The 143012-nt window shown below is 46.2% G+C and overlaps 6 protein-coding genes and 7 pseudogenes across 8 annotated transcripts in view; 8 read left to right on the forward strand and 5 right to left on the reverse strand.

Moving 5' to 3' along the window:
* Window positions 1-25178: 25178 nt before the first annotated feature.
* On the reverse strand, window positions 25179-27685 carry LOC136451487 (uncharacterized). Its single transcript, XM_066452192.1, has 3 exons — window positions 27407-27685; window positions 26578-26658; window positions 25179-25879 (listed from the first exon to the last, which is right to left on the reverse strand). The coding sequence occupies exons 1-3, from the start codon at window positions 27554-27556 to the stop codon at window positions 25511-25513; spliced, it is 600 nt and encodes a 199-aa protein (XP_066308289.1). The 5' UTR covers window positions 27557-27685; the 3' UTR covers window positions 25179-25510.
* Window positions 27686-27989: 304 nt separating this feature from the next.
* LOC136451488 (TSL-kinase interacting protein 1-like) lies at window positions 27990-35824 on the forward strand (annotated as a pseudogene).
* Window positions 35825-40680: 4856 nt separating this feature from the next.
* LOC136451489 (uncharacterized) lies at window positions 40681-41335 on the forward strand (annotated as a pseudogene).
* A 7702-nt stretch (window positions 41336-49037) lies between these two features.
* On the forward strand, window positions 49038-52776 carry LOC136451490 (FRIGIDA-like protein 4a). The gene is made up of 3 exons (XM_066452193.1): window positions 49038-50369; window positions 51283-51458; window positions 52143-52776. The coding sequence occupies exons 1-3, from the start codon at window positions 49121-49123 to the stop codon at window positions 52587-52589; spliced, it is 1872 nt and encodes a 623-aa protein (XP_066308290.1). The 5' UTR covers window positions 49038-49120; the 3' UTR covers window positions 52590-52776.
* A 1709-nt stretch (window positions 52777-54485) lies between these two features.
* Window positions 54486-61296, forward strand: LOC136451492 (DDT domain-containing protein DDR4-like). 2 transcript variants are annotated; one of them, XM_066452194.1, is made up of 10 exons: window positions 54486-54744; window positions 54855-54965; window positions 55473-55559; window positions 55644-55681; window positions 55757-55838; window positions 55979-56085; window positions 59891-60053; window positions 60133-60222; window positions 60405-60516; window positions 60924-61296. In XM_066452194.1, exons 1-10 carry the CDS (start codon window positions 54592-54594, stop codon window positions 60968-60970), a joined length of 990 nt encoding a protein of 329 aa, XP_066308291.1. In that variant the 5' UTR covers window positions 54486-54591; the 3' UTR covers window positions 60971-61296. The 2 variants fall into 2 exon arrangements, with proteins under 2 accessions (XP_066308291.1, XP_066308292.1); XM_066452195.1 differs by lacking the exon at window positions 54855-54965.
* Window positions 56542-58301, reverse strand: LOC136451491 (uncharacterized; annotated as a pseudogene).
* Window positions 61297-64481: 3185 nt separating the features above from the next.
* Window positions 64482-68173, forward strand: LOC136451493 (FRIGIDA-like protein 4a; annotated as a pseudogene).
* A 1707-nt stretch (window positions 68174-69880) lies between these two features.
* LOC136451495 (DDT domain-containing protein DDR4-like) lies at window positions 69881-82681 on the forward strand. 2 transcript variants are annotated; one of them, XM_066452196.1, is made up of 11 exons: window positions 69881-70139; window positions 70250-70360; window positions 70868-70954; window positions 71039-71076; window positions 71152-71233; window positions 71374-71480; window positions 75285-75447; window positions 75527-75616; window positions 75799-75910; window positions 76318-76360; window positions 81619-82678. In XM_066452196.1, exons 1-11 carry the CDS (start codon window positions 69987-69989, stop codon window positions 82121-82123), a joined length of 1491 nt encoding a protein of 496 aa, XP_066308293.1. In that variant the 5' UTR covers window positions 69881-69986; the 3' UTR covers window positions 82124-82678. The 2 variants fall into 2 exon arrangements, with proteins under 2 accessions (XP_066308293.1, XP_066308294.1); XM_066452197.1 differs by lacking the exon at window positions 70250-70360 and having other exon boundaries at window positions 81619-82681.
* On the reverse strand, window positions 71931-73696 carry LOC136451494 (uncharacterized; annotated as a pseudogene).
* A 1460-nt stretch (window positions 82682-84141) lies between the features above and the next one.
* On the reverse strand, window positions 84142-88084 carry LOC136449492 (U3 small nucleolar RNA-associated protein 18 homolog; annotated as a pseudogene).
* Window positions 88085-90589: 2505 nt separating this feature from the next.
* Window positions 90590-91559, reverse strand: LOC136451496 (transcription repressor OFP14-like). Its single transcript, XM_066452198.1, has one exon. It carries the CDS (start codon window positions 91351-91353, stop codon window positions 90754-90756), a length of 600 nt encoding a protein of 199 aa, XP_066308295.1. The 5' UTR covers window positions 91354-91559; the 3' UTR covers window positions 90590-90753.
* A 7982-nt stretch (window positions 91560-99541) lies between these two features.
* LOC136451497 (DNA mismatch repair protein MSH7-like) lies at window positions 99542-111873 on the forward strand (annotated as a pseudogene).
* A 1376-nt stretch (window positions 111874-113249) lies between these two features.
* LOC136454227 (glycine-rich cell wall structural protein-like) overlaps window positions 113250-143012 on the forward strand; it is a 110955-nt gene continuing 81192 nt past the window's right edge. Inside the window, exon 1 of the mRNA XM_066454728.1 lies at window positions 113250-114126. Within this exon, the coding sequence (XP_066310825.1) occupies window positions 113250-114126 (877 nt within the window). The remainder of the gene's footprint in view (window positions 114127-143012) is intronic.

The following is a 143012-nucleotide window of genomic DNA, read 5'->3' on the forward strand; positions in this document are numbered from 1 at the left end:
TCTATACTGACTGACCCTCTGTGGCTGGAAGCATCACTGAAGCGGTATGGGTCTAAGCTGGGGCAGGTGCAACCTGTGATGCTGCTGGTATATTTGTCGTAGGATCTAAAGATGCAACAGAAGAAGGGAGCCTCTAAGTAGTCACAGCTGATGGGAGCTGCTGTAGAAGGACCTAGGGCATGCATATGTGGCAGTGTAGGCATCCCTATCAACTCACTGAAGGATGCTCCAAGACTCTTGGAGACTAAAGTGTCTGGCTCAAATAGTGAGGACGTCTGACCCGGTGTGAAGCCCGTCTGATAAGGTGTGAACTGTGGGGCTACCACTAGAGAGGATAACCACTAGGACACCTATACTGTCGGTGAAGCAAACGGCTCTGGTGGCTGTCTCTGACTCTGAAGCCCACTGGTCTGTATCGCTGGAGTCGTCAAAGTGGTACCATGCTGACTAAGCTGGGGCGAAGGTTGTGGCGGTGGAGCCCCAATGGCTGTCACTACATGCTGCATGAAACCAAGAAGCTGCTGATGCATGGCCTGCTGCTGCTGTTGGATGGCCCGCTGCTGCCTCTAAAACTCGTCTTGACGAGTCTAGAACTATGCGAACGTAGCAGCAGTCTCCTGAGCTTGTCTGGCCTGGTCCTGTCTCATCCGCTCTAGTATAGCTAGCAAAGCGAGATCCGTCTATGGGGCAGGTGGAGGTGAGCTGGAACTATCGGCCTCTGCATCATGTCTACGTGGAGGCATCTAAGGAATAGGCAGGTAGTCGTCATCCAAACTGTCACTAGACTCACTCCTCTCCTACTGAGCCTCAAGCTGCTCCTCCTCAGTAGCTGCTATGTCCCTGATAATCTCATCCTGCTGAGCTGTAGACTCTGGTATATCTGGACGATGGTGAGGCTAACTGGGTGCCTGTGGCGTGCTATGCCTGATCCTCTATGCCATGTTATAAGCAGGAAACTCAGTGGTGGCATCTCTGTACTCTGCAACCATCTCTAGTGACCTAACTGTCACTGCCTTGAGGATAATGAAAGTGATCCAGTGAGCATAGGGTAGCTGCCTGCGACCCTTGAAGCCCTCAGCTATCGTGTCCTCCATTTCAGACAGAAGAAGATCCCAAACATCAAACACTATCTGCTGCATCAGGGTGTTGAGGAGCCATAGCTGGATCTGAGTCAAGCCTTCTCTATATCCCATCCTAGGAAGTAGTGTCCTCCTCATAATAGCCTCTAGTACTTGAGCAGTCGGAGTAAGGTCACTGGGGTTCCTGTGTGAACCCTCGCCAAAAGGCTCCTTGAAGCAGTGGCGAACCAAGTCCGTAGGGGGCACATTGCCACCATGAGGATGCTTGGGAGGCTCTGTCTGTCCATAACAGACCTCATATAACCTGATGGGCTACTCCTATAGCCTCAGTATCTCCCTGACCCTCTGACTCGTCAGTCGGTAGTCTCTGCCTCTAAATGCAAAGTGAATATATCTATGGTGCGGGTCAATATAGAGAGAAGCATAGAACTGATGAACCCAAGATGGAACATATAATCCTGTCTGTCCAATCAAATCTGTCAACCCCGATAGATATGTAAGGTAGGGGCGAATGTGCTCTCCAGCTGCTATGACCATAGCCTCAATGCTGCATACCCGTTGAGATCTGAAAACTGCTCCACTGTTCAGATATGCATTGTAGAAGTCCTCCTACAGGGGTGTATAGAATCCCTCTGATGCTCTCTCATCCCTCCTAGGCAGAAACCACACCTCGAAGTCCACAAACCTCAGCTGCTGCACCTGCTTGGCCATGGCAACCCTCATGTCAAGATGGGTCACTGGAGGTGGACCCTATGGTCGAGGCGGTGGACGAGAACCCCTACGCTGAGTAACTGGCCTAGGTGAAATTGGGACACGAGTACGACCAGAGCGACGTAACTGTGGCTGTGGTGCTAGCTCTGTCTCCTCGACCTGTTGGACCTACTCACCCTCCTGAGACTGCTGTGATGGCTGTCCCTCCTGTGTCTCCTGAGCTGGCTGAGGCTCCTGAGTCTGCTATGGCACCTGCTGTGACTCCCTATATGGCTGACTCTCATCAATAGCATGACACCTTCCTGCAATCATGACAGTCCTAGGTGCACCACCATGAAGGCGCTCAACTAGCTCGATTCCAGCCCTTGCATCCGGTGAAAGCGGCTAATCTACAATGACAACTCCACTGTGGGCACCTCCTCTCTCGGCACGCTCTGTGGCCTCAGCAACTGTAGCTGCTCTAGCTGTCTCTACATCAGGGTATTTGCGCTTCTTTGATGCAACCTTCTTCGTCGCCTTGCCTTTAGGACCTATAGGCAGGCTGAGGTCAGAGGCCTCCGATCATCATCTCTTGGACCACCACCAACATTCTTGGTGCGAGCCATCTGACCTGACTAGAACCACTACCATTGACAAGATCAACTGTCCATTGACACTTTTGAGGCTTGGCCTCGATCCTTACTCGTGAGCTTGGCCCTAAGTTAACTGACAACAGCACCTATCACCTCAACGGCACCGACTCGCTGCACGATGGAATAGATAGATATACGAATAAATACGATATTTCTAATAGATGTGAAACCCTAAGAGAGCAAGTAATGTAGGTACGAAATTGAAGCGACTAGCTTGCTACCTAAAGAAGCGACGATCCGAGAAGAGAAAAGCATCATGCGGGGGAAACACCGAATCGGCTAGGGTTAGGGTTGCAGTGAGCAGTGAATCAATGGCCCTGAATGCAATTGGAATTTGCTCTTTGATGAATGGTTAGGTCACAGTGAAGTTGAGATAAGGATTGACAGGGCGTGATGGCAGGGCCTTACCGGCGCTGCATGAGGATAGCACTACAGCTGTGAATCTCGACGGCGTGGACTAACGGTGGCGCTAGGGCACCGAAGCTCGGCTCGGCGACGCTGTGGTGGAACGGCGGCTGCAGAGGCGCGCGGGAGGAATGTTGTAGCGGAGCTTGGGTGGCGCAGATGAGCGGGGCGGCACTGGAGCACGGTGAGCGCGTGAGTTGGCGGTGGCGCTAGGGCACGGGACCGTACGGCTGTGGCGGCTCACGGCGGTGGCGCGCGGGCAAGCGGCAGCGCAGAGCTCGAGCGGGTGCGGCGGAGCTTGCTGTGCGGCGGCGATGTCGGCTAGGGCGTGGTGCGGGGGTACGGCAAGGACTGAGTGACTTTATATGGGTTCCCCGATGTGACGAAGTAGGAAACGGATTAAGAGATTGAGATCCGCACGATTCCTACTGACCGGACGCTCCGGTGGTAGCGACCAGACGCTACCACCCAGCGTCCGGTCGATTCCAGAGAGCTCCAAATCCTCTGGAATCATGACCGGACGTGTCCAGTGAACACCGACCGAATGCAGCCAGAGTCCGGTCACCTAGCCTTGACGTCTTCATCATCGACCGGACGCTGAAACTCCTTCTGACCGGACGCTAGGAAAACACTGTTTCAGCATCCGGTCACTCTTTCGCAGCAAGTTCACCTCCTGTGAACTGACCGGACGCTAGACATCAGAGTCCGATGCAGCATCTGGTCACTCTTTTCCAGCAAATCTTCAATGTTCCTTCGCGTTGCCTATTCTCAATCAAGTCCCAACTTGAATAAGACTCAAATAAATGCCAATTGGGACTGATGTGAGTGACCTCTCTTAAACCCTCATATTTTTTAAAATATTTTGCCTTAGGCTATAATTCTTTTTAAGAAAATAGGCAATAAGAGGGCAAATGGAACAAAACAACAAAACAACATTCATGCATATGCAATACTTGTAAGTAAATCTAGTTGCTTGTCAAGTTTGATCCAAGGTTAAGCTTCTTCACACACTTTTCGGCGGTTATCTTAACCATGTTAGACAAGCTCTATATGCATTTCCAAAAATTAATCATGTTGTATATTACAATGAATGCAAGGGACAACACAAGCTTATCTTTTAGTGAAGTTACTAAAATCAAGTACATTGAGCTCATTCCGCAATCTATAAAATGTAGCCTCATCTAGCGGTTTAGTGAAGATATCCGCTAATTGATCTTTGGTTCTTACACCTTCTAGTGATATATCATTTTTAGCAACATGATCTCTTAGAAAGTGATGGCAAATATCTATGTGCTTGGTGCGAGAGTGTTGAACCGGATTAGTTGCAAGTTTTACCGCACTTTCATTGTCGCACAAAAGTGGTACCTTTTCTAGAACTACACCATAGTCTAGCAAAGTTTGTTTCATGTATAATATTTGTGCACAACAAGCACCCGTGGCAATGTATTCCGCTTTGGCAGTGGACAAAGCCACACTATTTTGTTTCTTGGAGGACCAAGACACAAGTGATCTACCAAGCAAATGGAACCCTCTGGATGTGCTTTTTCTATCAACTTTGCAACCGGCATAATCCGAATCAGAATAGCCAACTAATTCAAATATAGCTCCTTTGGGATACCATAGGCCAATGCTTGGTGTGTGCTTAAGATACCTAAGGATTCTTTTTTATGGCAATTAAATGTGTTTCCTTAGGATTAGCTTGAAATCTAGTACACATACACACACTAAACATGATGTCGGACCTAGATGCGGTTAAATATAACAAGCTACCAACCATGGAACGGTAGAGAGTTTGATCAATCAGGTTACCTCCCTCATCTAGGTCGAGATGTCCATTGGTAGGCATTAGTGTCTTGATTGGCTTACATTCATCCATCTTGAATCTCTTGAGAAGATCTTTTGTGTATTTCTCTTGAGAGATGAAGACGCCTTCTTTCATTTGCTTGACTTAAAAACCAAGAAAGAATATAAGCTCACCAATCATTGACATCTCAAACTCCTTTAACATCAATTCACCAAATTCTTTGCATGAGTCTTCATTTGATGATCCAAAGATGATATCATCAACATATACTTGACAAATGAAGATATACCCATCAAGCTTCTTGGTGAATAGTGTGGTGTCGACCTTCCTAATGGTGAAGCCCTTCTCAATGAGGAAGTCCCGAAGGCGCTCATACCAAGCTCTTAGGGCTTGCTTAAGCCCATATAGTGCCTTGGACAACCTATAAACATGATTAGGATATCTAGGGTCTTCAAACCCAGGAGGTTGATCAACATAGACTAGTTCATTAATAAAGCCATTTAAAAATGCACTTTTCACATCCATTTGATATAGTTTCATTTCATGATGTGATGCATATGCATGTAGGATATGAATGGCTTCTAATCTTGTAACCGGTTTAAAGGTCTCTCCAAAATCCAAACCTTCAACTTGGGAGAACCCCTTTGCAACTAGTCTTGCCTTGTTCCTCACAACAACACCTTGATCATCTTGCTTGTTGCGGAACACCCACTTTGTTCCAATGACTCTTGCACCTTTTGGTCGCTCTTCAAGAGCCCAAACTTCATTGCAAGTGAAGTTGTTTAACTCTTCATGCATGGCATTGATCCAATCCGGATCTTTAAGAGCTTCTTCTATCTTGGTAGGCTCGTAGCAAGAGGCAAAAGAGTGATGAGTAATAAATAAAGCAAGTTTTTGAGATCAAGTCATTACACCCTTTGATGGACTCCCTATGATGAGATCTTGTGGATGATCTTGTAGGAGAGGTGTATTTCTTCTATTGACCACTTGAGGAGGAGGTTGTGGAGCATCAACATCTTGTGCTTGTTCCACCATTTGCTCATACCACCATTTGCTCATGGGAGACATGAGTATCTTCATTTTCTACTCTCCTATCTTTTTCACCATCTTATGGCACACTTGATGAAGAAGATTGATCAATGACTTGTACATCATCTTCATCATCTTTTGGCTTGATGTCTCCCACCGGAATATTCTTCATAGCCACCCTCAATGGTTCATCACCTACATCATCAAGATTCTCATGTGCTCCTTGGGAGCCGTTAGATTCATCAAATTCCACATCATATGTTTCTTCAACCAAGCCGGTGGTATGATTAAATACTCTATATGCTTTGGACTTTGATGAGTAACCAACAAGAAAGCCAATATCACAACGTCTTTGAAACTTCCCTAGGTGTTGCCTCTTTTTGTAGATGTAGCATTTGCAACCAAACACCCTAAAGAAGGAGACGTCTGGCTTCTTCCTATTGAGCAACTCATAAGGTGTCTTGCCAAGGAACTTTTGAAGGAATAGACGATTGGATGCATAGTATGCGGTGTTGATTGCTTCCGCCCATAGAGCTTCGGGGGTGTTGTACTCATCAAGCATTGTTCTTGCAAGAGTGATCAATGTTCGGTTCTTCCTCTTAACTATACCATTTTGTTGAGGAGTATAAGTTGCGGAGACTTCATGTTTGATTCCAACTTTATCACAATAGGCTTCAATGTTTGTGGTGTCAAACTCTTTGCCATTATCACTTCTAATCTTCTTGAGCTTCACTTCAAATTCATTTTGTGCTCTCTTGGCAAACTTCTTGAAGCAAGATGCAACTTTGGATTTGTCATGAAGAAAGAATACTCATGTATACCTTGAATAGTCATCAACAATCACAAGACAATAAAGATTTCCTCCCAAACTCTTGTATGTTGTTGGTCCAAATAAATCCATGTGAAGAAGTTCTAGCACTCTTGTGGTTGACATGAAAGCTTTGGTTGGATGAGTATTTGTAACTTGCTTGCCGGCTTGACATGCACTACAAAGCTTGTCCTTCTCAAATTTCACATCCTTCAACCCTCTCCCAACTCATTCTTCATTAGCTTCTTGAGTGAGCTCATCCCAACATGAGTAAGTCTTCTATGTCATAGTCACCCAAGTGTTATTTTGGTGAATAGGCAAGTCTTCAAATTTGTATCTTCAGAGGTGAAGTCCACTAGATATAAGTTGTTGTATCTAAATCCATTGAATATCACTTGATTATCATCTACCTTGGATACAACAACCTCATTCTCATTGAACAAGCATTGGAAGCCAAGATCACATAATTGTCCAACGGATAGCAAGTTGAAGCTCAATGAAGCAACATAAAGCACATTAGAGATGGAATGATCATTTGATATTGCCACTTTGCCCAATCCTTTAACCTTGCCCTTTCAGTTATCTCCAAATGTTATTCTCTCTTGTCCATCTACCTCTTCATCTAGTGAGGTGAACATACGAGGATCACCGGTCATATATTGAGTGCAACCACTATCAATAACCCAATGATTTCCACCGGTCTTGTAGTTCACCTACACATAAGAGATTCAAGCTTTAGGAACCCAAACTTGTTGAGGGCCATTCACCTTCTCAACAAGTGACTTAGCCACCCAAATCTTCTTAGGCCTATTCTTGTTAGGGGGGGCCTAAGAACATGACTTTCATCTTTCCACTAGAATCCTTTCTAAACATGTAGTGAGCATTGAAGGCAAAGGGTCTAGCATGCTTGGGCAATGGTTGTGGCGGTGGAGTTTGGCACTCATGAGCAAAGTGGCCTTCTTGTCCACACTCAAAACATCTCTTTGGCTTTGGCTTTGATTGTTGTTGTTGAACTTGAGCCTTCTTCTTCTCTACACTCGCCACATATCCAATGCCACTTCTATCCATCTTCATGATAGTGTTCATGAGTAGCTCACTTTGAAGATGCTTGCCTCTTGCAAACTTGCTCAATCCCATCTTGAGATGTTCTTTCTCCATCTTGAGCTTCTTGTTCTCTTCCTTGTGAACATCATTGTTCTTCTCTTCTTTGAGCTTCTTGTTCTCTTCTTTGAGCTTCTCATTCTCAAGGATCAACTCTTCATCATAATCAAGAGTTTCTAGCACAATGGTGTTGTGTCTTTTCATCTTTTCAAGATCTTTCATGAGCTTTTCATTTGCATTCTTGAGCTTGACATATTCATCATAGTCATTGCACTCAACCACTTTCTTGCCTTTGCCACTAGATCCTTGCTTAATGCTCTCATCAATTAAATCATCACATGATGTAGCTATATCAATCTTAACAACATGGTTAGTAGCATCATGTGGCTTATTTGGTAAAAATTCTTGAGCAATGACAAGAGTATCATAATTGATCTTTAGAGTTGTATATTCATCTTTTAGCTTGTTGTGGCTAGTGATGAGCTCATTGTGCACCCACTCAAGTTTATCATGTTTATCTTTAAGCTCTTTCTTAGAAGATTTGAGCTCCTTGAGTTTGGATGATATAGCATCATTTGTTTCTTTAAGCTCAACATTAGCCTTTTCCAATGTATCGCATTTTGCTAAGAGTGAATCATTTTTAGCATCAAGCTTTTTATTTTTAGCTCTACTCTTTCTAATGATCTTAGTGTATTGTCTTAGTATTTTGACAAGATCATCATATGAAGGTGAATCATCATCATCGCTATCGCTATCATCATCACTAGCTTGCTCATCATCACTACTATCATCATTATTAGTTACCTTGTGTTCACCCTTGGCCATAAGGCATAGGTGTGTACAGGATGATGGCGATGGTGGCGGTGAAGATGAAAGATCAATAGCAATGGCGGCCACCTTCTCATTTTCACTATCATCATCGGATGATCCACTAGATGAATCAATGTTCGTGAGCCAATCACCGACGATGTAGGCTTTTCCACTCTTCTTCTTCTTATGGAAGTCCCTCTTTTTGCCATCTCTCTTCTTGTATGGCTTGTTCTTTTTTCTCATCTTCATCTTCGTTACTTGAGTCATCTTTCTTGCCCTTGTTCTTGTTCTTGAACTTGTCTTTTTTGGGCTTGGTGCATTGATGTGCTAGATGACCAAGTTCACCACAATTAAAGCAATCCATTTCGGAGATTAGCTTTCTTCTAGAGCTTGTGAAGAACTTCTTCTTCTTGCTGTCGAACTTGATGCCACTCTTGTTTAGCTTCTTTAGCATTTTGGCGGCTTTCTTCACCATGAGAGCAAGATCTTCATCTTCATCTTCATCTTCTTCATCACTTGAGCTCTCATACTCAAGTCTTGCTTTGCCCTTATCTTGGCTAGCTTTGAATACTAAGTCCTTTTCTTTCTTCTTGGTAGAGGATGAGCCATCTTGTGGCGTGATGTGCATGTACATCTCATGAGCATTGATCTTTCCCAAGATTTGTGTCGGTGTAGCGGTGGAAAGATCACCTTAGTGTAGCACGGTCATAATATGCCCATATTTGTCAATGGGGAGGACACTCAAGATCTTTCTCACAACGTCGGATGGTGATATTTGAGTAAGTCCAAGCCCATTGACTTCCTCTACAAGAACATTCAAACATGAATACATCTCATTAGCGCATTCTTTGGGAAGCATCTCAAATGAATTTAGCTTTTTAATTACAAGATGATAGCGTTCCTCACGCTCACTGTTGGTTCCCTCATGGAGCGCACAAACGTCCGACCATAGTGCATGGGCGTCTTTGTGGTTCCTTACACGGTTGAACACATCTTTGCAAAGGCCTCTAAAGATGGTGTTTTGAGCCTTTGCATTCCACTTTTCATAATTAACTTCATCGCCTTGTAAGTGTGTAGCATCCTAAGGTTTTGGGAAGCCTTGTGAGGTGGCTCTAAGTATACCAACGTCTAGAGCTTCTAAGTATGCTTCCATGCAGATTTTCCAATATGGAAAGTCATCTCCCTCAAAGACATCCCCGTGAGACATCTTGCTCTAAGCGATTAAGCTTAAAATGTGAGCACGAGACTCCGATACCAATTGAAAGGATCAAGATGCCCAAGAGGGGGGTGAATTGGGCTAATTCTAAATTTTCTTTCAATAATTAAAGCCTACGGTTAGCCCAATTAACCTCTTGTGCCTAGAAAAGTGTTTCTATTAATCTAACGCACAAAGGACTTGCAACCTATGTTCCAAACTTACTCTAGTATGACAATTCTATGAATGTAAAAACAAGTATTGAATTGCTCAAAGTAAATGCTCAAAATAAATAGAGAGAGAGAGAGGACCGCGACGATGTTTTGCCAAGGTATCGGAGAGTCGCCACTCCCCACTAGTCCTCGTTGGAGCCCCCGCGCAAGGGTGTAGCTCCCCCTTGATCCACGCAAGGATCAAGTGCTCTCTATGGGTTGATTCTTCGACACTCCGTCGTGATGAATCACCCACAACCGCTCACAACTTGAGTTGGGTCACCCACAAGCTCCGCCGGGTGATCACCAAGCTCCCAATCACCACCAAGCAGTCTAGGTGATGGCGATCACCAAGAGTAACAAGCACGAACTCTCACTTGACCACGCGAAGCCTAATGAGAATGGTGGATGCACACTTTGCTACTCTTGATTCACTAATGAGGCTACTCTCTTAGATTCTTAAATCTCAATCACCTCACTAGGACCTTGCTCTTCTTAGCACTCATAAACGTGTTTCTCAGCTATTGGAATGAGCAAAAGTGACTCCACACATGAGTGGAGCTTCTATTTCTAACAAGGGCTGAAAAACGAACTATTATGTGCCTCTGTGGGGTGACCGGACGCTCCGGTCAGTTCAACCCGCACACCAGTGTTTAAGTGTTGACCGGACGCTGTAAGCATCCGATCATCACTGACCGGACGTGTTCGGTCGCATTTAACCCTCACTGGAACCTTACTGTACTCAACCAGATGCTGAACCCCTAGGGTCTGGTCAGTACTGACCGGACGCGTCCAGTCGCAGATTTTCTCTTCTAGAACCTTACTAGAGTTGGCCGGACGCTGGACCTCAGCGTCTGGTCACTTGACCACTCAGCGTCCGGTCACGCTAGACGCAATCTCCATGGTCAAATGAACTGACTGGACCCTGCAGCCAGTGTCCGGTCGCACCGGAGCCAGTGCCCGATCAGTACTTGACCCTCCATTCACTTCCAACTCTCAATCATGTATGAATGAAGTTTGCTCCAAAGGATCTTAGGCATATGTAGGAGCTACCTAGCGCTAGTTTTGACAAGTGTGCACCACACCTAACTCACTAGACTCATCTAGGTCAAGCTACCCGTCCATACCCCCCTTAATAGTACGGCCAAAGGAAAAACAAAGTCCTAAACTACTCTAAGTGTCTCTCCAACTCCAATCAACACTTAGAACTAGTCATCCTTAACCTTGTCGTCCATCTTTTGAAAACCGAAATGATTTCCATCGTAGGGGCATGACCACCTTGATTGCCCAATTGATCTCTATTACTATGACCTAACTTAATTGCCTCTGCAAAACACACGTTAGTCATAGTGATCTTGTATTGTCATTAATCACCGAAACCTAATTAGGGGCCTAGATGCTTTTAGTTCCTACTCGGCAAGACCTGGAGGAACAAGATAAGGTTTCTAGAGTTCAACCATGAAGTGCTCGGGGGCTTGTCAACGCGGGACCCACGGGATACCCCACAAGGAAGAGAGGAGATCTAGTTTGATTAGGATTCCTCCCATGTAATCCTAGTAGTAATATTACCATGTAATCCTACTAGGACTCTACATTGTAAATCGACTAGGACTCTGGCCTCCTGACTATATAAAGGAGGGCAGGGCTCCTTAGATCGGGAGAACAGAAGAGAGTTAGAGAAACAACACAACGCAACACTTTACAATCAATCCAATGCAAAGGCTAACGCCGACTAGACGTAGGGCTATTACTCAATCACGCTCGAGGGCCCAAACCAGGATAAATCAACTGTCTCTTGCGTTTACCGTCAAGTTCTGCATACGCTGAAGCCCAAACATACTACCCCGGGTACCCCCGTGGCAGGCTATCGGTGGTGAAACATCGACAGCTTCTATTTAAGCCACATGGCCGGCTCAAGCTCACACTCTTGGACATTTGCATTGACATAGCAACCTTGTGAACTTAGCCAAAGCCCTCCCACTCATCTCCATCATTGTTTCATCATCATTGTGAGATTAGGAGAGAATCCAAGTGCATTGCTTGAGTGATTGCATCTAGGGGCACTTGGCATTCATGTTTCGCTGCAGGATTCACTTGTTACTCTTGGTGGTTGCCGCCACCTAGATGGCTTGGAGCAGCGAGGATCGTTGAGCGGAGGTTGGTGATTGTCTCCGGCTCCGATCGTGGTGATTGTGAGGGGTCTTGTGCCTTCCCCGGCGGAGAGCCGAAAGGTAACTCTAGTGGATTGCTCATGTCATTGAGTTACCTCACTTGTGGATAGGTTCTTGCGGTGTCCAATTGTGTGGATGAGGTTCGTGCAACACCTCTTAGCTACCAAACCACCAAGTGTTGGTCGACACAATGGGGACTAGCGTGCCGACAAGCACGTGAACCTCGGAAGAAAAATTAGTTATCTCTTGCCCTTTGGTATTCTCCCGGTGATTGATTTAGTATTCATCTTGTGATTGGTTCACTCCTCTACACAGCGGTATAATCATCCTACTCACTCATTTATATTCTTGCAAACTAGTTGTGGCAATCTCTTTAGTGTAATTAGAATTGAGAGCTTGCTTTATTATTTTAAGTTCATCTAGTGGAGCTCTTTAGAGTAGCAAAATTGAGAGCTCTTAGTGAGTAGTAACATTGCAAGTTGTGTGCCTAGTAATCATTGCAACTAGAATTGTTGGATAGGTGGCTTGCAACCCTTGTAGAGCTAGAGCAAGTTTGCATTTCGCTATTTGTCATACTAATCAAATTGCTCTAGTTGATTTGTAGATTTTTAAATAGGCTATTCACCCCCCCCCCTCTAGCCATATTAGGACCTTTTAGGAGCCTACTCTGTCTCCTCGGTCTTCTCTGCTAGCTCAATCTGCTCAGCCTGCTGAGTATCCTCTTATTGCACTGGTGGCTATGTCTGCTGCTGTGGCTCCCCCTAAGGCTGACTCTCCTCTAAAGCGACACACCATCCTCCAAGCATGATAGTCCTAGTTGGACTACCATGAAGACTCTCAACCCTCTTGATGGTGGCCCTCTGAGCAGGTGATAGCTGGTCTGCAATACGGACACCACTCCGAGCCCCTACTCTCTCTACATGCTTAGCTGTTGTTGCTACTGCTACTGCTCTCTCAGCCTCTACATCGACGAGCTTTCGCTTATTTGTCGTAGTCTTCTTGGCCTTGCCTTTCACCTGAGCAATCAAGCGAGGCGGAGGCCTCGGATCCACATCACCTGGACCATCTCTGACATTCTTTACACGTACCATTGCTAGAGCTGAAAAGAACTACTGCCACGGACAAAAATCAACTACCAACTGTTCATTTGCGAGGCTTGACCTCGATCCATACTCACGGGCTTGGCCCCGAGTTAAGTAACCACTGACAAAGCAACCTCAAGTACACCGACTTGCTAACAAATTTAGATGACCCGACAACGAATCAGCAGAGAAACGAATCACGGGGCACCACCAAAATCAGCAATCGAACGTCTAGGGTTAGGGTTCGAAGTAGTGCGGCGGCCGAGCTATGTAGTGGAGAGGCGGTCGTAGGCGTGGCTAGGGCATGACAAGGAGCACGATGGCGGCGGTGTTGCGGCAAGGGAGATGCAGGCGGTGGTGCTAGGGCATGGGCGTGGTGTGGATGCGGCGAGGGAGGTGGCGCGGCGGTGCGCGATCAGGCAGTGCGGGCAGTCGGCGCTGGCAGGCGGCTTGGGCATGGTCAGGCGGCCTGAGGCAGGTGCTAAGTGCGATGGCATGAAGCGGAGCATGGCGGCGGAGGAGATGGCGTGGTCGGATTAGGGCACGGGCGCGGTCAAGGTGACAGAGGCGTTGTGACTGTGGGATTAGGTTAAACGACCGACGCAGCGTACAGAGTTGATATGAGGTGGCCCCCATGTTGGATTAAGAAAGGAAATAGATTAGAGTTCTAGATCCACACGTTTTCTACTGACCGGACGCTCTAGTGGCAATGACCGGACGCTGCCACCCGGAGTCCGGTCGACTACAGAGAGGTTCAAATCCCCTCAAGTCATGACCAGACACGTCTGGTTACCCTTGACCGGACGTAGCCAGAGTCCGATTGATCTAGTGTACACCTTCTTCGCTTGACCAAATGCAGGACCGCCATCTGACCGAACACAGGAAAATCACTGTTTTAGCATTCGGTCACTCCTTTGCGCTTCTGTTCACCTCCTGTGAACTGACCGGACGCTAGAATCCAGAGTCCGGTGCAGCATCCGGTCGCCCTTTTTCAGCAAATCTTCAATGTTCCTTCGTGTTGCCTGTTCCTAATCAAGTCCCAACTTCAATAAGACTCAAATAAACACCAAATGAGACTGATGTGAGTGACCTCTCTCAAACCCTCAATTTTTCAATATATTTTTGCCTTAAGCTATACTCCTTTTTAAGAAAATAGGCAATAAAAGGGTAATAGAAAGGAAACGACAAAACAACACACATGAATATGCAATGCAATACTTGAAATTAATTCTAGTTGCTTGTCAAGTTTGATCAAAGGTTAAGCTTCTTCACACGCTTTTCAGTGGTTATCTTAACCATGTTAGACAAGCCCTAAATGCATTACCAAAAATTAAACATGTTGTATATTACAATGCAATGCAAGGGACAACACAAGCTCATTTTCTAGTAAAGTTACTAAAATCAAGCACATTGAGCTTATTCCTCAACCGACAAAAGTAGCCTCATCTAGCGGATTTGTGAAGATATCCACCAATTGATCCTCGGTCCTTACACCTTCTAGTGATATATTATTTTTAGCAACATAATCTCGAAGAAAGTGATGGTGGATGTCTATGTGCTTGGTGCGAGAGTGTTGAACCGGATTATTAGCAAGCTTGACCGCACTCTCATTGTCACACAAAAGAGGTACCTTTTCTAGAACTACACTATAGTCTAGCAAAGTTTGCTTCATGTAAAGTATTTGTGTGCAACAAGCAATCGTGGCAATGTATTCCGCTTCAGCGGTGGACAAAGCCACACTATTTTGCTTTTCCTATCAACTTTGCAACCGGCATAATCCGAATAGGAATAGCCAACTAATTGAAATCTAGCTCCTTTGGGATACTAAAGACCAATGCTTGGTGTGTGCTTAAGGTACCTAAGGATTATTTTAACGGCAACCATATGAGCTTCCTTAGGACTAGCTTAAAATCTAGCACACATACACACACTAAATATGATGTCAGGCCTAGATGTGGTTAAATATAACAAGCTACCAATCATAGAGCGGTAGAGAGTTTGATCAATCATTTTACCTCCCTCATCTAGGTCGAGATATCCATTGGATGGCATTGGTGTCTTGATTGGCTTAAATTCATCCATTTTGAACCTCTTGAGAAGACCATTTGTATATTTCTCTTGAGAGATAAAAAATCCTTTCTCTCATTTGCTAGACTTGAAAACCAAGAAAGAATGTAAGCTCTCCAATCATTGACATCTCGAACTCCTTCAACATCAATTCACCAAACTCTTTGCAATAATCTTTATTTGATGATCCAAAGATGATATCATCAACATATACTTGACAAATAAAGATTTCTCCATCAATCTTTTTAGTTAATAGTGTGGTGTCGACCTTCCCAATGGTGAAGCCCTTCTCAATGAGGAAATCCCAAAGGCGTTCGTACCAAGCTCTTAGGGCTTGCTTAAGCCCATATAGCGCCTTGGACAATCTATAAACATGATTATGATATCTAGGGTTTTAAACCTAGGAGGTTGATCAACATAGACTAGTTCATTTATGAAGCCATTTAAAAATGCACTTTTAACATCCATTTAATATAATTTCATTTCATGATGCGATGCATATGCAAGGAGGATACGAATGGCTTCAAGTCTTGCAACCGGTGCAAAGGTCTCTCCAAAATCCAACCCTTCAACTTGAGAGAACCAATTTACAACTAGTCTTGCCTTGTTCCTCACTACAACGCCTTGATCCTCATCTTGCTTGTTGCAGAACACCCACTTTGTTTCAATGACTCTTGCACCTTGTGGTCGCTCTTCAAGAGTCCAAACTTCATTGCGAGTGAAGTTGTTCAACTCTTCATGCATGGCATTTATCCAATCCGAATCTTAAAGAGCTTTTTCTACATTCTTAGGTTCAACGCAAGAGACAAAAGAGTGATGTTCAATAAATAAAGCAAGTTTTTGAGAGCGAGTCATTACACCCTTTGAAGGACTCCCTATGATGAGATCTTATGGATGAGCTTATAATAAAGGTGAATTTCTTCTATCAACCACTTGAGGGGGAGGTTGTGGAGCATCAACATCTTAAGCTTGTGCCACCATTTGATCATGAGAGACATGAGTATCTTCATTTTCTACTCTCCCATCTTTATCACCATCTTGTGGCACATTTGATGAAGAAGGTGGATCAATTACTTGTACATCATCTTTAGGCTTGATGTCTTCAACTACAATATTCTTCATGGCATCCATCAATGGTTCATCACCCACATCATTAAGATTCTCATATGCTCCTTGGAAGCCATTAGATTCATCAAATTCTACATCATATGTTTCTTCAACCAAGCCGGTGGCATGATTAAATACTCAATATGCTTTGGACTTTGATGAGTAACCAACAAGAAAACCAATATCACGACGTCCTTAAAACTTCCCTAGGTGTTACCGCTTCTTGTAGATATAGCATTTGCAACCAAACACCCAGAAGAATGAGACATCCGGCTTCTTTCCATTGAGCAACTCATAAGGTGTCTTGCTAAGAAACTTTTGAAGGAATAGGCGGTTGGATGCATAACATGCGGTGTTGATAGCTTCCGCCCAAAGAGCTTTAAGTGTGTTGTACTCATCAAGCATTGTTCTTGCAAGTGTGATAAGTGTCCGGTTCTTTCTCTCAACTACACCATTTTATTGAGGAGTATATGTTGCAGAGACCTCATGCTTGATCCCAACTTCATCACAATAAGCTTCAATGTTTGTATTGTCAAACTCTTTTCCATTATCACTTCTTATCTTCTTGAGCTTCACTTAAAACTCATTTTGTGCTCTATTGGCAAACTTCTTAAAATATGATGCAACTTCGGTCTTGTCATGAAGGAATAACACTCATGTATATCTAGAGTAGTCATCAACAATCACAAGACAATAAAGATTTCCTCCCAAACTCTTGTAAGTTGTTGATCCAAATAAGTCCATGTGAAGGAGCTCTAGCACTCTTGTTGTTGATATGAAAGCTTTTGTAGGATAAGTGTTTGCAACTTGCTTGCCGGCTTGACATGCACTACAAAGCTTTTCCTTCTCAAATTTCACATCCTTCAACCCTCTCACCAATTCATTCTTCATAAGATTCTTGAGTGAGATCATTCCAACATGAGCAAGTCTTCTATGCCATAGCCACCCAAGTGATGTTTTGGTGAATATGCATGTCTTCAAGTTAGCATCTCCGGAGGTGAAATCCACTAGATATATGTTGCTGTATCTAAATCCCTTGAATATAACTTGATCATCATCTTTCTTAGATACAACCACTTCCTTTTTGGTAAACAAGCATTGAAAGCCAAGATCACACAATTGACCAATGGATAACAAGTTGAAGCTGAAAGAAGCAACATATAGCATATTTGAGATTGAATGATCATTTGATATTGTCGCTTTGCCCAATCCTTTGACTTTGCCCTTTGAATTCTCACCAAATGTAATTCTTTCTTGACCATCAACTTCTTCATCTAGTGAGATGAACATACGAGGATCACCGGTCATATGTTGAGTGCAACCACTATTAATTACCCAATGACTTTCACCGGTCTTGTAGTTCACCTACACACAAGAGATCAAGCTTGTTTAGGGACCCAAACTTGTTGAGAACCCTTGACTTTCTCAACAAGTGACTTTGCAACCTAAATTTTCTTAGAACTATTCTTGTTGGGAGGTCCTAAGAACATGACTTTCATTTTTCCACTAGAGTCCTTTCTAAGCATGTAATGAGTATTGAAAGCAAAAGGTCTAGCATGCTTGAGCAAGGGTTGTGGTGGAGGAGTTTGACACTCATGGGCAAAGTGACCTTCTTGTCCACACTCAAAACACCTCTTTGGCTTTGGCTTTGACTTATGTTGTTGTTGGTGTTGAGCTTGAGCCTTCTTCTCTTGATGTGCCAAATACCCAATTTCACTTCTATCCATATTCATGACGGTGTTCATGAGAAGCTCACTTTGAAGATGTTGACCCCTTGTAAACTTGCTCAAGCCGGTCTTGAGATGTTCTTTTTCTAACTTGAGCTTCTTGTTCTCTTCTTTGAGTTCATCATGATTTTCTCCTTTAGTCTCTTGTTCTCTTCTTTGAGCATCTCATTCTCAAGAGCTAGATCACTATCATGGTCAAGGTTCTCTATCACAATAGTGTTGGTGGTTGATAGCTTTTCAAGATCTTTCTTGAGATTCTCATTCTCATTCTTGATCTTAACATACTCATCATAGTTATCGGACTCAACCACTTGCTTGCCTTTGCTGCTAGAACCTTACTCAATGCTCTCAATAATCAAATCATCACATGATATAGCTATATCAATCTTAACAATATGGTTAGTAGCATCATGTGGCTTATTAGATAATAGCTCATGAGAAACAACAAGATTATCATGATTGATCTTGAGATTTGTATATTCTTCTTTTAACATGTTGTAGCTAGTGATGAGCTCATTATGTATCCTCTCAAGTTTATCATGTTTTGCTTTAAGCTCCTTCTTAGAAGATTTGAGCTCCTTGAGTTTGGATGACATAGCTTCATTTTCTTCTCTAAGCTCAACACTAACTTTTTCCGCTATGTCACATTTAGCTAAAAGTGAATCATTCTTAAGTTCTAGCTTTTCATTTTTAGCTCTTGTCTTTCTAATAATTTTAGTATATTGGTTAAGCAACTTGACAAGATCATCATAAGAAGGTGATTTAAATTTATCATCACTATCACTATCATCATTGCTAGCATGATCATCACCACTACTATCATCATCATTTGATACCTTTTGTTCACCCTTGGCCATAAGGCATATGTGTGTAGAGAATGATGGTGGTGGTGTCGGTGAAGATGATGAAGTCAATCACAATAGCGTCCACCTTCTCGTTCTCACTATCATCATCGGATGAGCAACTTGATGAATCAATATCCGTGAGCCAATCACCGATGATGTATGCCTTGCCATTTTATTCTTTTTGTGGAAATCTTTCTTCTTGTATGGCTTGTTTTTCTTCTTCTCATCATCATCTTCATTGCTTGAGTCATCTTTCTTGCCCTTGTACTTCTTCTTGTGTTTGTCTTTCTTTGGCTTAGGGCATTGATGTGCTAGATGACCAAGTTCTCCACAATTATAGCAATCCATCTCGAAGATTGGCTTCCTTCTATTGCTAGTGAAGAACTTCTTTTTGCCGTCAAACTTGACACCGTTCTTGTTGAGCTTCTTAAGCATCTTGGCGGTTCTTCTCACCATGAGAGCAAGACTTGCATCATCAATTTCATCATCACTTGAGCTCTCATATTCAACTCTTGCTTTGCCCATCTCTTGACTAGCCTTGAATGCCAAGTCTTTCTTCTTGGTGGAAGAAGAGCCATCTTGTGGTGTGATGTGCATATACATCTCATGTGCGTTGATCTTTCCTAATATTTGAGTTGGTGTAGCGATGGAAAGATCACATTGATGAAGCACGATCACAATGTGCTCATATTTGTCAATGGGGAGGACACTCAAGATCTTTCTTACAACATCAGATGGTTGTATTTGTGTGAGTCTAAGCCCATTGACTTCCTCTACAAGGACATTCAAGCATGAGTACATTTCATTAGCACTTTCTTTTGAAAGCATCTCAAATGAATTAAGTTTTTCCATAACTAGATGATAGTGTTCCTCACGCTCACTCTTTGTTCTCTCATGGAGCGCAGAAATGTCCGACCATAGTGCATGGGCGTCCTTACGGTTCTGCACATGGTTAAACACATCTTTACAAAGGCCTCTAAAGATGGTGTTTCTAGCCTTTGCATTCTATTTCTCATAATTGACTTCATCGCCTTGAAGGTGTGCGGGATCCTTAGGTTTTAGGAAACCTTGAGAGGTGGCTCTAAGAATTCCAACATCTAGACCTTCTAAGTAAGCCTCCATGCGGATTTCCAATAAGGAAAATCATCTCCCTCAAAGATAGGAGGAGGTCCATCCCCGTGAGACATCATTCTCTAGGCGGTTAAGCCTAAATTTGTGAGCACGAGGCTCCGATACCAATTGAAAGGATCAAGATGCCCAAGAGGGGGGTGAATTGGGCTAATTCTAAAATTCTTTGCAATAATTAAATCCTACGCTTAGCCCATTTTACCCCTTGTGCCTAGAATGTGTTCCTATTGTTCTACCGCACAAAAATTTTGCACCCTAGGTTCCAATCCTACTCTATCATGACAATTCTAAGAATATAAAGATAAGAATTGAATTGCTTAAATGTAAATGCTTAAAGTAAAGAGAGGAGAAGGAACACGGCAAAGTTTTGCTGAGGTATCGGAGAGTCGCCACTCCCCACTAGTCCTCGTTGGAGCACCCACGCAAGGGTGTAGCTCCCCCTTGATCCGTGCAAGGATCAAGTGCTCTCTACGAGCTGATTCTTTGACACTCCATCACGGTGAATCGCTCACAACCGCTCACAACTTGAGTTGGGTCATCCACAAGCTCCGCCGGATGATCACCAAACTCCCGATCACCACCAAGTTGTCTAGATCACCAAGAGTAACAAGTACGAACTCTCACTTGACCACAACAAGCCTAACAAGAAGGGTGGATGCACACTTGATATTCTCTTTGCACTAATGAGACCTTAATCTTGGATTCTCAAATCTCAATCACCTCACTAGGCTCTTGCTCTCCTTTGTACCCCCAAGGGTGTTTCACAGCTGAATAAATGAGCAAGAGACCTCCCTTGGATGAATAGATGAAGTATTTATACCCCATCATTCAAAATAAACCGTTAAGAGGTTCAGTCAGCACTCTATGGAGTGACCGGATACTCCGGTCAAGGTGACCAGATGCTTCGGTCAGTTATTCTCTCCAGAGCCATTAAGTTGTGACCGGACTTTAACCTACGTCCGGTCAGCACTGACCGGATGCGTCCGGTTATAAAAACTGCTCTCTAGAACCTTACTGATGTTGATCGGACGCTGGCACTCAGAGTCTGGTCACTTCGTTGTTCAGTGTTCGATCAGTAACTGGATCCTGACCAGCGTCCGGTCAGCACTGACCGGACACGTCCAATCAGAAAACTCCCTCTCTGGAACCTCTCTGGAGTTAACCGGACGTAGGAACCCAGCGTCCGGTCACTTTTCACTCAGCGTTCGGTCGCAACCAGACGGCTCTAGTTGATCAAATGAAGTGACTAGACTCACCCTTCAGCGTCCGGTCACAACTAGACCAGCGTCCGATCAGTCATTTAACCCTCCATTCACTTCCAACTCAAAATCATATGTGAATGAAGTTTGCTCCAATTGATCTTAGGGCTACTCCTGAGCTACCTAGTGCTAGAATTGATAAGTGTGCACCACACCTAACCCACTAAACTCCCCTAGGTCAAGCTACTAGTCCATACCCCCCTTAATACTACGGCCAAAGAAAAAACAAAGTCCTAAACTACTCTAAGTGTCTCTTCAACACCAAATGACACTTAAAACTAGTCCATCCTTAACCTTGTCGTCCATCCTTTGAAAACCGAAACGATTTCCATCGTAGGGGCATGACAACCATGATTGCCCAATCAATTGTCATTACCACGAACTAACTTAATTGCCTATGCAAAACACACGTTAGTCATAGTAATCTCGTATTGTCATTAATCACCGAAACCCAACTAGAGGCCTAGATGTCTTCAAAACACATCTTTGTAAAGGCCTCTAAAGATGGTGTTTCTACCCTTTGCATTCCATTTCTCATAATTGACTTCATCGCCTTGAAGGTGTGTGGGATCCTTAGGTTTTGAAAAACCTTGAGAGACGGCTCTAAGAATTTCAACATCTAGAGCTTCTAAATAAGCCTCCATGCGAATTTTCCAATAAGAAAAATCATCTCCCTCAAAGATAGGAGGAGGTTCATCCCCGTGGGACATCTTTCTCTAGGCGGTTAAGCCTAATTTAGTGAGCACGAGGCTCCGATACCAATTGAAAGGATCAAGATGCCCAAACGAGTGGGTGAATTAGGCTAATTCTAAAGTTCTTTGTAATAATTAAACCCTACACTTAGCCCACTTCACCCCTTGTGTCTAGAATGTGTTCCTATTGTTCTACCACACAAAAGTTTTGCACCCTAGGTTTGGATCCTACTCTAGCATGGCAATTCTAAGAATGTAAAGACAAGAAATGAATTGCTCAAATGTAAATGCTTAAAGTAAAGAGAGGAGAAGGAACGCGGTGATGTTTTGCCGAGGTACCGGAGAGTCGCCACTCCCCACTAGTCCTCATTGGAGCACCCACGCAAGGGTGTAGCTCCCCCTTGATCCGCGCAAGGATCAAGTGCTCTCTATGGGCTGATTCTTCGACACACCGTCGCGGTGAATCACTCAAAACCGCTCACAACTTGAGTTGGGTCATCCACAAGGTCCGCCGGATGATCACCAAACTCCCAATCACCACCAAGTCGTCTAGGTGATGGCGATCACCAAGAGTAACAAGTACAAATTCTCACTTGACCATGACAAGCCTAATGAGAAGGGTGGATACACACTTGCTACTCTCCTTGCACTAATGAGGCCTTAATCTTGGATTCTCAAATCTCAATCACCTTACTAGGCTCTTACTCTCCTTTGCACTCAAGGGTGTTTCTCAACTGAACAAATGGGCAAGAGACCTACCTTGGACAAGTGGAGTAAGTATTTATACCCCCTCGTTCAAAACATAACGTTTGGAGCTTGAGTCATCACTCTACGGGGTGACTGGATGCTTCGGTCAGTTATCCCCGCCACTGTGTCAAAAAGAGCCGTTAAGTTCTGATCGAACGCTGACCTTGTGATCGGTCAACACTGACCGGACGCATTCGGTCACGAAAACTGCTCTCTGGAACCTTACTGATGTTGACCGGACGCTGGCACCTAGAGTCCGATCACTTCGCTGTTCAGCGTCCAGTTAGTTACCGGGTCCTGACCAGCGTCCGATCAGCACTGACCGGACGCGTCTGATCAGGAATATCCCTCTCTGGAACCTCTCTGGAGTTGACCGGACTTTTGCACCCAGCGTCCGGTCACTTTTTACTTAGCGTCCGATCACAACCAGACGGCTCTAGTTGATCAAATGAACTAACCGGACTCACCCTTCAGCGTCCGGTCACAACCAGACCCGCATCCGGTCAGTCATTTGACCCTCCATTCACTTCCAACTCGAAATCCTATGTGAATGAAGTTTGCTCCAATTGATCTTAGGGCTACTCCAGAGCTATCTAGTGCTAGATTTGATAAGTGTGCACCACACCTAACTCACTAGACTCACCTAGGTCAAGCTACTAGTCCATACCCCCTTAATAGTATGGCCAAAGGAAAAACAAAGTCCTAAACTACTCTAAGTGTCTCTTCAACACCAAACAACACTTAGAACTAGTCATCCTTAACCTTGTCGTCCATCCTTTGAAAACCGAAATGATTTCCATCGTAGGGCATGACAACCATGATTGCCCAATCAATTGCCATTACCATGACCTAACTTAAATTACCTCTGCAAAACACACGTTAGTCATAGTAATCTCGTATTGTCATTAATCACCGAAACCCAACTAGGGGCCTAGATGCTTTCAGCGTCGATCCGTCCACCCCAACGCTGGTCAAGCCAGGGGAGATGAAGGGGCGGCGCGTCGACGGGAGGGCGCCCACGGCGTCTATCTAACCGCCCCAACGTTGATCCAGTCGAGGGAGACGGAACGAGAGAGCGGGGCATAGGGGTTCGTCCTGTTGCCCCAGACGGCGACGCTCGTCGACGTTTGCCGCAGCTCCTGCGGCAACGGTTCGACGATCGAGGGCGGGGGCAGTGCGACTTGGCGAGGTGCCGGTGCAGGCGCGGAGTGGTCTCCGGCGGCGACCTCCACTTATCCCACGCGGCGGTGTCTCTGGCGGCGACCTCCACGTATCCCACGCGACGGCACCAGGGCAGGGAGGGAGAGGAGGCGTCAGGCATGGGTGAGCGCTAAGATGAAGCGGAGGGCGGAGGGCGGTTGTTGGAGCCACGGATTGGGGGAGATGATTGCGCGCGGGCTGGAGGATCGGACGGGATTGGGCGAGGTGATTGGCTTTCCGTTTTTACCTTCTTGCGCGCGAGCAGGAGGCGGGGATCGCAGGGGCGAAGCAGACCGATGAGGTTTGGTGTCGCGCCTGTGGACAAAATAGTTATGAATGTTTTAGTTGTAAGAGATAAGAGATAAGAGATTGAATCTGCAAGTCACTGGTTGTGGGCAGTTCCCAATGGAAAGTTGAATGCTGTGTAAGTTGCTGACCTTCTGCAGTTAGAAGACGGATCATCCGTTAAATTCCCGCAAAACCACAGTTTAGAGGAGTTGGAGATTGTGGGCGTTCATACGTTCCTTGTGTAAAGATTCAGATCACATGAACGTCTTTGGACAATGCTAAATGATATGTCTTGTACGCATTTGGACTGTGCCAAATGATATGTCTGATCTTGGGGTTTAATCTTTGCGGTGCGATTGGTACTGCATGAGAAGGGGCATGAGAATTAATCATGGAAGTTGATGGAGGGAATTATATGACAAGTCATGATAAATGGTGATGATGCACCCATCTTTCATTAAAAACACAATTCCTATCCAATTACCACCTCCCCCCTGGAGAATTGATTAGTAGAAGTTTGGTCTCTGAACTCTCGTTCCCTTTCCCATCAAAATTCCTACTCCCATGAATAAGTAGAAGATTTCTAAACTCTCAATCCCTTCCCTCCTTTCAATTACTTCCAACCAAATGTGTCGCTGTTCACCTGTTCTTATAATTAGAAATGCCATCTTCATGTATCACAAAACTACCTAGCACTGTCAAAGTTCTGTTAGATAATTCAGAAACGTCTAACATGACAATCTACAGTGATATTAGAATCATGCAAAGAACTTTGCAACCATGAGTCTGCTGTGTTCACAGTTCTCGAGAACGCCCATTCCAGATTCTAGTTCTGGGTTAGATATTCATAAAAAAATATGTTTGAACTTCTACACTTCAATGCCACTTTGAAAACAAATGTTACAAGACTTCCTGGTCAAATTATGGAGTAGGAAAAAAAAGATGAAACACTGCAACTGCGAATGCATCTTTTACAAAGAATGACAGAATGCAGCAAGCAAATTCCTTAAGAAGAGACCACCACCACAAAGTGCTCATAAACAGAGCATAGCTTTGCACTTGCCACACAAGGAAAAGACTGGTGCTGAAAGCGGCAGTAAAACCAACCATTATACTGCTTCCAAGTTCCAACCTTCACAATCAACATATTTGTCTCCCAAGAGGGCTTCTGTGTGCCATGCATATTCTGTTAGTAAGGGTTGATAATAATGTCTACAAATTAATATCGCTGGAGCTCTGCACGAGCCACATGGAGACATAGCTGGTGGCAAACACATCATCTCTAACCGATGGGCTTCTCGTTCTTGGTCAACAAATATTGAGATTTTTTTAGGTTTCAGCCAGTGAAGATCACATCTTGATGCCTTGAACAAACCAAGATAATTGCTTCGAATTTTCATATGGTTCAAGCTCAAGGACCATCACAATGCATATCCATGGAGGGCTCAGTTAAATTGCAATTCACAGAGTCCTGATTTTGTGGCGACCGGTTGTTCCGAGGCCCATTTCCGTTGGGACATGAGTTGATGGGGCCATACCCTGAAGACTGAATCAAATGATTTGAGTGGAAATTTTGCCGTAAAGGGTCGGGAAGAGAATTTGGGACGCCAGAATTGCTTGTCTGGTCTGTTTCATCCATCCGGGAGTCAAGCGCAGCAGCTATGTTCCCAAACGAGAAGGGATTGCATTGAACATTTGCAGAAGGGGTGCTATGTGTTTGCTGTTGGCTTGGATGCTGCGGAGATGCTACAGGATCCTCTCGGCAGTGCTCAATCTCATTCTGCGTACAGAAGAGAAAGCATCAAGGACTTGGGACATATGGATACTGCTGAAGCAGTAGCAGGAGCTACACTAAAAAGGCAACAATTTTGTCTCCAAATGAGGTCTCAAGGCCAAGATGGTTTCAATGGAAACAGGCAACAGTTTAACATTTCACTTGACAAATTATTGCTTTCTGGTGTATGTACTGATATATGAGTCTCAATTAGACAGCATTGAGCTTACGTGTAGCGTAGCTATCATTTTACAACAGTTTCATAGTTTACTCTCAGTAGCACTTTGAAGCTTAACAAGGCACTAGCTATCATTTTACAACAGTTTCATAGTTTACTCCCAGTAGCACTTTGGAGCTTAACAAGGCACAATAAAATCCAAGTCATATTGTAGAAGATTGTGTTAGAATCACGTCTGCAGACAGATTTATTGTAACATTATGTTCTCTCTAACTAGATTCACAGATTACATTCGTAAACAGTACCTCTTATTATGCAATGCACATATTTCAGTTCTAGCAAGTTCAACTATTGAATTCCTATCATCAGGTCAAAAGCCTAAAGTGAAAAGCCCGTGACAACATACAAATCTCTCAACACTTAATACTAGATTGGTCTGTGGTCCTTGGATATGACATCAACTTAGTTTATCGATAAGGTTTTATAAGTGTTAGAAAAATTGGCGGAGACAAGATGTTCACATAACCTGCAAGTATGCAAGCACAGCAGCAACAGGCACCTCTGAAGCTTCTTCAAGCTGACTGGACAGCCATTGATGTACATTTTCCTGTCAAAGCTCCATGAAGAGCATTGATTAGTCAACGACACGTTCAACAGAAGTACTATTAGACAAATCCCAACAATTATGCTACTTTGTATCAATTTAAGTTTCAGAATTCAGACAGAGGCATTTGCAGAACACCTACAAGGCCCCAGCCCCTTTATTGTTCAAGGACAACCAGCCCACAAGTCTTGATTAGCTTGTGTTCTTCACTCCTAACCCATTTCAAAACTCAAAAAGAAAAAATGTACATCAATTTATCACGTTTTCCCGACTCTGCACACACCATCCAAAGATTGACACCTACTTCGGCACCCAAATTGGCTCTTTATTGTGCAGAGATCGCTGGAAAAATTGTTGACAGCAATCTATTGATATGCAATTCGTAACTCAACATCTCCACAACTATTGCGGTATAAACCCCATCTTCGATTCGGAGTAAAAGACAATTATGTCATTTAACCAGCTGTAGCATGTAAACCTGACAAACAGGTGGCACGTTTCGCCCAAATTCTGCTATCCCATACTCAATTCAACGCTAGAGTTCAGCAAAAGCAACAAATTCCTCCATCCCGTATCACCATCAACCCCGGAAAAACCGAAGCAAGATCTCGTCTCCCTCTAACCTCCGCGTAATATGTAATCAGACACCAGCCCGACCGCCAAGAACTCGCGCCAAGATCGCAGCTTGGCCGATCGGAGGCGAAACGGGAAACGCTCCGAGAAACGAACAGTCAGAGGGAAGGGAACGCACCATGGCCCGGCGCTCGCCCGCGACGAACGACGCCTTCTGGTGCGCGACGGCATGCGCGTACACCTGGGACAGCGCGTTCGCGGCGCCCCGGAACGCCAGGTGCACCTCCTCCTCCTCCGGCCTCCGCTTCTTAGCCGCGTGCGCCGCCATCTGACAAGGCCCTCCCCCTCCCCCGCTGAGCCCGGGAGAAGCCGTCGGCAGCGGCGAGTCGGCGACGGCGAGGAGGCGGTGGAGCAATCGCGTGGCGAAAGGTGTCGCGAGTGGCGCTGGTCTACGCCAGCTCCGTAGACCGGGTGCTGGTACACTGCGCCGGCGTAGGCATTTTAACCGCCCGTCCACGTCGGCACGGCCACGCGCCACTGGCTCCCAATGCAGGGCCCGGCCCAATAGGCCACTGGTTTCGTTTGATGGGCCCTTACACTGTCCGACTCCGTCCGTAGAGAGTCCCGGGCCAGCACGTGTCGACTCGTACACGTCTCTGTCTACGTATTTATTCGAATACATACATACATACACCAAGAGAAAATTTGGCGCTGATAAGACGAGTGGAGGCGGCAATCGAGGCCACCAGTGTTCACTTCAAAATCTCTGAAAATTCCCACCTCTCCCTCCCTCCCTCCCTCGCGTCCTCCCCATTCCATCCACGCGCCCGCGCCGGCGGCCTCGCTGAATCTGCCAGCGCGCTCCCTCCGGCGGTAACGGACTAACGGGTCCTTCGGTGGCGCTCCTCTCCGGTTCCCCTCCGCCCTCTTCGTCTTGCTCTGTGGCGGCCGAGGCCGACGCTCCGTCGGTGTCTCGTCGGGCGGAGCTAGGGTTTCGCTGCTTCAGCCTCAGGATCGGCGAGATCTAGGGTTTCAACCTCTGGTATGCCTCCTCTGTCCCCCTCGCTGATTCGTGCGGTTTCGGGGTTCTGAACCGCTGGATGTTGAGTAGTACTCGGGGATCAGTATACCTAGGTTTATGATTCGGCTCACGTATTTGTGCCCTACTGCTTTGGATTGGGGAAGGAACCAAAGGTTTCGCGTTCACGCCCCCTTCCTTTGTTTCTCTGGATCCAGGAATGAAATATTTTGTTAGTGTAGAAGCGAAATCGCTGGAAAATAAACTCTTGGAGATTGTATTCCGTTGATATCACAGTGCATGGAAGAGCTCGATTGTTTGAAATCATAACTTCTGATCAATTGGGTGGCTTTGTGCAAGAAAATTCAGAAGCTGTTTTCAACATTGATCAGGAAATCTTAGTACTGTAGGAAACATTCGATTGATAATATCACAGTGCATTGAGGAGCTATAATATTGGAAATCATAAATTCTAATCAACTGCTTTGTTTTGTACAATAAAAAAACAGAAATTGTGTTAAACAGTGGTACAGAATTTTAGTACTGTAGGAGTGCACATTTTATTTCATGGACTTGTTGTTTATGAATTATGCTTAGCAGTGCTTTTCATAACATGGGATAGAAATCAGTTTCAGTTGTTTGGATTTTAGTATGGTCATTGTTGTGTTAGTTGTCTTTTTTTCTGGTTTGAGATTGTCAGCCAGTGCATATTCTGGCCTCTTAGTGAAAAGGCTCCTCTCCTGAGTCATGGCCATGAAGCCAAACCCTTGAAATGAAAGAAAATATAAACTTCTAAAAACATTGATTACATTGAGTAAATGATTGTGCAACTTGCTATCTACAGGAGAAGTGTTTCGAATTTTGAAGAGGGGAGATTGTACTGGAAGCTGCTGCTAATATTGCAAAACAATGAAAGCTCATCATCAGCAAAGTAATGCATCTGGCACAGGAGCAAATACCAAATCTGGTTGTGATAAGATGCAAAGCCTGAAAGCTAGTGCACATATCAACAAATCATCAGGTGATGTGTTGGCGCTATCAGTTTTCAGTCTTCTTGGGCACGTCCAATTATCTACTGAAATCTTAATCTAACACAGACCAAAGCCAAAGTATGATATAAGTGCTTGGCAGATGCAACTGAATTGAAACAATTGCACAAACTGTTAAGTTTGTAGAAATATGTCATAATGACATCATTGATTTTCTAAACTTATCAAGAGCATCATTTGCAGGCAATATGGCTGCAAAGCGCAGAAAGGGAGCCAATTTCTCTCCTTTTGAATCACATACCGAAAACAAGATAGCATCAAAGACTGGCGGTCTTATGGAAGCACCATCCAGGGATGCTAAGATGTTATCTGCTCGGCCACCTAATCACTCTGGAAAGATCAAAGTTCAACTTTTCCCAATAGATGAGACCATTCAAGAGATTATGCAGCAAGTGAGTACCTCTGCACCTCAAATTTTCTTTGGTAGAGCTTCATATAAGCTAGACTGGACACTGTAAGTGGCAGTGCAAAATGGACTCTTGAGGATTCTTGCACAGCCGCTGATGTGCATGTTACAGTTGGCTCCCCTTCAACATTTCGTTTAAGGTTCAATTTGTTTTCTATAAATAGTTATTTTTGTTTGGAGCAAAATGCATTGGTAGTTCATGAACTTGTCCTATGATGTATTTAGGCCCCTATTGTTAGATATAGATGTATAGGTGTCTTTGCTATTTCCTCTTTGTGTAAGGGCTTCTATGCATATATGCCCATGTACATGTTTGGGTTGAAGCCCACCGGAATGCATTGAGTTCATTCACTCTTAACATGGTATCCAGAGCCGGTGTCTAGGTTTACCTCGCTGCCGTTGCAGGTGTCGCCGGCATCGTTGCCGCCGGCGAGTGCCCCTGCTTTGCTCCTCCCGTGCGTAGCCGTGCTCATTCGCGCGCTCGTCCGCGCGCCATCCGCACGCCGTCGCGACCCGTGGTTGCTGCTTCTCTTCCGCGCCGTCGCACCTATCCGTCGCGGCCCGCAGCTGCTGGTGCTGCCCAGCCGCAGCCGTAGGGCGCGGCCGCACGTGCGCCAGCCTCAGCCGTCGGGCGGCCGCGCGTGCGCGTGTGCCCGCTTCGGCCTGCTGTTGGCTGGCCGTGGCCAGCAGTGGACGCCACACCTCCCCTGGCTACCGCCTGCTGCCCCTCCCCACGCCGGGCGCGGCCCTCTGGTTGAAGCCGCCCCTGCTCTGCTTCGCTCGGGGAACCAGGCGCGGCCCTCTGCTCTGCTCTGCTTTCACTTGGAGCAGAGGAGAGCTCCGTCCCCCCCCCCCCCCCCCTTTTTGGTTTGGTTCTCTTTGCACTCTTTTGTCCTCCTCTTTTCATGTTCCTACTGTTTCATATGTCCCTAATTTGACCATGCAACTTATTTCCGCTGGTTAGCTCACTGATCATGGTTGTCGTGTTATTTTTTATTCTGACTCTTGTCGTGTCTAGGATCTCAGCACGGGTCTCCTGGTTGGTACTGGCCCTCGCCGTCGTGATTCTCAGCGTCTTTGGGAACTTGACCGGCTTCGTCTTCCTTTCGCTGCCTCTGCCAGTCTTGTGGGCTCTGCTTCTCCTGCATCGGCTTCTTCATCTTTTGCTCAGTGGCATCATCGATTGGGAATTTATGTGGTTCCCGGTTATCCACTCTTATCTGTCGTGGTCTTTTGGGGAATGTTTCTGGTGATGCTTCTTTAGATCAGTGTCAGGGTTGTAAGCTTGGCAAACAGCTCCAACTTCCATATCCCTGTAGTGGGTCAGTGTCACAGCGTCCCTTTGACCTTGTTCATTCTGATGTATGGGGTCCTACACCCTTCGTTTCAAAAGGGGGTCATCAATATTATGTCGTATTTATCGATGATTTCTCTCGCTTCACATGGGTGTATTTCATGAAACATCGTAATGAGGTGTTATCCATATATAAGATATTTGCTCAGATGATTCGTACTCAATTTGACACTCCTATTCGTGTTTTTCGTGCTGACTCTGCTGGGGAGTATCTCTTGGGCGCTTTTTGCCAATTTCTTTCTGAGCAGGGCACTCTTTCTCAGTTTTCTTGTCTTGGCGCGCACGCTCAGAATGGTGTTGCTAAGCGTAAACATCGCCACCTTCTTGAAACTGCTCGTGCTCTTATGATTGCTTCCTTTGTTCCACCTCATTTTTGGGTTGATGCGATATCCACTACCACTTATTTAACTAACATTCAGGCCCTGTTTGGTTGGGCTTTTGGCTTTGGCTTTTGGCCCCAAAAGCTAAAAGCCCAACCAAAGGGGCTGCTTTTGGAGGGTGCTTTTTCAGAAGCAGCTGTTTTTCCGTAGTTCATTTTTGAAAGCTGGGTTGACCCTGCTTTTGGCTTTTGGCTTTCTGCTTTTCGAAATTGGTGGAATAAAAAGCTCTTCCATAGTTGTTTCAAGAGAGATAAAGATAAAAGGTATATTTTATACTTGTTTAACCAAACAGCTTTCAGCTTTTCTACAGCTCACAGCCCACAGCAGCTTTTCCACAGCTCACAGCCCACAGCAGCTTTTTCCCACAGCCACAGCTCAACCAAACAGGGCCTCAGCCTTCATCTGCTCTTCAAGGCGGAATCCCATATGAGCGCCTCTGTGGCAAGCCACCAAATTACTCCAGTCTTCGCCTTTTTGGGTGTCTTTGCTATGTCCTTCTTGCTCCTCGTGAACGCACTAAGCTGACATCTCAATCTGTTGAGTGTGTTTTCTTGGGCTATAGTGTTGAACACAAGGGATATCGTTGTTGGGACCCTGTTGCTCGTCGTATGTGGATTTCTCGGGACGTTACTTTTGACGAGTCTCGCTCTTTCTATCCTCGGCCTACCTCTGATGTTTCTCCCCAGACCGTTGTTGAGCCTCTTTCCTTCTTGATCTTTCCTAATACACCTATCTCCACTGTGTTTCTTCCTCCTCCACCATCTCCTCTTGCACCCTCTCCTTCGTTGCCTTCTCAGCCGCCTTCACATGTTCCTTTTAGGTCCATTTATGATTCCAAACCCCCTGTGATTCACACCTACAGTCATCGCCTCCAGAATCCCTCGCCTCCTGTTGAGGCGTCTCCTGATGTTTCACCTTTGGTTGAGACATCTTCGGTTGCGGATATTTCCTCTCAGCCATCCTCTCGTTACGATCTTCGTGATCGTGGGTCGCTAAAGCCTACAAACCGGTATGGTTTTGTTGGCACCGTTCTTTCTGAGCCGGCCACATACCATGATGCCAATTGTCATCTAGAATGGCAACATGTCGTGGCTGAGGAGATTGCTGCTCTAGAGCGCACTGGCACTTGGGATCTTGTTCCTCTTCCTTCTCATGCTCGTCCCATCACGTGTAAGTGGGTTTATAAGATTAAGACTCGCTCAGATGGCTCTCTCGAGCGTTATAAGGTCCGTCTTGTTGCTCGTGGTTTTCAACCGGAGCATGGTCGTGACTATGATGAGACCTTTGCTCCTGTGGCTCACATGACCACTATTCACACTCTCCTTGATGTGGCCTCTGTTCGTGTCTGGTCCATTTCTCAACTCGATGTCAAAAATGCCTTTCTTAATGGTGAACTCCATGAGGAGGTCTACATGCGACCACCTCTTGGGTATCTTGTTCCTGATGGCATCGTTTGTCGTCTTCGTCGCTCTCTTTATGGACTAAAACAAGCTCCTCGCGCTTGGTTTCAGCGCTTTTCCTCTGTGATTGCGGCTGTTGGTTTTCTCCGAGTGCTCATGACCCTGCCTTGTTTGTTCATAATTCATCTCGTGGCCGCACTCTTCTTCTTTATGTTGATGATATGCTCATCACTGGTGATGATTCTGAGTATATTGCATTTGTGAAGGCACGTCGCAGTGAGCAGTTTCTCATGTCTGATCTTGTCCCTCTTCGTTACTTTCTTGGGATTGAGGTCTCTTCAACCTCTAATGGCATTTATCTGTCCCAAGAAAAGTACATTCAAGATCTTCTTGATCGTTCTTCCCTCACTGATCATCGCACTGTTGAGGCTCCCATAGAGCTTAATCTTCATCTTCGCACAACTGATGGTGAACCTCTCACTGATCCCACTCGATATCGTCATATTGTTGGGAGTCTTGTCTATTTAGGTGTGACTCGTCCTGACATTTCATATGCTGTGCACATTCTTAGTCAGTTTGTTTCCGCTCCCACTCACCTCCACTATAGTCATCTTCTTCGTGTCTTGCGTTACCTTCGTGGGACCATTTCTCGCCGTCTGTTCTTCCCACGCTCTAGCTCTTTTCAACTCCAAGCCTACTCCGATGCTACTTGAGCTAGCGACTCTTCTGATCGTTGCTCTCTTTCAGCCTATTGTGTTTTTCTCGGTGGTTCTCTCATTGCTTGGAAGACTAAGAAGCAGACCGCGGTTTCTCGTTTGAGTGCAGAGGCTGAGTTGCGAGCTATGGCTCTTGCAACAACAGAGGTTACTTGGTTGCGATGGCTAATTGAGGATTTTGGTGTTTCAGTTTCTGTGCCAACTCCTCTCTTGTCTGACAGTACCGGTGCTATCAGCATAGCTCGTGATCCAGTGAAGCATGACCTCACCAAGCATATCGGTGTTGATGCGTCTTACACTCGGGCACAAGTGCAGGATGATGTCATTACTCTTCGCTATGTGCCTTCGGAGCTTCAGTTGGCTGACTTCTTCACAAAGGCACAAACAAGAGCTCAACATCGTTTCTTTCTCTCCAAACTCAGTTTTCGTGATCCACCCTGAGTTTGAGGGGGGGTGTTAGATATAGATGTATAGGTGTCTTTGCTATTTCCTCTTTGTGTAAGGGCTTCTATGCATATATGCCCATGTACATGTTTGGGCTGAAGCCCACCGGAATACATTGAGTTCATTCACTCCTAATATAGATGTATAGGTGTCTTTGCTATTTCCTCTTTGTGTAAGGGCTTCTATGCATATATGCCCATGTACATGTTTGGGCTGAAGCCCACCGGAATGCATTGAGTTCATTCACTCCTAACACCTATATTCTAAAATGCACATGTAGGTCCCCGCTTGTTAAGTGTGTCACTTGTCCAAATCACCCTAATCTGCAAGTAATTACATATGTCACACATAAGCGTGGAGCTCAAGATCAGATGCCGCATGCTCTATTATGTGCTCCTGGCTGCCACCGCTATCATGTATACTACAATTTAGGTGCTGTATTTGTGTGCCACACATGCAAGCTTTTTCTGATTTGGGTGATTTGGATCTTGAATGACATACATAACAAGTTTAGAGCCCCAGATGTGCACTTTAGGAATTTACAGGGATCTAGATGACATTGTGAGACAAGTTTAAGGAATGCTGGTGTATTTCATTTGTGTGTCTGTATCCATGCACATCAATGTGAAAGTTGATGTTTATATATTTCTTATTTATTATGAAGGTATGGTTGGTTTGGGCCTGAATTGAAGCAACAAAGTAGTGAACCATCCTTGGCATCAGCGCACTGTACAGACAAGACTATTGGCAGCAAGCCTCCTGATCTTGTTTTCAATGAACAGAAACATATGGCTGGTTTGGGTGAATTTCCTAATAATTTTGTGACACCCTCTGTTGTGAATAATACAAATACATCACAAGTGGTGGTGAGTATCAAATACTATCGTTTGTTGAAAAAATACCATTATATGTACTTCGATGCTGATACTCTTTATGATTCCAAAATAGGATAATCCAAGCAAGGTGGCACCACTTTCATGGCTTGACTCCATATCTAACATTAGTTTTGGAGCACTGTTATCTGAAGCTGCACCTTCTCAAGACAGCAAGCAACCACCTTCACAAAATAACACATGTCTCCAGCAGATCCCCGTCACATGTGATTCATTTGATGCTGCTATTGCTTCGCTGATTGCGCGTCAGCAACCAAATAACCAGCCAAAGGTGTTAAATCCATCCCTTTGGGAAGCTGAAGAAACTTGCCATGCATTTCCCTTCCAGAATCAAATTTCACAAGCATCAAGTTCAGTTCCTGGCAACAGCATTGCTACTATGTCCTCATCTGTCTTGTGTGCAATTCCAGAAACTGGCACGGATGATCAGGTACACCTGCTCTTGTAATATTTTGTCTCATCACAAACATTTCTTGTTGCTTACGAGCTTTTTGTTTCTGCAGCAATGCGCTACTGATGGTAGGAAGGAGGAACTAAACGGTCAAACATCAGTACTGGGTGATGATATTAATGCAAAGCCAGATATCTCAATGGTACCGATTATGACCCTAACAACATTGATATGTTTTAGGATGCTTAGGCTTCTTTGGTTTTCTGATTACTGATGTAATTCTTATGTATATTGTGATATTTTTTTCAGCATGAGTCATCTGGCGACCCAGACCCTGGAGCATCTTGCTCTAGACTCTTGAGTGGAACCGACAGTATAGGACTAAGCTCTTTGCTCACCGATAGCCTGGATGCATTCCAGAAATTCTCTGTTTTCTGAAGCTCATACGCCCATAAAGAAAAACTACGGGTTTATACAATATAGTCATATGGACTAAGTGAAGGTATATATTAACCAGGTTTCTGCTTCATGAACAGAGCTAATAATTTTGGGCTTCCCGAAGCTACTTCTGTAAATAAATCCCCCATGTGAATTTTTTTCTTATTTCTAGTTCACTTGGAAGAAATATGTGAGCCTAATTAATTCATCACTAGTACATATTTACGGTAGCACAACATTATCAAATCATGAACTAATTAGGCTTAATAAATTTGTCTCGCAAATTAGTCTTAATCTATGCATTTAGTTTCGTAAATAGTCTATATTTAATATTTTATGCATGTGTCTAAACATTCAATGAGACAGCGACTAAAGTTTAAAGATCACCACAACCGATGTGTCAAAATCATCGCATTGTATTGCTAGGCCTTGTGAGCGTCAAATCTGAATACTTCAAACTGTTAAAGAAAATATTTGGATCGCATTGTATTGCTAGATCTTGTGAGTACAGCCGAGCTGCATATTCGTCTTAGACGAAATTCAGGTTTATGCCTAGCCTACAACAGCAGGCCCTTATGGTCTGACCTGTTCTGGTCTGATTTATTGGGGACAATTCTTGGGACAGAGACGTCTGAACAGCGCCCAGCCCACCTCCCTCTTGTGAAATGGAAGCAAAGGCATGACTCGGCTCGAGCGATCTGGAATCAAACAAGTTTGAAAGAATTTGGTTGCAACTTTCCACAAATCTTGCCTGCTTCGTTTGACCATTAGATTCTCGGATCATTTCCCTCATTGAATACACCCACGGGCCACGTACAAATGTGCCTGGAGATCTGCATGCGACGCTGCAACACATGCTTGGAGATGTCACTACTCAAATTTGGCGCTCTGAAGTCTGAACTGAACACCAGCCGCTTCTCCTTTTTTCTGTTCGTTTCAATCTATTTTTCTTCAGTTCTGACGCCGCTGCTGCAACGCCCATCCTGGATGCCATGCATGAGCACGATCCGGTTCAGGCCATCGCAAACTGACTGAAACAAACCATGACACAACTGGTAGCTTTGCAACTTTTTTTTTAATAAAAAAAACAATGGCGAGCATGTTTCTAGCTCATCAAACTCTCCTAGAAAGAGAGAGATTTTATTAGGGTGACAGGATCATGTAACTGCCGTCTCCCTTCCCCTCAACTGAATCGTTGTCCACTACCGGAAACGTCAAATTTGCCGAGTGTTTTTATGTTTGCCGAGTGTATTCCTTCGGGCACTCGGCGAACAAGATCTTTGCCGAGTGCTACGCTAAAAACACTTGGCAAAAAAAAAACATTCGGCAAAATCGAAGGTTTGCCGAGTGTCAAGCTAAAAACATTCGGCAAAAAGGAGTTTGCCGAGTGTTTTTTTTTTTACTCGACAAAGAAATAATTTTTTTTCTGGAAAAGAAAGAGAAAAAAATTAAAAAAAAAACTTTGCCGAGTGTCCAGATCTAGGACACTCGGCAAAGGGAAAAAAATCACTTAATTAACCGGCCCACCCGCGCCCTCTCTCCTCCCCTGTCCTCTCTCCATCCGCCCGCGCCCTCTCTCCAGCGCCACCGCGCCGCTCCCCTCCCTCCCCTCCTCCGGCGCGCCCCTCCCCTCCCTCTCCGGCGCGGCCCCTCCCTCCCCTCCTCCCTCTCCGACGCTGGCGCGGCCCCGCCCTCCCCTCCCTCTCCTCTTCATCTCCCCCACAGGTGGTGGCGGCCCTCCCTCTCCTTCTCCCCTGCAGGCGGCGGCGCTCTCCCTCTCCCCCACCACCGGCGAGCCGGAGCACCTCCACAACTGGCGGATCCGGCGCCCCTCCCCCTTCTTCCCTGTGATGGCGGATCTGGCCTCCCCCCCCCCCCCCCCCCCCCCCGTATCCGGCGATGGCGGAGGGAGGAGCGACGGATCCGGTGGTGGATCGAGCAACCGACGTGGTGGTGGTCTTGGCGGCGGCGGGCTTCGTGGCGTGGCGGATCTGGCCTTCTTCCTCTGCTCCTTCCTCCGTCTCACCCTCCCTCGTCGCATGGCACCGGAGAGGAGGCCAGCGCAAACCCGACGTCCGGCTGGGGGCGCCGCGCCCCTCGTCCCCTTCCTCCACGGCTCCACCACGGCGTGGATCCGGCGGAGAGGATCCCTCCAGCGGGGATTAGCCCGCGGGTGTCGGATCCAGCCTCGAAGAAGTGCTGGTGCGGCGGATCCGTCGGGGAGGTGTGCTTCGGCGACGGATCCGGCAGGGAGGAGCGCTCGGGCGGTGGATCCGGTGGGGAGTTCACTGGCGGCGGATCCGGCAGCGTGGCCTCCGAGCAGGCGTGGATGGTGGTGGCGGCGGCGGTGCTGGTGGTGCGGACGTGGTGTCGGCGTGACTTTTTTTTGGAAAAAAAGTTTGCCGAATGTTTTTTGGGCACTCGGCAAACTAGCGTTTGCCATAAAAGGGTTTGCCGAATGTCGTTTGCCGAGTGTTTTTTGGGCTTCGCCGAGTGCCCCTGGCACTCGGCAAAGCTCCTGTATCCGGTAGTGGTCATGTCATTCATAAACCCAGACAGTATGGGTACAGCTCGTTTCGTTTTCATACAAAAGTATCAACAAGCATGTAGCCGATGCAGCAGTCCGTCACTCAATTTATGTTTGGTGAAACAGCAACGGCGATTATGTATAACATAACAGGGTACACCGATTATTAGTTTCATCCTCCAAATAATAAGCCCATGTCCATGCATGATTGGCTAAGCCTGGACCTGCCAGTGCCAAACGGCAGGCCTAACTGAAGATCTTTATGCTGCTGCTGCACCAGTTGACAAGAGGACTAGCTAACTTGGTGTAGACGTGTAGTATATAGACTCCCAAATAATAGAAATGGTGGCAAAATAAAGATGCCTACAGCATAGAAGACACCCATATAAAAACAAGCATGTGTGTTCAAGGAAATGAGCAAAAGTACATTCATTCAGTAGAATTGGATTTGGAGGTAGCTAGCTAGCTAGGCTGGCAATCATGAACTGAGCAGTCTCTTGCATTGGTTCCAAAGTGATCCAGTACTCAATGGGTAATGATGTGCATTGAGAGAGCATCAAGACAAACCGTCAATCTAGACGTACTGAGCAAGCGCCAAAATGTGCTTTGTTCTTATCTTACGGGGCAAAAGTTTGGTGGAGTGCTGACAAAGTAACAGGTTAGGAGGTAGTAATCCGTAACATGGAGCTAATTAGTTTCTTGCCTGCAGACTCTAACAAAGTCGCATCTATGTTTTGTGACTACACAGACGGTAAGTGGACATTGTGCCAAATTACTCATGTTTGATCTATGTTGTGTTTGTGTGCATGCATATATATGGGATGGCAATTATAAGCTACAACTTGGTTTGGAGAAGCACGAATCTTCATTGAATGCTGTGGCCTGTGGAAGATGAGAATTCAGATTCTTTGATCAACCTCGTGGAGTGACGGAGGTGATTCCTGTAATTTAGGAGATGCCCCATCTTAAGCCGCCATCACCATCACCATCACCTGTGGCCGAGAAGCTGTGCCGCGGGCTATGCGCGCGTTCGAGGCGGAACCCTTGAGGAGGGCGTCGAGCTCGTGCCTTGCATTCTTGACGCCACCGATGGCAAGTCGTTCGCCGCCCGCGTGGCGTAGTTCGCACTTCGCGGGCTTCTTCAGCAGCTGTGACAGCCTCGGCAAGCTGGTTTACCTTCGCACCTGCGTCACCGCGATGCTCCGCCTAGCTGTACCCCGCCGATCGCCATGCCTTCGGTCAGCACGCACAACCTCTGCCGGTCTGCATGCAATGCAAACGTGGCTGCTGGGTCAGCGTGCCCTGGCCCACCTGTCCGTACAGCACTGAGTTGTTGTCTCCTCGGAGGATCAGTGTTACGTGCCATTCATTATGTGACAAATATTTAGTTATTATACCATATATAAGATAAGAATCTTAATAAATCTGACTTTTTTGTTTGTTTTATACCCAAGCAAAATATAGTTTTTTTAGACTGAAGAAATACTATTTGGATTCACATGGTTAATTAGTAGCCAGCTAATTTTTAGCTCTAGTCCATTCAGACAAATGTTTAATTTTTTAGCCAAGAGTACAACTAGTTGTAGTCAACTAGCAAACTAACTCCAGCTAGTTTGGATTAATTTTTAGCCTTAGCTAGTAACTAGTCCTAACCGATCTAAATAGGCCCTAATTACTGGTAATGCGAGTAGTTTTGCCAGCTGTATCAGAATCACATTTTAGTCACTAAGTATATATAAGCAAGAAAATGTCACATAGAGAACACACTGATTAGCCAGTTGTAGGGAGTGCGTATCTGCAATGAGCTATTACTATTCTAATAAAAAACAATCAAATACTTTATTACTCCTTCCATCTCAAATTATAAATTATTCCAAGAATCTTTGAGAGTCAAATCATCTCAAGGTTGATCAAATTTATATGATAAGATAATAACATTTATGATATCAACTAAATATCAATAGATTCTTTATTAATTATATTTTCGTAGTACACCTATTTGATGTCATAAATCTTTGTAATTTTCTTTATAATTTTGGTTAAACTTAAGATGCTTTGACTCTCTAAGATTCTTGGAATAACTTATAATTTGGGATGGAGTGAGTACAGTGAGAGAGAGAAATACGGAGTACTAACTTGCTACGAAGTATGTAGGAAAACCTTTGGGTCGTCCAAGCAAATGCATCCATTCCATTTCCATGGAAAGAAACGTGGCATGGCTTGTGATTCCTATGACGAGCCAAATGGATGGATCAACATTTGTCATTAGCCAACCATGAAGAAGCTAGTCAACGCGTGATTAGAGAGCCCTAAAAATTTGTTGTTGTTTTTTTCACCCCAAATCCCCAAAACCACCCACCGCCCACACCAGTCTCCCCCTCCCATATATACACGCACGGCGCGGCCACTCCGGCCCTCCCGCCTCCCCTTCGCAGTCCCGCCGCAGCCATCTCTCCTCGCCCCCACAGTCTCGCAGGCCGCAGCTGCGCTCATCGTCGCCATGGACGGCGGTGGCTACAGCCCGCGGTTCCAGCGCCAGGCCTCCTGCTCCTCCGCCCCCTCCATCTCGCGGCGGCGGTTCGTCCGCGCGGGCTTCGACCTCGACGGCGACGACGACAACGACGTCGCCTTCCACTCCTCGTCATCCTCCTCCTCCTCCAAGGTCGGCGGTCTGGGGGCGCCCTACTACTCCGCGGCGGCCCCGCGGCCGTCCCGCGCGAGAGGCTGAGGGCGCTGTGGCGCCGCATCATGCGGGAGAAGAAGAAGCGGATCCTGCTCTGCTCCACCGGCTGCGTGCCGGCGCACGTGCCGGCGCCGCACCGGGAGCCCTATGACGCCTACAGCTACGAGCAGAACTTCGACGTCGGCGAGGCGTGGGTGGAGCCCGACAACCTCTCGCGATCCTTCTCCACGCGCTTCGCCGTCCCCTCCAGGGTGTTCCAAAGGGTCGCCGTGTAGCGACCGCCGGCCCCCGGCGGCAAGATTTTTTTTTAATCTTTTCCCCCAATTTTGGTGCCGCGAATTGTGAAAACAGAAGCATCCATCTCCATCTGTACATGCATTCATATTTTTCGGATCACTGATGAATATCTCCAACAAATCTTCATTGGTTTTTGGTCAAACTCTGTACTTTGCCAGCAATCAAATACCACCACACATGACAAACACATTTACGCCCACAGCAAAATCACAGAAACATGTGAATACTACGTTCCACAGCCCCCGGATTTGATTTGTTGCTAACTAATGGTGTGATGAATAATTAGTTTGTTCTGAACATTATACCTTGACTTGATGTAAAGATTGGTTTGTTTTGAATGTTACCGGAAAAAATGCTTGTCAGTTTTAGGAATCTTTGGGACAAGATAAGATCTAAAAGACTACAAATTGATAGTGTCTAATGTATTATATAATTGTCTAATCCAATTGTGCACAATGGAATCGCTTGGTCAAACATGTTTCTTGGACATTAGGCAAGTGCGTCGCTGCATGTGAAGTTGATCGGAGTCTGTACACACCGCTTTTTCAATGCACCAAACGCTTGCAAATTTGACCAAACTAAGAAACTGATTGATTCATAAAAGTATGCTGCCTGAATCTGACCATTTTCAGGAAAAATCCACACGCCTACCTTCAATCAGAGTGATGCGAGTAGCTCGCTTTTTTCGCAGTGTAGAGTGGAAAAAAATGCAAAAGGGACAGGAAATGTTTTCATCCTAAATCCTAATCTAACCTCTTGAAAATTTCCATGTGTATGTGTCGTGCCAGGCTGATGTGATGTGAGGTTAGCGTCACACCATTGTTGCTGCTTAACCAATTGTCCCTCTCTCTTTGAAAGCGAGAGGTCACAAACTACCTGTTCGCTTGGCTAATAAGTCATGGATGAAAGTACCGTTAGTTGATTTGTTGTGAAAGAAAAATACTGTTCGTTAGCTGAAAATGTACGGCTTATAAGTAAAGCGAACAGGGCGTATATTCTAGGAGAAGCAATCCTGGTGTGCCCATCTTCTTCAAAGACAAACGCGCCGTGAGAAGGAATCTTGCTGCATTCTTTTCGTAAGCACTTCATCTTGGTGCACTTCTTTTATACTACGCTGGGTTTTGTTTAGTCTCAAGTGGCTTCATGCATGTATTGCGGTTCATGATTGTTGTTGAACAGCATATTTTATCTATCATATCACCTCAAAACCGGCACTATCTTGCATTCCCCGTTACTGCACATTTATGATGCAACGATATGCTTGGGATATGGCCATAGCCCATATGGGTACACTGATATGGATATGGCATCATGGCGATATGGATACACCGGTATGGCTACACATACATATACTTAATTATATATGTATGTCAGTGGATTTTCTCCTTCCACCTCAGTTATTTGATTATTTCACTTTTTTCTCGAATACGCAAAAGCTTTATGTATCATTGTATTAAGTAAAAGAGTCTAGACAAACATACAACTCGCTTGTATCGAGCGCCGAAGGAGGTCAACCTAATAGAGCCATGGCTAGACCATCCTAGCAAGAGATCTCTAGATTCGATATTACGTTAAAGGAAAACTACCAATACCGACACAATGGCACGACCTAGGAGGTGGCCTTGTGTCCTTGCGGCTGCCTGGACCGAACAGCCGGGAAGAGCTCGTCCAGCGCTTCGGCTTCGGACGCAGTTAGATCGCCGCTGAAGAGCCTGTCATAAGCCTCTAGCTCCGACGTGGATGGCGCTGATGGACCCTTAGTGAAACCAATACGCTACATGATCAGCACCTCACCTCGCTTGATTATTTCAAGAACTATGGCAAAATTATCGAGATTAATTAAATTGATTCAGTTTTAAACTGTATTTTCCCAATAGATACTTTCCTGCTGTCGTTTTGGATCCATCAAGCCATATCGAGACGTATCGGAATCTATCGGATAGTATGGCAGCGATGGTGATACGGGTACGGCAACTTGAGTATCAGGGTATCGTACACGTTACCGGCCAAGGAGTGAGGGATACACGCACACATCTGAATTCTGAAGTGCTAACATTTGCAGCTTCAGTCAGTGCCTTTTTTATTAGCTGTATATATTATTAATTCCTGATCTCAATTATATTAGCATTAGCAGGTTCATTGGATTCTCCTCTGTTCCAAACTCAAATTTGTTGGTGCCTTGGACACCGTCATGAACCCTTACAGTGAACCAACAGGAGACATGCATTGTACTGTATTTTGCACAATGCATGATTCATTGTACAGTTCCGAATTGCGATCCCGACATATACGAGGGATCTTGTATAAGATGTAAATTCTAGCTACAGTCTTCAGTTTTGGTGATCCGTAGCTGGAATTAACTATAAAATCATTGTTAAAATGATAAATACTTGTTAACCTGCCTTGAAATGAACTAGCTGGCATTAATTTGTCCTGGGAGGAGAGAGAAAATAGAAACCTACATTTAGCCAAAATAGAAGTTGCTAGGAAGCTTAGTGATATATATACCAGTGGCTATCTTGGCAATTGCCATCATGGAGATGATTTGCAGTGCAAGTACCTGTGTGCCACACTGGTGTGCATGTGACCATGCGTATGCCCATGCATGCATAAATAAACCTTTCTGCGTCATTATTCGTCATTGCAAGGAAATAAATCGATTGGAGAAGACGACGATCCGCGTGATTAGTTGAGCGCAGGTGGTCATCAGGCAGCTGTCACATGGGACCAGGACTGTTCTGCGTTGAACGCTGATTGCGTGCATCAGCAATTAGCATGGCGCCATCCATGATTACCAATAAGGAAAGATCCATGCCATTTCCAACTTTGTTCCCCTGCCCGGCCCCTTTTGTTTTTCATCGTCAGCTAGCTAGCTAGCTTGATCCAGAAAATAATAGAACATGATCCTATTTTAAGACCACGCAAACTTCAGGTTCTTGTTGGCCTTTTAATCCAGTTTGGATCCATTGAGCTGCTACTCGTTAAGTTCTAAATTATAAGGCGTTTTAATTTTTCTGGGTACGTAGTTTTTCTATGTAATTAGATACCCATTATGTCTAAATACAAAATAAAAATAATGTATCTAAAATATCAACACTTCTTATAATTGGGAGTGGATTGAGTAATAATGAACTCATTTGGTTCCAAACGAGTCCAGATAATAATATAGCTAATTAATAGCTAATATCCAACTAACAACTATCTCACTAGTTAGACCAAATTAAACCAGCTAGCTAATATTACTTAATAGTTAGCTAGCTAATATGAGCTATTAGCTAGATCTTGCATGAATAAGAAAATGCTCCTGTATGAGGTTACTACTTGCTGGCTTGAGTGACACAGGCACAGCCAACAGTCCGAGTGATCTCATCCCATGCATGTGATCATGTGACCGGGTGCAGTGCTGTAGTACTGATGAATCTGCTTCGTGCCCGGCGCTGCCTCTTTGCATTGGATGCCTTAAAGAAACTCGCTGGACCTGGACGGCTTGTGGGCAGCACGTTAATCGACAATGATTCGGCCGCTGCCTGCACACCGGCATGATTCAGAGTCTGTTTGATATAAAGGCTGATCGATAGCTAGCTAAAAATTAGTCAAAATTAGTCCTAATCTATTGAAACTAGGTCATAGTCAAAATTAGTCTTAGCCTATTAAAATAGGGTCTAGTAGTTGGTGTTAACCTTAGTTAATTTGAGCTAAATTTTAACTCTAGCAGATAACTATCTCTAAGAGCAAGTATAATAGCAGGCTGTAAGCTGACTAAATGCTGAGGTGGAGGAGAGAGGGGATGAGAGAGAGGAGAAGTGGGCTGTAAGTTTACAGCCGGCTTGGACACAAGAACCAAGAAAGTCTGTGAGAGAGACAAGTGGGCCATGTATTAACTGTAAATAGCTAGCTACTATATGAGTGGGTTGAGAAAAGGCTACAAGAAACCTTACAGCCAGTAAGCCGGCTGTATTATTAGCCTTGCTCTAACTGATCCAAGCACGCCTTCATTCCACTTCCACCGCATCTTAGGGTGCGTTTAGATCCAAAAAATTTTGGATTTTGGCTCACTGTAGCATTTCGTTTGTATTTGGTAATTAGTGTCTAATTATGGACTAATTAGGTTCAAAAGTTTCGTCTCGCGATTTCTCGACCAACTGTGTAATTAGTTTTTTTTTCGTCTACATTTAGTACTCCATGCATGTGCCGCAAGATTCGATGTGACAGTTACTATGCAAAATTTTTTGGCAACTAAACAGGGCCTTAGTCGTCCTCAGCCTTAATTATCAGCATCCTTTTCTGACCAAACAAAGTGACCCGCTGTGACTGCTAAATGGTGAGTGGTTTGGATGAGTTCTCGGTCATGCATGCAAACTGTAGGTTTTAGTTTATGTGCACTGATCTTCAGACCGTACGAGTGCAGATGCACGACAGTTTCGTCTTTGGGCGAAGGGCCTGAAAACCAGGAGACATGTTGCCGTTCCGTTTTCTCTCTGTTATTGAAGAATGATGAGCATGTACGTAGTAGATCGATCGACTAAAAGATGCTCCGAATTGATGAACTTTTGAACTGCAATAAAAGTCATGTTTATGAAAGCAACAGTTGGCGAAATTAGCAGCTCGTCAAAGCTGTCAGGCGGAATCGATCGGTCCCGACGAGTGAGCTGCGCTGGGTTTTGTCATGCTCGGAACTCTGAAGTCGACAATACTCTTAATTTTTTTTATTGTTTTCCCTTTCCTTCAAAGACTGGAGTCAGAGGTACACAGCTCATGGAGGAGACCTGTCAACAGACTCAAACAGACACAACAGATGTGGCGGCAGCCAAGCCAGCTAGATCCTGTGCTTGCAGTGGGTGTCCGCTGACTCGGTGTGCAGTACTAGCAGACACTGCATTCTTGTTTAAATTCAGAGACTAAGCCCTTGTTTAGTTTCACCCTAAATTTCCAAAAAAGGCTACAGTACCTATCACATCGAATGTTTGCGATCCGTGCATGGAGCATTAAATATAGACGAAAAAAAACTAATTGCACAGTTTGGTAGGAAATTACGAGACGAACGTTTTGAGGCTAATTAGTCCATGATTGAACACTAATTGCCAAATAAAAACGAAAGTGCTACAGTAGCCCCAAATTCTAACTTTCTAAAACTAAACACGCGCTAAAGTTTAAGGATATCACATCGGGATGTGATATACGAGTGTTCAGATAGTAATAATAAAACAAATTACAGAAGTCTTCAGTAATCCGCGAGATGAATTTATTAAACCTAATTAATCCATCATTAGTACATGTTACTGTAGCACCACGTTGCCAAACCATGAACTAATTAGGCTTAAAAAAATCACCTAGCAAATTAGTCACAATCTGTATAATTGGTTATTTTTTAGTCTATATTTAATACTCCATGCATGTGTCCAAACATCTGATATGACAGAAAAAAAACTTTAAAGAGAGAAACTAAACAAGGCCTCAGTTATGTACGTCAGCAAATAGTGTCTCTAGCTCTCTGCCCGGTGTCTACTGCTGCAAGCGCAACAGTGGTCATGGTGCTTGCTCCGTTTTATCGAGGCAGCTAGACATGGCCGCAAGGGAGATCCAAACTTGTACAAATTAAAAGCGAGGCTGCAAGTCTCATCAAAGTGCATGCGCTGACTATTTCAAATGCGTGAAAACTGATAATATGGTCCTCTTTGCTTCTCTTATAAACTGTATTTTTCAGCTTATTTTTTTAACCGAAACAGTGCTTTTCTCTCCCAACAAATCAGGTCGAACAATGTTTCGGCTTGTTTTTTCAGCAAAGCGAACGAGACCTATGTATCCTGCTTATGATGATTATAAAAGATTGGACGAAATGAAGTGGCCATCCCCTACTGTACGTGAATTTGCACTCTACTTTTCATGAATTATAATATATTGAACTGCTTGAGTAGTACTTTTCAACGAAAGAACAATATTTTTCTCTCACAACAAATCAGTGAAGTATCAGCATCAGCCAAATTTCAGCGAAGCGAACAAGGTATTTTTCATTGGTTGAACTTATGGTAATAGATGGTTGTGCAAATTCATGTACAGTAGGGGATGTCCATCCCCTACTCTACTTTACATGAACTACAGTGAACTACGACCAACACCCCACACTCCCACGTCCCCGCACTCTACTTTTCATTGGTTAGACTTATGGTAATAGATGGTTGTGCCTGTGCATAAAACTCATGCAAAGTCTAGAATAGAGCAGTTGCCTTTATTGAGAAAGATAACATGTACAGATCACTTGCATTTTCCGGTTAGAACTAGAGGATCTATCTTATCTTTTTTAGAATCATAGTTGGACGGTTAATTTGGACAGCGCCAGAATTTTTATTTTCCAAATTGTTGGAGGATTTTATAGTGACAGCATTTGTCTTTTCAAATTGTGTCGGTGCCTAGAAGAGACATCACCAATAATTGGACCCTTTGCATTGTCACTACATGTGGTTCAGGTGACATTGGTGGATTCCTGGTACTGATTGTCCCCCACTCACTTGCCTTACTCTTAGCCGTTTCACCACTATTGGTGCGTGTACAGGAACTCCATGTCTACAAGGACGGTGACATTGGATCACTACTTCTCTTCCCCTCAACCTCCCCATTTCCCTAAGCTAAAGATTGATCTATTTTGTCATGGTTAGATCGGCCCTTTCCCTTGGCTGAATGAATAGATCCCTAACAAAATTTGCACCGTATATATCCTTAGTTGTGGTGGCACGATGGTCTAGAATCTAGATGTAGCCAAGGATGTGGAAGTGTGGGGTATTGGATGTTGTTCCTAGGCTTTTGACATATGACAGAGGCCATGTTTGGGATGTTTTGTGCTATAGGCGGTTCTAGCAACCAGATGCTCCGTGGATGGGATCGGAGTAGCTACGAGTTGATGCCCTGGTGGTTGATGGGCTACATCAATGGAGGGCTACAATGGTGGAAAATGGAGGTTGAAGTTACGTACCAGTGGGCAGTTTGTTTTCTCTAACGTGGCTCTTGCACCATTAAGTATGGTGGTTGTTTCTAGTCTCTTCCTCTAGTGCTTGCATCCCAGGCGATTCTTTGCTCCTTGCCTAACTATTAGATCTATCCTCTCCTAGGTTCGCTTTAGATCAAAGAGAGCTAGATGGCTTGGTGCTCAGAAGTGACATCTACGGGCGGTGGTACCATGATGGCACTTGCTTGCAAATTCAAGTTGGACGAGGGGTCATTTGCAAAAAGCCCTTTTCACAATGATGACGTTGTGGGCTACACTCCCTTGTTTAGAGGCAATCGTCATGGCTACATTCCTTCTCACCACCACTCATGCCTAATGCATTGATCCCTTTGTGTGGAAACCGACTTATATAGATAGATAGATAAAAATAATCCCTCCATCTCTAAATAAATCAATTTCTAAAATCCATACCCGTGAAACTATCTCAAGATTGACTAAATTTACAGGAAGAGCAACAACATATAGGATGTAAAATGAGCTTATTATGAAAATATATTTTATGGTATATTTAATGATTCTAATTTAATGTCGTAAATCTTGATAGACTTTTTTCTAAAAAATCGGTTAAAGTTTAAAAAAATTAACTTTATATAACTTTAGAAATATATTTATTCAGGGACAGAGGAAGTAATACACAACACGCACAACACGTTGGGGAAACAAGTTTTTTTTTTTTTTTTTTTGAGAAAACTAGGGAAACAAGTATGTCCATCTTCCTGAGCTCATTAAATTTCCAAACCGACTTGGCCAGCTAAGCCCAATCCGGTTAACATAAGTTAGCCCATTGGAACCCTAGAGCAAAGCCCACTTCCATGTCCACGGCAACGAAACAAGTCCATCTAGACTGTTCCTCTTCTAATTTGGCCCCATCCTCCCTCCCCGCAGCCCTCACCGCCATGGCGACCCCCGAGGACTCCGCCGCCGCGGGCGAGGTCCGGCGCCTGCTCGCCCACCTCGACTCCCAGCAGCAGATCCTCGCTGACTGCCACGGCGCCTGGTCGCGCGCCCTCGCACACTTCTCCTCGCTCGAGGACCTCGCCTCCCGCTCCGCCGCACTCGATGAAGCCCTAGCTGCCGCCGACGCTTCCACCTCCGAGTCCCTCGCGGCGCTCGAGGCCCGCGAGTCCGCCGTCCCCGCGCGCCTCGCCGCGGCCTCCGCCGCGCTCTCCGCCGCCGTCGCTGAGGCCGAGACTGAATCCACGGGGCCACCGCCCACCGACATCAAGGGCGCGCTCCGGTGGATATGCCGCCGCATGGACGCTGCTGCGCTCTGGCGCTTCATGGCCGCACACCGCCGGGAGCTCGCCGTGGTCCGGAAGGAGGCCGGACCCGCTGTCGCCATGGCCGTCGACCCGCCCCGCCTTGTCCTCGACGTGGTAAGCGATTTCTTAGCCGCTGGCAGTGGCGGCGGCGAGGACCAATGCTGGGTGCTCGGCATGTTATTGCGCTCGTTGTTGGATTCCAATGGCCGGAAGCCTCCTGAGATAGGAGATACATTGGTTGAGAGGGCGTTTGCAGTAACCAAAGAGTGGCAAGAGCGCTTTGGGATCAATATGGACAAATTGTCTTCCGAGGACAAAGAGGTAGAGATGGCCGAAGCTGATGGGTTCGGGAATTCAGGAGCAACAGAGAAGAAAGAAGGAAAAGAAGAGGAGGAGGAGGTGGTGGAAGAAGAAGAAGAAGAGGAAGAGGAGGTGGAGGAGGAGGAAGAAGAGGACCCTGAGAAGACAGCCCTTGTGTCAGGGGACGAGGAGGACCTAGAGGAAGTAGAGGAGCCTGAGGCATTAGAGAAGGAAGGGAATGAGGTGAAGGGAGAAGGGGCAGAGGGAAAGGTGTCTGAGGGGGGAGAAGGGCCAGAGGGAAAGGTGGCTGAGGAGAGAGAAGGGGCAGAGAAAATAGGACCTGAGGATGAGAAGAAGGGAGCAGCAGTGGGCGCCATGGAGGGGAATAAAGGAGAGGAAGGTAATAAGGTTGCACCAGAACAACCGGAGGCACAGATATTTGTGCAGATGGTAGCGGCATTTGGATTGAAGGACAAGTTCGATGAGGAGTTCTTGAGAAGGCTATTTGTTGCTAATGGACGGAAGAAGGAGCTTGCTAGGTTTGCGTGTGTGCTTGGATTTGAGGAAAGCCTAGGAGTAGGAGGTGATGATCTATTAACCTTGTTTATTAAGTATGCTATAAGTTATATTTATTATCTGATTCAGGATCAGATTGTTGTTCTTTGAATTGTGATTGTATGGTATTTGCAGAACTATTGCTGTTAGATTGTTAGAACAAAATTGCATACTGTTATTCTAGCTATTTCTTAAGTTTACTTAACAAATCGATAATCTTTGTTTAAGAATGGGACATACGTGTTCATAATCTTGTGTCAGGTTTAGGATGTCCATCTGAACACCTCATTGAGATAATCCTTTTGTCAGCCTATTCAATGTCTCTGTATGCTTGCTTTGGTGTTTTGATTTCTGGATCTAAATAACCATGTGAAATATGCTGAAATTTGCTTGGTGATAATGTTACCATTGGTGCTGAAACAGCACCCATATTTTGAGTATTTGGAGCATTTTAAAAATGTAAACTGCTGAAATTACCATGGGATTTCATTGAACTGAGGCCATCATGATTTTGATTTTCAAAGTGGCCTTAGTATGCAGAACATGGTTTGAGTTCGCCATTGTTCAGTTAACACTGAAGTTGGCAGACATTCAACTGTGTCTGTGCTTTTAATAATTTGTCTTTGGAGAGTGCATCTTGATTTACTGAAGCTAATATAGTTTGAAGTTTAAGATAATCTATTCTAATCTTAGTTTTTTTATTCAACAGTATGTTCTTCCTGAGTCTGTTAACCAGACTAAGGTAGTGCATACTTTAAATTGAAGGATTTTCCTTCTTTTAGGTGAGAAGTGAACCAGGCTTTCCTTAAAATCTATGTTGAATTTTGTCATATCTGACACTTTCATTTAGTATTTTGTTCAATTCAACTGTACTCTAATAATAAACATTTTTGAATGAGAAACAAGAGTTGACAAAAGCTACTTGGTGCTAATCTTTTCAGGTATTGTTGAGGAACTAATAAAGTCAGGCAATGTTATAGAGGCTATATTTGTTGCCCATGAGGCTGATTTGTTTGAGAGATTTCCACCTGTACCTCTCCTCAAATCCTATCTGCGGAATTCCACAGATAAGGCTCAGGCGGTGTTGAAAAGTGGAAGACATTCCAGTTCTGCACTTGTAAGTATTTCTCTTCTGCCCTTGTTCCAATCACTCTGTTATTGATTGCTTAATAAATCATGCAATATGAGCAGAGCCCTTTTTTCTTCCCAGATACCTGTGAGGAGTCTTGTATAATCTTGTATTTAGTCTATTTATTTATTTCTGAACGCAAAGGGTTCAGCCGGCTAGGCAAACTCCCAAACTAACCTACTTAAAGCCAGTTACAACCGACTACAAAGCACGAATAAATTCCACAGTCCAGAAATACTGGTTACAAGCCAACGGCTAACAACACACACAGCTTGAAAAAAAAAAGCATCCCAGGGAAAGACTCTCAGTTGCCCATCATCTTCATCAGGTTGTAATCCTCAACATTTCCTTCTTGTCCTCCTTATGCCGATGAAATGAGAAAATTAATTTCAGCGCTAAAACCTTCATTATGACAGTACTTGTAGTTCCTTTTTAATGGACCTAGACATTGTTAAACCCCATGTGCACCACCCTGATATTCTCTTCTTGGATTTGTTCATCGTCTTCTTTGAATGGATTTTCACCAAATCTTCTCCCCTTTGTAGCTGATAGTATCTCATATGCAGTTATACTAGTCATTTGGACTACTTTGCTCTTGGGTTCTGAAGAATGCCTGTCTGTATTATCTGTTATTGTAATTAATTGCTAATGCTGGATTCAATTTTTTTCCAGAAAGAGGCAAACAACCTGGAGGGCAATGCGTACAGGTCCATCATAAGGTGTGTCGAGTCCTGCCAGCTACAATCAGTGTTTCCTATAGAGGTCATAAAGAAGAAGTTAGCGAAGTTGGAGAAAGAGAAGTCTGAGAAGAAGAAAGCAGCTGGCTCGAGCAGATTCCAGAACAAGCGATCCCGAGGCGCAGCTGGACCCTATCCCTTCCCTGCTGCCAAGGCTGCTAGGGGCTCAAACTTTGGTCCGCGTTTCCAGAACCCAATCTCACGATCCTTAAACTATGCAGCTCATGCTGGATATATAAACCCAGCAGCTGCATCATCATACTACGTGCCTGGGAGCGTGTCAGGGCAACGAGGTGGTGTGCCATTCGGCGGACCTGGAGCTACATATGGTGGCTCCCCTAACTTTGCAGCTGGTGGTGGGCAGCAATCATTCCGTCGTTAGGTCAAGGGCTGTTGTTGTAACTGAATGCTCCTTGTTTTCTGGCTAATAGGATCAGGTGTACCTTCTGCTATTCAAGCATACTTATTCAGTTCTTGATTTTCGATGGATGCTGGATATTGAAGGTCGTGTAGTATACATTCTATGGTACTGTGTTTCCTTTGATAAATTTGAGCTGTGTCTTCCATAATTTTGTGGTGACGGCTTATGTGGATTTATTACCATTTCTCTCTTCTGATATAGTATACTCTTACCAATAGCAAAAGGAGTTCACACGACCAACGCAAAATGAATAACTAAGCACAGACATTGTTAATAAAAAAAACTACCCAGATGCTTAGAAGATTCCCATGACTATTTTCTACAGGATTTTTTTTCTTGAACATGTAACAGAGCTGCGTGTCATTTCATTAATAAGTAGAAAACAATCCAATTACGTGCTAAATCCACAGCTTGGTTAGTGGCTTTGTTACACTTGTGCCCTTGTACATAACTATAGGGGGGGGGGGGGGGGGGGGGGGGGGGGGGGGGGCGGTGAATTAGGACGCTCAAAATTAAGCGTGCTCAATTAAGCCTCCATTTACCTATGTAGATCTGCACTAAGATTCAGCTATTGTGTTCCACACATCGCAAAATGAGTACTGCAACATAGAGCCAGTTCTATAATTATAATTTATCATGCCATTTTAGAAAAAGGTAAAGGCACATAAGAATTGAAAGGAAGTGCAGTAGCATAAATGTTGTAAGGAAATGAGCATAAGGTAACCTGATATTTGTAGCAAATCACCACCCTTTTCTCAATCTTCGTCCTGTTCTGTAGCACTACTTCAACGAACAGGACGCTTGTCGTAAAAGTCTCCGTCAAATCGGATGACCCACTTGTCATAAAGACAAGTCTCAGCACTAGCTTTTTTTTTTCTCTCGATCACTTGACATTGTCTTTAGTTCAGAGCTTAGCCACAAGAGATAGCATATTTTATATGATATATTGGTGTTTTTCTATCCTATATGAACATTACTCCCTCCATCCCAAATTATAAGTCATTCCAGAAATTTTGGGGAGTCAAAACATCTCAAGTTTTGCCAAAATTATAAAAGAGAATTCCAAAGATTTATGACATCAAATAGTTATAGTACGAAAATATAATTAATAAAGAATCTAATGGTAGTTAGTTGACATCATAAATGTTACTAAATCCGTTCCAAATTATAGTTCGTTTGACTTTTTTTGACCTCAAGTTTGACCACTCGTCTTATTAAAAAAATTATGCAAAATGTCACTTCTTTTGTTGCGGCTTGCTTTATTAACAAAAGTTCTTCAAGAATGATTTAAATTTGACAATGTTGGCATACTTTTTTTTTGAATAAGACGAGTGGTCAAATTTGAGGTTAAAAAAGTCAAACAAACTATAATTTGGAACGGATGGAGTATTATAATTTGGAACGGAGGGAGTATTATCTTATCACATAAGTTTGGTCAAACTTGAGATGCTTTGACTCTCTAAGATTTTTGGAATGACTTATAATTTGAGATTGAGGGAGTAAATGCTAAAACTACCGGCCACGAACCGTTTATGCATTATTTATGGCAAAACACTAATCAACTAGAATAAATGGATAATTAAATGGAAACAGTGTGCCACTATGTAGCGTTTAGATGGCATTGAAACGAACCAAACGATTTTGTTGATTAGATATTTAGATGTGATTATGTGAAACCTAAACCCCCTATCAAGTACCCATAAACTTTCTATTGTGTTGCATCATTCATACACGATTAACGTTGGGCCTGGATGTTAGCACGCCCAGCCGCGGTCAAGCCCATGACAGGACCTCCGCGCACGAGTGATGAAAACCGTTTCCACCGCCGACACCGGAGCCCCCCAGTGCCTTCTCGCTCGCCCCCGCCCGCCGCTCAAGCATTCCCTTCCCCTAAACCAACTCCCGCCCACCTCACGCCCACAAAAATTTCTCCCTTTCCCGCCCACCGCTCTCTCTCTCCCCAATGGCCTCGCCGGCGAAGCGCGCCAAGGCCTCGTCACCGACCAAGCCCCCGAGCGCGCCGGCTCCCGAAGAGGCCGCCGTCGCCTCCTCTGAGGACCCCGTCGTCCTCCTCCGCCGTCGCTGGGAACTCGCCTCCGTGCTAAACTTCCTCAGGGTGAGCCTAGGGTTTCTTCTTCCTCTCTCGATCCGCGGATCGCATGAGCCGGTTCGGCTTTTTTCAGCCGGCGCTGGGTGTGATTCCGGTTCTGGTTGCTTGGGTCTCAGGTGTTTGAGCCGGTGATCGAGGCGGACTTGCGGCTCTCCGCGGATGAGATCGAAATGGCCCTCGCGTCCAACAACCGCGACCTAGCTCGCATCCACATTGCCCTTTTGAAGGTGGTTTGTCTGAAGGGATAGTATCTGATTATCTGATGATTTAATTAAAACAACAAAAACACATGTTTTGTTAACTGTTTATATAAATGTGTAGCCACCTTTCTTTTGGTCCAATCTTCTTTTCAGTGTATTGCAAGTTTCTTGTTCATCTTTCTGAAGTTATTATGTTAGCATGGTGAAGGTCTTCTGCGAACTGTAGTGTCTACCTATCTGTCATTCTGTGTCACACAACTTAGCTGTGCACACCAAACATGCACACATAGTCAACATTTGTGTATCATATGTGGGGCATCTTGCCTTGTTTGCATATTAGTTACCAAATTTTTGCATCTTTTACTCCATGCTTTACTCTAGTTCTGCATATGAAAGGATGAAATTTTGTCACTTGACATTTTTAGCACAATTTGTCTTGTTTCTGACTCAATTAACATCCACTTAGTTTTATCTTGGACCATGTCATATTCGTTTGATATGTTGTTCGCTCACCTTTGCTACCAAATATGCCAGGGAATACCTCCAGTTAACAAACATCTACATGATGAGGATGGATGGATTATAGTAACTGCCAAAAAGCTAACAGATTGGTGGTCGTGGGTATGTTGTTAGATAGGTCTTTTTCCATGACATAATTATAATAGAGTTTGCCTTGCCCAAATCTTGATATTATTTTTGTTTCAGGTTTCCGAAGGAGCAAACCCATTCAGAAGTAATCCAGGGTATGTGTTGGTGCACCAATGCATTTTGTCTAATGTTTTGATGATTTTATGGCTGCAACCTATTTGTGTTTGCAGGAAGGAAGTCGAGACGTATAAGCAGCAAGATCCAATCAAGCGGTTGTTGATACTAAAAGGGCTTTGTGAAGTCCGATCTGAGGTATGCTGGTTGTGAAAAAATGCTTCATTTTTTGTCAAATTTCAGTAAGCTAAGAATTTTGCTCAGTCTTGCTAGTTTAATAAATAAAAAATCTAGTATTTTACTGCACATTAACCTGACTGAAATTATCTATCATGCAGCAAAATGATGCGGTGTGGTATGTTAATGATGAAATGAAGAAAGGAACGCATATTTCCAACTTTCGGAAAGATAAACTAGGCAGTGGCAGTAGTGGTACTATATACTGGTAAGTCATTTTCTGTTCATTATCATTGCCCAATTCTTGATCTATCATCTCCAGTCAATGAAGTACTGATATTCAGAATTTAAATTGCTCCGCATCAATAGGTTTCAAAACAGTAAGAGAGAATGTGATGTAATGAAACAATGGCATATCTTTCTGCAAGTGAAATAGATTGATATGATGACTTGGGAAATTTTGAACAGAAAGTTCAGAATGGAATTTGATGCTATCTGCAGTATTCTGGACAACTAGAATATGCTGAAAGTGTTGTATAATTTTGATAGGACTAGATGCCCTACCGGTGTTACTGCGTAGGTTATAGGAGTGGAAGAGAGGAGGACGTGGTCTGTACTCTCGATGCCGGCAAGGGGCCATGGCTGCGAGAGCGCGGCGGCTGCTGCTGCAGCCCTAGAATTCCCGCGGTGCTACAGTAACGGCGGCACTGTTCACGCGAGACACAGCAGGAGACGGCTAGGGTTAGGAAATCCCGGCTCCCTTCAGGAAGCCGGAAACAATTCTTGTTTCTGCTTGATTATAACTGATACATGGTTCTCTTTTTATAGAGATGACTGACTTGACCCCTAAGAAAATATCCTAACCGAATCAATCTAACATATCTCTTTCCTAACAAACCAAACAAATCTAATCTTTACGCGCTACAGTACCGCGTGGCCCCTGGGCCGGCTCCACTTGCCATAACATGGGCCTACACCTTGTATAATGGGTGCCGGTCATAACATCTCTCCCCGCCTGTGCAAACAGCTCGTCCTCGAGCGGGAAGGCAGGGTAGAGGGTGCGGAACTCATCGACGAGGGACTGTGCCGTGCGGTGGGAGCCCTGTGGGCTCGTCGAAGACTGCGCTCTGCTGTTGCAGCAACAAGTCCATCAGCGGCTGCTGGGCGTCGGCGGAGAGTGCAGCGAGGTGCTGCTGTGGAGCCGCCGCGTCGAGGCTGCGCACGCCCTACCAAAGGACGCGTCTGCCCTCACGCCAGAAGGACAGCGTCATGGCCTCGAAATCCCACAAGATGGGACCCAAGGTCCATAGGTAGTCGACGCCGAGGATGAAGTCGAAACAGTTCAAGTCCAATCTGACGCACGTGATGGAAAAGGACTCCGAGCCGATGCGGATGGGCACGTGGCGAGCAATGCCCTCGCAAGGGAGCCGGTCGCTGTCGGCCACGGTGACACGGAGCTGCTCACCGCCCGTCGGGGCGAGCCGTAGGCGGCGCATCATCGCGCCATGGAGGAAGTTGTGCGTGGAGCCAGGTGTCGAGTAGCGCCAACAGCCGCTGCCCTTTAACCATCACCGGGAGTAGCATCGTATTGTCCATGCGCATCCCTGCAAGTGCGTGTAGAGAGACCATGAAAGCATTAGCGGCCACAGGCGCCTGGGCGTCCGGAGCCGCGGGGTTGGCCACGTCATCCATCGCCGCGGCATCCCCCAGCCCGTCATCGATGTAGTCGTCCGATTCGAGGTAGAAGAGTCGTGGGCACACGTGGCCGCGGACGTAGGGCTCATCACAGTTGAAGCAAAGCCCTTGTCGACGCCGCTCCAGTTGCTCGTCCGGCGTGAGGCGGCGGAACTGGCGCACCGGGGGCGCCCCGTTCGCCGTTGCTGGTCCGCCCCCTAGGGGCATAGGGGCTCCAGCTAGAGGAGCACCCGCGCCTGGCACGCACGGGGGAAAGCCAGGCCGCTGAGGAGGTCGGGCGCCCTGCTGCAGAGGCGCTGGAGGCATGGCCGCCGCGCGACGCTCGAATGCCCGGGCCAAATACATGGCGGTCTGAAGGTCGGGTGGATCCCGCATCTCGACGTCGACCTTGATGTGCTTGGGGAGGCCACCCACGAACAGTTCCGCCTTCTGGCGAGGATTGAGGTCACGAGCATGGCAGAGCACGGCATTATAGCGGTCCGAATACTCCTGGACCGATGACTAGAAGGGTAGCCGGGCGAACTCGGCCAACCGCGTGCCGTGCGTTGGGGGGCCAAAACGGAGCTGGCACAGGTCGCGGAAGCGTTCCCAGGTCGGCATGCCTTCATCTTGTTCCAGCGCATAGTACCATGTTTGAGCAGCGCCACGAAGGTGGTACGAAGCTAGCCATGTGCGATCCGAAGCCAATGTTCGCTGGCCTCGGAAAAACTGCTCGCAGTGGTTGAGCCAATTGAGCGGATCAACGGCGCCGTCGAACGTCGGGAACTCCAGCTTGTAAAATTTGGGAGGGGCATGGGCGTCGTTGGGAGCAGCGGCAGACGAGTCCTCTGCGTATAGGGCGCCGCCGGAGTACCCGCCTACACCGTAGACGAGGGTACCATCCGTCCCTCCATAGCCGATGCCGCTAGTTGGGGGCGGCTGGCGCGCCTCGGAGGACGCCGCGACCGTGGCTGCCGACGGTGTAGGGGTCGTGGCCATCGTGTAGATGGGCGGAGTCGTCGAGCCCATCGCCCACGACGGGATGGGAGACGGCGAGGCCGGCCACCGCAGCAAGTGGAGGGGCACCCCCGTCCCACTGGTCTGGGGCATGCCGTAGGGGAAGATCGCTTGCAGCTGCGACGGCTGCGGAGGTGGTGGTGGTGCCGGCTGTTGTGGAGGGGGAGGTGGTGGGATGAGGGTGGCCAGGGTCGCCTACATGCCCGCCATGCCGCGGGCAATCGCAGCCACGTCGGTGGCCAAAGATTCCAACGTCAGGGGCGCTCCCGAGGATGCGGACGACAACCCCGACGCGGCCTGACGGCGCTGGTGCTGATGGCAGGGATAGGGAGGCGGAGGTGGACGGCCGCTGCGTGGATGTGGATGGAGGACCTGACATCTCTGATACCAGGCTGATAGGACTAGATGCCCTACCGGTGTTACTGCGTAGGTTATAGGGGTGGAAGAGAGGAGGACGTGGTCTGTACTCTCGACGCCGGCGAGGGGCCGTGGTGGCGAGAGCGCGGCGGCTGCTGCTGCAGCCCTAGAATTCCCGTGGTGCTACAGTAGCGGCGGCACTGTTCATGCGAGACACAGTAGGAGGCGGCTAGGTTTAGTAAATCCCGGCTCCCTTCAGGAAGCCGGAAACAATTCTTGTTTCTGCTTGATTATAATTGATACAGGGTTCTCTTTTTATAGAGATGACTGACTTGACCCTTAAGAAAATATCCTAACCAAATCAATCTAACATATCTTTTTCCTAACAAACCAAACAAATCTAATCTTTACGTGCTACAGTACCGCGTGCTACAGTGACACGTGGCCCTGGGCCGGCTCCACTTGCCATAACATGGGCCTACACCTTTTATAATGGGTACCGGTCATAACAAATTTATACTTAATGTTTATCCTGTTGTTCCTGTTTTGTATGCTTAGTTAACTTGGTCGATCTGATCCAGATGCTGAACCATAAGAAATGTTTTTCCTTTTCTGGGTAAATGAAAAGATAATCTAAATGAAGTTTTACAAGTTTTCTTGTCAAACTAACCACACTTGGTGCGCAACCAGTGATGCTGCGTTAGTGATTTTTTTTTTTAACCATTTGATCCTAGTTTCACAGCTCTTTTTCACCTTACATCTGCCTCCTGTGCATAGCTAGCATGGTGCTTCTCAATTGAGATCATGGCTGCTAACCAGAGTTTTCACATGTATACATTAAGAACTCTTCTATGGATGTACATGTGCTTCAAATGTGGTAGTCTTATCTGACAGTTTTAGACCTTGAGTCTTTCATTTTAAAGTTCCTATCCTTTCATTAACAATTTCCAGAGAAATAAGTCAATAACTGCTTGTTATCCTTTTTTTTTCTTGACCTTGTCATATGAAATCCTCCTGCTTGTTAGGTATGATGGTGATTCAACTATTGGCCATAGATTATACACAGAAGATGTAACTGTTGATTTTAAGCAGAATTGGAAGGGGAAGAGTGGCCGATTGACAAAACCAGTTACCAATATTTACTGGGAAACAGTTGCAACTAACCTTGACGAGTTTCTTGAAATATCAGTAAGGGCTTCTGCTTATTTATATATATTTGATGTGCTCTTATATTTTTACTACTGTATTTGACATAAGATGTTGACAGGAGAAGTTATCCAGAAAGGGTCATGCTGAATCTGCTATTGCCGAGCATCTTAAGACTGAAATTGTTCCAGCTGTGGAGAAGTTTCAAAAGGTAGACACCCACTGATACTTTTCCTAAGTTCCTATCTATTTCCACCTATGTTTTTTGTAATTAGTATTTAGTACGAGAGGTGTTAAAAACACATATGCTTATATAATATTCGAAATAGCTGCATTATCCTTCGCATGAAGTATTGTTTTCGTGCTGCTGATTTATCTGATTTGTCTCTACAGAAAAAAGAGAGGCTTTTAAAACGTCAGGAGAAGAAGGACAAAGTTTTAGCTTTTGCTAACACTTTCCAAACCCGTTCATTACGTGAACGTAGGCCTGTCAGCTACAATTTCTGTAAGGAGCTTCTTTATTGATCATTTCATCAACACAAAAGGCCATCAAACATTCAAACTTACTATGGTCACTTTTATCTGGCCAAGAATCGTTGGGGTGTGAACTGTCAGCTTGATGGTTATGCTGAATGTCATGTGGCAATTCCATCCCTCGTTTCTTCTGTCAGATCAGAATCCCATTGGCATTCTATAAATGCATCCAAATTAACGTGCTCCTACTATCTTTAACCATTAATTGTGAGTCTGTGATGTAGACAATTCTTACTGCAACACAGAATAACATATGTGGTATCTGTTGCATGTTGCTGCCAATATCTATTCTGATTGGGTTCAAAAAACGCTTGAATAAAATTGACATTTTTGTGACCAACTGTCTTTTTCTTAATCTTGGATATCTTTTGTGTGCAGTCGATTATGATCGTTCTATCGAGGAGGCGATAAGAACTGTACAGTAAGTTCGAGCCATTCCAGCACTCCCTAGTATTTTATCTATAGTATCAGCACCTGTTATCTTCTTATAGTAAAAGCATGACACATACTTTTGATGGATATTTGGGGATAAAATATATATAGAAAATTCTGGGAAGTGGGAATTGAGGTTGCCTTTTTAACATCAAAGAAATATCACATATGAACTATGGATTGCAATCTCAATAAGTTCATGTCTAAATGATCTTTTGAAATTCTATCAATTGTTCCTTTATTAGTTAACTACAGAGCATTCTTCTTGAAAAGACTTGTACTGTACCTTTTTTAGGAAAGAAAAAGAACAAGATTCACATGAGGCAGTGTAGAATAATAGAGAGATTAGGGGAAACACCACACACCCAACGTGGGGGGGGGGGGGGGGGGGGGGGTGACCTTCATATATATGGGCAATATGGCTGAGTGTACATGCAATACATGGCAGGTGCTAATCACACTAAATATAGACTTGCCTAATATACACTTGCCTAATGTACATATCTATCACTCGCCCTCAGTCGAAGCGTCAGGATTCCGGATGCAGAGACTGGACCGAAAATCCTCAAACAGCTGAATCGGCAAACCCTTTGTCATGATATCAGCGAACTGATACTTGGACGGCACATGGAGAACGCGAACCTCGCCGAGAGCCACCTTCTCACGGACGAAGTGGATGTCGATCTCAATGTGCTTGGTACGGCGGTGGTGGACCGGGTTGGCTGTCATATAGACAGCGCTGACGTTGTCACAGTAGACAACTGTGGCGACCTTCAAGGGAACGTGAAGTTCCTGAAGAAGTTGTCGAAGCCAACAACACTCTGCGACCACATGAGCCACAGCCCGGTACTCGGCCTCCGCACTGGACCGGGACACCGTGGTTTGCCGTTTGGACGACCAGGATACCAGGCTGTCGTCGAGGAAGACGCAGAAGCCTGATGTGGAGCGGCGGGAGTCTGGGCACCCTGCCCAGTCAGCGTCGGAGTATGCAATCAATTTGTATTTAATACTCCATGCATGTGTCCAAACATCTGATATGACAGAAAAAAAACTTTAAAGAGAGAAACTAAACAAGGCCTCAGTTATGTACGTCAGCAAATAGTGTCTCTAGCTCTCTGCCCGGTGTCTACTGCTGCAAGCGCAACAGTGGTCATGGTGCTTGCTCCGTTTTATCGAGGCAGCTAGACATGGCCGCAAGGGAGATCCAAACTTGTACAAATTAAAAGCGAGGCTGCAAGTCTCATCAAAGTGCATGCGCTGACTATTTCAAATGCGTGAAAACTGATAATATGGTCCTCTTTGCTTCTCTTATAAACTGTATTTTTCAGCTTATTTTTTTAACCGAAACAGTGCTTTTCTCTCCCAACAAATCAGGTCGAACAATGTTTCGGCTTGTTTTTTCAGCAAAGCGAACGAGACCTATGTATCCTGCTTATGATGATTATAAAAGATTGGACGAAATGAAGTGGCCATCCCCTACTGTACGTGAATTTGCACTCTACTTTCATGAATTATAATATATTGAACTGCTTGAGTAGTACTTTTCAACGAAAGAACAATATTTTTCTCTCACAACAAATCAGTGAAGTATCAGCATCAGCCAAATTTCAGCGAAGCGAACAAGGTATTTTTCATTGGTTGAACTTATGGTAATAGATGGTTGTGCAAATTCATGTACAGTAGAGGATGTCCATCCCCTACTCTACTTTACATGAACTACAGTGAACTACGACCAACACCCCACACTCCCACGTCCCCGCACTCTACTTTTCATTGGTTAGACTTATGGTAATAGATGGTTGTGCCTGTGCATAAAACTCATGCAAAGTCTAGAATAGAGCAGTTGCCTTTATTGAGAAAGATAACCTGTATAGATCACTTGCATTTTCCGGTTAGAACTAGAGGATCTATCTTATCTTTTTTAGAATCATAGTTGGACTGTTAATTTGGACAGCGCCAGAATTTTTATTTTCCAAATTGTTGGAGGATTTGGATAGTGACAGCATTTGTCTTTTCAAATTGTGTCGGTGCCTAGAAGAGACATCACCAATAATTGGACCCTTTGCATTGTCACTACATGTGGTTCAGGTGACATTGGTGGATTCCTAGGTACTGATTGTCCCCCACTCACTTGCCTTACTCTTAGCCGTTTCACCACTATTGGTGCGTGTACAGGAACTCCATGTCTACAAGGACGGATGACATTGGATCACTACTTCTCTTCCCCTCAACCTCCCCATTTCCCTAAGCTAAGATTGATCTATTTTGTCATGGTTAGATCGGCCCTTTCCCTTGGCTGAATGAAGTAGATCCCCTAACAAAATTTGCACCGTATATATCCTTAGGTGTGGTGGCACGATGGTCTAGAATCTAGATGTAGCCAAGGATGTGGAAGTGTGGGGTGTTGGATGTTGTTCCTAGGCTTTTGGCATATGACAGAGGCCATGTTTGGGATGTTTTGTGCTACTAGGCGGTTCTAGCAACCAGATGCTCCGTGGATGGATGGAGTAGCTACGAGTTGATGCCCTGGTGGTTGCTGGGCTACATCAATGGAGGGCTACAAGTGGTGGAAAATGGAGGTTGAAGTTACGTACCAGTGGCCAGTTTGTTTTCTCTAACGTGGCTCTTGCACCATTAAGTATGGTGGTTGTTTCTAGTCTCTTCCTCTAGTGCTTGCATCCCAGGCGATTCTTTGCTCCTTGCCTAACTACTAGATCTATCCTCTCCTAGGTTCGCTTTAGATCGAAGAGAGCTAGATGGCTTGGTGCTCAGAAGTGACATCTACGGGCGGTGGTACCATGGTGGCACCCTGCTTGCAAATTCAAGTTGGACGAGGGGTCATTTGGAAAAAGCCCTTTTCACAATGATGACGTTGTGGGCTACACTCCCTTGTTTAGAGGCAATCGTCATGGCTACATCCCTTCTCACCACCACTCATGCCTAATGCATTGATCCCTTTGTGTGGAAACCTAGCCGACTTATATAGATAGATAGATAAAAATAATCCCTCCATCTCTAAATAAATCAATTTCTAAAATCCATACCCGTGAAACTATCTCAAGATTGACTAAATTTACAGGAAGAGCAACAACATATAGGATGTAAAATGAGCTTATTATGAAAATATATTTTATGGTATATTTAATGATTCTAATTTAATGTCGTAAATCTTGATAGACTTTTTTCTAAAAAATCGGTTAAAGTTTAAAAAAATTAACTTTATATAACTTTAGAAATATATTTATTCAGGGACAGAGGAAGTAATACACAACACGCACAACACGTTGGGGAAACAAGTTTTTTTTTTTTTTTTTTTTGAGAAAACTAGGGAAACAAGTATGTCCATCTTCCTGAGCTCATTAAATTTCCAAACCGACTTGGCCAGCTAAGCCCAATCCGGTTAACATAAGTTAGCCCATTGGAACCCTAGAGCAAAGCCCACTTCCATGTCCACGGCAACGAAACAAGTCCATCTAGACTGTTCCTCTTCTAATTTGGCCCATCCTCCCTCCCCGCAGCCCTCACCGCCATGGCGACCCCCGAGGACTCCGCCGCCGCGGGCGAGGTCCGGCGCCTGCTCGCCCACCTCGACTCCCAGCAGCAGATCCTCGCTGACTGCCACGGCGCCTGGTCGCGCGCCCTCGCACACTTCTCCTCGCTCGAGGACCTCGCCTCCCGCTCCGCCGCACTCGATGAAGCCCTAGCCTGCCGCCGACGCTTCCACCTCCGAGTCCCTCGCGGCGCTCGAGGCCCGCGAGTCCGCCGTCCCCGCGCGCCTCGCCGCGGCCTCCGCCGCGCTCTCCGCCGCCGTCGCTGAGGCCGAGACTGAATCCACGGGGCCACCGCCCACCGACATCAAGGGCGCGCTCCGGTGGATATGCCGCCGCATGGACGCTGCTGCGCTCTGGCGCTTCATGGCCGCACACCGCCGGGAGCTCGCCGTGGTCCGGAAGGAGGCCGGCCCCGCTGTCGCCATGGCCGTCGACCCGCCCCGCCTTGTCCTCGACGTGGTAAGCGATTTCTTAGCCGCTGGCAGTGGCGGCGGCGAGGACCAATGCTGGGTGCTCGGCATGTTGTTGCGCTCGTTGTTGGATTCCAATGGCCGGAAGCCTCCTGAGATAGGAGATACATTGGTTGAGAGGGCGTTTGCAGTAACCAAAGAGTGGCAAGAGCGCTTTGGGATCAATATGGACAAATTGTCTTCCGAGGACAAAGAGGTAGAGATGGCCGAAGCTGATGGGTTCGGGAATTCAGGAGCAACAGAGAAGAAAGAAGGAAAAGAAGAGGAGGAGGAGGAGGAGGTGGTGGAAGAAGAAGAAGAAGAGGAAGAGGAGGTGGAGGAGGAGGAGGAAGAAGAGGACCCTGAGAAGACAGCCCTTGTGTCAGGGGACGAGGAGGACCCTAGAGGAAGTAGAGGAGCCTGAGGCATTAGAGAAGGAAGGGAATGAGGTGAAGGGAGAAGGGGCAGAGGGAAAGGTGTCTGAGGAGGGAGAAGGGGCCAGAGGGAAAGGTGTCTGAGGAGAGAGAAGGGGCAGAGAAAATAGGACCTGAGGATGAGAAGAAGGGAGCAGCAGTGGGCGCCATGGAGGGGAATAAAGGAGAGGAAGGTAATAAGGTTGCACCAGAACAACCGGAGGCACAGATATTTGTGCAGATGGTAGCGGCATTTGGATTGAAGGACAAGTTCGATGAGGAGTTCTTGAGAAGGCTATTTGTTGCTAATGGACGGAAGAAGGAGCTTGCTAGGTTTGCGTGTGTGCTTGGATTTGAGGAAAGCCTAGGAGTAGGAGGTGATGATCTATTAACCTTGTTTATTAAGTATGCTATAAGTTATATTTATTATCTGATTCAGGATCAGATTGTTGTTCTTTGAATTGTGATTGTATGGTATTTGCAGAACTATTGCTGTTAGATTGTTAGAACAAAATTGCATACTGTTATTCTAGCTATTTCTTAAGTTTACTTAACAAATCGATAATCTTTGTTTAAGAATGGGACATACGTGTTCATAATCTTGTGTCAGGTTTAGGATGTCCATCTGAACACCTCATTGAGATAATCCTTTTGTCAGCCTATTCAATGTCTCTGTATGCTTGCTTTGGTGTTTTGATTTCTGGATCTAAATAACCATGTGAAATATGCTGAAATTTGCTTGGTGATAATGTTACCATTGGTGCTGAAACAGCACCCATATTTTGAGTATTTGGAGCATTTTAAAAATGTAAACTGCTGAAATTACCATGGGATTTCATTGAACTGAGGCCATCATGATTTTGATTTTCAAAGTGGCCTTAGTATGCAGAACATGGTTTGAGTTCGCCATTGTTCAGTTAACACTGAAGTTGGCAGACATTCAACTGTGTCTGTGCTTTTAATAATTTGTCTTTGGAGAGTGCATCTTGATTTACTGAAGCTAATATAGTTTGAAGTTTAAGATAATCTATTCTAATCTTAGTTTTTTTATTCAACAGTATGTTCTTCCTGAGTCTGTTAACCAGACTAAGGTAGTGCATACTTTAAATTGAAGGATTTTCCTTCTTTTAGGTGAGAAGTGAACCAGGCTTTCCTTAAAATCTATGTTGAATTTTGTCATATCTGACACTTTCATTTAGTATTTTGTTCAATTCAACTGTACTCTAATAATAAACATTTTTGAATGAGAAACAAGAGTTGACAAAAGCTACTTGGTGCTAATCTTTTCAGGTATTGTTGAGGAACTAATAAAGTCAGGCAATGTTATAGAGGCTATATTTGTTGCCCATGAGGCTGATTTGTTTGAGAGATTTCCACCTGTACCTCTCCTCAAATCCTATCTGCGGAATTCCACAGATAAGGCTCAGGCGGTGTTGAAAAGTGGAAGACATTCCAGTTCTGCACTTGTAAGTATTTCTCTTCTGCCCTTGTTCCAATCACTCTGTTATTGATTGCTTAATAAATCATGCAATATGAGCAGAGCCCTTTTTTCTTCCCAGATACCTGTGAGGAGTCTTGTATAATCTTGTATTTAGTCTATTTATTTATTTCTGAACGCAAAGGGTTCAGCCGGCTAGGCAAACTCCCAAACTAACCTACTTAAAGCCAGTTACAACCGACTACAAAGCACGAATAAATTCCACAGTCCAGAAATACTGGTTACAAGCCAACGGCTAACAACACACACAGCTTGAAAAAAAAAAGCATCCCAGGGAAAGACTCTCAGTTGCCCATCATCTTCATCAGGTTGTAATCCTCAACATTTCCTTCTTGTCCTCCTTATGCCGATGAAATGAGAAAATTAATTTCAGCGCTAAAACCTTCATTATGACAGTACTTGTAGTTCCTTTTTAATGGACCTAGACATTGTTAAACCCCATGTGCACCACCCTGATATTCTCTTCTTGGATTTGTTCATCGTCTTCTTTGAATGGATTTTCACCAAATCTTCTCCCCTTTGTAGCTGATAGTATCTCATATGCAGTTATACTAGTCATTTGGACTACTTTGCTCTGGGTTCTGAAGAATGCCTGTCTGTATTATCTGTTATTGTAATTAATTGCTAATGCTGGATTCAATTTTTTTCCAGAAAGAGGCAAACAACCTGGAGGGCAATGCGTACAGGTCCATCATAAGGTGTGTCGAGTCCTGCCAGCTACAATCAGTGTTTCCTATAGAGGTCATAAAGAAGAAGTTAGCGAAGTTGGAGAAAGAGAAGTCTGAGAAGAAGAAAGCAGCTGGCTCGAGCAGATTCCAGAACAAGCGATCCCGAGGCGCAGCTGGACCCTATCCCTTCCCTGCTGCCAAGGCTGCTAGGGGCTCAAACTTTGGTCCGCGTTTCCAGAACCCAATCTCACGATCCTTAAACTATGCAGCTCATGCTGGATATATAAACCCAGCAGCTGCATCATCATACTACGTGCCTGGGAGCGTGTCAGGGCAACGAGGTGGTGTGCCATTCGGCGGACCTGGAGCTACATATGGTGGCTCCCCTAACTTTGCAGCTGGTGGTGGGCAGCAATCATTCCGTCGTTAGGTCAAGGGCTGTTGTTGTAACTGAATGCTCCTTGTTTTCTGGCTAATAGGATCAGGTGTACCTTCTGCTATTCAAGCATACTTATTCAGTTCTTGATTTTCGATGGATGCTGGATATTGAAGGTCGTGTAGTATACATTCTATGGTACTGTGTTTCCTTTGATAAATTTGAGCTGTGTCTTCCATAATTTTGTGGTGACGGCTTATGTGGATTTATTACCATTTCTCTCTTCTGATATAGTATACTCTTACCAATAGCAAAAGGAGTTCACACGACCAACGCAAAATGAATAACTAAGCACAGACATTGTTAATAAAAAAAACTACCCAGATGCTTAGAAGATTCCCATGACTATTTTCTACAGGATTTTTTTTCTTGAACATGTAACAGAGCTGCGTGTCATTTCATTAATAAGTAGAAAACAATCCAATTACGTGCTAAATCCACAGCTTGGTTAGTGGCTTTGTTACACTTGTGCCCTTGTACATAACTATAGGGGGGGGGGGGGGGGGGGGGGGGGGGGGGGCGGGTGTGAATTAGGACGCTCAAAATTAAGCGTGCTCAATTAAGCCTCCATTTACCTATGTAGATCTGCACTAAGATTCAGCTATTGTGTTCCACACATCGCAAAATGAGTACTGCAACATAGAGCCAGTTCTATAATTATAATTTATCATGCCATTTTAGAAAAGGTAAAGGCACATAAGAATTGAAAGGAAGTGCAGTAGCATAAATGTTGTAAGGAAATGAGCATAAGGTAACCTGATATTTGTAGCAAATCACCACCCTTTTCTCAATCTTCGTCCTGTTCTGTAGCACTACTTCAACGAACAGGACGCTTGTCGTAAAAGTCTCCGTCAAATCGGATGACCCACTTGTCATAAAGACAAGTCTCAGCACTAGCTTTTTTTTTTCTCTCGATCACTTGACATTGTCTTTAGTTCAGAGCTTAGCCACAAGAGATAGCATATTTTATATGATATATTGGTGTTTTTCTATCCTATATGAACATTACTCCCTCCATCCCAAATTATAAGTCATTCCAGAAATTTTGGGGAGTCAAAACATCTCAAGTTTTGCCAAAATTATAAAAGAGAATTCCAAAGATTTATGACATCAAATAGTTATAGTACGAAAATATAATTAATAAAGAATCTAATGGTAGTTAGTTGACATCATAAATGTTACTAAATCCGTTCCAAATTATAGTTCGTTTGACTTTTTTTGACCTCAAGTTTGACCACTCGTCTTATTAAAAAATTATGCAAAATGTCACTTCTTTTGTTGCGGCTTGCTTTATTAACAAAAGTTCTTCAAGAATGATTTAAATTTGACAATGTTGGCATACTTTTTTTTTGAATAAGACGAGTGGTCAAATTTGAGGTTAAAAAAGTCAAACAAACTATAATTTGGAACGGATGGAGTATTATAATTTGGAACGGAGGGAGTATTATCTTATCACATAAGTTTGGTCAAACTTGAGATGCTTTGACTCTCTAAGATTTTTGGAATGACTTATAATTTGAGATTGAGGGAGTAAATGCTAAAACTACCGGCCACGAACCGTTTATGCATTATTTATGGCAAAACACTAATCAACTAGAATAAATGGATAATTAAATGGAAACAGTGTGCCACTATGTAGCGTTTAGATGGCATTGAAACGAACCAAACGATTTTGTTGATTAGATATTTAGATGTGATTATGTGAAACCTAAACCCCCTATCAAGTACCCATAAACTTTCTATTGTGTTGCATCATTCATACACGATTAACGTTGGGCCTGGATGTTAGCACGCCCAGCCGCGGTCAAGCCCATGACAGGACCTCCGCGCACGAGTGATGAAAACCGTTTCCACCGCCGACACCGGAGCCCCCCAGTGCCTTCTCGCTCGCCCCCGCCCGCCGCTCAAGCATTCCCTTCCCCTAAACCAACTCCCGCCCACCTCACGCCCACAAAAATTTCTCCCTTTCCCGCCCACCGCTCTCTCTCTCCCCAATGGCCTCGCCGGCGAAGCGCGCCAAGGCCTCGTCACCGACCAAGCCCCCGAGCGCGCCGGCTCCCGAAGAGGCCGCCGTCGCCTCCTCTGAGGACCCCGTCGTCCTCCTCCGCCGTCGCTGGGAACTCGCCTCCGTGCTAAACTTCCTCAGGGTGAGCCTAGGGTTTCTTCTTCCTCTCTCGATCCGCGGATCGCATGAGCCGGTTCGGCTTTTTTCAGCCGGCGCTGGGTGTGATTCCGGTTCTGGTTGCTTGGGTCTCAGGTGTTTGAGCCGGTGATCGAGGCGGACTTGCGGCTCTCCGCGGATGAGATCGAAATGGCCCTCGCGTCCAACAACCGCGACCTAGCTCGCATCCACATTGCCCTTTTGAAGGTGGTTTGTCTGAAGGGATAGTATCTGATTATCTGATGATTTAATTAAAACAACAAAAACACATGTTTTGTTAACTGTTTATATAAATGTGTAGCCACCTTTCTTTTGGTCCAATCTTCTTTTCAGTGTATTGCAAGTTTCTTGTTCATCTTTCTGAAGTTATTATGTTAGCATGGTGAAGGTCTTCTGCGAACTGTAGTGTCTACCTATCTGTCATTCTGTGTCACACAACTTAGCTGTGCACACCAAACATGCACACATAGTCAACATTTGTGTATCATATGTGGGGCATCTTGCCTTGTTTGCATATTAGTTACCAAATTTTTGCATCTTTTACTCCATGCTTTACTCTAGTTCTGCATATGAAAGGATGAAATTTTGTCACTTGACATTTTTAGCACAATTTGTCTTGTTTCTGACTCAATTAACATCCACTTAGTTTTATCTTGGACCATGTCATATTCGTTTGATATGTTGTTCGCTCACCTTTGCTACCAAATATGCCAGGGAATACCTCCAGTTAACAAACATCTACATGATGAGGATGGATGGATTATAGTAACTGCCAAAAAGCTAACAGATTGGTGGTCGTGGGTATGTTGTTAGATAGGTCTTTTTCCATGACATAATTATAATAGAGTTTGCCTTGCCCAAATCTTGATATTATTTTTGTTTCAGGTTTCCGAAGGAGCAAACCCATTCAGAAGTAATCCAGGGTATGTGTTGGTGCACCAATGCATTTTGTCTAATGTTTTGATGATTTTATGGCTGCAACCTATTTGTGTTTGCAGGAAGGAAGTCGAGACGTATAAGCAGCAAGATCCAATCAAGCGGTTGTTGATACTAAAAGGGCTTTGTGAAGTCCGATCTGAGGTATGCTGGTTGTGAAAAAATGCTTCATTTTTTGTCAAATTTCAGTAAGCTAAGAATTTTGCTCAGTCTTGCTAGTTTAATAAATAAAAAATCTAGTATTTTACTGCACATTAACCTGACTGAAATTATCTATCATGCAGCAAAATGATGCGGTGTGGTATGTTAATGATGAAATGAAGAAAGGAACGCATATTTCCAACTTTCGGAAAGATAAACTAGGCAGTGGCAGTAGTGGTACTATATACTGGTAAGTCATTTTCTGTTCATTATCATTGCCCAATTCTTGATCTATCATCTCCAGTCAATGAAGTACTGATATTCAGAATTTAAATTGCTCCGCATCAATAGGTTTCAAAACAGTAAGAGAGAATGTGATGTAATGAAACAATGGCATATCTTTCTGCAAGTGAAATAGATTGATATGATGACTTGGGAAATTTTGAACAGAAAGTTCAGAATGGAATTTGATGCTATCTGCAGTATTCTGGACAACTAGAATATGCTGAAAGTGTTGTATAATTTTGATAGGACTAGATGCCCTACCGGTGTTACTGCGTAGGTTATAGGAGTGGAAGAGAGGAGGACGTGGTCTGTACTCTCGATGCCGGCAAGGGGCCATGGCTGCGAGAGCGCGGCGGCTGCTGCTGCAGCCCTAGAATTCCCGCGGTGCTACAGTAACGGCGGCACTGTTCACGCGAGACACAGCAGGAGACGGCTAGGGTTAGGAAATCCCGGCTCCCTTCAGGAAGCCGGAAACAATTCTTGTTTCTGCTTGATTATAACTGATACATGGTTCTCTTTTTATAGAGATGACTGACTTGACCCCTAAGAAAATATCCTAACCGAATCAATCTAACATATCTCTTTCCTAACAAACCAAACAAATCTAATCTTTACGCGCTACAGTACCGCGTGGCCCCTGGGCCGGCTCCACTTGCCATAACATGGGCCTACACCTTGTATAATGGGTGCCGGTCATAACATCTCTCCCCGCCTGTGCAAACAGCTCGTCCTCGAGCGGGAAGGCAGGGTAGAGGGTGCGGAACTCATCGACGAGGGACTGTGCCGTGCGGTGGGAGCCCTGTGGGCTCGTCGAAGACTGCGCTCTGCTGTTGCAGCAACAAGTCCATCAGCGGCTGCTGGGCGTCGGCGGAGAGTGCAGCGAGGTGCTGCTGTGGAGCCGCCGCGTCGAGGCTGCGCACGCCCTACCAAAGGACGCGTCTGCCCTCACGCCAGAAGGACAGCGTCATGGCCTCGAAATCCCACAAGATGGGACCCAAGGTCCATAGGTAGTCGACGCCGAGGATGAAGTCGAAACAGTTCAAGTCCAATCTGACGCACGTGATGGAAAAGGACTCCGAGCCGATGCGGATGGGCACGTGGCGAGCAATGCCCTCGCAAGGGAGCCGGTCGCTGTCGGCCACGGTGACACGGAGCTGCTCACCGCCCGTCGGGGCGAGCCGTAGGCGGCGCATCATCGCGCCATGGAGGAAGTTGTGCGTGGAGCCAGGTGTCGAGTAGCGCCAACAGCCGCTGCCCTTTAACCATCACCGGGAGTAGCATCGTATTGTCCATGCGCATCCCTGCAAGTGCGTGTAGAGAGACCATGAAAGCATTAGCGGCCACAGGCGCCTGGGCGTCCGGAGCCGCGGGGTTGGCCACGTCATCCATCGCCGCGGCATCCCCCAGCCCGTCATCGATGTAGTCGTCCGATTCGAGGTAGAAGAGTCGTGGGCACACGTGGCCGCGGACGTAGGGCTCATCACAGTTGAAGCAAAGCCCTTGTCGACGCCGCTCCAGTTGCTCGTCCGGCGTGAGGCGGCGGAACTGGCGCACCGGGGGCGCCCCGTTCGCCGTTGCTGGTCCGCCCCCTAGGGGCATAGGGGCTCCAGCTAGAGGAGCACCCGCGCCTGGCACGCACGGGGGAAAGCCAGGCCGCTGAGGAGGTCGGGCGCCCTGCTGCAGAGGCGCTGGAGGCATGGCCGCCGCGCGACGCTCGAATGCCCGGGCCAAATACATGGCGGTCTGAAGGTCGGGTGGATCCCGCATCTCGACGTCGACCTTGATGTGCTTGGGGAGGCCACCCACGAACAGTTCCGCCTTCTGGCGAGGATTGAGGTCACGAGCATGGCAGAGCACGGCATTATAGCGGTCCGAATACTCCTGGACCGATGACTAGAAGGGTAGCCGGGCGAACTCGGCCAACCGCGTGCCGTGCGTTGGGGGGCCAAAACGGAGCTGGCACAGGTCGCGGAAGCGTTCCCAGGTCGGCATGCCTTCATCTTGTTCCAGCGCATAGTACCATGTTTGAGCAGCGCCACGAAGGTGGTACGAAGCTAGCCATGTGCGATCCGAAGCCAATGTTCGCTGGCCTCGGAAAAACTGCTCGCAGTGGTTGAGCCAATTGAGCGGATCAACGGCGCCGTCGAACGTCGGGAACTCCAGCTTGTAAAATTTGGGAGGGGCATGGGCGTCGTTGGGAGCAGCGGCAGACGAGTCCTCTGCGTATAGGGCGCCGCCGGAGTACCCGCCTACACCGTAGACGAGGGTACCATCCGTCCCTCCATAGCCGATGCCGCTAGTTGGGGGCGGCTGGCGCGCCTCGGAGGACGCCGCGACCGTGGCTGCCGACGGTGTAGGGGTCGTGGCCATCGTGTAGATGGGCGGAGTCGTCGAGCCCATCGCCCACGACGGGATGGGAGACGGCGAGGCCGGCCACCGCAGCAAGTGGAGGGGCACCCCCGTCCCACTGGTCTGGGGCATGCCGTAGGGGAAGATCGCTTGCAGCTGCGACGGCTGCGGAGGTGGTGGTGGTGCCGGCTGTTGTGGAGGGGGAGGTGGTGGGATGAGGGTGGCCAGGGTCGCCTACATGCCCGCCATGCCGCGGGCAATCGCAGCCACGTCGGTGGCCAAAGATTCCAACGTCAGGGGCGCTCCCGAGGATGCGGACGACAACCCCGACGCGGCCGACGGCGCTGGTGCTGATGGCAGGGATAGGGAGGCGGAGGTGGACGGCCGCTGCGTGGATGTGGATGGAGGACCTGACATCTCTGATACCAGGCTGATAGGACTAGATGCCCTACCGGTGTTACTGCGTAGGTTATAGGGGTGGAAGAGAGGAGGACGTGGTCTGTACTCTCGACGCCGGCGAGGGGCCGTGGTGGCGAGAGCGCGGCGGCTGCTGCTGCAGCCCTAGAATTCCCGTGGTGCTACAGTAGCGGCGGCACTGTTCATGCGAGACACAGTAGGAGGCGGCTAGGTTTAGTAAATCCCGGCTCCCTTCAGGAAGCCGGAAACAATTCTTGTTTCTGCTTGATTATAATTGATACAGGGTTCTCTTTTTATAGAGATGACTGACTTGACCCTTAAGAAAATATCCTAACCAAATCAATCTAACATATCTTTTTCCTAACAAACCAAACAAATCTAATCTTTGCGTGCTACAGTACCGCGTGCTACAGTGACACGTGGCCCTGGGCCGGCTCCACTTGCCATAACATGGGCCTACACCTTTTATAATGGGTACCGGTCATAACAAATTTATACTTAATGTTTATCCTGTTGTTCCTGTTTTGTATGCTTAGTTAACTTGGTCGATCTGATCCAGATGCTGAACCATAAGAAATGTTTTTCCTTTTCTGGGTAAATGAAAAGATAATCTAAATGAAGTTTTACAAGTTTTCTTGTCAAACTAACCACACTTGGTGCGCAACCAGTGATGCTGCGTTAGTGATTTTTTTTTTTAACCATTTGATCCTAGTTTCACAGCTCTTTTTCACCTTACATCTGCCTCCTGTGCATAGCTAGCATGGTGCTTCTCAATTGAGATCATGGCTGCTAACCAGAGTTTTCACATGTATACATTAAGAACTCTTCTATGGATGTACATGTGCTTCAAATGTGGTAGTCTTATCTGACAGTTTTAGACCTTGAGTCTTTCATTTTAAAGTTCCTATCCTTTCATTAACAATTTCCAGAGAAATAAGTCAATAACTGCTTGTTATCCTTTTTTTTTCTTGACCTTGTCATATGAAATCCTCCTGCTTGTTAGGTATGATGGTGATTCAACTATTGGCCATAGATTATACACAGAAGATGTAACTGTTGATTTTAAGCAGAATTGGAAGGGGAAGAGTGGCCGATTGACAAAACCAGTTACCAATATTTACTGGGAAACAGTTGCAACTAACCTTGACGAGTTTCTTGAAATATCAGTAAGGGCTTCTGCTTATTTATATATATTTGATGTGCTCTTATATTTTTACTACTGTATTTGACATAAGATGTTGACAGGAGAAGTTATCCAGAAAGGGTCATGCTGAATCTGCTATTGCCGAGCATCTTAAGACTGAAATTGTTCCAGCTGTGGAGAAGTTTCAAAAGGTAGACACCCACTGATACTTTTCCTAAGTTCCTATCTATTTCCACCTATGTTTTTTGTAATTAGTATTTAGTACGAGAGGTGTTAAAAACACATATGCTTATATAATATTCGAAATAGCTGCATTATCCTTCGCATGAAGTATTGTTTTCGTGCTGCTGATTTATCTGATTTGTCTCTACAGAAAAAAGAGAGGCTTTTAAAACGTCAGGAGAAGAAGGACAAAGTTTTAGCTTTTGCTAACACTTTCCAAACCCGTTCATTACGTGAACGTAGGCCTGTCAGCTACAATTTCTGTAAGGAGCTTCTTTATTGATCATTTCATCAACACAAAAGGCCATCAAACATTCAAACTTACTATGGTCACTTTTATCTGGCCAAGAATCGTTGGGGTGTGAACTGTCAGCTTGATGGTTATGCTGAATGTCATGTGGCAATTCCATCCCTCGTTTCTTCTGTCAGATCAGAATCCCATTGGCATTCTATAAATGCATCCAAATTAACGTGCTCCTACTATCTTTAACCATTAATTGTGAGTCTGTGATGTAGACAATTCTTACTGCAACACAGAATAACATATGTGGTATCTGTTGCATGTTGCTGCCAATATCTATTCTGATTGGGTTCAAAAAACGCTTGAATAAAATTGACATTTTTGTGACCAACTGTCTTTTTCTTAATCTTGGATATCTTTTGTGTGCAGTCGATTATGATCGTTCTATCGAGGAGGCGATAAGAACTGTACAGTAAGTTCGAGCCATTCCAGCACTCCCTAGTATTTTATCTATAGTATCAGCACCTGTTATCTTCTTATAGTAAAAGCATGACACATACTTTTGATGGATATTTGGGGATAAAATATATATAGAAAATTCTGGGAAGTGGGAATTGAGGTTGCCTTTTTAACATCAAAGAAATATCACATATGAACTATGGATTGCAATCTCAATAAGTTCATGTCTAAATGATCTTTTGAAATTCTATCAATTGTTCCTTTATTAGTTAACTACAGAGCATTCTTCTTGAAAAGACTTGTACTGTACCTTTTTTAGGAAAGAAAAAGAACAAGATTCACATGAGGCAGTGTAGAATAATAGAGAGATTAGGGGAAACACCACACACCCAACGTGGGGGGGGGGGGGGGGGGGTGACCTTCATATATATGGGCAATATGGCTGAGTGTACATGCAATACATGGCAGGTGCTAATCACACTAAATATAGACTTGCCTAATATACACTTGCCTAATGTACATATCTATCACTCGCCCTCAGTCGAAGCGTCAGGATTCCGGATGCAGAGACTGGACCGAAAATCCTCAAACAGCTGAATCGGCAAACCCTTTGTCATGATATCAGCGAACTGATACTTGGACGGCACATGGAGAACGCGAACCTCGCCGAGAGCCACCTTCTCACGGACGAAGTGGATGTCGATCTCAATGTGCTTGGTACGGCGGTGGTGGACCGGGTTGGCTGTCATATAGACAGCGCTGACGTTGTCACAGTAGACAACTGTGGCGACCTTCAAGGGAACGTGAAGTTCCTGAAGAAGTTGTCGAAGCCAACAACACTCTGCGACCACATGAGCCACAGCCCGGTACTCGGCCTCCGCACTGGACCGGGACACCGTGGTTTGCCGTTTGGACGACCAGGATACCAGGCTGTCGTCGAGGAAGACGCAGAAGCCTGATGTGGAGCGGCGGGAGTCTGGGCACCCTGCCCAGTCAGCGTCGGAGTATGCAATCAATTTGTCGACAGGCCCAGTGCCGATGTGGAGGCCAGCCGACAGCGTGCCCTTCACGTACCGAAGGATGCGCTTGATCAGCGCGAGGTGAGCTTCGCGCGGGTCATGCATGAAGAGGCACACCTGCTGCACAACGTACGCCAGGTCGGGGCGAGTGAGCGTCAAGTACTGGAGAGAGCCAGCCAGACTCCGGTACGTGGCAGGGTCGGCGACGGGAGCGCCCTTCGAGGCAGAGAGCTTGGCACGAGAGTCAACGGGTGTCGACGTGGAGTGACACTCGGCCGTGCCTGCCTTCTGAAGAAGGTCCACCGTGTACTGCCGCTGGCTAAGGAAGAGCCCGTTGGAGGAGCGAGTGACTGAGATCCCCAGGAAGTGATGTAGCTCCCCAAGGTCCGTCATGGCGAACTCAGAGTGAAGTCGGTCGATGATTCGGCGGAGCAGAGCGTCCGAGGAAGCCGTGAGGACGATGTCGTCGACGTACAGTAGCAAGTAGGCACTGGTACCGCCCTCAGTGAAGACGAAGAGGGAGGTGTCGGTGGCAGAGGCGACGAAACCGAGCTGTCGAACGTACGTGGCGAAACGCTGGTGCCACGCCCGAGGGGCCTGCTTGAGGCTGTAGAGGGAGCGCTGAAGGAGACAGACGGCGTCGGGACGCGCCGGGTCGACGAAGCCGGGGGGCTGCTGACAGTAGACCGTCTCATGCAGGTGACCGTGAAGAAAGGCATTCTTCACGTCCAGCTGGTGGATAGGCCACCGACGAGAGGCAGCGATGCTGAGGACGACCCGAATGGTGGCAGGCTTGACGACGGGACTGAACGTCTGGTCGTAGTCGACGTCGTGGCACTGGGTGAAGCCGCGGACGACCCAGCGAGCCTTGTGACGAGCCAGTGTACCATCGGAGTGGAACTTGTGCCTGAAGATCCACTTGCCTGTGACCACGTTGGCGTCGGGAGGACAGGGAAATGAGTCGCCACGTGTTGTTGTCGACGAGAGCCTAGTACTCTTCAGCCATAGCCGCGCGCCACTGGGGGTCGGCAAGGGCCCCTCTGTAGTCACAGGGAAGAGGCGAGGCAGTAGAGGAGGTGACGACGTGAGCAGACGGTGGGAAGCCGTAACGATCAACAGGCTTCAGCGAGCCTGTCTAGGAGGCACGTCACAGGCCGGCTCAAGGTAGGAGGTGGCGGAGGAGGCGGAGGTGTTCAGAGAGGCCGCCACAACTGGAGCAGGTAGTCCGGTTGTACTGAAACAGCGGGCGCTGGCGGGGGAACCTCCACAGCCGGTGTAGAGAGCGGTTTAGGAGCCGGCCGGTGCAGGAGCACCAGCACTGCCAGCCGAGCGTAGACCCGTAGAGGTGGAGGGCCGGTCGGAGCAGGACTAGCCGGGGCAGTGGCAAGAACCGAGCCAATGTGTAGAATGGCGGGGTCCTCAACGAGCTCCTCCAAGTGAGCTCGGTGTTGTGGCTGCTCAGCGTCGGCTGGCGACGGAGCGACCGCAGGGAGTGTCGCATGGCAGTAGTGCGGGGCACCGGCGCAGGTAGGACCTGTAAGAAGAAAGTCCAGAGAGCTCGGGAGCACACTGGTGGGGTCAGTACTGAACGGAAAATGCGTCTCGTCGAAGACAACATGACGGGAGATGATGATCCGTCTAGTTGTGAGGTCGAGACATCGATAACCCTTGTGTGAAGAGGGATATCCGAGAAAGACACAAGCGGTGGAACGAGGGGCCAGCTTGTGTTTAGAAGTGGCGGTGAGGTTGGGATAGCAGAGGCAACCGAAGACACGAAGAATGGTATAGTCTGGGGGCTGCTGGAAGAATTGCTCATAGGGGACTCTATGCTGAATGGCTGAGCAGGGGCGCCGATTGAGGAGATATGTGGCTGTAGCTAGCGCCTCTGCCCAGTATTTGGGCGGCATGTGAGCGTGGATGAGCAGTGTGCGGCATATGTCGTTCAGAGAACGGATGATACGTTCAGCCTTGCTGTTTTGAGGGGAGGTGTAAGGGCAGGAGAGTCATAAGTGAATGCCGCTGGAGGCAAAGAAGGTGGCGAGGGCATTATTAACGAACTCAATGCCATTATCAGCCTGAACAGCCTTGACAGGAAGGCTGAACTGTGTGTGGACAAAGGCGCAGAAATTAATGATGTGAGTGGCTGTCTTGGACTTGTGGACTAGAGGGAAGGTCCAACAAAAGTGGGTGAAGTCATCGAGGATGACAAGGTAGTACTGTGCACCAGAAATACTAGTAACCGGGGACGTCCAAACATCACAGTGTATAAGCTCAACAGGGTAGAGATGAAACTGAACTGGAAGTTCCAAAAGGCAGTCGCACATGCTTGCCAAGTTGACACGAGTGACACAGAGTATGAGCTGATTTATTACATGAAATGGAATTATTTTGTCTAAGCAAATGTAGGGTAGCAGCTCCTGGATGACCAAGACGATGATGCCACAGGTCGGTGGAGGTGGCGAGGTTGGCATGTGGCGTGGCAGGGACGGTGTAGAGGCCGTCGGAACTATTGGAGCGAAGAATCATGCGTCTGGTCTGCAGGTCCTTAATAGAAAAACCAAACGCGTCAAATTCAATAGTGCAATGGTTGTCACGAGTGAATTGGCGAACTGAAAGTAAGTTACGCACTAGAGAGGGGACAACTAGAACATTGCGAAGTGAAAAGGGGGACGTGTAGCCTGGTAATGTTGAATTGCCGGAGCAAGAGACAGGAAGATGATGACCGTTGCCAACTGTGATGGATGGGATAGAAGAGGGTTGACGAGAGAGGAGTATACCATTTGAGTTGTGCATGTGGGAGGTGGCGCCGGAGTCCATGACCCAGCCGGAGTTCTGGAGCGCCATCTGGTTCAAAGCGGCGATGAGGCCGGCCTGATTCCACATTGGAGTGGATGGAGATGCCGGAGCAGGAGCGAAAACGGTGTGGGCCTGCGGGCTTGCACCCATGAGGCCCTGGCGACCGTGAGGGTGCCAGCCGCCAGGGCTGTTGCCTTGCTGCCAGCCGCCGGCTGGAGGGGGAATGCCGCCTTGGGAGGCCCATGGATTGTAGCAAATCCATGGCCCCATGGGGCGGTTGCCCCCTTTCTGACCACTGCCGCTGCCCTGCTGCCAGCTTTCGCCGGTGCCTTGGCCGCGCCAGCTGCCCTGTTTCTTGCCGCCCTTGCCTCTCTTGCCACCCGCGGGGCCCTTGGGAGGTGCGCCAGTGGTGACACCAGAGGAGGAGCGGCACCCTGGAGAGGTGCGGGTGGAACCAGAGGCGGCCATCATGGCAGAGGCAGCCGTGGTCTTCTCGTCATTGGCGAGACGCAGCTCTTTGAGGGAGAGCATCCCTCGCGCCCTGGAGAAGGATGGTAGCTCGACAGAGTTGGTGATGTCGTCGGCGGTGGCGGTGTAGCGCGGGTGGAGGCCGCGGAGAAGGCTGAGGACGAGCTGGGAGTCCTCGACGGTGTGACCGACGTCCCGAAGAGCGGCGGCCTTGATCTTGAGCCGCTGGCAGTACTCGTCGATCGTCGTGTCGCCTTGCTTCAAGGAGTGAAACTCCTCAAGCAGAAAGACAGCCCGGGGCGCGCGATTGGAGCGGAAGAGGCCTTCAATCGCCACCCACAGCTCGCGGGTGGACTGGTTCTCGTCGGTGATGGCAAGATCAAGAACCGAGTCGTCGACGGTGTTCAAGATCCAACCGCGGACAGTGCACTCGGCAATGTCCCACGATGGATCTTCAGCGGGAGGAGGAGCAGGCCCGTCGATGTGGGGACGAAGACTGAATTTCCCACACAATGCCTTGAAGAAGGAAGCCCACTTCGTGAAATTGGGATTCTTCATCTCCAGGGTCACCGGAATGTGGGTCTTTACGTTGACGGCAGTGTAGGGGTGGACGACGACAGCCTGCGTCGGTGATGGTGCCGCGGTAGCAGCTGCGGCCGCGACAGCGTCGGCGTTGTCAGGCATCGCGAGCGGCGGCAGGCACAAGGAGGAGCGGCGCACAACTTGAGGTGGACGACGGCGTTGGATGACAGCCGCCGGGAGAGGTAAAGAGGCGGAAGCAGAAGGTCCGGGATCTAATTGATCGCGGTCTCTGATACCATGTAGAATAATAGAGAGATTAGGGGAAACACCACACACCCAACGTGGAGGGGTGACCTTCATATATATGGCCAATATGGCTGAGTGTACATGCAATACATGGCAGGTGCTAATCACACTAAGTATAGACTTGCCTAATATACACTTGCCTAATGTACATATCTATCAGGCAGGAACAAAAGAGAAACGAGAAACGTGCTTCACATCATGGAGACAAAGGTGCCAATGGAAGATCTGACATCAGTTCTGAAAACAACAAAAATGGAGGACAGGAGGATGCCAAGTATCTAAGTGATCTGAGCTCTGGTGATGAGGAAGACAGAGACTATAATGACAGGGATGCCAGCTCTGCTGACAGTGATGGAGAAAATAATGCTTCTGATTCCTACAAGAGCGACATGGAAGAGGAGGATGTGTTTGTACCGCGCAAGAGAACCCGTCTTGCTGCCCGTTTGGCAAATGACAAGCCTCGGCCAGGGCTCCTTCGGAGTCAAAGAAACATGAAGAATGATGAAGGGACTATGCATCCAGGTCAGATCACCCCTCCACCAATGACGAAGAAAACACTGAGGCAAAGGCCCACGCCTGTCTCCAAGCAGCCTGACACTGCTTTCTCTGGCTCTGAAGATGATCTTGCACAGGTTGTTGCTGACTCAGAGGATGAAACTGAGTAATTTAACTGAGGTTCAGTTAGTCATGCGGTATTGTGCATTTTGCCTTGTGGAAGCGGTTGAAATTCCACAGGTTTAGCGTCACTAGGCACTTCCACTTGTACTGGCAGGCGGAAATCAGACGCAGACAGCACCAGCATTTTGCGCATTGCTGATGAGTTATCTTCACAAAGTCATGGGGACACCACTGACCCACTTGTATGGTGATTTGTACATGTGTCTAGACTGCGACGCATCACCACTGGAGCACCCAAAAATCGCCCTGTTCGTTTGGTCGTTTCTGTGGTTTATAAGCCGGCTGATGTTGGTTTGTTGTGAGAGAAAAACACTGTATCATGGCTGATAAGCATGGCTAATACGATCAAGCAAATAGGGTGATGGTTGCACTGTGCGACCTGCTGTAAAATATATATGTTGGTGCTTTTGTTTGAGTAGCTTGCCTCTGCAATTTCAGTTAAGCAGGTTTATCTAATCCTGATTTATTGTCATCATCTCTGTGTACATGGCAGTTCTGTACATGCAGGCTCTTTGACAAACGACTGCCCGTATCAGGGCTCCGGTAGTCTTTGAAACCGAATCATCGTCCTTGCTGTAAACCGACTCAAACGACTGCATAAAGCTAATTCAATCAAGAGAGAGAATCCAGTCAAAAAATAGAGTCCACGCGTGGCGGTTAAAATTTTCTAGTGCAGTCTGAGTCTTCGCTTCGTGAGAGAGAAAGCAATCTTTTTAGGGCTGCTGTAGGAAAAAAAATCTTTCATTTTTAAGGAGACCTAAGAGCGTTCGTAATGGACGTATCTATACTGCTCCTATATATTTAATGTGAGGATAGGACCTACTCCAACCTATTTTTAGTGTGATAAGACTTGCTCCTTCACACTTTAAGGTCGACAAGTTGCTCTCACCTATAGAGCCTGGGTCCAAGAAGAAAAGCATGTTTTCTCTCTCACCATCTTTTCTCGATCTTCATGTCATTGTTGCTCCCGTCATTGAAACAAAGTTGGAGCTTCGTCGGGCTTCAGGGGTGGAGACAATTTCCTGTGAGCCATTATAAAAGATGCCTGGGACTACAGGATCATATTGCATGATAGAATGATGGCCAAGCCTTCCTTCAGTCTGATTAAAACCAATTGGTGCTTTATCATTGTATTGTATTGTTATATATAGTCATATAGACTATGGATGATTATCTGGCTTGTCTCATTACCGTTTCGGTGCACACTAACACGTTATCGAGGAAATGGAACACGAAGATGCTGGCAGGCAGAATGACTTATTGATCAAAATTTCTGTCATTTCACAGTTTTTCTTCCTATCATTAGGAAAATAAGAAACAATCGATCTTTTTTTATTGCATCCTTTTGAAAGGTTGACTACATTAGTTGTGTTCTTTTCCGCGATTAGTGTTGTGATTGTGAACCATTATGATTTTTCAGTCATATCCTCCAAGTTATTATATAAGCTGGTGTGTTTCTGATACCTAAGTCTCGAATCTTGATTTTACCAGAAATATATTAATAATCTCAGGTGAACTTTTACACTACAAATTTGCACAACTCTCAGGTGAACATTTCACCATTGAACCATTTTGGTAAGGAATGTTCCTGGCAGCTGCATTTCCTTTGATATCAATCTGTGCTAACTTCAGAGATTTTCAGGAACAGTATTACGTTCCAGTTCATCCATGGTGACATTTCCCTTCTGGCGCCCTTCAAAACCTTCACATGCTTCAGAATGAGAAATGGAGATGTACCGTTCTGTGTCAATTGATTGCGTTCCAATCACATTGAAAGATAAAATTGAGTACTTCCAAAAAAATGATCATCTTGGTTGTTGGCAATTGTTCAGGGGCTCGTGCACTTTTGTAGTCCGCTTTTTACTTCAAAAAATTGATCGGAAGATGGCTGGTACTGGTACAGGCTGGACCGTTGCCATTGCCGATGAAAGGTCCAGTACCTAAAAACTTTGTACCGCATCACTTTAGAGAACATCCGCACTGGACGATCAACACAACACAGAAATTCAGTTAACATCCTTACTGATGGCAACAACCGACATTGTGAACATCCGCATTGGACGATCAACACAACACAGAAATTCAGTTAACATCCTTACTGATGGTAACAGCCGACATGATGCTTATAAGTCATAACATGGCGCACAAAACAATAACGATGCTTGCATACATCCAATCCAAAGGATTCAGATTCAGAATGCAATGAACATACCCCTGTATACTCACATAACATGGCTCCAGCCTCCAGGATTACTTCCATATATTAGCCTAGTTTACCAACAGGAAACTGAAATTCTGAAATCTCTTTAAAGGGCGTACCCAGTGCAAAGAGCTCCCGCTCTGTGCGGGGTCTGGGGAAGGGGTGTCAGTGGCAAGCCTTACCCTCGCTTGTGCAATGCGAGGAGACCGCGACTCGAACCCGGGACCTTCCGGTCACAGGCGGTAAGACTCTACCGCTTGCACCAGGCCCGCCCTTCTGAAATCAGCATACACTTCTGAAATCAGTGGCAGCAAAGCGTAAAGCACAATGACTGGAATGAATCAGCATACACTTGATTCATGGAGTGTTCAAGAGTACAAATGTAATGTCAAAACTGGGTTTTGCCAAGTAACCATCCTAGTTTCATGCGTTTTTATAGTGGTGAAGCTTGTATAGCAGGACTTTTCCACCTGCATGTCCGACAGACAAGAACCCGCTGCCAGGGCTGAAATCCAGGCGCCGTGGATGGTGAAGGCTGAACCGAGGCCCTGGCCAGTTCTGGAACACGTTGAACGACGGGACATGCACAAGCCTCATCCCATTCCTCTCTTTCCTTGAGCTGATAGCCAAGATCTGGGCATCATGGTTGAATTTCATTTCGCCAATGTCAGTGGTCAGATTTTCGATCTGTCTTCAGTGGCTTCCTCTTCCCGCCAAGAAAATCGTCCCTCTTGTACACATTCACGATGCCGCTGGTGGAGCCTGTGGCAAACAAAGAGCTGTCCTGCGAGGTGCAAAGCGAAATGCCAGCCAGGGAACCGTGGTCAAAAGCCTTGTGGATGCACTTCCTCGTTCCGACATCCCAGTGGTAAACATGGCCATCTCCACCGCTGCTCAGCAGCTGGTTTCCACCATCCGCAAAAGCCAGTGAACGCACGCTTCCATTCATCTTGAGGGTTCCAATGAGATGCTTTGTCTTGGCAGAAATAAGAAGGATGTACCCTTCGTTACCGACAAAAGCAATGGTTCTCGAATCAGGTGATATCTCAAAGCTCTCCAGGCTTTTCTCCTCACGCCCTGTCAAAGGTCCAATCTTGCTAACAGCAGCATTCACCAGGTTAAATGAGTAGAAGAACTTTCTCCTGCCTGATAGGATCACCTCAGAGCCATCAGGCAGAAATGAGGCCTTGTGTACTGGACAGTCCCCAATAAATATGCTCTGGATCTTGGGGTTTCTCTTTCCATCAATCTGGAAAAAACTGAGATGCTTGTGCAAACCTGCAGCAAACATCAGTTGCCCATTCCTATGAAACTGCACTGAATTGATAGGACCACTTGATGGATCCTGGATATTGGCATCAACGAGCCTTGAGAACTCCAGCATCCCAGGTAAGAGCTTGACAGTATCCTTGACAACAAGCTCATCGTTATTCTGAAGGATATTATCGACACAACCCTCATCATCAGACTCACCATCTGACACAACAGGAAGAGAAGTTTTCCTGTCCATATCAGCCCAGCCAGTGAAGGGGTTCAATTTGGCATGCTGACCACGCAACCTGGCCTCATACTCTTTCCCTGAAATCAAATGCTCATTTTCCTCTTTTCTCAGCTTCCTCAACCTTGAAACCTTCACGATGTCCACCTCTGTCCTTTCTTCCTCCTCATCCACCCATACAGGCTTCCTCCCCTTGATACCCACCACGTCTTCCTCATCCTCATGGGCCATATCCTCCTCATATATTGGAAAGTAATCCATGCCACCACCAGCGGACCTATCTGTGAAAAACAAAGGCGCATCCCGGTCAGGAGCTACTACTGCAGCCCCAACCTCAGTGCCAAACTCCAGTGGCGCATAAAGGGAACCAAACAATGAGCTCTCCAGCTGCCGCATCTCCTCTTCCTCTTTGTTCTGCTGGGACTCCTGCACCTTAGTCCGTCCTTTTCTTCTTCCTTTCCTTACTGTAATTCTTCAACTTTGCTTCCTTCCCAACCTCTGCATCTATGGTGGTCAGAGAGCCAATGTCCTCGTCATTGCCATCATCAGATTCACTTTTCCTGAGGCGGCGCTTCTGGGCCGCGTTCTGGGATATCAAGCTCATCTTTCCTGGAGAATTAGTCTGCCAAAACAACAAAATCCTGTCAAAATAATCACAATAACTTAATGGTATACAGCTTCTAAAGTTATGCATTAGGATACAAAAGCTACAAAAGATCAATTAGCCTTATAAAACGAGACATGCAAAACAATCAATGCTGCACACATAGATAAAGTACAGGCTCTTGGCACCTATGTATTATAAACTATAAACACCATGCAGCATGGATAAATATACATGTATGGGTATAGGGAGGATATGGATACTGCTTTTTCACACACAAAGTTTTTTATAAATAAATAAAAAAAGGCATATTAAAAGCAGTAGCAACATAGCACTAGCATTAAAATTGCCCTTCATTCTTGCATTGTGCCATTTTGCTCATCTTTTCTAGATTTCCAATAAGCCAAACACTCCAGCAGGCAGGCAACCTGCTGTAGCTACTGGCTCCCCCTCCACAACCAGCCCAAGTGACCAGACAATTTGACTACAGGAGAGGGGACAGGAAGGGAATACAAGAGAGGGGATGGAGAATAAACTGGCCGTAGACTTGCAGGTACTAGATGTGTAGTTCCTGACTCTTAAACACAAACAAACAGGACCTCTAGAACTCCACTCTGAAGGGGAATTATGAGTAGTTTCTCTTGAAAAGTGCATCAGATTGATCCTCCAAACTAGATAATGGATAGTTCAGAGCAAACATGACAGGTAGCTGAACCATGACAACAATTAGTAGTTTGATATGATTGTAGATGAGCAGAATAACATGATCGTCCTATACAGCTAGACATGTCAGGAGATCAAGAACCCAAAGAAAGAAGTCTCAGTGTATCTGAACAATACTGCATAATAAGGTAAACGAAACATTACATAAACAAGTCTAGCCAATGAGCACAATCAGCAAGACATCACGAAGTTCAGAGCATGCAATAAAATATCAGCTACTCAATTGGAACGGGGGATTAAAAATACCCTATGCTAATGTTTCTTAAGATTATATTTTCTAGAACATAATAAGCAAAAAATATATATACTGCAATTTGCAATCCTGTGGCTAAAACTTGAAAATCCTACTGTGTTATGCTTGCTTGGCATTGGTTATACTTGACATCACAGCTATTTGAAAGTACCGATAAATCTTTAAAGGGTTCCAAAAAGCGGCACTAAGCGCACACTTCAGCGCGCTGAAGCGCTAAGCGGACGCGTAGAGCTTCGCTATGGGGCATAAGCGCTCCCAAAGCGGCGCGACAGCCTTGGTGGAGCAGCGGCAGGGTGGCTCCCGCTGCCCGGCGGCCGCGCGCGGCGCAGCCGCAGGGGCCGGGCGCCGTCGACGATCCAGAGGAGGCGGGAGGGGAGAGGGAGGTGAGTACGCAGGGTCGCCGGCCGGTGTGCGGGGGACGGAGGCGAGGGCGCGAGGCTACTGGCGAGAGGCGGGAGAGGGAGCCGCTGACGCCGCCGCCGAGCCTGGGACTGCCCCGCCGTCGCTGAGAGCCTGAGACTGAGCGCCGCCTCCGTCGCCTGCGTGCCGAGCGCGAGTGGGGGAGGGAGCGGAAGATGGAGTGCCGGCGCTGCGAGGAAGACGAAGAAACGGCGGCGGCTGTCAGGCTGTGTGCGCCGGCGCTGCGAGGAAGATGAAGAAACGTATGGGTGTGGCGAGATGTGGGTTTGGGCTGAATTAATGGGCTTTTATTAGATGGACCACTAAATAAAAGAGCATACCATTATTTTTCCTTTTCTTTTTTCTTTCTAACATCTTTTGACAAATCAGCACATAATCTTATATCTATATCTACACTAACATATTTATTTAGGTCACAGGTTTAGCGTCACTAGCCACTTCCACTTGTACCCAAGGATGGCAACGGGGACCCGATACCCGATACCCGACGGGTATTTGATCCATTAGGGGACGGGGATGTGATCATATCTTTACCCGCGGGCATCTAAATGGGCAAGAATCCATACCCGACGGGCATAGCGGGTACGGGAACGTTCCCTGTTTACCCGTACCCGTTACCCGTTGGGGAACCCGACTATTTGAGCTGTCATGCGAGTATTAGGCCCAAAGAAGCTCAACATAGATATTTTGGTCCAAATCTGAACAGTCATATATATAATTTGTGTGTTCTAGGAACCCTCGTTCAATTTTTCCTCACCATCTCCGCCAGCAGCACAAGCACGCCTGTCTCACGAGCGCTCGTGCCCCTCGCTTCCTCAGTTCGGTCTCTCTGCCACCTTTGCTCGTCCTCCTCGCAACCTCGCTCCTTCTCCTCGGCATCTCCGAGACTCCGACACTTATACCCGGGTGAAGAAGAAACGTCTCCGATTGCAAAGCTGCGACCCCAAGTGTCCTTGTTTATTGGGTATGCAGTACCCGTCGGGTATCTGTTACCCGACCGATACCCGACGGGTACGGGGATGGGCAATAATCTATACCCGAGACAGTTAATGGGGATAGGGACGGGATAAATTCTCCGTAGCGGGGAAGAGAACGTTCCGGCGATACCCGACGGGTATATACCCGTTGCCATCCTTACTTGTACCGGCTGGCTGAAATCAGACGCAGACAGCACCAGCATTTTTCCCATTGCTGATGAGCTATCTTTACAAAGTCATGGGAACACCTCTGACCCACTTGTATGGTGATCTGTACATATGCGTCTAGACTGCGACGCATCACCACTGGAGCACCCAAAAATCTAGCTGTTGAATGCTTTTTCTGATTATTGCACTGCGCGACCTGCTGTAAAATACTTCAGTTAAGCAGGCTTATGTAAGCCTGCAATATTTTTATATTTATTATTGCCATCATCTCTGTGTACATGGCAGTTCTGTACATGGAGGCTCTTTGATGAACGACTGCTCGTATCAGGGCTTACCCGGGGTAGTCTTTGAAACTAGACCGTGGTCCTTGCTGTACATTTATGAACCGACTCAAGCGACTGTTAAAAGCGAATTCAATCAAGATACGGACATCTGTTGCCTCGAAATTGCGTGCAGGACAAAAGGACAAAACAAAGTCGGAGCAATCACGCTTCCGTGTTTTCAAGTACTTGACTATTTCGATAATGCTTGGCCACGGACGTCCGCCCCATCTGGACGTGCTTTCTCTCCATGTGGCCATCCGCTCGTCCCACTCTCCACGGCGTCTTTGCTGGCCAACGTCCACCGCTAAGCCCGCTGGGCCCTTCTTTCCGTCCCACGCCCGACCAAAGCTCTTCGCCGGCCCCGCCCGAGCGGCAGCTGCTTGTGCTTGTGGCCAGCCCCTTCCTCTCAGGCCTCGCCGGGGCAGAGCCCGCCGGCGCATGTCCCCGCCTCCCTCTCCACCCAACAGCGACCCGCAGCGCGGCCAAAGCTCGCCGGCGGCCTGTCCCCGCCGCCCCCTACGCTCACCTCTAGAAGGGGCCACGATAGCGCGGCTGCCCATCCCCCGCTCTGCGTTGCGTCGTGCTAAAGAAGAAGAGTGAAAAATGCATATTGCAAGCGTATGTTTCAAGTATTTTCAGATGTTTCTAACGTATGTTACAAGCTTCTGTTCCTAATGTTTTATCTGTTTTTCCAGACGTATGTTTGCAAGTGTGTTTATTAGGATGTTGCATATGTTTCACACATATGTTGCAAGTGTTTTTACGTGGATATTACGTATGTTTTACAATGGTTTTCAAGAGTTTTTGCCACTGTTTCATATGCATGTTTCATATGTTTCATCTGTCTTCAGACTATGTTGCAATTGTTTTTATTTATCTTGATGTTTCAAAAATAGATCGGGTGTTGCATCTCCCTTCTCGCTTTCTGCTGCCTTGCCTCGGTGTCTCCTCCTCCTCCGGCGCCGGCTGGGCATCCGCCACCCCCTCCCCCTCTTCTTGATGCTGGTGACGTTCGGGTGCAGCGCAGGCACCGCATGGGCGCGGGAAAACGGACTGCAAGCACGGCGTCCGGACATTTGGGCGCTAGAAAGCTCTTTCTCCATTTTTTTATCTTTTTATTAGATACAAAACTTTTACATACATCTATATATATATATATATATATATATATATATATATATATATATATATATATATATATATATATATATATATGCTATATCTAGATTTATAAAAAAAAAATATGTATCTTAGAAGGTAGAGTTATATGCGATGAGGTGGCACTCTCTCATTAACATGGCACTTTAACTTGCTATATATATTTGTGAATTGAGCCAGGGTACACACCTCTAGCTAGTTGTGAATGAACCAGTAAAATTTAATTTTATACTGTACTTGCGAGAAAGTAAAAATAAATCTCCACAGCTGCTTGTTGACGAACTATCTGATGGTTACCATCTGCCAGAAACACAAGGATTCATCTTCATCAGTCCCAGGATGGGCCTCCTCCGCTTGTGCGGCCACCGGCGCGCGGTGAGGTCGTCGAAGGCGGCGAGGACGTGGCGGTGGACGCCGCGGTCGTTGCGGTCCAGGTAGCAGGACAGGAGCTCCTCCATGAACTCCCGGTACTCCGGCTCCGGCATCCCCTCGGCGCCGCACGCCGCCGCCATGTCGGCCATGGACTCCAGGAACTCCGCCCTGGGGTCGCTCGAGTACGTCTCCACCAGCACCGCCGCTCCTCGCAGGGCCTCGCCCGCGGCCGCGTCGTCGTCGACGAGCGAGGCCGTGGGCGCCGGCGAGACGAAGAAGCGGTCGGACGCCGAGACCGCGCCCGGGGGCAGCTCGCCGGGCATCCGAGGCGAGGCCAGCGCGTCGGCGACGCCGCCGCCGCCGCCGTCGTGAGGCGCGAGGCTGTTGCCGGCGGCGGCGTAATCACCGTCGTGGTCGTCGTCGCCGCGCGCGCCGAGGGAGAAGGACGGCGAGGACGATATCGCGGAGTGGTACGGGTGGGAAGAGAGCTGCTGCGCGCAGCGCTGCCATCGCGTCGCCATGGCTGGCCCAACAACCCGAGCCTTCCTCCCCTCAATGAGCTGACTATCTGAGCGCCTGAGCTGAACCTGAGCGAGCGAGCTCTTACCAGTTGCCACGGATGCGAACGACTGGCTTGCACCTTTTTATAGCGACAAAGCGTCGCCTCCAGTAGACCAAAGACCAACAGTCCAAATCTTCATGCGTCAATTTTTCAGCGTTCCGCTAATTTAAAATCGCACGCCTGATTACATTTTTTAGACGAAGTTTAAGCCAACTTTGTATGGCGTTTCGATCTTTATAGAAGGAAAAAAAAACTGATGACGAACTGTACGTTGTGTATACGGCAAGCTCGCTCCAATTGTTCTGCCGACGGCTGTCATCATTCCGTAATTGCAACGGAGACACCGGTACGGTAGTCTTATCCTTAGCAGCCGTGTTGCTGGAAAAAAAATGAGAACATAGAGCTATACATATTTTCAATTTTTTTTTTTGAAACTACGTTCTCGGAACGAAGAACGTGATCATGTTGCATGTTCCGACTGTTAATAAGACTATTTAACCTGTTCGCTGGTTGGTTTCTGGGCTGATAAGCTTGGCTGGTGATGGTTTGTTGTGAGAGGAAAACACTATTGATGGACTGATAAGCCCTGACTGAAACCAACAAACGAACATGCTGATTATCTGCTTGATGTGCCATAACCGCGTCACGTGAGCTGTGACCGTAACTAAGGGGATGTTTGGTTGCCCGCCGAAGCTTGCCACGCCATGTGTGACGCCGTCAAGCTTTTCGGTCTGTGGCTGTGGCCCGCCATGCTGCAGCAACAGCAGCGCTGAAGGTTAGGCCTTGTTTAGTTGGCGATTTTTTTTGGAAAATGGTACTGTAGCACTTTCGTTGTTATTTGGCAATTAATGTCCAATCATAGTCTAATTAGGCTTAAAAGATTCATCTCGTGAATTTCGTCTAACCTGTGTAATTAGTTTTATTTTTTATTTATATTTAATGCTTCGTGCATGTGTCCAAAGATTCGATGTGACGGGAAATCTTGAAAAATTTTGCAAAATTTTGGAAACTAAACATGCACTTATGCGACAGATTTCGGTGCCACAGGTGTTAGGCTGTGTTTAGTTGTAGGAATTTGGATTTTGGGGCTACTGTAGCACGTTCGTTTTTATTTGGCAAATAGTGGTTAAACATGGATCAATTAGGTTCAAAACGTTCGTCTCGCAATTTCCCACCAAACTGTGCAATTAGTTTTTCTTTTCGTCTACATTTAATGCTCTATGCACGGGCCATAAACATTCGATGTGACAGGTACTGTAGTAACTTTTTGGAAGTTAGGGTAAAACTAAACAAAGGCTTATGTGATTTTGTGCTGGGAGTAGTTGTGGCCGCCATAGCTTTCACACGAACCAAGCAACAGCCGCAGACCGGTGGCCACCGCAGTATGTGGCATGGCTTGTGTGCGCAGCGAACCAAACACCAGCCTTGCTCTCCGTGGCAGCCGCAGGTGTGGCGTGACGCACGTCGGCCAGCAACCAAACAGCTCCTAGGCCTTGTATAGTTTGAGGTTAGAAATCAGTATTTGATACTATAGCACTTTCGTTTGTATTTGATAATTATTATTTCATTATAGCCTAATTAGGCTCAAAAGATTTATCTCGTAATTTACAATCAAATCGTGTAATTAGTTATTTTTTTATCTATATTTAATACTCTATGCATGTGTCCAAAAATTTAATATAATGAAGAGAAAGTGAAAAAACTTACAATCTAAACGAGGCCTAAGTAAGTCGCTCTGAAACTGAAAGCATGGGTAATCTTGCTGAGGCCTTGTTTAGATTGTAACTTTTTTCAACCTGATAAATAGTACCACTTTCGTCTTATTTGTCAAATATTGTCTAATCGTGGACCAACTAGGCTCAAAAGACTCATCTCGTGATTTTTAACTAAACTGTATAATTAGTTATTTTTTTTACCTACATTTAATACTCCATGCAAACGGCTAAAAATTAATATAATGGAGAGAGAGTGAAAAAACTTGGAACTTTGATGGGATCAAAACAAGGCCTGACCAGACTTTGAGGTGGCTAGTGTCCAAACCTCATCGGGGCCGGGGTGTTTGGATCCTGTCGCTGTCATGCAGTACCTTGGCTCTTTGTTTTCTTCCCGATGAGGACACGGACTAGATGATGGTCCACCAGCGTTTAGGCAGCCGTGGCCTAACTCGTCGATGCCGACCTCAGCTCACCGTTAATTCCGTTGAGATTTCGTCACAGCTTGACAGCCGAGCCCACGAAAAGGCGAGATACCCGCTAGAGAGCTATGTATATATCGAGCATTTTTTTCTCCTTTATTACCAAAATTAACTTTAGGATCGGAAGGAGCCTGCAGTTCGCTTGTCACAATAGATTAACGCTAATGTTCCGCCGCACGCATCCGTCCGTCCGAACGTCCTCTCTTAAAAAAAAACTCTCCACGCTCGTCTCATATCGTCTCTTTCGCACATCCCATTATGCGCCACGCCACGCCCACTTTTCGGTGCTGCTGCCGGCATTCCACGTCCACTAGTGCACCGGTGGGTTTCAATCCCGATTGAAAACTAGCTTTAGTCCTGATTTTCTAACCAGGATTGCGGATCTGAGACTAAAGGTTTGGATCTTTAATCCCGTAACCGGAACTAAAGCCCATCATCCGAACTAAAAAAAATAGTTAAAATCCTATGAGACCTCTCTTGCGGTGTGTGAGGTTCGAACCCAAGACCCCTTCCTCGCGCGTAGCTTCCTTACCAATTAAACTGCACATCACATGTGACAAAGTCCTGGACGCTCTCCTTTTGAATTCATCCGTGGGGGACCTTTAGTCTCGGGTGGGAGACCTTTAGTCCGGGTTAGTGACACCAACCAGGATTAAAAGATCAGTTGGTGTTACCGACCAGGACTAAAAGTTGGAGGACCTTTAGTCCAGGTTAGTAACACCAATCGGGACTAAATGATGACTTTTAGTCCCGATTGGTGTTACCAACCGGGATAAAAAAAGGTTTTTGGTGCCTATAAACTTTAGATCCGGGACTAATGCTCACATTAGTCCCGAACCCCAATACAATCGAGACTAAAGGTGCGAACCGAAAGTCGTTTCTTTATGAGTGGTCGTGCCCCACTTCGGCGTGTCGCACCGCCATCCCCCACAGCACACCCATCCCTCACGGCACCTCCGTCCCCCGCCACGCCACATCGTGCCTCATCCTCCGCCGCGCCATGCCGTACCTCGTCCTCCGCCGTACCCAGGCCAGGAGAGGGGGGTCGTCCCTGGCCGAGCCCAGGCTAGGCGCAGGCGCAACTGGCTGCGCCACCATCTCGGCCGCCCGCTGGCCGAAACCAGTTGTTCCCCTGCTATGCGTTGCGTCGTACGGAAGAAGAAGGGTGAAAAACTCATGTTGCACGCCTATGTTTCAAGTGTTTCAGATGTTTCATATATATGCTGCAACTGTTTCATATGGATGTTGCAAAAGTAGATTGGGATGTTGCATATGTTGCAATGGTTGTACACATATATTGCAAACTTCTGTTTCTAATGTTTCATCTGTTTTTTAGATGTATGTTGCAAATGTGCTTATTTGGATGTTGCATATGTTCACACGTATGTTGCAACTATTTTATCTGGATATTGTGTATGTTTTACAATGCTTTTCAGGTGTTTTTTGCAAGTGTTTCGTCTGCATGTTTTAAGTGTTTCGTCTGTCTTCAGACGTATGTTAAGTGTTGTATCTTGATGTTTCAAAAGTAGATCGGGTGTTGCATCTCTCTCATCGCCTTATGCCACCTCGCCTTGGTGTCCTCTCCTCACCTTCTGCTGCTTTACATCCTTCTTTGACTGCAGAGTGGGCGCCGCGGGGGCTGGTGGAGAGGGCGCACCGGGAGATAGCGGCACGGATGCGAGCGCACGCTCTCCCCTTTTGTTATGTGGGCCGAAATAGGCTTCCGTTCGACTCCAGTTGGTGGGAAGGGATAACGCTCCTATTGTCAGCCCAAACCCACGTATGGAGTCGTCTAGACGCCAGTCGTCCCCGTAAATTAAACAGCCGTGGAATTCCAAGAAAATCCTGGGTATGTTTGCAGTCCTCGTTGCACCTGGAGCAATAATCTCCTGCAGGATGCCGGGCCGAGAGATAGGAGTAGCTCTGAAATTGCGCGCGGAAATTCGAAAGATGAACTGCGAAACGAAAGATATACGGTGAATTTGTGAAAAAACTCAGGAAACTCTACCATTTTGCTGGTGCTATGCGCGCAGCAGAAATTTCGAATCACTGCCTCCTCGTTTTTCTTTTCTGTTCTTGTGTGGAAAATCACACCCTCTGGGCCATCGAAATGTGGCCCAGCGCACGCCTGTGATTTGGGTTTAGGCCCAACACGTGCCTAGTCATTTTACTGTGGGAACGTCACAGATTGAAGATAAATTTTAGGCAATATTTATAGAGAGTTCTTTATTTCGGGCACTGTAGAAAGAAACCGTTTTTATTTCTCATCTCAATTCTTGGCCATTCCGCTAATTTCAAATTGTGCGCCGGGTTATTTTTTTTATAGATGAATAAGTTTAAGCCAACTCTGCATGCATGGCGATTCTTGGAACGGTTCGTTCTGTATGTATGTTCCAAAACTCATCATGCTCGGATGCCGTCGCTGTCTACCTTGCTCTCCTTTTTGTTCCCCGATGAGATTTTTTCACTGTTCCGTTTATGTATTGTCACTTTATGGAAAAGGCGATGATGATTCGATTGATGCCGAACCGAAACTTTAGGATCGGATCGGATCTTCTATTCTGGTTTGTTTGTCTGATGAGAATTTGGCAAGAAAACTGGAAGTCCATCGTAGTACGGAGTATGTGTTCCACGCAAATAAAACCTGCATATATGCGCAAAAAGCAAGCAACGGTAGTCGAGGTTCTGCAAACAGCTCTGTGTCTTGAGAAGGGCTTGGGTGGGAACAAAATTAATAGAATGGCATAGCTTAGTTGCTAGTATTGTGCATGTTACGCTCAACAATTTGCCAGATAGATCTGTTTAGGGTTTACATAAAAAAATGGGTCCTTTTCGGTTAATTTTATGTATAGGTTCCTTGTCAACAATGGTTTGAAAGTTACGCATGAGATATGGCAAATGAAGATACTCCTAAAAAACAAAATCTTCATGTGGTTCCTGAAAAGGGGAGTAATTTTAACGAAGGATAATCTAGCGAGAAGGAATTGAAATGGCAGTAAAGTTTGTTGTTTTTTAATAAACTTGAAACTATCCAACATTTTATCTTTGATTGTCATTATGCTCGTTTTCTTTGGCGTGCAGTTCATTGGGTGTTTAGTATTACCCCTCCAACAAACGTATCTCACTTGTTTGGGGTATGGTCAAAATCGGGCCACCACAAATGCTGGGCAATCTGGCTCACAAGAAATGATTTCGTTTTTAACAAAAGCCAAAAACAAACTTTTTTGTAGGTACTGTTCTGAGGGATATATTAGCTCCAACTCTAGACTCAATTACAGCGCTTGGATGAGCACAAGACTTCCATTGTGGAGGCATGCAAGCTTTTAAAGTCTTGCCATGTTTGTGTTTGTTTTTCATGGGTGGAGTTTCTCTTATCACCTTGGACATTAGGATTGGTGCTTTGGTTTTATTTTAAGTGTGAGTTTGTAATAATTGGTCTGATTCTTCCTTCCAGAGTAAGGATGAAGCCGGAACTTTTGTTTCCACTATCTAAAAAAAAATATACATTTGCAGTTCTGGGCTTCTGGCTAGTTGCACTTGGAGCAAAATCTTCCGCGACATGCCGAACTGGAACATACTACTAACTCTGGTATTATTGCGCACAGATATTTCAGAGAAGAGTTGAACGATACACGATGAGTTTGTGAAACATCTCAGGGAACTCTTCCATTTTATTTATTGTAGAAATTTCGAATCGATGTACATCGCTCCTCGTCTTCCTTTCGTGTCCTGGATCGGAGGAAAATCACACACACGTACTACACGCAGTCCGCACTCCGCAGTAGGGAACGGCCGCACAGGTACAATCCAACAACGGCAAGGAAAGAAAAGAAAATGTGCCCCCTATTGTGCTTTGGCACGTGTCTTTTCTCTTAGTAGAGAGTAGAGACGGTGTTTCCTAGTAACCGTCACATAGATCAGAGACGGGTTTTCTCTGCAACCGTCACTGAATTATGCCTATATCAGAGACGGTGAATGAACCTCACTGCCCACATCACAGACATAAATTTAGAGACGCTTCTATTCCCGTCACTAAAATACGTTTTGAACCGTCACTGTTATTTTCTGTCGTAGTGCCTGTCAGCCATACGGTCACGGAAGGACATTGTGCAAGCTTCAAAGTTCAGTCCCAAAGCACTGCTCCTGTGTGTCTATCTCAGGTTTTAGTTCAGCGAGCCAGGGGCCCCGTTGGCACCAAGCCTACCTGAACGAAGCCGAATCATAAACACGAATTGCAATCTAGTTCTCATAAACTCATTTACAGCAAAAATAATGAGGCAGGCAACCGCCAAGCGAGCAATTTTGTTACGACACGGCAGAAACTTTTATGCACGCTCGAACCACCAAGACACCTGTAAATGCTGCTACCAAAACTAGCTAGCTAGCACTAGTGGATTTTCACTTGTTCTGAAAAATTCATCTTATTACACCAAATAAAATGAGTGAGCCCAAGCAGACATGAGGCGAGGCTGCACGCAGCCACCAAGGCACCTGCAAACTATGGATGACACCTCTCTTATTCATTTCAACACAACCTGAGTTCACACTGTTTCTTCCCAAAAATATGGTGAACTGAACCAAATGCTGGCAATATAAGTACCACTAAGGCCGTGTTTGGCCGGGCTCCGCCCACGGTGCTCCGTCGTGGGAGCCAGAGCCGGAACCGCGAAGCCACAAATCCGGGCTCCGCCTCCGTACGTGCAAAAAGACTTCGACTCCTCTGTCTTACGGGCAGAAGCGGCTCCTCTGGCCAGCGCGTTTGGTGTGGCTCCTCCGTCGGAACTGCCACGAAGCCGGAGCCGGAGCCGGAGCCTGGCCAAACACGGCCTAAATACTAGGGTAGTGGATATCATCACAGAAGAACATCAGAACACACGTACGCATATATACCATCCGAATCTGCAGGTTCTCATAAAGTCACAAACTCACAATACAGGAGTTCGAAATCCATTGCGATTATAGCTAGCTTACGGAGTACTTGATGATACAGTGCACCATTTTTTATATACTCCAGCATACTACCATACAGCAAGGCGATCTTAATTACGTAGTCGATTTTTTTTTCAAACCGAGGGACATCCCCCATTTCCATTACCAACATAACCGAAATATAATGTTTAGATTATCAACATATCAGGAGAGGCATAAAAGAGATAGACAGCTACAGAGATCACCAGTCTAACACCTGATCACTAAGCATTACTCGAACCAAGCCTACACATCTGATTCAGATGGGGCATCTAACCATCAACAAAAGAGGTTTAACAGAACAGCGATAGCAGAGACAATATAGAAGTATCTACACACACAGATAGCGTCCTCAATCATCAGTAGATCTTCAGCCAATCAAAAACACAGTAACGAAGGCCGCCTTCAGTCCCTCTGATGACTCGCGTCTTTGTCTTCCAACGCCAGTCGCCCAGCTGGTTTCTGCTTCTAGTTGAAACCACACCAGACGAGCGCATTATCGAAGCCTATGTTCACTCCACTCCACTAACCAAACAATATATTAGTCCACTCCATTCTACTAACAAATACTCCGTACAATCGAAGCATCATCCGAACTTACGAGCAAATATGACACGCTGGATCAAATCATTCCGGATGGGATCACTTCCCAAACAAAACACCCAGACGTATTTCATTCTGATTATCTGAAAAAAAAACGTAAACCATGTGGGACAGCGGAAAATGTGAAACCCGTCACCTCTTTCACTTTGGGCGGCCTTCTCGCTCCCACTAGCCACATTTCCCGCTCGAAATTTCCCCCAAACAAACACCTTCCCTCGTCTCGCCGCCTCATCGCTGCCTCTCCCCCTCCCATTCCCCCGACCCCGAGCTCGCCCACTCCGCATCTCCGCTTCCTGGCCTCCCTTGTCGATTGGGCCCAGCCGCCGCCGCCACCGGATCGCATTGGGGAGGGGAGGGAAGGGGAGGGGAGAGGGTGTGCCTCTGCGCCGCCGGTAGCTGGGGTAGCTGCCCCACCCTGGCGTAGGAGGCGCCTCCCTTCAGCGAGCGATGGAACCGCGGCGGCGTCAGCAGCAGCAGTCGATCCTCTCATTTCTCCAGAAGCAGCCGCCGTCGTGGCGGGATCCCTCCGGGGAGGGCACGCCTCCAGAGAAGCCGCCGCGGCCCCCTATGGGGTCCATCGCCGGCATCATGGAGAGGCTCGTGCGCCCTCCGCCGCCGCAGGCCAGGTACGGACGGACGCGATAATCACTCGCCCTGTTGGTGTGGCGGGAGGCTAGGGTTTTGGGGTTTGGTTGGGCGTCGGTTAGGCCGTCTGGTTGGGTCCCCTTGAGGCACGGATTGCTGGCTGGGAGGAGCTTTGGGTTTCGAGTGATAGTGCGGATCTAACCCGTCAGTGCTGGGTTTAAGGATGTGCATTGTTCGAGGTGTCTAATAGCCACTGTCCAGGGATTTTACCATATTTATTGTCCATCTAACCCATCAGTGCTGGGTTTAAGGATGTGCGTTGTTTGAGGTGTCTAATAGCCACTGTCCAGGGATTTTACCATATTTATTGTCCATCTGTTTCTACTGCAGCTCTGCCTGTGATTCATCAGTCTGGCTTCCATTTTGTGGGTTATTAGATACCACTCTACATGATGTATGTCTTTATATTGCACATATGCAATTAGGTAACTCCGTTTCAGTCATGGTTAGCCTCAAAGTATATTAGATTTTGATTTTTGAATTCACTGCTGTGCTCCACTGAGCTACATGCCCATAGTTTTTTAGAGTAGGATTTGCATTGGCATCTCATGTGTTTTTTCTTGGTCAGATATAGCTTTGCTTTGTAGTATTTTTCATTGCAGACATGCCCTTAACTCGTAGGCCCGACCAAGCGTTTGCTTATGAACTCAGAACAGATTATCTTTCTCTTGCACCTTATTTTTCTATCCTGAATATGCTTGATTCTTTTTTATGCAGAAATCAATATGCTTCCCAGGTTAGACATTTGGAGGGGAAAAACTTGCCAGTGGAAAATCAAGTTCTCTCAAATGAGTGCTCAGGCGCATTGTTTTCAAGACCTATTTATGGCGAATAAAGCAGAACAATCCTTTCCCCAGAAGGAGGTGGAGATATGGCTCCCTCTCAGGAGCCCCAAAAGCACTCACTGAGGTCTTCCACTGATGAATTTATTAGAGCAAGCACACTGTTCCCAGAATTTGGCTCAAATCAAGCTCCTATTCAGGAGCATCCAAAGAAGTTATTCTCAGAGTCTCATACTAATTGCATTCAGGCTACAGCCTTAAATGAGAACTTTGATGTGCAAACTCCTTCCCAGGTTGCCTCGAAGAAAATCTTCCCAGGGCTTGCTCATGGTGCTGATACACCTTTAACTGGATATGGTTCAGATCAAACTCTTTTGCAGCATTCATCAAAGAAGTTCTCATTGGTTTCTGCTAATGGTGAATACACTAGAGCAGTGGTGACAACCTTTGGGCAAAATTCAAATAATACTCACGCAGAGGATCCTTCAAAGATACTATGCTCAGGGTCTTCAGACCCTTTGTATATTAGACCAACAAATTTGTTTGCAGAACTTGAGGCAAATGAATCTCCATTGAAGAATCACTCGAAGAATTCCTCCTTGCTTACGAGCGGTAAATATAACGTAGCGTCTGCTACGCTATTTCCAGAACTTGACTCTAGTCCTCTGAAACCAGAAACACCAGCAATGCAGGCAGCTATTCCTTGCCTGAAGCGAGTTCAGGAAGACCAAGCTGTGAATGCCAACAACCAATGCCCTCCTTTGTGGGCCTTGAACAAGAAGACGAAATCAGCTCATTGTTCTATTGAAAGGAAGGATCATGATGAAATGGCTGATAGCGCGCGTAGCAAATTTGAGTGGCTGAATCCTTCTGCCATTAGGGATGCAAATAGAAGGCGGCCAAATGATCCACTTTATGACGAGTACTCTTTTTATTCCGCCTGATGCATTGAGAAAAATGTCAACATCTCAAAAGCAATACTGGAATATTAAGTGCCAATATATGGATGTTGTCCTCTTTTTCAAAGTGGTAAGATTCGTCATTGATGATTCAATTCATGGCATATAACATACTCTATTGTAGGACACATGAAAGCTTATTTCGTTGGTTTGATGAATATCTCACAAAACTTTGTATGGTACTGAGCCATTTACTTATTCACATAAGGAGTGAGTGTTTCTCAGTATAGGCTCACTCCAATTGCTGTTCATAACGTTTAGCTGATTACTCAATCGCGAGCAACTGGAGGAATTCGTTCACTATGTAATCTCCACCCCTTCCCTACCTGCTGATTACTTGTTGTAAACTTGAAGGGCTATGCCCCTCCACCCCCCGGGCAACCGGTATCTGTGGAATGAAATCAGGTGGGGATTATTCCTGACCCCCCCCCCGAAGTTGACCTAAAAAGAAATGTTTAGCTGTTTTACTATGTTGATAAATTTCACCAGATATTATACATTATAACCAATGTTGACAATTTTTGTTCTGATTACTATCCTACGAAAGTTTCTGCACTTTCCATTTTTGCACTTCATTTGCTATTTTACTGAGGCTGTTCATTCCAGAGTTAAAGCGTTGCTTTGCCCCCCGAAACTATATTGAGCACTCCTTATTGTAGTATTAGAGGTCATATAAGTATATAACCTACTTAAAGTGTTTGATATATCATTGCTAGGGCATATTTTACTCTATGAGCTAGATGCTGAGATTGGCCAAAAAGAACTTGACTGGAAAATAACTGTTAGTGGGGTGGGCAAGTGCCGACAGGTACGTATTGCTTATCAAATGCTTGCACTGAACTGTTCTACATTACACCTAAATTTTGAAATATTTCATTTACATCTCAGTATATTGTGCTGCTCGTTAAGAAGTTACATGAACCAGACAACCACTGGATCATATTTCTTATCGTCCAGTCTATATTATCGTTATTTCCCTGATAAGTCTATCACATGAAGCCTACCCCAACCTGCTTGGTAGTTGGGACAAAAAGGCCTTGCTGCTGTTGTTTTTAATCTACCATGAGGCTGATCTCCTCACGGATTAGGAACCCGATCATTTCCCTGCACCTACCATTATATTTGGGTTTTGGGGTTAGGGGACAGTGCTTGGGTAAATCTGGGACCCGTGTTGTAGGAGTGTGGGAGGCAATGGTATGGTGGCAACGATGAGGTGGTCGCCAACTTGTGTTTGGTGGGTGGTGGTGGCTTGCAGCACAACAACAATAGTTCCGGTAGTGTCGGTGTTTCGAGTTGCCACCAACAAGTAAATTTCTAATATTGTGCGTCTGGCTTGGATGGTGTGCTAAGAGGACACGAGGTTTATACTGGTTCGGGCAGAATGTCCCTACGTCCAGTTCGTTGCTGCTGCTCGTGTTACTAGCACTGAAAGTTCGTAGTAGGGGTTACAAACGGGAGAGAGAGGGACAAGTCCCAAGTCTCTGATGGAAAGGTTGAACGGGTGTCGAGAGCTCGATCGCTGCTTGGCTGCGTGTTTGGGGTTTGATGGATCGATCGGATTCGAGTCCGACGGTTCGATGCGATGTGTTGCGATCATTTGTTCGATGCCCCTAATGGGACGCCCTGCTTTCCCCTTTTATAGGCCAAGGGAAAGCAGGGGTTACAACGGAGGGAAAAAGGGGAGAACGAGAAGGAGAAGAAGTCCTCCAGGATCGTCGGGTCCTCTTCTATGCGGGTCTCGCCGACCCTGTAGACGTCAACAGGGACAGCTTCACGTCACGGTCCTGTCCGTCACTGGCGCCACGTGCAGGCGTCGTCTCCCGGTCATTGGCGCTCCACTCCGTCCTAGCGGACGTCGTGGCGAATTGACGCGCCTGTCAGTGTTCGTACGAGGGTTAGACAGAACAGTACCGGTACGCCTGATGCTGTTCCTGACGTGAACCCCCAGGTATTTCCCGTCGTGGGTCGCGGGCTACATTGAGGCGTGCCAGTCTCTTCCCTGCCGTCATAGCTTTGACCTAGGCACATACGCTTGGACCTGGAGTGGTTGGTGGCGGTATGGGTCTCCGTCGGGTGAGACGGAGTCCCTGGCCTCGGGATCGGGCGAGGCGGAGTTCCTCCCCAGAGGCCGGGCGAGGCGGAGCCCAAACCCAAGGGTCGGGTGAGGCGGAGCCCGCCCTTAGAGGTCGGGCGAGGCGGAGTCCGCGGCCTTGGTGTCGGGCCTGACGGAGCCTGCCCCAGGGGTCGGGCGAGGTGGAGCCAACCTTCGGGGGTCGGACGAGGCGGAGCCCACGGCCTTGGTGTCGGGCGAGGCGGAGCCAACTCTCGGGGGTCGGGCGAGGTGGAGCTCGCGGCCTCGGTGTCGGGTGAGGCGGAGCCAACCTTCAGGGGTCGGGCGAGGCGGAGCCAACCCTCGGGGGTCGGACGAGGCGAAGCTCGTGGCCTCGGTGTAGGGCGAGGCGGAGCTCGCCTCAGGGGTCGGGCGTGGTGGAGCCAACCCTCGGGGGTTGGGCGAGGCGGAGCCCGTGGCCTCGGTGTCGGGTGAGGCGGAGGCAACCCTCGGGGGTTGGGCGAGGCAGAGCCAACCCTCGGGGGTCGGACGAGGCGGAGCCAACCTTCTGGGGTCGAACGAGGCGGAGCCCGCGGCCTCGGTGTTGGGTGAGGCGGAGCCAACCTTCGGGGGTCGAACGAGGCGGATCCCGCGGCCTCGGTGTCGGGCGAGGCGGAGCCAACCCTCGGGGGTCGGGGTCGGTTGGAGCTGTAATCGCGTTCTTGACTGCTCGGACGAGTCAATGTTGATGGTTATTAGCTCCTCTTCGGATACCCTAGTATTGGTCCCCGACAGGTAGTGGGTGGGAGTGATGGACTGCCCCCAATTTGCAATACGCAGCTGTCCTGTGTTGGGAGGCAGACTGGTGCAGCTAGGGTGGAGATCGACTGCAATGCCAGAGACAAAGGAGGCGACTGATTCCATGACTGGGGTCACATGTTAGCCTGCTTGTTCTTTTTACGAAAACTTTTATGTAGTAATATGCTACTTATACAATTTTTTTTATGGTGTAGCTCTGTCTGGGATGACAGGAAGCCAGATTGATTTGGGTAAATGCTTTTAGGCTCTAGCAATGCACCACTTTGTCATGTTTTCAGCCATCTTGATTTAAATTCTTGGCATTTAATGCATCACTACCTCACTAGCAGTTATAATATAGTTTCATGCTTTATCTCATCTATGATTATTTCCTAATGGTAGTGACATTAACTTCACATTTACAGGTTGGCATTTCAGAAAGTGGTATAGATGATGCTGTTGATAAGCTTGTAGCTAGGGGGTAAGCTCAATAGCTCATGCTTTTGTTTGGTTTTGTTCATTTCCAGAATTATGTAGTTCTTCAGGTTTATGCTTTATCTTGTTATCATAACATTATCCTGAACATCAGCAAGCTCATGCTGCTTCAGGTTGGTAATGGTCGGTCAATGGTGTCTATCCTTATTGATGTGGCAATAATGAGGGATTTTTGCATTATTGACTCCTTACAATTTGATGTTAGTTATGTTGCTTTCATGAAATTCAAATCTGCTCATTGGTTTCTATAATGCATAAAATTTCCTTTTGAACCTTATGGTCTGCAAGGCATCCATGATAGCGCCTCTTCCTTTTCTTTTCCTTCTTTTTTTGGTGCTGAAGCAGTGAGGTTATTGCTCATGAATCTGGCACCTATTTCCAGGTATAAAGTTGGACGAATAGAACAATGGAATCTGCAAACCAGGCCAAAGCTAGAGGATTACATTCTGTAAGTATTTCAGTACTTGCGATGAAAAAACATTAATTCCGAGTGTTTACACTGATTGTTCATCACTTAGCTTAGTGGCAGAAGTAGCAAGCATGCGCCTACCTTTTTTAGAACCTCCTTTTCTCAGTTGCATATCCAAATTTCTTTGTTCTGGTATGGCAATCTTTTGTTCAAATGTGCACATAGTCATGTACATTGTGATTTTTCATCCCTCTATTTTGCTGTATCGGAAATTTAGTTTTACTTAAGACACAATTATGGTACTCTGGATAGGTGTAAATTAGTAGCAATATACCCTGTGCAACACAAAACTCTATAATTCAGTATGTGCTCATATTTGTGGTGCAATGTAAATAACTTCCTTACAGGCAATAATATTCTAGTGGCATGTAACATTTTTTCTCATAAAAAACTTCTGCAAGGTTATTGAAAGAAAGTTGGTTCATGTGTCCACACCATCAACTGTGGCTGATAACATCGGTACTGATGCTGTTCACCTTCTGGCATTGAAAAGAGGTTTGCTTCTAGCATTGCACCTGTCTTTGGTCCACCATACTTTTCTATGATGCTTTGGAAGTTTGTCCGGTTCAAATGGAATGTATATAAGCATATATGGGTACCACACCCAACCTAACCATCTTTTTTTTATCATCCAACCTAACCATCTTACTCCCTCCATTCCAAATATAGTTCACTCTAGCTTGTTCTAAGTTAAGCTTATTTAAATTTGACCAAGTTTATTGAAAAATACACTAACACCTTCAACATCAAATAATTTCATTAGTTTCTTTCATGAAATACGCTTCGATAGAGCATTTATTTGAACTTGTAGATGTTAACATATATATATTTGAAAGAACTTGGTCAATGTAAGAGAAGTTTGAGTTAGGACAAAGTTTGTGAACTATAATTTGGAACAGATGAAGTATAACTTAAAGCATTATTTCATCAAAAGAGAGAAAAAAATGTCATCTTAGCACAAATAATCCATTGAACTTTCCAAAGTGATCTATAATTTGGAACATATGAAGTATAGCTTAAAGCATTATTTCATCTAAAAGAGAGAATTTTGTGATTTTAGCACATAATAATCCAATAAACTACCAGATATTTTTTTAGATAATGGAAAGGCTCCAGCTTCTTGCATCCCTGATGCATACAACATGTCTGCATTTGTTCATTATTACAAAGGTTCATCATGACAAACGAAACAAACAACAACAACAACAAAGCCTTTAAGTCCCAAACGACAAAGCGAAACAAAGAAGAAAATAAATGCATAGCCTATAATTAAGCAGTCACCATACATGGTGAAAAATTGCATTGCTACCACCTCCGAAGAGTGGCTTGCCTTGAAGAAGGTTTCTCTTTGTCTTTCCTTTTGTAGCTATCTCCATAAGCGCAAACAATATGCTCCCCTCTGTAGCTGGGTGCTAGTATGTTTGTTGTTAAAGATCATGTAATTATGGCTAAGCCATACAGACCAAAAGTTGGCAACCCACTCCTACTAAGATCTGTGCTTTAGTACTAGTTCGGTAGTTCCCCTTGCATGCCGCTGACTCCCCTTTATGTGGTTAATACTTGTTTTTTAATACCCAACACAATAATAATTATATGTAAAATGGAATAGCAAAATGATACTCAAAGAAAAGGTGTTCTATGTTTTGTTGTGGCTACAGAAGCAACTAGCATTCTAGTTTCTTTTGGCCAAAATATCCTTGGTCAAAATAAGCCCTCTACCTAAGTACTACAAGAAAACTATTCTTGAGTGGCTAATCGTAACGTTCCAGATAAACAAGCAGCTAATCTGAATGATTACCATGACAAATATATTAGATCAGAGGTGCATAATGCATTTGCTGAAACAAATAGTATTATTCTAGATTCCACTGACAGTTTTGTTCTTGCAGTTTCTCTTGGTAGTTTGGCATGGACTTTTTAAGTAAAATGGCATTATAAATTTGCAATTGAATATCTTGAATTTTGCTTTATTAACATTCTTCATATTTGATCCTATTCTGATGCAGCCTTTCTTGAACTTTCAGGTTACCCTAGCTTGTAACAGTTCCCAGGTCTATGGATTTGCTTTCCTAGACTATGCTGCCCTTAAATTTGGGTGGGTTCAGTCCCAAGATGATTGACTCGTCTGCAGCTTTGGGTGCTTTGTTGATGCAGGTATGCTCTTGTAGCCCTTTTTGATTGGTTAAGTGAACCAGAAACTGTTATAGTGTTATTCATTATTATTTTTTTCAGGTTTCTCCTAGAGAATTAATCTATGAAACCTCAGGTCAGAACATGCTTCATTTTCAAATCCTTGTATTTTTAGGAGCTAATACCTATTCTCTTTTGTCAGGCATCTCAAAAGAAAACTCAAAGGACAATAAGAAAATACGTCTCAGCAGGTAAATGCTCCTAAAACACTATTCTCTTTATTTGCCAGCAGATAACTCTTTTCTCAGATAGCAAGTTAATGAGACATCAGTTGAAAACTTACAAATATCTTTCCTTAACTCAGGATCTGTGAAGATGCAGTTGACCCCCCTCTCTGGGATAGATTTCTCTGATGCTTCACAAATTCGAATGTTAATACATTCTAAAGGGTTCTTTAACGCATCAACAGAGTCATGGTTATCTGCTTTGGACTGTGCAGTGAATCGAGATGTAGTTATTTGTGCACTTGGTGGACTTATTGGCCATTTGACTAGGCTCATGGTATACTTGGCTTACCTTTTTCTTCCTTGATCACATATATTAGTCATCCCAATCGATTGTGCCATTCGTAACTGCTAATTTTTTAATTAAATTCTTGTAGTGTTTCATTGGCTGTCCCTAGTCATTGTTTTCCATCGTTTATGTATTTTCGAATTATTCCGCAAAATATTATATACATAATTTCTCTCTACTATGTCGACCATTGAAATGTGTTTAGTTCTAATTCTACAATTTGAAACCAGTTACATGATGCCCTGAAAAAATGGGGAAGTCTTACCATACCATGTGTACAAAACATGTTTAAGGATGGATGGCCAGACTCTTGTGAACCTTGAGATTTTCAGCAAACAATTCAATGGCGGTTCATCTAGTAGCACAGATTCTACTTTTTTTTCCTGCTCTTATTTTTTGTTCTTTAACAGTAGTTTTAAACAGGTAAACAGATCAAAGATAATATTGCTGAATCTATACCTTGTTGCAGGTACTTTATATAAGCACCTTAATCACTGTGTCACAGCATCTGGTAAGCGGCTGCTAAGAGGTGGATTTGTCATCCACTTAAAGACATTGATGCTATCAATAAAAGGCTTGAATGTTGTTGAGGGTTTTTATTCCAAAACTGTGGACTAGGCCCTACAGCACTTGGGTATCTCCGGGAAATTCCTGATCTTGAGAGATTATTAGGACAAGTTAGATCCACTGTTGGGTATCATCTTTGCTTCAACTGCCCTTTATTGGAGAGAAAGATACTAAAGAGACGGGTAAGTGGTTCTTTCTCTTTCAGTCACTAGCTTATTAGCTATTACAGCTCTGGGTTCTCTTATACAGCTAAGTTTTGGAGTGATTTTGAAATGTAATATCTTGTAAACAGATCCCATATTCAAGTTGATACTTTATTATGTAAGAAATGATCTTATTAAGTTGTTGATTATGAAACCTTTCCTGAAACCATAGTTTGTGCTTGCAGAAAATACGTCAATAAAGCCAATGTGTTTCCTGCATGTTTTCATAATCGTCTGATTCGTTTTCATGGTCTCCAGTAATATGCTATGAAATATTTGCTTAAAAACAAACGTTGCTATGAAATCTTGAATATGTATACATATTAGTATTAGTACTAGTTTCAGTGAGACTTTTTGTTAACATGCTAGGGTTTCTAAGGGAAAACCTATGTTCTAGATTTGATTATTGAAATGCAAATTTTCTAGTTTTTCTTCCTGTCAGTTGATTGCTTCATGCAAATTTTATGGCATGTTCCCAGATTAAAACATTTACAATGCTTATCAATGGCCTCCGCAATGGTATTGACTTAGTGACTTACAAAGAGCGGATCATGGTGTCTTGGCACTTTATAAGGTTGTGGAGATTCCATCATTGAGCTGCCTTTGTGAGTTAATCCATACGTTTGAAGAGAGAATACGAAATGAATTTCCATGTGGCCAGGTAAAATATGCCATGGTTTCCCATCTGCATTAGTGTTGTATATATAAGTGCCTGTTTCCATTTTAGTTATTTACTGCTCACTTGTATTTCTTCTATTGCCATTACTTATTGGTTGATCTTGTGAGCTTCGAAAGGATTCTGATGTCGATGACAATGGTGCCAACAATTTGGCTCGTCTGGTGGAATTTTTTATTGGAAACTTCTGAATGGTCTTTGGTGATCAATGCTGTCAGCACTATTGATGTGCTTAGGTCCTTTCTGCAATGACATTGTCATCATTTGGTGCCATGTCAGACCACAAGTTTGCTGAAAGATGATGTGCCTATACTTCGGATGAAGGGTCTGTGGCATCTTTATGCTTTTGCGGAAAATGCAAATGGCCTGGTACCAAATGATTTAACCCTTGGTCAGGATTTATCTGGTCTCAATCGTTTTGCATTGTTGTTAACTGGTCCAAATATGGGTGGGAAATCCACAATCATGCGTGCCACCTGCCTGGCTGTTGTACTTGCCCAGGTCTGTATAATCTTTACTTATGCTTGTCTGTTCATGATCTTATTCAAATGTATTACCAAGGTTTCTTCTTCTTTGCAGCTTGGCTGTTATGTCCCCTGCACATCATGTGAGTTGACCCTTGCAGATTCCATCTTTACGCGCCTTGGTGCAACTGATCGGATTATGTCTGGGGAAAGTATGTAATCATTTTGACAAATTAGTACATTGCCCACCGCATTTTACTGTTCTGGGTCCAATGAGTTATAATTGATAAATACATGTCTGTGTGGCAAAAGAGTAATACGATGTTTGTAAATCCTTGAATTATCTGTAGAAAGCCCTCATTGTATTTATTTGAACTGTTTTGCGTCATGAACTTGTTTAGTAGATCAATCAATCTCTTTATATTTCATGATCTAATGCTATATATGTACATTATTCGGTATGCTTGGGTATGAGATGACAATGACCTTGACTTTGTTTTTATATCATTGTTTACAGGTACGTTTCTCGTTGAATGTACTGAGACTGCCTCTGTTCTTCAGAACGCAACTGTGGACTCACTTGTCTTGCTTGATGAGCTTGGAAGAGGAACTAGCACATTTGATGGATATGCAATCGCATATGCTGTGAGTTTTTTTCCTCTGCAGTATCTCAAATCTCATCCTTCCTTGCTATGCTTGATGTTCCCTTAGTATGCTTTCACTTCATAATTAGTGCTGTTACCATGACCCAATGACTGGTAATGACTCATGAGGTGCATGGTACAGGGAACTTTTTTATACAAAATAGCAACAGACCTTATTTGTCTGGTTCCAGATTTGGGGAATTGTTAATTTGCTAGCATTAGATATGACATATTATCACACCATTACATGTATTTGTGAGAATCCTACTGTGTGTTTTATCTCTCCAGTAAGATGCAGTATAAGTAGGTTAGACAATCTTGAACAGGTGCATTGCCTTGATGTTTCACGTGCATGCTTCTCTGTTTCTCTTTCCGTTCTGCAACAGCTGGTTTCAAATAGCATTTTTTTTAAGAATGCCATTATTAATTATTAATGATATCTAGAATTGGAACTGCCCTACTCTTAGTCCCTGGAAATTGCACTGTCATACTGCCACTAAACTACTCTTTCCTTTGTTTTCACATCAACAATACATGAATCTACAGATCTACATTTATCAGTAATAGCATCTTATGCATTGTCTAACTGTAACTCAGGTGTTCCCAGGGGCGGATCTAGCGGTGGGCGGGGGGGGGGCTCAAGCCCCCCCTACCCAAACCGAATCAGTGCAAATTACTGTAGAGCCCCTATGAATTTTTAGGTAAAGTTCTATAGTATAGGGGGGCTGAGACTTAAGATCGAGCAGCAGTGTTGTTCAGTCCCCCTAAAATATTTCCTGGATCCGCCGCTGGGTGTTCCGCCACCTATTGGAGCGTGTGAGATGCCGTCAGCTCTTTGCCACTCACTACCATTCTCTGACAAAGGAGTTCGCCTCGCACCCTCACGTGAGCCTCCAGTATATGGCCTGCATGTTCAAGCCAAGCAGCAACGGCAAACGGCCAGAAGGAGCTGACCTTCCTATACCGGCTGACCTCAGGGGCCTGTCCAGAGAGCTACGGCCTGCAGGTCGCCACAATGGCTGGAATCCCGAAGTCGATAGTGGAGAAGGTGTCCGTCGCAGGCCGGGTGATGAGGTCTAAGATCGCCGGGAACTTCAAGTCGAGCGAACAGCGAGCTGAGTTCTCGACCCTCCACGAGGAATGGCTGAGGGAGGCCCTGTCGGTCAGCGTGATGGACGGACTCCTGGATGGACAACATCATGGACACGCTGGTCTGCATCCGGCAGGAGCTGAAGGCTCACTTCAGGAAAGCGAGATGAACATTGACACCGCCACTAATCACGTGCGTAGGAGTACTAATTATCAATGCCTAGATTATTCAGTGCCCATCGCTTGCATGTTAATGTCGTGTCTTTAACCACGGTAGTTATAATGTAATCCGTGTTTTTTTTTCATGGCACGAGTCTTGTACTGTCGACTAAGTATCATGTGTATATATGTCTTGTGCTATGTCTTATCTGTGCATTGAGAGGCAAGTGCAATGTCTAGTGTTGACACTTGACAGGCTCATTAATTTACTGGTTTGGCTGAGCTTGCCCGCGTGATAAGGGCAAGAGCTGGCTGCTAGCCATAACTTACCATCATTTGCCATGTTTGATCAACTTTGGTTGCCAGTTTGCCACCACAAAGTGTGGCAAGACTTCTTTCCATTAAATTAGGCTCCACACATCAATGATTTAGTAAGATTAATTCTCTTAAATTTTGAAATGTGGCAAATATTTTGGAATATTTATTTAACCTTATCAAGTGTGGCAAGTTGCGGCAATCTGTTGTTGGGAACCTAACGGTGCCCTAAATCTGAAAGTGATGTGCCGTGCTGATTCTCGTGGCACAAGATTGAACTCATGATGTTACCAGAGCAATTAACGGTGTCTTCCTTTTCTTCTAATCTCCGCCAACTGAAACCTAAATTCTCCTCAACTGTCCAACGAATGGAGCAGTGTTTTCTTTTTGTGCCCACAGTTTCAAGGGTCAACCAAAAATCCTATACCTCTGTAAACTTTTGGGCACATGTACATTTTTGCTCCAGCCGGGGGCTCAGTAGCCAGTACGTAGCTGATCAGGCCTCGAGAAAAGGGAAACGCGAAAAGTGCTGCCGCTACCGCTAGCTAGCACATGAGCAGCTTGGAGCCCATGCGTGTGTGGCAAGCTGTTCTATCACAAGTTCACAACTGGGCCAACACACAAGACAGCAGCCGGTGGCCCGGTAGCCATGAATGCATGCATCCCAAGTCCGAGCGCCGGTCACATGCCAATCAAGCAAGCGAACGCATGCAGAGTTGCAGAGCTGGGCGGCGTCGTGCACTGCATGCATGATGCATATGCAAGCTTGGTTGCTTTGCAGTTCACTCTCGCTCGCTCATGTAGGTGCATGCTGATGCTGAGCCCACCTCAAAAGTCAAAAGTCCCCCAGAGAGGCCATGACCCAACCAACCAGTTTTAGCAAATCGACGCGGGCACATTTAAGTCAACCCCGGCCAGCCAGCCACCAATTAAACCCCGAAGCAGGCTGGCGGCTGATCGAGCATCCATGTCCATGCCATGCACATCGTCTCGCGTTTAAATACCCCCCGCGTGCCATGCTTCCCCTCACGCAGCAGGACAGAGTTCCATTCCAAAGCTGAGTTTGTAAGTCATGGCAAGGCTGCCTTCCATGGGCCACCGGGCGGTGGTATTGCTGCTGCTTGCCGTGTGGGCGGCGACCACCGCTGCCACACGGCGGGAGCCTGTGGCGTGGAGGCCTGGCATGATTAGAGCGAGGATTGTGACAACAAACATGGTAAGGGTGGGGGGCGGTGGTGGTGGTGGCATCGGTGCTGGTGGAGGAGGTGGTGCCGGAGGCGGTGTAGGTGCAGGAGGTGGCACAGGGGGCGGCATGGGCGGTGGTGGTGGCTTTGGAGGAGGAGGTGGTGCCGGAGGCGGTGTAGGTGCAGGAGGTGGCACAGGGGGCGGCATGGGCGGTGGTGGTGGCTTTGGAGGAGGAGGTGGTGTAGGCGGCGGCATTGGTGGTGGCGCCGGGTTTGGAGGTGGAGCAGGTGCAGGAACAGGTGGTGGAGGCGGCCTTGGTGGCGGTGGGGGGCTCGGAGGTGGAGGTGGGTTTGGAGCTGGTGGCGGCGGCGGTTTCGGTGGTGGTGGTGGAGTAGGAGTTGGTGGTGGGGCTGGTTTTGGAGCAGGAGCTGGTGCGGGAGGAGGACTTGGCGGAGGTGCCGGACTTGGAGGAGGTGCTGGCGGAGGAGTTGGAGGAGGATTGGGCGGTGGCGGTGGTGCCAGCGATGGAGTAGGAGCCGGCGCAGGAGGAGGACTTGGTGGAGGTGCTGGACTTGGAGGAGGTGCAGGCGGAGGAGGTGGAGGAGGATTGGGCGGTGCTGGTGCTGCTGGTGGGGGTGCAGGAGGAGGCATTGGTGGTGGCGGAGGCATCGGGGGTGGCTTCGGAGGTGGTGGGCGGATTTGTGGTGGCGCCGGAGCCGGTGGTGGGTTTGGTGTCGGAGCTGGAGCGGGCGGAGGCATGGGCGGTGGGATCGGAGCTGGTGGTGGAGCCGGACTTGGAGGAGGACTAGGGGGTGGCGGTGGTTTCGGTGGCGGCATGGGCGGTGGATTCGGTGGCGGCGCGGGAGGTGGGTTTGGTGCAGGAGGTGGCACGGGTCTTGGCACGGGGGGCGGAGGTGGCATCGGCGCTGGAGCTGGCGAGGCATTGGAGGCGGGACCGGAATCGGCGGCGGAGGTGGCATCGGCGCTGGAGTTGATGGAGGCATCGGCGGGCACAAGGGCGGCGGGCACCATCACGGCGGGAGCAGCATCGCGAAGGCAGACATCTCTACTGAGGAGCTGTTTTTCAGCTTCCTTCTGCATTCGGATTTCCAGGACCTGATTTGATTATATACCATGCTAGTAAGGGGACCTAGCCTCTCACTAACGATTAGCTTCTCGATCTAATTTCCCCATTCGTTCTTTCCACCTTCTATCCCATCACATCTTCCTGGGTTCTAGCAACTTTTGTACCATCTTACAGTTAATTTCACCACATTTTTAATTGTTTCATTCATTCATTCGATTCGATGGCAAGTTAAACCGATACAAATTCCGAGTGTTCTTTTCCAACGGTCACGGCTGCCATCGCTGCTCCTCTGAATTTCCAACGGCCAAGGGCGGCCGGCCCAGCCGTGGCCCAGGAGCAACTCCAGCGTTGGGCTTTGTCTGGGTAGAGCAACTCCAGCGGAGCCACACAGGCCGTTGGGCTCTACTAGGAGCGCTGCGGGCCCCAACCGGATGCGTGGCCCCCTGCCATTCAGCCTTTTCAGCCTGTTCGCTCGTTGGTTTCAGCCAGCCCAAATCAGCCAGCCAACAGTGTTTTCCTGTCACAACAAACCAGCACCAGTCAGTCCAAACCAGCTCAAAAAACCAACCAGCGAACAGGCCGTTTGTCTCCTGCGTCCAGTCATGGACCCCCCCAGCTTGCTTATCTTATCATGATAGAAATATATTAGAATTATTAGATAGGCCTAGAGGCACAATATTCCGTTCGCTGGTCTGAATCTGGCTGGAAAACACTGTTTCGGTTGAATTGTTGTGAGAGAAAAAACACTATTTTGACTAAAAAAAAAAGCCGAACAAATCGAATATGGGGTAAGCCGAATAAGACCAAAATATGATACGTCGGAATGGAATGATTATGTTAAGGTACACCTTCAATTATAGGAGTATTTGATTTGATCGACGTGAAAGCTAGTAGCAGCAGCAGCTAAGCTACGGCATCGAGTGGGCATGCATGCCCGCGTGCATTTTTGACCGCCCGGGCCCACGCATATATCTATGCAGATATGATGAGAATGCAATGCAACCACAGCCTTCTTGAGACGCATGATCGATCCCCAGGAGTGCACATCATCACTTGTACTACTACTACGAGTGGACCATAATAATCTAGTCTAGTATAAGCTGCAGTAGAAAGTTGCTTATTAGGTTCATTGTGGCACGCCATCGCCACACTAAAAATTATATTTATTGATGGATGATTTGTCGTTAAAAATAACTCACAGACCTTCTATCACTAATTCTTCATTTAGTGATTTATTATCTATCGCTATAGATATTAATATTTAACGTTGAACTATCCGCTAAAGAAAATGGGCCCACGCTAAGCTCGCGTGCCCACCTCTATCCAGCTCTGACGCAACTTTTAGCGAGCGAAGTCTGAACTCGAACATAAAAAGAAGCGGCTCCGCAAAAAAAAAAATGGCACAAACCTGCACACTCGTGCTCCTAAATCGTACGAGCTAACCACTCAACTAATCGTGTGGTACTGTTTATTAGGCTGGCCATGCACGTGAAATATATTAAAAAAGGCTGACCATGCACGGGAAATATATTAAAAAAAAGGCTCGCCATGCACGCGAAATCGTCATCTACTTTGTATTAGCTCTAAAAAATAGAAAGTTCACGTATTTTTTAGCCGTCCTTACCCTCGCGTTCCTGGCCTGGTAGTGGCCACGGCCCAGCAGCCCCCTTGCTTACCCTCGTGCAGGTCCGTTGGGTGGCAAGATAAAAGCGCGTCTGCCCCAAAACCCTAACCCTCCTATCCTGTGCCGGTGGCCTCTCTCCCATCTCTCTCGCTCCAATCTTCCAACTCCACCGCACACGAGCACGTCCGCAGTCCACACCCATCTCACCCGTCGCTCGCCCCCACCCACCCCGAGAAGCGAGATCACGGCCGCCGCCTTGTAAGGCTACGGGAGCAGCGGCACCCTACCGCTCGACCTGGCGGAGGAGCGAGGGCGCGGGATCCAGTGTCCATGGCCGGTTCTGTGGAGGAGGGCGCCGGATCCAGCGGCCTCGGCCAGATCCGTCGAGGAGGGCGCGGGTTCTGGCGTACACGGCCGGATGCGACGAGGAGGACGCACGACAACACTGGATCTCGGATGCGTAAGGCGTGGCCAAGGGCGACGATGGCCTCCGATGTACCGAGCCCGAATCCCAAATCCCGCGCCACCCACCCCAAATCCCCCGCTCCCGGCCCGCCCTCAGAGCTTCCCGCGCCGCACGCCCTCACAGCTCCCCGCGCCGCCCGGCCCTCTGCTTCGACAGCGCCTCGCCCACCCCCAAAGCCCCCGCCCGCCGCCGCCACATCTCGTTGTGCCACCACATCCACACGCTGCCGCTAGGTCGCGCCCCACATCTCGTACAGCTTGCCGGCGGGGGAGAAGACGAGGAGGGCGACCTCGACGCCAGAACCCGCACCTGACGCCTGGCAGCTCCCGATCCGCCCCTGCCTCCTTCTCCCGGTGTGCCGCTGCCATGCCCTGGCCATGGATCCGTCATCGTCGAGTGGGTTTGGGGTCCCAGGATTCCTGGATCCAGAGGAGGACAACGCCAACGCCATAGGTTTTGATTTCTTCTCCCAGCTGGATTCCATGCCTCCGCCTTCCAATGCTGCAGGTATATACATCTAACCTTCAAGCCGGACAACCTGTTTAGCCCAATCTGGAACAGCATGAATCATTCATGTGGAGACGGTCAATTTTGTCACTGCTGTTCAATTCTTGATGATAGATGCCATGAAGTATCAGGTCGCGGATGTGCTCATATGCTTGTAACAGCTTCAGTGATTTACATGTATTTTGACCAATTTACTGTCATGAGGTTTTGTTGCTTGACTGGCCAACATAACTTTGTGTGTTCTTTTGGCTATATAAAAAATGGGCTCAAGCTTTGGCTGGAATCAGCTGAGATGGGAATCAGTAGCTTTGTGTGTTCTTTTGGCTACAATACAGCTGTTAATTTGACTTGTTAGTGAACAATTTAATTTGGGCTAGTTTAAACGTGTCGTACCTGCTCATCACACACATGCTGTAGTAAAGGGATTTTAACTAGTAACTATTCCTCGTTACAACCAAGTAACTATTCCTTGTTATTTTCACTAGTAACTACAGATGATTTGTTTCCGAGATAAACATGCTTTAACCAATTTGCCAATTTCTAGTTAGTTCAACTGTAAAGATTATGCCACAGGTATATTATTGAACAATCTGATATATTTTTACTAAAGTTGTTTTTTATTGAACAATTTGTTTCCATTTTTCTATATATGATGTTGATTAATTCAATTTTGAGCTCACCAACCTTACCACCGTCATGCATAATAAAGCAGAGAGACTAGCTAAAATGCTAAGATTTATGTATATAACAGATTAGCATATTGCACTTGTATTATTCTGCTGAGAGTTGATGGTCCAGCTAGTTTTTTTTGCGGTAGTGTTTTTATGTCCCTGGTGATTTAGTCATGACTGTAGCTAAGCATCACTTCACTTTTGTCACTGACTTGTTCTATTTTTTTAATCATTAACTGGTTGATATCTTCATACATATATTAGTTCCAAGGATATTTAGCAGCAACCACTTATATTTATGTATCCTTTTCACCTAAGGTATCCTAATGAGAAATCCTAAGTCAATCAACAAATGGTATATGTTAAATTTTACTGAATGCCCATCAGCAGCACAGAGGTTTGCCATTCGGACAACTCTTGGTAACTTAGAATCAGACTTTACAAATGGATGTAACTCATCTTCAGAACTCTCTTCTAAATTTTTAGCAAGTCTTGATCTGAATTATACTAATCTGTATTTTTAGCAAGTCATGATATGAATAATAATATCTCGTATAACATTCCTTACCTGTTGTTCTAAGATTTTCTTACAATATTTTATATTTAGATCACAAGCTTTTAATACTGATGAGGCTTGTCATAGAGCTCCAGGGGATGTTCCAAACTTCTAGTGAACCACTGTCTTTAGGAGTCAAGACCCTGCTTGAATGGCAAGTGGTAAGACAATAACAGTGAAGGTAAGTTCAGTTGACTTCTTAGATATCTCAAATTTCTGATGCTCAACTATTGTCTTGAGTGTTGGGCCTCAAAACAATGTCACTACCTCTGAAATTTTTACTGCATATGTGCAATAGTAACTAAGATTTAAGTTGATTTGTAGTAGCTGCTGCAGCTATCAGTCTTCTATGTGTTTAATTTTAGTATGTAACCTGAGTTTGCAGCATGTGCCAAAACTGTTTATTTGATTTTGTGAAAAATAATATATTACAGTCTAAAAGTCCAGTGTTCAAGGGGGACTATGTGGAAGATGCAATCAGTACTTTGAGTAGTGGCACACTTTTTTGGTGTACCGTACAAAGAGGAGTTGTAGCATGTGTCAAAAATACTACTTTAGTGGCACACTTTCTGGTACACCGTACACAGAGGAGCGGGTTGTTCCATCCTACACAAATCATAAACATGATGAAACACCTGTGGGGTTCTATCTCCAGAATTAATTCATGTCTTTCTGTGTTCCTTCTCTATCACACTTGGCCTCCACATTTATCCTTCTATGTACAATTGCTGCTTTTTACTTGTGTTGCTTGCTTGGCCACGAACTTGAAATAATGGCAGGACTTCTATTCTAGCATGATAATATCCTAAGTTTGTCTCCTTTGCACACCGAAGCATGACTTTTTTTTTGATATGGTCACATATGCAAAGACATACCTTTTTTATAAAAAATGTAGAGGTGTTGTGGCCAAGTAACAATGCAAATGCTAGTTGTCAGTTGGATCTTATTTCTAATTGCTAGGTACATCGTTAACCTTAGGCTGTGAAATAAGATCCAACTGAGAGATATGAGATAACAAGAGCTAATATGAATTCATATCTTTTTTTCTTGGTCTGTAATCAGTTGTCAAAATTTCTAATTACTAGTATTTTTGCAGCTAAAGGTTAGCAGCATGGCATCAAATTCTTCTCAGGGTGTTGTATGTCATTTACACACAAGGCAACATCACTTGTGAATCTTGTGAATCTAGTTCTATGTTATCATACTGATTGCATGTTAGGTTTTGGTTTCTGGGTCTGCTAGGTGCTAGGTAGCAAGTTTGTTGGTGATTTGTCATTCAAAGCTTTTTTTGGATACAATGTTGTGTGATGGTACCTGATACTATGGACTTATCATCGATGAATCAATGTTTTATGTTTGTAATGGCTAATCTAATTACATATATCTCTGAATGTTTGGACTTGATCATGAATGAAACTATTTTGTATGACAAACGTGCACAATGATGTCTGTTTGGACTTGGTCATGAATGAATCTATTTTGTATGACAAACGTGCACAATGATGTTGTATTGGACATTTGTATTAAATTGCAGTCAAATGCCCTTTTTATTTTTTTTAAAGCCATTTAATTGATCCTGTTGGACCATCTGTCACTAAAAGCATTTATAGCATCAACGTATCAGTCGCTAAAGATTGTTACTGTTATAAATATTCTAGGCAATAGACTATCTGTCCTTAAAAGTACTGTCTGTCGCTAAAGACTTTTAGCGACATGACATACGCCGTCTACACAAGTCGCTATAACTTTTAGCGCAAGATCCTATCGCTGTATCCACTTTTAGCGTCAGATTGTCCATCGCTAATCTTGGTGTTGTGGTGCAGTGATTGTTCACCTTCATAGAGCATGCGGTCTTTTGACAACAAACAATGATATCATATGTAATGGGAGGACCGATCAAAAGTGTGGCTATCAAGTTTTGTATGCAATGGATTGGCCTATTAGTTGTGGGTGATTCTTCAACAATAGAGAAGTATGCATCTAAAAGTACCGCCTCCATTTTGAATTGTAAAACGTTTTGGCTTTCTAATACGTAGCTTTTGTTATGTACTTAGATATACACTATATCTAGATACATACTAAAAGTAATGTATCTATAAAAGCCAAAACGTCTTATAATTTAGAAATGAAGGAGTAGCATGCAACTCAATTTCACAGAAAGCATTGCACACCAAGGGATTTGGCACACACGGTTACTAAATCAGTAGCAGGCTGGTAATAGAGATAACTTTCTCTACAGGGCGTGCCGCTCGGTTCGATGAGGATACTAGTGTCATGAAAGATTTGGAAAGTGCGTAACGCCCATATTTTTCACCTCCTAGTCAATTTTTTTTTGCCTTATGACGTATAGTTGAAATTCCTCTTTTTCCCTTTTCCCCATCTTGGTGACTTTGGCTTGGGCCATACTATCACCTTCATTATTTTTAATAAAGGGTATGTCATGCTAGTTTACATCCGAAAGTTCACAGCTAACAAAATTAAGTAGTTTGTGAGGTATGCTATTCAACATAATATCTAGTCTGCAAAAAGGAAAAAGAAAAATGGACAGATCCTGCTAGACTGGTGGTGTTAACCTCGTCTACATACAAGTGACTAAGCGAGGTTTAGCCTACAAATGATTCGATCTGATCGATCCTAATGGGCTGGCCCATGCTATGATTGTGACGTGGGCCATGTTTAGTACACCACTACAGAATCACAGGCATAGGATGGGAATCTTCGTGACTCGAAAAAAGAGAGCCAGCAACAGTCGTCAGGCTCAATGCATGGCACGGCACCAGATCACCGCGCATGGCCACCAACAGTAGACACGTCGCAATTTTTTTTTTGAGCCTCTCCTCTAGGTACAGCTGTACTGTTCGGGACACGTCGCAATTGTTTACACGGAACCAGGCACAGTGCGCGACCCGGTGACGTACGTATGGAAGCAACGCTACCTATTTGGCCGCTCCCGAATAGTATATCTGCTGAATCCATGCATATAAAAATGCTGTGCACTTTGCATGGTGTGGTGCAGTAAATACTCCCTGCTGCTGCCAGGGGCGGATGCAGCAGTGGGGCGGGGGTCGGGGCCCAAGCCCCCCTGTCTAAACTGAGCATTATAAATTACTGTAGAGCTCCTATAAATTTTTAGGCAAAGTTCTATAGTGTAGGGGGCTAAGACTTAAGATCGAACAATAATGTTATTCAGTCTCCTTAAAATATTTCCTGGATCCGCCGCTGACTGCTGCCATCATGCATTTGCAACGAGACCACTCTCTTTCGTCTTCGAGCAGAAATATATACAATGGCTGCAACGAACCTCGCAGCAGCTTCGCATGGCCCACAATATTCTCCAGGAATTTTTAGTTTCTCGGGCACCGCATCCTCCTCTGCGCTCTGCTGCAATAACAAAAACCGTCAGAGCAGAACTGAAAACAATATTATGAAATTATTTGAGCAAAACTCTCTGCAAGTCCCTGACTACAGCACAGCTAATATTTTACACCTTTTTATATTAAAAAGCCAATCTTTACTTACAGTAAGTACACAGAACCATGGACATGTGCACGGGCAGTAAAAATAATGAGGTAGGAGTACAGTGCTAATTGTATCGCCAGAACACAGAAGAAACACAGGCACCTGAACTTTGTACAGTGCCGAGAATCTGGAACCAGTGGGCTACTACAGTACTACTAGTACTCAACAGTCTACAACACTCCTATCAGCTATTCAACATTCTGGTGCCATGTCCATTAGTCCACAAGATAGTGTTTAGTAGCTTTATTATGCATGCATCTTTGTTTAAGCTGCTTGTCGATGAGCAGAAATGGCTTGGCACATTGGCACTAGCAAGCTAGGCCAGTATCACGTGAAAGATCCTTGGCTTTATCCGGCGAAAGCGCATTGCTTCCTGTGTTTCCATCTGCATCACCTGACGCCTGACGGGGAAAGCATGTACAAGATCATCTCACATACTCCAGCGACCAACTTACATCTACGACACGAGTAAAAAAGCGCTTTTAGTTAATTCATTCATTCATGCACTTTCGTGCTCGCATTACTTTGTGGTTGAGGCGCAGCATGCAGACAAATGAGCAACCGCGTAGTGGGTTCAGACGTTCTGCTTTGTTTGTACTTCCTCCGTTTTAAATTATACAAGTTATTTTAACTTGTTCAGCGGTGATAAAATATTTATTGTATAAACTTTAAATACTAGATAAAAAATATACTCCGTAGTGGGCTCTACTACTAATGTATACGTACACTGTACTTCCGTAGAGGAGTACTGTATCTGTATTTGCGTGCAAGTTTATAGTACAGTACTACCTCCTACTAACGTGCGGGCAAGCACGTGCGATGGGGCCACGCCGTGCACCGCTGCTCCCCGTCCGCCCTCGGGCCGTACGATCGCAGGCGGATCTCCCTGGTAGGCCGTCAGATGCACCTCGCGATACGTGCGCGTGGGAGGCCCAGCCGCCCAGGGCCGTCCCGTCCGGAAGACGACAGGACGAAGGGTCTCGACTGCTCATTTCGAGAGCACGGCCCGTCTCAGCTTTGCCTTGTCCTCTTCCTAGCATGCAGACGCCATGATTTGGATTTTCCACGAAATTCTCTTAAATGTATATTAAATATAAATCCTAATAAGCTCAATTACTTTTAGGTGGACGTAGATGAACGGCACATAAGAGCAGGCGGTAAGTTGGCTAAATGCTAAGGTGAAGAAGAAAGAGGAGAAATGAGTTGTAAGCTTACAACCGACTCAGGTACAAGAACTAAGAAACTTTGTGAAAGAGATAAGTGAGACATGTATTAATAATAAAAAGTTAACTACTACTCCCTCTGTCCCGTAAATACGGTTATTTGGGAGGAAAGCTCTTGTAACAAGGAGAGTGGTGAAATACCTGCGTATCCCTACTAGTAGTACAAGCAACACATGAAAAGTTGCATTAAATGTCCGGTGTATGAGAGGAGGGAAGGAATAAATGTCATGTTCGCTTCTCTTATAATCCATCTTTTCAGCTTATTTTTCAGTCGCAACAGTGTTTTTCTCTCACAACAAATCAGCCGGAACTGTGTTGCGGCTTGTTTTTTCAGCGAAGCGAATGGGGCCAAAGTTGCGACGTTGGATGACTGAACATGCACAGTTGCTCGTATAGTGCCTACCCGTAGGTCTAGTAACATAGGTAAGCGACACTTTTTATGGGACATAATTTAAATCCTAGAATGACTTTTTTATGGGATGGAGGGAGTATATGAGTGGGCTGAGAAAAGACTACAAAGAAACCTTACAACAAGTGGTCGACTGTACTATTAGCCTTGCTCTAAAGTACATACTCTAGTGCATTACAATTTACAAGGATACAACTTTTGTGGTCCCACCTCCTTTTTTTAATAAAAGTAAGACTCATTTCTTTTTAGGAGAAGCCTCAAATCTTTGTTTAAACAACAAAAAATCCACAGCAGGACAGGGAGCTGTTTCTGCTTTATTTTTTTGTTTACCACCCCTTACAAAAAACAGTTCCAACTGTTTTTAAATGTTTTGTGGAAATTCAAAATTCAGCCATAGGTCCCAAGTCACTTTTATTCTGAAAACCGAGGACCATTCCAAAGCGTGTGTAAATGGCAGTACATGGTGACATGAAAAACTAAACTAGTAGTATAGTTGTATAGGTGTTGTAAAAAAAAACTAGTAGTATAGGTGGAAAAAATTTCACGATGGCCTTGGATTTCTGTGTTAAAAGTTGGGGCACCATATCTGCAGCCCACAGACTTTTTCGGTTTTTCCCTCGACAGTTGAAAAAGAAAAGGTGAAAACCCCAAGGAGAGAAAAAAGAAAAAAGGAACGGAATCCTTGGGCTGTGGGCCCCACTCCCAGCAGGCCCATAGCCCGGGGTGGGGCCAGTTAGCTTTGTCAATGCCGGGCCATCGCTGTCTGCGTAAAAGCGGTGCCAGCGTGGGCCGCGCTCGACGGCTCCCAGCCCCCCCGCACGGGATAGATCGCGCTCGCCGCAGGCTACAGTGGGGTGCGTGGCAGGGTCACCGTGCCACCACTGCCACCGCCCGTTGGTCCCCACCAGACGCCCCACCGTCCCCCCCCCTCTTGCGTACACCGCGAGCGTACACGGGCACGCCTCTTGTCTTTGGTGCGCCGCGCTACTGTCGAGGAATCAGACGAGCCAGGAGAGCACGGCTTCGTCTCCACTGAACTCCGCTCCAGCTGCATCCTGATCGTCCATTAGGGTCTTCTAAACCGAAGGGGTCGGTTACATGAATGGTTGGTTGCGTCATCGAGTCCACACTTAATATATTGACTCATGTACTAGCCCTGTTTGTTTCGCTGAAATTTTGGTTTATATGAGAAAAATATTATTAATTCACCGTAGAAATTGTAGAAGTAGTGCCGTAGAACATGACGACTAGCACTGTCCTTCACCTACTAATCTCACCTCTCGGAATGATCTATCAGTTCATAAAAATGAGTACTCCTACGTAATATATACAAAATGCACAGCGTTCGTACTTCGTACCCGAGTATCCACCAACTCGCTCCAACATCCAAAGTTCAGACAGACTGATCATGGACGGTGCTGCGGCTGCAGAAGATTCAGCCCGAAAAGCATGGGTGAGCCCTTGTTTAGTTCTACCTAACTTTTAAAAAATTGCTACAGTACCTATCACATCGAATGTTTGCGGCCTATGCATGGAGCATTAAATGTAGACAAAAAGAAAAACTAATTGCACAGTTTGGTGAGAAATTGCGAGACGAACGTTTTGAGCCTAATTAGTCCATGTTTGAACACTATTTACCAAATAAAAACGAACGTGCTACACTAGCCTCAAAATCCAAATTCCTACCACTAAACACAGCCTGGCCGCTGAACCAAAGCCGATCCGGATCTTCTGTGCTCGTACCCGGCTGTGCCCTTCGTCCCGGACTCCTGCTGTCGCTCCACTTTAACGAGAATGATTGGGACGCATCATCATCCGCTTGCTGAGCTACGGTGCCTTGGGCCCTGGGTCCGTCTGGGTGCGCCACCGCCCGCCCACCGAGTCCTGCGCTGCGCTCTGAAAAAATGAAGAGCGCAAGAACGACAAAAGGCGAACGAGCCTCAGGTAAGGTACGGCCAGCACAGGGCGTCCGTACAAAGAGGCCGGCTCAGAGGATCCGGAGGTAACGGAGTTAACCGTCCAAAGCATCGGGTGCTGACTACCGAGCGTGGCCATGGCCTTGGGGCTGCGTTGAGCACCTGAAAACTTGCGCAAACGTTTTGTCTTTGTCGGGGCCTGTGTCTACTGTCACTTGAGATCGAATCTATACTCCAACCCCTACGAAAACTTTTAAATAAAATAAGTATTATTGAATTAATTATGTGACGTACAAATGCCGATACTATTTTCTATAAACCAACTATGACCCGTCTATATTTACCCAACTTACTATTAGCCCTACTAGTAGCTAGAAAAGAAAAACAAATACTCCCTCCATAGTGAAAAACCTGACGTTTAGGACATGATTGTGGTATCCAAGGAGTAATTAATTAGGGGTTATCTTTCCACCCTTGCCCTAATTAAATAGCAAGATGGGTGTGTTCTATACAAGAATCTTGCTTATCTCGAGTGGCTAGCCCTCGGCGGGCTGAAGCTGTGGTCCACGTTTTGAATCCCACCGCAGGCGCCTTTTTTTTCGTGGCCATTTTGCATGGCTTGCATGGCACTGTGCGGAGGCCGGGTCGTTTGCATGCGCTCGCTCGCGTGCCCGCGTTTCGGCCGTTTGCATGCGCTTGCTCGCGTGCCCCCGTTTCGGCCGTGCGCACTCGCATTTTGCCCGTGCGCGCCGGCGTAGCATGGCGCGTCGTTTTCGTTGCATGGCGCGTTTTGGCTGTGCACGCTCGCATTTCGCAGCTCGAGTTTTCGTTGCATGGCGCGTTTTTGAATCATTTTTTTGGCCGCGAGCGCGCTGTCGTGTGGTCTGGCCGATGGTCCATCTCCTTTCCTATTTAACTGGTGCTCACCTTTCCATCTGAACCTGTTCATCTTTCCACTCTTTGCCGTGGTCCACTCTTTCCTTGTCCACTCCTTCTCTACTGCAATGGCTAATCCATTTGATTTGAACGTTCGTTTGGAAGAAGACGGCGACGTCGATCTCAACGACCCAATATTGGAGGACGACACCACAAATGGTAATGTACTACTCAGTTTGTTTGGTTTTTTTGTTTAATATTCAAAGCAAGAACGTGTGGTAACGTTTCTCATTTTCTTTCTTCTTTTTGGGACAGGGTTCGATTTGAACTTGCCATTAGATGATTTTGGTGCTGTGGATTTCGATTACCTACAAAACCTTGCTGAAAATGACGACGGCGACGCCGGTTTTGATCTGAATGAGCCTGCAGACGCCGAGCATGGCATCGGTACTACCTCCTGTTCTTCTCTTGTGCATGTATTACACCACGTTTTTCTCTTCTGTATGTACGAATACCGTGAACATGCCGTGAGCATCTATTGTATGAATGTCTTTGTTTTTTTCCTATAAATAAAACATGCCATGAGTATTAAAATGGTTGTTTTTTCCTTTTTGCTAGAACAAGAGTTACTATTAGTATTCTTGCTTTCTTCCTATAAGTAGTACAACATGCCGTGGCTAATTGCTTGTGTTTTTCCTTTGGCTAGAACAAGATGCCGATCAAGTAAACCAACCGAAGCATGACTATCCTAATCATCTTAGACAACAAGTGTATCAAGCATTGTTGATGAGAAGCAACAATGGGAAACTAGGCAAGCATGATACAACAATTGTTGGTGAACAATTTGGAATGAAGATTCGAACAGTTTAGCGCATATGGAAGCAAGGTAAAGACCAACTTCGCCAAAACATCCTGGTCATGGTTCCTAATCTAAAGAAAGGTAGAAGTGGTCATAAAGCAATCCCTTTTGATTTGGAACGGTTGGGGGACATTCCACTCAAGCAAAGAATGACCATAGAAGATGTGTCTAGTAGACTTGGTATTAGCAAATGTAGGATACAAAGGTATTTGAAAAAGGGTTTGCTTAGGCACCACTCTAGTAGCATAAAACCTTACCTCACTGATGCTAACAAGAAGACTAGGTTGAAGTGGTGCATTGACATGATTGATCAAGGTTTGGTTGATGATCCAAAGTTTAAAGATTTGTTTGACTTTGTGTTCATTGATGAGAAGTGGTTCTATCTCCATCAAACATCCGAGAGGTACTACTTGCTACCCGAGGAAGATGAACCACATCGCACTTGCAAGAACAAGAACTACATCCCTAGGATCATGTTCTTGTGTGTATGTGCTCGGCCAAGATTTAGAAATGGAGAATGTGTGTTTGATGGCAAGATAGGTTGCTTTCCACTAGTCAACTTTGAACAAGCTATTAGAGGAAGTCACAATCGGCTTCGTGGAGCGCAAGTAATCAAGCCAATTCAATCAATCACAAGGGAGGTGATAAGAGATTTCATGATAAATAAAGTGTTGCCTGCAATTAGAGCCAAGTGGCCAAGGGAAGATGTGAACAAGCCTATTTTCATACAATAAGACAATGCTCCTTCTCATTTGAAAGTGGATGATCCTCAATTTTGTGAAGTTGCTAAGCAAGATGGGTTTGACATTCAGCTTATATGTCAACCACCCAATTCTCCGGATTTTAACATTTTAGATTTGGGGTTTTTTCGAGCCATTCAAGCAATTCAATACAAGAAAGATGCAAAAACAATGCAAGATCTAATTCCAGCAGTCGAAGAGGTAAATGATCATCCATTGCATTGATTAAATTGAACTTTAACAACTAAATGGAGTACTCATTGATTCATTTGTTGAACTCATGTTTTGTAGGCATTTTTGGAGTACTCTCCACGGAAAGCAAATTGGATCTTTGTGACACTACAAACTGTTTTGAAGGAAGCAATGAAGAAAAAAGGTTGCAACAAAATCAAGATTCCTCACATTCGGAAACAAGTACTAGAGAGGGAAGGAAGGCTGCCACTGCAAGTTCCTTGTGAAGCTTCCTTGCTAGCCGAAGCACTAGCTAGCCTTCCTACAGCAAATTAGGAGATGGTAGAACATGTTAGCCGAAGCAAATTAGCCTTCCTGCAGCAAGAAGCATGTTCGAAGATGGTAGAACATTACTGTTTGCAAGAAGACATGTACCTTACTATTCTTTGTTTGCATCTTCCAACTTTTTCGTATTGTAGATGTTACCGTCCAACTTCATTTGAACGTGGTCAGGTAGTAGTATCGTGTTACCGTTCATCTCAAGCTTGTCCACATCAGGGATAAAGATCTCACAATCAAATGGATCTATATGATAAATGATGCTTGATATGAGATCGTAGTCGCTATGAATAAGGCCACAGTGTGCACACCTGCGAGCTTCGCGTCTGGCTTGATAGCAGGCTTCTCCGAAGACGCCGCCTGCATGGAACATGCTGCAGCGAGGACAGTGCACCACCTAGACTGCTCGGCGGCGAGGAACTGCGGTGAGGCTTCTACTGCGTTGATGAAGGGAGGCGAGAGGAAGGCAGTGCGTGGCAGTAGTAGTACTCGGTTGATCGATTCAACGGGCAACAAAACAAACGATGCAGCGATGATTAGTGCTCTAGGTGGCGCGCGCGATAAACGAAAGCAATTAAGGAAGGCCAACCGAACAGACCGTAGGGGCAAACAAGTCCACGGACGGGGTCACAGAGCCACAACGTCAAGTTTCGCAAAAACTACGTATACGCCCAGGACGTCTAGTTTTTCAGTATGGACGGAGTAATAACTAACTGATAGCTTGGTGGTAGGTAAAGGTAAGACACTAGATAACCTATTTCTAAAGGAGAATCCAAACGGCGCTTGAGCTAATTTTTAGCAACTATTGCCTCCATTCCAAACGATAGTTAAGAGTCTTGTTTTTCCTACAAACATGGCTTTGGGTATGAACCTAATATATACTATCACCATATTGGCTGATGTTGAAATTTAGCTTACGTTGATGTTTATGCTGAAATGTTTTGAGATGAAAATATTGTTCTATGGCTGAAAAGTAGTTCTGAATAAGCTTAAACGAATAGGATGTATATGTCTAGATATATAGTAAAAAGAATGTATCTACGATAACTGAAAGGACCTAGGATGCTGCCTAGAGGGGGGGGGGGGGGGTGAATAGGCGTTTCTAAAAATTAACACCTTTAAGAGTAATACCACCCCTCACAAATTAGCCACATAATAAACAAGGTATAAAGAATATATCTAGAAGCTACAACCCTGCAACACAAAGTTAGAACAGAGAATAAATATTTTCAGCACAAGTAGAAAGTACCGGACGTGTCCGGTATACACGATTTCTGCAGAGCAGCCCCAAACTTGCTCCTTTTGATTTCTATCTTTAAGCCAAACCACAGGTACCTACTAGAGATGACAATATACACAGAGAACCTGCACAAGAGCTGGAGCAACACAAATATCAAATAAAATGCTAATTGAGACACAATATTTGTTTTACCAAAGTTCGGACTCGTTCGAGTCCTACTCTCCGTTGAGGGGCCTGCGGGTGACCCAACGAAGGTCAACCCTAGAGGGTACCACGAAGGTCACTCTAGCCAGAGTCTTTTCCAACTCCTTTTCCTCCTTCCACTAGTTGATTTCGAGGCGGCGGAATCGACCGTTACAAACTTTCTGAGGTGCACCACAATCTCTCGGGTGCTCTCCGACGATGCCTAACCGTCTAGGACCGAAGAGTCCAAGAGTAACAAATGCAAATCATGAAATAGATAATATGCACAAGTGCTCAAGTGGTGGCTTTCTCTCCTTTTCAAATTCTCTCTTAACCCACAAATGGATTTTATGATTTGGATCACACACTCACTAAGAGAGGGTTTGGGAGAGTTGGCAAGGCTCAAAAACATATATGTGTATCAGCAGAATCAGCAGCCTCCAAAGGTGGAGGCTTGGGGTTATTTATAGCCCCCTTGGAAAAACTAGCCGTTTTATAGCCATTGCCCGGACATGTCCGGTATAACTTACATTGCACCAACGGTAACAGAGTTACAGTGACATTGTGAGGCGTCGGAACTCCCGATGAATGCCGGAACTTCCGATCGTCGGAACTCCTAACTCACGTTGGAACTCTCGACCCTCAGCACATTTGAAAACTATGGCAACTGAGTTAAAGTATGTGAGGTGTCGAAACTCTCGACTCATGCTGAAACTTTCGACCATCGGAACTCCTGACCCTCAAGGCATTTAAAAACTAGCCGTTGGCCTTTGGCCGTCCATACCGGACACGTCCGGTATGACCACCACAGTGAACTCTCCAAGTCAGTTAAGCGCGAGATGTCAGAATTCCCGACCATTGCCGAAACTCTCGACCGTCGGAACTCCCGACTCACGTCGGAACTCCCGAGGAACCAACCCAAAAATAACAATTTTACCATTGCTGGGTAAATACTAGACACGCCCGGTATTGCTAGACCAGCAAAAATAGGTTAGCTCTTTTGTCTCTCAAACACTCAAAACTCACATGGGTTGGCTTGAGCACTTATGAACCATTGCCTATCAACATGATGCATCCCTCTTAATAGTACGATATTCCTATTAACTCAAATTTAATAGTATAACGAATTTAAACCTCTGGAGTTGATCTCTTTCAACCGAAGCCGTGTATTCCAATCTCCATCAAGTGAGGGTGCCAACATGTCAACTTTGGTCTTTTTCACTTGAGCATAGCCATCTTGAGCATGTGACTTGATTCCATTCATCAAATATGAATAACTCTAAATGCATCAAGTCACTTCCAACACTTTGTCCAATATAGATTTGATCCTCTACATCAATATGACCATCATAGCTTGATTAGTACCTCAACTAAATACAAGTACTTTCTTCTTCACCCTAGCTAGGTTCTTCGGCCGCCAAGCCATCGCTTGCCCTTCACCCTTGCTTAGTACCTCAAAGCATTTCCTTGCTATCTTCACCATCTCAAGCTATCAAGTCACATCTTGTGTTGAATCATCCATTCATTTGTATTGTTATCTTTTTTATTTCAATTTAGCAAGCTTCAATTATGAGACCTTTTTATATGCAATCCCTCATGTCTCATCAACTAATTTTTACCGGGCTTGCTTTCACATAGTACATGGAAATCTCACAATAAATAAGCCTTTGCATAAATTCTATTTGCATTATTGTCTTGTGCTTGAACTAGATTGTTTATACAATCAACACATCATTTTGACTTTCATTTAGGACCTGTGAGATAACCTATTACCTGTCCACACTTAGCAAATGGGTTAGACCTTTAATCATGTTGTCATTCAATCATCCAAAACCCACTAAAGGGCTAGATGCACTTTCAATCTCTCCTTTTTTGGTGATTGATGACAACTTGATTAAAGCTTATAAAAGAATATAAATATTTAAGCTTTTGGGTTCAATGATTTATGAGAGGCTCCCCTTAATATGTGCTTATGATTAGAACTCACAAAATGACCTCAAATATCAATTGCACATACTAAAACATATAGGAGACTCCCCCTAAATCATTGCATTCGTGGGGTGCATGTGTGTGTGACAAAGTAAAACCATGATGCATATGACAAGATGTACCACACAAGAATAAATATAAAGGCATCGCATCATATATTTTCATTCTAGCATGCATAGTCCTTATGAAAAATAAATACAACACATGTATGTCACACATAGCACTCATTATACATTTTCTCAAGTCCAAAAGCCACTGATGTATAAATAAAGATCATGTCTCAAGAGATACATAGATAAAGCATAAGTAAGTCTCATCTCTCACATTATACAATCTATCTTAAACTCAAGATACATCAATGAAGCTCAAAAACTAAAATGAAGCTCAAGAAACTATAGCCTGCAGTACATATCTTTATGTACAAAGATAAGCAAATGAAACAAATATGCTAAAGCTTTAATCAGTCTCTCTCCCCCTTTGTCATCTATCACCACAAAGGTCCAACAATGACATACTGTCTGGTTCATAAACCCGGGGTCCCTCGTAGACCGACTTCCCAACAAAGGCTCGGTCCAAGCGGACAACGCGTAACTCATGGGCCAGCCTGAAGTATCTGAAGAATAGGCTAGAAGGGCAATCCAATCACCGACCAGAAGGTCTGGCTGAAGAGGAACAATACCCGCTTTTCGACTCTGGCCCACCTGTCCGATTGAAGCGCTCACTTCGGTCTCCAGCCCACCTTCGGATGGCCTCTCTGACTGGAAGGCCTGGCCAAAGCACTACTTCTAACTCTGACCCCATGTCTCCATCTAGGGTACACAAATACCTTGCTCACTACTCTTCTCTGACTGGCATAATCAGAGCCGCCCAGGACCAATCGACTGGGGACGCCCGCTCGGAAGGGACCAGGGAATGAATGGAGAAAGCAAGGTAAGGCGCACAAGTCAAACCACGATACTAGATACCATACCCTGTACACCTACAGAAACAATACTCTATAATCACCCTGACACAAACAGTATTATAGGCGCGGACATTTTCCCTATAGTATTGTGGGTGCCATTAACTCCCATACGGTTAGGCCCTCCACATGCCCGTGGGCATTGACAATGTTGTGGGCGTCGGCATTTACCGTACCAAGTGAACATGGTGAACTCCTCACATGCCTCTGGGCATGAACAGTATAGTAAGTATCAACATCTGCCATACCCGAACAAAATGACGCAGCCTCTCACGTGCATCCGACATCCAACAGTATTGTGAGTGCCTACCATCATCCTGTACCTGCTGGCGTGGGCAAGAAGCATACGTACTCTCTCCCTCTCACTTGTAAGGCCATCCCCTTCATCTATAAAAGGGGATGCGCTCTCTCCCAAGAGACTCAGGTCATTCCATTTTTCATTAGATCAACCAAGTTCACTAGCACACAACCATAGAACCGCCAGGTTTTAACCATAAGCACACGCTTGAACACTTAGCTCATAGCAGAGCTCCTGTCACTCTTGGCCCTTTCGACCAGAGCCTGGCCAGACCTCTTGTACCCCCCATCTTTCTCCTTCTTGTTTGTAACCCCACTGCAAACTTCGAGCACCTAGGCTCAGGAATAAAGTCACCGACTGACTCAAATTGGACGTAGGGCACGTTGCCTGAACCAGTATAAACCCTATATCATTGAGTGCTAGGCCACCTCCTATCACAACGTGCGGCAAAACTACAAATATTTACTTATTAGTCACTTTCTGTATTGACAGTTGGCGTTGTCCGTGGGGAAGACTATCGGTGTTTCGAACAAACACTGGCTAGTAAATTTATAATTGTTGCGCATTAGGCTCGGATGGTCTACTAATGGACACAAGGTTTATATTGGTTTGGGCCAAACATCCCTACATCTAGTCTGCTGTTGCTCGTGTTATTAGTATTGAAAAAGGTTCGTAGTAGGGGGTACAAATAGTCGAGAGAGGGACAGGTCCCAAGTCTCTGATGGAAAGGTCGAAAGGACGCCAAGAGCTTGGTTGCTATTTGGTCATGTCTTGTGTGCTAAAAAATGATCCGTCCCCTTAATGGGGTGCCCTGCCCTCCCTTTTATAGACCAAGGGGGGAGCAGGGGTTATAGATGGGAGAAAAAGGAAAAAACTAAAGGTAGAGAAGGTCCTTCGAGGGAGCGGGGTCTTCCTTTTCCCCTGTGCCTGCCCTGCTAACATGGCAGATCATGCCAGGAATGGCGTGTTTGTTTATCCTCATGGGGCCATGCCTTGGCCTCTTTTCAGCAAGTGGGTGCATCCCATCCTACATCGACGGACGGTGCAGCGTGCCAGAGAGCCGAGCTGTGACCCTTCAAGGAGTAGATGAGGAAGTGACCATATGTCTGTCACTGTGGATGATATGAGCTCTATCTTGGATCATAGTGGTTGTCATATGCTCGTGTTAGTATCTGCATCCGAGGGCTAATGGCGGCGCCTACAACACTGTGGGACAAAAGTCGGCGCCTACAATACTGTTCGGGCTCTGTTAGGTCAGAAAGGGCCTAAAGCGCCCGTCCCATCGTATCCTAACAATACCTTCCTACAGGCATGCAGGGCATGGCCCTCAGTACTACGGTTGACTCGAATGTCTTGTCGTACCTTGTGCTTGTATTCATGAAGGAAAAGGGTGTATCCGTCGGGCAAGGCAGAGCCACCCCTCAGGCGTTGGGTGAGAGGGCGAGACAAAGCTAGCCCTTAGATGTCGAGCGAGGTGGAGCCAGCCCTCAGCCATCGGGTGAGGCGGAGCCAGCCCTTAGACGTTGGGCAAGGCGGAGCCAGCCCTTAGGTGTTCGGGCAAGGCGGCGGAGCTAGCTCTCAGACATCGAGCGAGGCGGAGCCTTAGCCCTCGGGGGTCGGGCAAGGTGGAACCAATCTTCCGTTGTTTTGGCAAAAAGTTTAGTAGCTTTCTTGTCTAATCGAAAGCGTCAACTTTCGATGGTTATTAGTTCCACCTTATTGGGTACCCCGGTATTAGGTCCCCAACAGTAGCCTCTGAGCCCTCGGGTGATTCGCATAGAATCCTCTAGGGGGTATTTTGATGTGCCAGAGGGTGAGCGGGAGCGCACCCGACGGGTGTAGCCCCTGAGTTCTCGGGTGATTCGGGCAGAATCACCTAGGGGGTATTTCAATTCGCGAGAGGGTGCATGCGAGCGCACCCGTCGGGTGTAGCCCCCGAGCCCCTATGTAAGATCCGACCCCTTGCAGTCGCTGGGGTTAGATGTTACTAGAGATCGGAGCGAGGGTAGCGAACTTACTTTTGTATTCACACATACCCCCTACTTAGGATTTTAGCGATCGTTCCATGACCATGCGTTTGGTCCCATTGCTCGCTCGACCTTCCTCAAGGCCCCACGCATGGTGGGGATTTGGTCAAGGGTTGGCTTGTTTTGTGACTATCACCCTGTCCATAGTTTTTCATAACTAGAGGGGTTAAGGCGGCATCGCTTGCCTCGTCGGCTCGAGTGACGTGCCTGATGAGCTCTCTAACGGACATGTTCGGATGGAATACGATCCTGTTGCTTTGCGATAGAGTCGGCAAAGCCCTCGGGTGGCATTCCGTTGCTCCTTGACCTGCCTTCCAACATATTCCCCCTCAATGGGGGTTCTATGGGCTCGGCAAGAGGCTAGATTGAACTTAGAAGGTTGAGATGACCCTATCCTCCTCAATGCGGTTGGGCGAAGGCTGCTAAGGCTAATCTATGTTTTCTCCCCTAGCTTTTATTTGACACAAGGTGGCCTCTAATCCTTCATGGGTTAGCCTTCGAACCACGATCTCTTGATCTCGGATCGAATGGCTCGAGCCCCTGAGCCCCTTAGGGTCTGATAGGGGTCGGCCGTGTTTCATGCGTCACACCATCCTTAGTTTCTGCAACCGGAGGGGCTGAGTTGATGACACTTGCCTCGATAGCTCGAGTGTTGTGCTTAATGCGCTCGCTAATGGGTATGCTCGTGTGGAATCCGGGTCCATCATTCGCTGATGGGGTCGACAGAGCCCTCATGTGGCATTCCACTACTTCTTAACCTACCTCCTGGTAGATGCCTAAGCCGTTTGATAGGCTTAGGTGGCCTGTTGGCCTCTCCTCGACGGTGATTCTATGGGTTTGGCTCAAGGTTAGAATTGAACGAGAAAGGTCGAGATGTCCCTATCCGCTTTTGAGCGGGGTCGGGCAAGGCTGCTGGGGCTCATCACGGTTTTTCTCCCCTAGCTCTGTTTGACACAAGGCGGCCTCGAGCCCTTCACGGGCCGACCTTCGAACCCTGGTCAGTTGCTGCTCATATCGAATGAGGCGGGCGCCACTTCGTGGCGCGACACGAAGTGTTGAGATGCGAAGATCGCATATGCAATGTTTGGATGATGGGATTAATGTTCGATTTAATTGAAACAAAAGTGGGGTTCAAGTCTGACGTTTGCGATGGGGCCAGCGTGACCTGCACGGGCATCATGATTTTTCGTTTTTGTCTCTCGATGGCGATTTGAGCCGTTCGATTGACTTTAAGTGACCTAACAGCTTCTCCTTGAAGGAGATTCTGCAGGCGGACCTCCTGGTAGGCCATTGATGAGCGCTTCATACCCAACCACATTATTTGATGAGGGAAAATGGAGCCAAACCATGTACCTCATGCAGACCCCGAGGGGTGATACGAAGACCAACCCCACACCGGTGCCCTTCTTCATCAGCGATCCATCAAAGTACATCATCCAGTACTCTTAATCGATGACCGCCGATGGTGTCTAGACCTTGGTCCATTCCATGATGAAGTCAGCCAACACTTGGGACTTGATCGCCGTTTAGGAGGCATATGTGATTGAAAGCATCTAGGCCCCTAGTTGGGTTTCGGTGATTAATGACAATACATGATTACTATGACTAACGTGTGTTTTGTAGAGGCAATTAAGTTAGGCCACAGCAATGAAGATCGATTGGGCAATCAAGGTGGTCGTGCCCCTACGATGGAAATCATTTCAGTTTTCAAAGGATGGATGACAAGGTTAAGGATAGACTAGTTCTAAGTGTCAATTGGAGTTGGAGTGACACTTAGAGTAGTTTAGGACTTTGTTTTTCCTTTGGCCATACTATTAAGGGGGGTATGGACGGGTAGCTTGACCTAGGTGAGTCTAGTGGATTAGGTGTGGTGCACACTTAATAAAACTGGCACTAGGTAGCTCCAAAATAGCCCTTAGATCCAATGGAGCAAACTTCATTCACATATGATCGAGAGTTGAAAGTGAATGCAGGGTCAAATACTGACCGGACACTGGCTTCGGTGGGACCGGACGCTGGCTCAGAGTCCGGTTAGTTTATTTGATCAAGGTGAAGTCGTCTAGAAGTGACCGGACATTGAGAAGTGAAGTAACCAAACGCTGAGGGCCAGCGTCTGGTCGACATCAGTAAGGTTCCAGTGAGGGTAAATTGCAACCGGACGTGTCTAGTCAGTGCTGACCGGACGCTGGCCTATGTTTGGTCACAATGTAAACACTGGGTTTTGGGGTGAACTGACCGACGTGTCCGGTTAATATGACCGGAGCGTCCAGTCACCTCGTAGAGGCACATAACGGTTCGTTTTTCAGCCTATGTTATAAATACCACCTCCATTCATGTGTGGGGGTACTTTTGCTCATTCCAATAGCTGAGAAACACATTTGAGAGTGCCAAGAAGAGCAAGATCCTAGTGACGTGATTGAGATTTGAGAATCCCAAAGAGAACCCTCATTAGTGAGTTCAAGAGTAGCAAAGTGTGCATCCACCCTTCTCATTAGGCTTGTCATGGTCAAGTGAGAGTTCGTGCTTGTTACCCTTGGTGATCGCTATCACCTAGACGGCTTGGTGGTGATTGGGAGTTTGGTGATCATCCGGCGGAGCTTGTGGGTGACCCAACTCAAGTTGTGAGCGGTTGTGGGTGATTCACCATGATGGTGTGTCAAAGAATCAACCCATAGAGATTACTTGATCCTTGCATGGATCAAGGAGGAGCTACACCCTTGCGCAGGTGCTCCAACGAGGACTAGTGGGGAGTGGCGACTCTCTGATACTTCGGCAAAACATCGCCGTGTTCCTTCTCCTCTCTTTACTTTAAGCATTTACTTTAAGCAATTCAATACTTGTCTTTTACATTCCTAGAATTGCCATGCTAGAGTAAGATTGGAACTTAGGGTGCTAAACTTTTGTGCATTAGATCAATAGAAACACTTTCTGGGCACAAGGGGTTAATTGGGCTAACCATAGGATTTGATTATTGCAAAGAAATTTGTAATTAGCCTAATTCACCCCCCTCTTGGGCATATTGATCCTTTCAGTGATGCCTTGATCCATCAACTTGAGCGCCCACTTTGCGGTTCTTCCCATGGCGTACAGGCTCTGGATGACCTCACCGAGGGGGAACGACGTAACGACCGTCACATGGTGTGACTCAAAGTAGTGATGTAGCTTCCTCTTGGTGATAAGGATGGTGTATAGGAGCTTCTAGATCTAGGAGTAGTAGGTCTTAGAGTCAGATAGTACCTCACTGATGAAGTACACAAGGCGCTGCACCTTGAGTGCATGCCCCTCTTCCTTTCACTCTACTACCTGGGTGGCGCTGACCACTTGCGTGGTGGCCGCTATGTATAGCAGGAGGGATTCTCTATCGCTCAGAGGAACTAGGATCAGGGGCTTTGTCAGAAGTAGTTTGACCATGTCAAGTGCCTCCTGGACCTCGGATGTCCACTCGAAGCGGTTGGTTTTCTTCAGGAGTCGATAAAGGGGGAGACCTCATTCATCGAGGCGTGAGATGAATCGACTGAGGATGGCGAGGCACCCTATGATCTGCTAAACCCCCTTTATGTTCTGAATTGGGCCCATCCATGTGATGGCTAAAATCGTCTCTAGGTTGGCTTTGATGCCATGCTCAGAGACAATGAAGCCGAGCAGCATGCCCCTTGGGACCCCAAAAATACACTTCTCAGGATTGAGTTTGATGCCATTCGCCCAGAGTTTCACAAAGGTTTGCTCAAGATCGACGACGAGGTGGTTAGCCCATTTGGACTAAACTACGATGTCGTCGACGTAGGCCTCAATGGTCCGCCTGATGAGGTCCCCAAAACATTTGAGCATACAACATTGGTACGTGGCCCCAGTGTTCTTTAGACCAAATGGCATTGAGACGTAGCAGAATGATCCAGAGGGGGTGATGAAAGACGTCGTGAACTGGTTGGACTCCTTCATCGTGATTTGATGGTAGCCGGAGTAGGCATCAAGGAAGCAGAGGGTTTCGCACCCCGAGGTGGAGTCGACTATTTGGTCTATGCGCGGCAAAGGAAATGGATCCTTTGGGCATGCTTTGTTGAGGCCCTCATAGTCAACACACATCCTCCATTTCCTGCTCTTATTTCATATAAGAATGGGATTAGCTAACCACTCTGGGTGGTGTACTTCCCTGATGAATCCGGTGGCCGATAGTTTTGCTATCTCTTCACTGACGGCCCTACGCTTTTCCTTATCAAAGCGACACAGGCGTTGCTTCACTAGCTTGGAGCCTAGATGGATTTTCAAGGTATGCTTGGCGACCTCTCTCGGAATGCCTGACATATCCGAGGGTTTCCACGCAAAGATGTCCTTGTTGTCGCAGAGGAAGTCGATGAACGCGCTTTCCTATTCGAAGGAAAGCGTGGTACCAATGCGTGCCATTTTACCCTTGAAGCTGCTGGGATCTATGAGGACCCCCTTAGAGCCCTCTGCCAATTTGAATGACCCGATTGATTTCTTTGCATCGGGCGCTTCTTCGGCGACCTCCTCCTTGAGGGCGGTGAGTTCCCCAGAGGCAACGATTGCTGTGGCGTGGCCATAGCACTCGACCTCGCACTCGTAGGCCCACTAGAAATAGGTGCCGATGGTGATGACCCCGTGGGAACCCAGCATCTTTAGCTTGAGGTATGTGTAGTTGGGGACGACCATGAACTTCGCGTAGCATGGAAGTCCTAGGATGGCGTGGAAGGTCCTAAGGAATCCAACCACCTCGAAGGTGAGGGTCTCAGTCCTATAATTGAACTGATCCCCGAAGGTGATGGGCAGATCAATCTGTCCAAGTAGAATGGCCTGCTTCCTAGGCACGATGCCGTGGAGGGTTGGGCAGAGGCGCATCCGGTCGACGCCCATCACGTCGAGTGTCTTGGCGTACATGATGTTGAGGTCGCTGCCTCCGTCTACTAGTACTTTGGTGAGTTGCTTTGGGCTAACGATTGGGTCAACCACAAGCGGATATCTCCCTAAGTGTGGGATGGTATCTGGATGGTCGGTTCGATTGAAGGTTATGGTGGATTCTGACCACCAGAGGAAGGGAGGTGTGGCCGGTTGGGCCGTATAGACTTCGCGGCATGTGACCTTTTGACGGCGTTTGGAGTCGTAGGCCACCGAGCCTTCAAAGATCATAAGGCAGCTGTCTGGCATTAGAAAGTCATCGTCCTTCTCCTTGATGTTGTCCATAGTGGGGGCAGGTTCCTTCCCCTAGTCCCCTTTGTTGGAGCTTCTAGACAAGAACTTCCACATGAGGCCGCAGACCTTGAGCAGATGCTTTATGGGAAAGGCGTGGTTTGGGCATGGCCCCTCGAGTAAATTTTCAAAGTGGTTTAGAGTGCCCTCCATGGGCTTTCGACCACCCTTATGGTCAGCCGCAGCTAGAAGCGAGTCCTCGCGCCACTGCTTCTTGTTCTTCGTTTTGGTAGAATGATTAGAGGTGCCTTCGCTGGCACCCTTGTCCCGCCTTGCCTTGCCATCAAGGCGATCGAAGATTGCTCATACCGCCTCTTCTATAGAGGCATGGCTGGTGGTGATGTTTAGAAGTTTGTTGGTGGTTCCTGGGCCCTTGCATCCTAGCTTATGAACCAAGGACTCATAGGTTGTCCTGGACAGGAAGGCTCCTATTACGTCAACGTCGGTAACGTTAGGGAGCTTGTTGCACTGCTAGGAGAAGCGCCGAATGTACCCGTGGAGCATCTCATCAGCCTTCTAATGACAGTTCTCGAGGTCCCATGGGTTCCTAGGGTGCTTGTACGTGCCCTGGAAGTTTCCCACAAAGATCTCTTTCAGATCTGCCCAACTCTGAATTACATTGGACAGCAGGTGTTCCAACCACGCTCGTGCCGAATCAACCAAGAATAGTGGAAGGTTGCGGATAATGAAGTCATCATTATCCACACCACCAGCTTGATAGGTAAGTCGATAGTCTTCAAGCTAAAGTCTAGGGTTTGTCTCCCTAGAGTATTTAGGGATATTGGTAGGTAGTTGATACCTTGGTGGGAATATAGCGTTGAGGATGTGTCGGCTGAAGGCCTGAGGCCCTGGCAGGCCAGGGCTTGGGCTCTAGTCCTCACTGCTATCGTAGCATCTGCCACATCAAGGATGATAGCCGTGGTGGGCTCCTTCTCTTGGGTCGCTGTAGGTGCATCTGCGGGCATCGATGGTGCTGCGTGCGTCGCAGTTGTGGCTGAGACGTTGATGTACCAAGATCGTAGCGTGCTGCCTACTGCCTTGTGGTGCTTGGTGGACTAATGCATCCCTGGTAGGATGCACTGAGGGTGTACACTAGCTGGTGTCGAGCTCACATTGCCAGGACAATGAGCTTTTCACCTGCTGCGCCGCCGCATGCTCGAGCAGCGTGCGTATTTCGTGGTGGGCCCAACGATCCTCAGGTGTTGTGGCCTCTAGAAGGCCATGAAGCAAGGCCATTGTGGCAGTGATGTTCTGGATTAACTGAGTGAAGTGAGGAAGGGTTTCATCATCGGCGATGATCCTTCGGTTTACATCACGGGCCATGTCGCGTGCGCGCCCACCATTTCCACGGCATTCGATCTCCTGATCGACCTCCGTGTACTCCCGAACAAGCTGTTGTCTGGCTTCATCTATCTCCCACTTTTGGGCTCTCAGCTGCTCCACCCCTACATGAGGTGGGGCCACTGTCCCCCCTTTGGTTCCACCATCGAGGTTGCCTACCAGAGTAGTCTCCTCCGTGGAGATGCTTTCGACGTGTCCCTCGAGTGTTGCTGCCATGAAACATTCCTAGGAGGGGTGATGGCTCCCCCTGCTAGAGTTAGAGCCAGAGTTCAACCCTTGCCCCTCTATGAGGAGGCCATGGAGGGATTCCATGATGCTTTCGATCATCCCCACAAACTCGTTGCTCATAGGAGATGGGATCGTGCGCTGTGCCATAAGGTGGCTTACGGTCACCGCGTTGTTGTGGAGACCAAACGGAAGTGCCATCGAGGTGCTCCATGCAGAGTGTTCTAGAGAGAGGGTGAGGTGGCACGGGTCCTCCCTAGATAGCTAGGGTTCGAGGGAGACATCAGGCTAGCGCTCAAGCCTCTCGTAGCTAAAGTCGATGGATGGGAGAGATAGGATGGCGACATGGGCCAAAGCCAACTCTCCTCCCACCATGACGATGAAGTCTAGGTCACCAAAGTGCACATGTGTGCCCAGGACCCAGCTATTTGCTTGGCTAGCCATCCAAGGCCTGATTTGGAATGCGCAAAGGCCCCTACCTAGCGCGCCAACTATCGGTGTTTCGAACAAACACCAGCTAGTAAATTTATAATTGTTGCGCGTTAGGCTCGAATGGTGTACTAATGGACACAAGGTTTATACTGGTTCAGGTCAAATGTCCCTACATCTAGTCTACTGCTGCTCGTGTTATTAGTACCAAAAAGGTTCATAGTTGGGGGTATAAACGGTCGAGAGAGGGATAGGTCACAAGTCTCTGATGGAAAGGTTGAAAGGATGCCAAGAGCTCGGTTGTTGCTTGGCCATGTCTTGTGTGCTAAAAAATGATCATTCCCCTTAGTGGGGTGCCCTGCCCTCCCTTTTATAGACCAAGGGGGGAGCAGGGGTTATAGATGGGAGAAAGAGGAAAAAACCAAAGGTAGAGAAGGTCCTTTGAGGGAGCCGGGTCTTCCTTTTCCCCTATGCCTATCCTGCTAACATGGCAGATCATGCCAGGAATGGCATGTTTGTTTATCCTCATGGGGCCATGCCCTGGCCTCTTTCAACAAGTGGGTGCGTCCCATCCTACATCGGGGGACGGTGCGGCATGCTAGAGAGCCGAGCCATGACCCTTCGGGGAGTAGATGGGGAAGTGACCATACGTCAGTCACTGTGGATGATGTGAGCTCTATCTTGAATCATAGTGGTTGTCATATGCTCATGTTAGTATCCACGTCCAAGGGCTGATGGCAGTGCCTACAACACTGTAGGACAAAAGTCAGTGCCTACAATACTGTTCAGGCT

The sequence above is a fragment of the Miscanthus floridulus genome, chromosome 5 (genome assembly GCF_019320115.1).
Source record: "Miscanthus floridulus cultivar M001 chromosome 5, ASM1932011v1, whole genome shotgun sequence".
Lineage (NCBI taxonomy): Eukaryota > Viridiplantae > Streptophyta > Magnoliopsida > Poales > Poaceae > Miscanthus > Miscanthus floridulus.

What these genes read in the sequence shown, in the direction of transcription:
- LOC136451487 (XM_066452192.1), bottom strand. Translation starts at nt 27,556, where the DNA reads ATGGCGGCGCACGCGGCTAAGAAGCGGAGGCCGGAGGAGGAGGAGGTG. An exon ending in CGGGCGAGCGCCGGGCCATG is followed by an intron (nt 26,659 to 27,406) that starts GTGCGTTCCCTT and finishes GAGCTTTGACAG; the next exon opens with GAAAATGTACATCAATGGCT. An exon ending in CTGTGCTTGCATACTTGCAG is followed by an intron (nt 25,880 to 26,577) that starts GTTATGTGAACA and finishes TTCTGTACGCAG; the next exon opens with AATGAGATTGAGCACTGCCG.
- LOC136451490 (XM_066452193.1), top strand. Translation starts at nt 49,121, where the DNA reads ATGGCGACCCCCGAGGACTCCGCCGCCGCGGGCGAGGTCCGGCGCCTG. An exon ending in GGAAAGCCTAGGAGTAGGAG is followed by an intron (nt 50,370 to 51,282) that starts GTGATGATCTAT and finishes TAATCTTTTCAG; the next exon opens with GTATTGTTGAGGAACTAATA. An exon ending in GACATTCCAGTTCTGCACTT is followed by an intron (nt 51,459 to 52,142) that starts GTAAGTATTTCT and finishes ATTTTTTTCCAG; the next exon opens with AAAGAGGCAAACAACCTGGA.
- LOC136451492 (XM_066452194.1), top strand. Translation starts at nt 54,592, where the DNA reads ATGGCCTCGCCGGCGAAGCGCGCCAAGGCCTCGTCACCGACCAAGCCC. An exon ending in CCATTCAGAAGTAATCCAGG is followed by an intron (nt 55,682 to 55,756) that starts GTATGTGTTGGT and finishes TTGTGTTTGCAG; the next exon opens with GAAGGAAGTCGAGACGTATA. An exon ending in AGTAGTGGTACTATATACTG is followed by an intron (nt 56,086 to 59,890) that starts GTAAGTCATTTT and finishes CCTGCTTGTTAG; the next exon opens with GTATGATGGTGATTCAACTA.
- LOC136451495 (XM_066452196.1), top strand. Translation starts at nt 69,987, where the DNA reads ATGGCCTCGCCGGCGAAGCGCGCCAAGGCCTCGTCACCGACCAAGCCC. An exon ending in TAACAGATTGGTGGTCGTGG is followed by an intron (nt 70,955 to 71,038) that starts GTATGTTGTTAG and finishes TTTTTGTTTCAG; the next exon opens with GTTTCCGAAGGAGCAAACCC. An exon ending in GAGGCGATAAGAACTGTACA is followed by an intron (nt 76,361 to 81,618) that starts GTAAGTTCGAGC and finishes CATATCTATCAG; the next exon opens with GCAGGAACAAAAGAGAAACG.
- LOC136451496 (XM_066452198.1), bottom strand. Translation starts at nt 91,353, where the DNA reads ATGGCGACGCGATGGCAGCGCTGCGCGCAGCAGCTCTCTTCCCACCCG.